Source organism: Blastomyces gilchristii, assembly GCF_000003855.2.
Source record: "Blastomyces gilchristii SLH14081 genomic scaffold supercont1.2, whole genome shotgun sequence".
NCBI lineage: Eukaryota > Fungi > Ascomycota > Eurotiomycetes > Onygenales > Ajellomycetaceae > Blastomyces > Blastomyces gilchristii.
In genome coordinates this window covers 2,943,663-3,061,749 of record NW_003101681.1, presented here as the reverse complement: position 1 = coordinate 3,061,749, position 118,087 = coordinate 2,943,663, and the positions used below count along the sequence as shown (strand labels likewise).

The 118,087-nt window shown below is 30.6% G+C and overlaps 2 protein-coding genes and 3 pseudogenes across 5 annotated transcripts; 2 read left to right on the top strand and 3 right to left on the bottom strand.

Moving 5' to 3' along the window:
* Positions 1-6,659: 6,659 nt before the first annotated feature.
* Positions 6,660-6,748, bottom strand: BDBG_16332 (annotated as a pseudogene). Its single transcript has one exon. The product of its transcript is annotated as a tRNA-OTHER (tRNA).
* Positions 6,749-13,981: 7,233 nt separating this feature from the next.
* Positions 13,982-16,013, bottom strand: BDBG_01254 (oxidoreductase). Its single transcript, XM_002628300.2, has 3 exons — positions 15,464-16,013; positions 14,931-15,314; positions 13,982-14,845 (listed from the first exon to the last, which is right to left on the bottom strand). The coding sequence occupies exons 1-3, from the start codon at positions 15,711-15,713 to the stop codon at positions 14,598-14,600; spliced, it is 882 nt and encodes a 293-aa protein (XP_002628346.1). The 5' UTR covers positions 15,714-16,013; the 3' UTR covers positions 13,982-14,597.
* Positions 16,014-37,160: 21,147 nt separating this feature from the next.
* On the bottom strand, positions 37,161-37,400 carry BDBG_01253 (uncharacterized protein; the record flags this gene model as incomplete). The annotated part of the gene is made up of 1 exon (XM_031720263.1): positions 37,161-37,400. One exon carries the CDS (start codon positions 37,398-37,400, stop codon positions 37,161-37,163), a length of 240 nt encoding a protein of 79 aa, XP_031576360.1.
* Positions 37,401-46,590: 9,190 nt separating this feature from the next.
* BDBG_16331 lies at positions 46,591-46,679 on the top strand (annotated as a pseudogene). The gene has a single exon. The product of its transcript is annotated as a tRNA-OTHER (tRNA).
* Positions 46,680-79,352: 32,673 nt separating this feature from the next.
* On the top strand, positions 79,353-79,441 carry BDBG_16330 (annotated as a pseudogene). Its single transcript has one exon. The product of its transcript is annotated as a tRNA-OTHER (tRNA).
* The last annotated feature ends 38,646 nt before the right edge of the window (positions 79,442-118,087 follow it).

Here is a 118,087-nt window from a genome sequence, read left to right as displayed (position 1 = left end):
TGATTTCATTTTAAGAACTGATATACAGTCACTTTACCTTCTTTTTGAAGATAAGTCCCGGGATTTCTCCGCCCAAGAAATGTATGGGACCAGACCAAATGAGACCAAACATGAAATTCATGGTCCCGGCGGCCAGTCTACAGAGGGTCACAGCTCTGGCCGAGTCAAGGCCCTGTTGCAGTTCCACACAGCTCATCGCTTCCTTGCAGATGATTCCATTCATCCCGCAGACTGTTCAAACCGGTTTCCAACCACTCTATGACATCATTTGAATATATTATAGAAAGATCTGATTGATGAATATGAGAATCTCACTTCTATACAAGGTCAGCAGATTACTCTTTCATGACAGCAAGGCGCTGCTGAGATATCACTCCAGCTATTCTCACTTATGAAATGAGAGAAGAGTATCTGCTCATTGTCTATATATAATAGCTAGATGCTGACTTCTCATCAAAGAAGTCAGTGATTCATTTTTCTTCTACTGAAATATATATAAGAGTTACTGCATTTCTCATACAATTTTCTTAGTATACTAAGTACTATATCTGTGATATTCTTGTGATAACTCTGTAGCCTATGAGCTCACTATTCAAGCAAGATAGTCAAGCTCATTTATACAGCTTCTTAAACAACTATCTCTATATAATATCACTGACTAGTCACTGCTTCAGTTTTATCATATTACAATTCAAATCACTTAATCTGATTATAAGTTTAAATCAGTCAAGCTCTATTAACAGACTGATATAATCTTATAAATCTGTGCTGAGACTGATCTGATCTCACTCTCTGAGAGACACTTCACATCATCTTCTAGAGTGTGTACATCTCTATCTCAGCAGAAGTCTGATTTTTCTGAACCTGCTGCACATTTTGACATGAGCTCTTCAACCGCTCTGCCGCTGCCGCGGCCCCTACACACCTACATCTATCATGAAAATAAAGAGATTAAGATTGAAGATTCTCTGAATTATAAGAAAACCACATTGTCTGAATTTCACAGCTTTATCTGTATTCTTGAACAGAAATTCTGTCTTAATTTAAGCCAGTTTAATACTTATGAGATATAAGTAATATACACTGTCAATCTTCTCAAAGACATCTCTGTGACTAGACTGGCCGCCGGGATCATGAATTTTACATTTGATCCCATTTGGTCTGGTCCCATACATTTCTTGGCGTGAATCCCGCTGGGACTGGCTATTAAAAAAACATGTAAAGTGACTATATATCAGATCTTAAAATGAAACCATGACTTGAAACAAATGAGAAAGTGGTCTCATTTAGTCCCATTTAGTTCCATTCTTGGCATAAAGTTACTATTTTTAGACATTTTAAGTTTTTTTTTAGACTATTTTTAATTTTTTAAAAAAGTAATGCTTTTTGATAACACTCAAATGAGATTTAAAGTCATTTAAAGCAATAAAAATAATTTAAATTAAGAAGTGAAAATCATGGTCTCATTTGGAAAATGTGACAAGAGTAGACAGTAAGTCTCACTGAGACAGTATGAGACTACTATCTAATGTTAAAACTGTGTAATGGGATCAGTCGAATTGGTAATGAAACTATCAAAAAATCTGGTCCTGGTTCCAGACACAGTCACACGGTCAGTCTATCTGTGACTACTTGAGTTATTAAGAAGAGAGAGCTTGAGTGTACTAATACTATTATGACTTGAGAAGAATTCAAAGACTTTCTACTGAATCAAATCAAAGATTACTACAATCACAGCTTTACAGTAATAAAGTTATTTAACTTATTATATCAATGAGATAATGAGAATTCTTCTGATTTCAATACAAGATTTGAAGAATATTGAGAGAAATTGACTGATAATTTGAATCAATTAAAGAAACAGCTTTATCTCACAAAGCTGACTTATAAGATGTGAACAATGATATCATAGTATTAGAGTTCATTAATTAATTACACTGTGCTTGTTAACTTAGCTTCTCAGATCTATTTGAATAATTAATACTCTGAGAAAAAGATTAATAAGATGTCTTCTAAGTAATCAATGATAGAATTTAAACAGTGCTGTGACAGCTCTAGTGTGAAGAAAGTAAGAAAGAATTTCAAGTATTCTGATTCTTCACTTACTGTGAAGAAATATTAAAAAAGATTTGATAAAGATCTCTATTTTAACTGCAGAGCTAGTGATTACTATACTAGTAATTATAAGAAGCTGAAGAAGAGAAGAAACTAAGAAGATATCTTCTCAAAGTTAACTCTTCTTCTGACAAATATATCTGTGAAAGATAAAGAAGAGAAAGAAATCAAGAATTAATAATTCTCATATCTCTGAGTTCATGTTACAATCATAATACATACTCTGAATGAGAAGATATCAGTGAGATGTCTACTCAACTTCAGAGTGAATACTAACTTCATATTCTATTTCTTTTCTTTGATAAAGAGTTGAAAGAAGATAAATCTGTCAGACTATGTGAAATGTACTGATGAAATGAAATATCATTATTTTAATATAATTCAAGAAAAGTGTGTGATCACAGACTTAGAAGAAATCTTCAAGACAAGTAGTCTACTTCTTCACACAGTTAACATTATAGATGAAAACATCATTCTAGATCTTTCATAATTGAGAGAAAATAATTCTCTCATTAACTGACTCACTCAGGTATGGCAGTACTATCTCACTAATAAAGAGATAGTGATAGAGAAACTTGAAGAGTTTCATCAGAAGAATCTTGAAAAAAAGATAGAGTTGATATACTGTGTAGCAGATGACTGAGACTTGAAAACAGATAAAGAAGTCATGACTCTCACTATAAGATTAGTAGCAGTATTTATTATTAAAGATGAATGAATATAATATCTCTTTACAGATTATAAGAATGTCTTTTCAGAAAGAGAAGTAGTGTAGTTTTCTAATATCAAGATATAATATAAGATTCATTCTGAATATAATGTAATAATACTGTACAGATCTCTTTACAACTTAGCTATAAAAAAATTGAATGTTCTGTGTAAATATCTTGAGAAAGTGCAATCAAAGAACTGAATATACTTATTAAAAAGTGTGACAGAGACATCTATACTCTTTATACTTAAGAAGAATGATAGACTATATCTATATATAGACTACAGAGGCCTTAGTAAGACAACAGTTAAGAATTACTATTTATTATTATTAATTAATGAGATGATCAATTGATTATCTGAAGTAAGAGTGTTCTCAAAGATTGATATATAAGATATCTATCATAGAATCAGAGTTAATGAAGATAATGTTTGAAAAACAGCTTTTCATACTAAGTATGATAATTTTAAATATCTTATTTTATCTTTTAATCTCTGTAACACTTCAGCCATCTTTCAAATCTATATAAATAAGATACTGTAAGGCCTTGTCAATATCTTCTGCATAGTATACTTAGACAACATTCTAATCTTCTTGAAAATGAAGAAAGAATATAATACTCATATTCAAGAAGTGTTGAGTTGCTCAAGACAGTATCAACTCTATATAAACACTGAAAAATGCTTATTCTACATGCAGAAGATTCATTTCTGAGATTATATTATTAAGATAAACAGCATTTCAATGAACAGAAGTCAGATCTTCATCATTGAGAACTGATCAGCACTGCAGATATACTGTGAGATACAGATGTTTCTAAAATTTGTAAATTTCTACAGATAATTTATCTATGCATATTCATGAATTCCTGTTTCTCTTACAGATCTGTTAAAGAGAAGTGTGAAAGACAGGAAAACAGAACTGTTTATTCTTAATTAAGACACTGCACAGATATTTATAGAATTGAAATAAGCTTTTACAGATGTTATAATGCTGAATCACTTTAATTCTGACTTACTCAGTCAGTGTGAGACTGATGTATCTGAGAATGAAGTGTATGAAATCTTTTCACAGTTAATATCAGAGACCTTTCAACATTGAAGAAATCAGAGAATAATAATTTCTGAGAATATAGATAATGAAATATCTGTGAGAGAAGACTTTTTCACAGAGTCTATAAGATACTGTAAATAAAGATCAGAGATCTTCTTCTTTAAGAAGTTATCACTCATGCAGAGAAGATATAATATTCATAATTAAGAGATATTAGTAATTGTCAAATTCTTTAAGATCTAATGATATTATCTTCAGAGTAGTAAGTACTCAGTACAAGTTCTCACTGATTATACAAATCTATATTACTTCTTAATAACAAAGAGCTTGACAGAATATTAAGTCAGATAAGTAAAGCTGCTTTCAGAGTATGATTTCTATATCTGATACTGTTCAGATGAGCTTAATTCTGTCAACACACTGTCTAAATAGTCTGATTATAATATTATTAATACAGAGAAGAATTCTATAAAAGAATCTCTGTTATCACTGTAGAAGAAGCTGACTGCAGAGAGTTGAGATTCTCTGAAGCTCAGAAACAGTACTGATAAGACAGCTGCATAACTGAGTATAGAAGATGAAAGAAAACTCAGATCTCTGCAGAGAACTGACACTGAAGATCATAAGCTTCTTATATTATATCTTACTATTATTAAATTGATAAAGAATGAAACACTCTATACTCTTTTAATCTGACTACTTTTAAAATTCATTAATAAGTTACAGAAGAGAGATGTCTCTACTACAGCTTAAATTCAGAAGTTGATAAAGAAAGAATTCAGTTTAAACTTGAAAGAGACAGACTCTGAGCAGAGTGATACTGCTAAGAAATCAAGTCACTGATAACTAGAAGAATGTAAACTTCTACTACTGAATCATTCAGTCTTCATCTCTTATAACAGAGCAGTGTGTCAGAAGTTATTAAGAATTCATTATATTAATTTTCATAGAGAGCACTTCAGATTAGAGAAGACTGAGAAGCTTCTAAAATATAAATATATTTAAGACAAGCTCTGAGCTGATGTTAAAGAGTATATTAAGACTTATAATATCTATTAAAGAATAAAGATCTCATAGTATAAGTAATACAATGAGTTAATATCACTGTCTGTTTTAAAGAGCTTATAACAGAATCTATTAATAAATTTCATAGTTGATCTGTCAAAGTCAACAAGAGTCAAAGAATATGACTCAATTTTGATTATTATTAACTACTTTACAAAGATGATTAAATATATTTCTACTTATAAAAAGATTAAAGCCTCTGAATTAACTGACCTGTTTTTAGATATCATTATTTATAATCACAGTACTCTGAGATTATTGATAACAGATTGAGAATCTCTCTTTATCAGTAAATACTGATCAGCTTTCTACTATTATCTTATAATAAGACATGTTCTCAGCACTGCATTTCATCTGCAGACAGATAATCAGACTGAATATCAGAATCAGACATTAAAACAGTATTTTTAAGCATTCTATTTATATTATCACAATGATTGACTTAAACATCTTCTAATCATTAAATTCATATATAATAATATAAAGAATATAATATTAAAAGTATCTTCTTTTTATACTTATTATAAATATAATTCTTCATTACTCAGTGATATTGTGAATGATATTTTAAAGAAAGAGATAGACAGTCAGAATATTAAATAGATACAGAGAACAGAGTATCTCTCAGTATTAGAAGTAAAAGTGAGATTGAAACTTTTGAATAAATTTCATAAGAAGGTGATGAAAAGTATTTATAATACTTAGAAGTAGTAGATAAAATACTATAATTAAAAACATCTTTCAATGAAGTTCTTAATAGAGAATCAAGTACTACTTTTAATAAAGAATATTAAGATAATAAGACTGTGTAAGAAGCTCAGTGAGCAGTAGCTAGAATCTTTCTCAGTAATAAGAGTAATGAATAAACAGATATATGAGTTGAAATTATTCTCAGAATTGAAATTAATTCATTCTATTTTTCACATTTTCTATTTAAAGCTCTATAAGTAACACTCTGAGATAAAGCTGTCTCAGCTGAATAATATCAAGATTAAGAATGATACTGAATATCTTATGAAGAAAATATTGAACAAGTGAACACATTATAGTAAGTATTAATATCTTATAAAATAAGAAGATTATTTATTATCAGAGAATTTATGAAAACTGCTTGAGTATTTAAAAAATGCTGAGAAAGAGATTGTAAGCTATGAAACAGCTAGTAGAGACTGTTTCATTATATATCAGAGATGTTGAACAAGAAATACTACTTAAGACTTCTTATTTTTTCTCAAAGAGTTTTTTTAGAGATGATCTCATAATAATAAGTTAGTATCTTATGAACTATATAGCACTCTTCTTCTATTTTCTCTCAAAGAATTTTTAGAAGTTTAATAAGACTATACAAGTGTAAAATTTCTGAAGTGATTAGAAAATAGAAATATTTGAAATTAATAAAAGATTAATATTATTAATCTGTGAGCTGCTGCTATTATTTATTATTATTATTCTTTCATTATACTCATATGCAAGCGGAGCTTATGATGAGTCCTTGCGTGATGTTAAATACAGGTCAAGTGTTGATTATACAGGAGGAAATACAGGTGTTGAGACCATGCCAAGATAACAAGAACATAGGAAAATACAAAGGAGTGACAATTAGATACATGCGATAATAACTTTCCAGCCCAGGAACATAGAGCAATTCATTGGAGCGATTTGTACACCTCTGTATTTATTAGGAACCTGAGGTGCTTGAGTTCCAGATTTAATGTATCCCCTGCGGGTTTCGAACCCACGCGCCTTGGTTTCCCACGCCAAGGCGCTACCGGGTGGCCGCATTAACCATTCGGCCACCGGGGCGAGAGCTGCTGCTATTCTAATAGAGCTGTAATCTGCAGAAAAAGTAAAAAGAAAAATCTCAGAATCTACTCATTAATAATCACACTCTTATTAAACTCATTCTTTATTATTAAAGTCTCTGACACTGATATCTTTATCTGCTGAGAAGTTAGTACTATAGTACTGCAGAGAAGCATGCTGCAGAAGACTATAAGAGACACTTAAAGTATTAACTTATTAATTTATAAAGTATCTTAGTTATCTGTTTCAATTGAAGTGAGATTCTCTCTAATTAGTAATTGATCTCTGTGATACTTTCAATAGTAGTACTAACTATCTTCTTCTTAAGATTAGTTATTCTGAGATGTTTTTTCATCTTAGAGATTTATATCTTCATCTTCTTTTACAGATGAGTAAGAGAGATCTTCTCAGTCTTGATAGAATCTGTTAACACTTAAAGCTCTGAGACTGTTACTCTGTACTACTGAAGTATCTGAGCTTCTTGTCAGAACTGATACAACATTTTCTTATAGAGTAGATAATACTTACAGAGAGATAGAAATCATTATTACAGATATAATGAAAATAACAGAAGTAAGAGAAGAGATAAGTATATAAAATACTCTCTTTCTTCAGCTATTTAATATAGTGTAGACAAGTGACAGTGCTGATCAGAGACTGCACTGAAGCCTTCTCACAGAGAGAAGATAAAGAAACTGTAAGACTCTACAGATTCAACTCAGCAGTATTCTGAGCAGAGCTTGAGTGTGTTATAGAAGAGAAACTACAGATTGAGCTTCTCAGAGCTGCTATTTTCAGAATCAAGCTCTCTCTGGATTTCTCTTCAAATGATCACACAGAGTCATACATCACTGTGTTAATTAAAGAGAAAGACAGTGTTATAACAGTGATAAGAAAGAAAGAGAATGAACTGAACACAGATAAACTGATCAGTAGAAGAAACAACATCTCACTGCAAGACACAGCTACTACTGCTGCGGCTGTAAGAGATGCAGGAGAAGAAGAAAATGTGATAATAAGAGCAGTACTCTCACAGCTCATTGACACTGTTATCTTCACCTTCAACCTGACTTTCTTGACAGTCACAGTGACTACAGCTGCATCATAAAGACATTTATTATTCACTAGAAAATATCTGAATAAGTCTCTTATTATCTTCTAAGAACAATACTCTTATACACTCACTATTATAGATGAGAAGAGAGAGAGAAAAATGTTTCATAAGAGAGAGAGATCTTTTCAAAAAATTCTATCACTACTGTTAGTATTGCTTCTAAAATACATCACTTTTACAGAGAATTTTATACTCAGAATGAAATATAATAGAAGATCTGCAAGTCACTTATTAACTATATTTTTCACATTTTAAATTGATATATGAGAAACTCACTTATCACATAGTTAATTTGAATAGAGATAAGAAAGAAAGATCTACATAGTCAGCAGAGAAAACTCATCTATTTCTTTATATCACAGTACACATGCTGTCAATTGATTGATAACTATTACTATACAATAAAGATCACTTCTAATTCAGTAATCTTAAGAGTATTAAGACTATGCTCTTAAAGAGAAGAGTATTATCATACTCTTAGCTTTGTTAAAATCTCATTACAGTTTCACACAGCTCATTACTTTCTTACAGATAATTTCATTCATCTTACAGACTATTCAAACTGATTTTCAATCACTCTATGATATTATTCAAATATATTATAGAAAGATCTGATTAATGAACATAAGAATCTCATATCTATATAAGATCAGCAGATTACTCTTTCATACTAGTGAGATATTACTGAGGTATCACTTCAGCTATTTTCACTCATGAAATGAGAGAAGAGTATTCACTCATTGTCTATATAGAATAGCTAGATGCTGACTTCTCATCAAAGAAGTCAGTGATTTGTTTTTCTTCTACTGAAATATATACAAGAGTTACTGCATTTCTCATACAATCTTTTTAGTATACTAAGTATCATATCTGTGATATTCTTGTGATAACTTTGTAGCCTACAAGCTCACTATTTAAGCAAGATAGTCAAGCTCACTTATACAGCTTCTCAAATAACTATCTCTATATGACACTGCTAACTAGTCACTGCTTCAGTTCTGTTATGTTACAGTCAGTAACTTATGAGTTCTAGTGTCTGTAAAATGATCTGCTAGAGAAGAGTCATGATATCTTTTAATAAGTTCTATATATAGAAACTTATTCACAGATATATAAATTCAGTTCTCTCTTCACAAGAGATTATTTAAGTCTCTTTAATTCTTTATTTCTACAGGATTGATCCCTGTTATAAGCAGTTTTCAAATATACTGAGTATATTCATTCTTCAGTTACAGTTCAGACAATCTGAACAGAAGATCTTATAAAGACTTATACTCTGTTTTTTCTTATATCAGGTCTTTCACAGCACTTCTCAAAGTCTGCAAACTCTTCAGATTATAGATACTCTCTTCAAGAATTCTTGCAGAGATTCTCAGAGTGTTAACTCTCAGTGTTATATAGAGTAGTTATACAGACTTCTTCTCTCTCTTCTCTCTCTTCTCTTACAGAGAATTAAGAGACTCTTCAGTCAATCTCTTTATAATACTTAGTCTGAGCATTCTGTAAAGCTTTTCTATCTTCTCTAACTTCTCTGTATCTATTACTCTTGTCTTCTTAACATAGTCTGATCTGTAAGAGAGTTCATCTGCTGAGTTCTTAGTTCTCTTAATATACTCTATCTTGAATCAGAACTGACTCAGTCTCTGAGCTCAGTGAACCTGCTACTGTAAGAGTTTCTTGATTAAAGTAAACTATTATAAGCTGTTATGATCAGTTTTAACAGTAATTACTATTATAAGATTCTCAAAGTAGTGATATCAGTGACAGAAAAATTTCACTATTATGAGAAGCACTTAATTATAAATATTATAGTTAATTGCTACAGATTACATCTTCTGTGAGAAAAAGATCACTGAAATTCAGTTCTTATTTAACTGTAGTTATGAGACTATTTCTGAAATTATAAAGAAGAAGACATCTGTCTTCAATCTGATTAAGAGTAAGAGATTAAAGTGAAACAGTATCACTGTATTCATAAATATCTATTTTAATCTTATAAAGACTCTGTGAGCTTCTAGATTAAGAAAGTTCTCATAGTTCTCTCTTCTTAACAATCTTTTCATTCTTTATTCACAGAATAACTTCTTCTTATTTTCACTCTTCACTATGACTGTAAGAGTCAAGAAGATTCTCATAAATATAAAGATAAATCATCTATAGAAATTCACACAAAGCTTAGAAAGATCTGAATCTCATGAATACTAGTTAGCTCTGATCATGATAGAATAGTCTTAACTTATAAAGATTTCATCTGAATATTATCTACAGTAATTATATATTCTAGGAAATTAATCTGATAGATACTGAAGTTGCACTTTATAAGCTTAACATACAGTTCTGTCTCATCTAAGATCTTCAACACACTTCATACATACTCAGTGTGTTCGTTCTTCTTCACAGAGTACATCATCACATTATTCAGATATATTATCACAAAGACATTTAAATATATATGAAGTATTTTATTAATAAAAGACTGAAATACTACAGAGATATTAGTTAAATCAAAAGATCTTACTAGATATTCAAATAATCTCAGTACAGTTCTAAAGATAGTCTTTTATTCATTCTCAGTCTGTATTCATAGCTGTGTATATATATTGATTATATTCAGTTGTGTGAATATAACAGCTCTCACAAGACAGTTAATTACATTCTCAATCAGAGACAGAGAATAGTGACTCTTTATTATCTTGAAGTTCAGATTACAGTAGTTTATATATAATCTGAGATCTTTATTCTTCTTCTTTACAGATATCACAGAGACTCTCACAGAGATCTGTGAAGATTAGATAAAGTTATTCTTTAGATTCTTCTTCACATAGATCTGTAAGATCTCTGTCTTGTAATAAGAGAGCTTATAGATTGATTCTCAGAAGAGTTTCTACTCTTCTATTAAATCTATTACTAGATTCTTGTTATAGTGAGAAGAAAGCTCAGCTATCTTTACTAAGCTGAACATCTCTGTAAGATCTCAGTATTTCTCTGATATCTGAAGCTCAGTTTTCATAATTACAAAGTTCTCAGATATTTATAAAGTTATTATATAGATGAGCTTATCTTCTCTAATTAACTCTACAGTATTAACTGATTCTATCTCTGTAAGTAAGTCTGTTAATACTGATCAGAAGTATAAACCTGACTCATAGATAGCTATATACAGATTATGTCTTTAAAGTTATATAAGTCTTAAGTATATGTTATCTGTAATATCTTTGATAATCATAGTTTTTATAAATCTTCTTCAGATTTCAGAGAGATCTTGCAATTCAAAGATAATTCTTATAAGTCTCTCAGTTTTCAGATCTGAGTTCTCACACTCTGCTTATTATAAGAGCAGATTTTCAGTTTTCATCACTTAGCTTATTTACTCTGTAAGCTTTAGAGACACTACAGTGATCTGAAATTCTGAGTTTATTAATACTTCTTATACTTATAGAGTAGTAGTACTACAGTACAGTCTCTTTTCATAGGTATATATTTTTATTAAGAGAGTAACAGATTCAGATATTAGCTTTAAGACTCTTAAGAAGGCTGTTGCTAACTCTGTCTATGACTTCTCAAATTTCTATTTTGATTTATATGAATAGTTTGTATAGAGATATTCTGATTTAGAATAGATAAAGTAGAGACTCTTTTTCTTAATCTCTCTATTATATACTTTATTTATAGAAGCTTATAAAGCTCTCTCTCTCTGCTTAGTAGTTAGATATGAATCTCTCTATATCTTATTATCTTTCTCTGATAAATCTGTTCTCTGTTATTCTGACTTTTACAGAACTGATCAGTGATTCACTCTCTATAAGTCTATGACTCTTATAGTGATTTATAAGCAGTGAATGAGAGTTATCAGTTTCTTCAGAGTTAAGAACTTAGAGTCTTACTTTATAAGCTTATTCTACATATCTTTATTCAGTCTCTTTATAAATATTATTATTCAGATCTTGTTTCAGAGCTCTGTTTTCACAGATCTTAATTCATACTATAATTTTATAAAGTATTATAAGTAGTCTTTATCAGATTTCTCATCTCTTTTTCTAATACTGATAATTACAGCTCAGATATTCTCTGTCTGACTTATAAAGTTTCTTAACTTATTCTCTAAATAGATCTTAAGAACAGATCAGTGAAATCTCTTATAATCATTTTTTAAATAATTCAGTCAGTTCTTAGCTTCAGTGTAGTAGAGATCTGTTATTGTATAGATAACAGCTTTTTCATCTTTTATATTATATAGTTAAACTTGTAAGTCAATTTCAAATGCAAACTTATAAAAGCTTTTATAGATTGTAATTTAATAATTAGTCTTAAGTGATTATAGCTTAAGAAAGTTTCTTTTCAGTTCATAGATATTTTCAAAGATTATGTCTAGAGACTTGATTTAAGAATGTTTACAGATAGTAAGTATTTCTTGTGAAAAAATAGCTTGATTCTGTAAGAGCTGCTCAAGAATATTCTTCACTAAGATTGATTTATTTATGAATTCAGAGAGTTCTTCTATCACAGATGCAGAGAATAATATTCTGTCAGTAATTAATAAGTTGTCTGAGACTTCTTTTATAAAGATTATTTATGATTAAGATAACTGCTTCTGAATGCTTGTAGTAGAGTTTACAGAGATTGAAGTATACAAGTTTCTAGTTCTTTCAGTTATAATAGATGATTGCTAACTAACTGAGCTTGAAATGTAAGAATAAGTACTCACAGATGATTATTCAGATATTTGTAGCTTGATATAATATATACTGTTAACTACTAGAAGTATTCACAGTAGAAAGATAAAATGTAGAGATTAAATATATAATAGAATTCAAGCTGAGTTATGAATAGTATTTATGAACTTCAATCTATATAGTTGTGTGTAGCCAAGGGCCACTAACTCTATTGATTACATGAGAGATAGGAATAGAGGTAAAGAATTCGTGAGAAGCGGGATTTCTTACAGAAATTGAAAGAAGTGTAATTGTATAAATATCTTATACATTTAAGATGTCAGTACTCTCAGACCTTTTACTGACATTCTCTTGTAAGATTTTGTTACAGAGTCAGAGTGACTGATGAGTAAGCTTCTATTTAGAGACTCAGTACTCACTTAACTAGTTATTTATTTCTCTATTTCTTATACATTGTTACATATTCAGATATCTTAATAAGTAATTATTTTTATTGAGAAGATAATGAATGTTTTTCAAGTGTAAGAGATCTATACTAAATAGATTAGTATAATATTTATAAGTCTTATAATACAAAATTGAAAAGCATTAGAGAAGGAAAAAAAGTGAAAGTGCAGAAATCAGTAATCAGAGTGAATATTTATACACATACATAGTAAAGCTTCAGAGTGAAAGAATAGAAATTCTGTGAGTTTTCAGCTGAGAATTGATAACTTAGAATTAAAGCTTTAACAGAAATCTATAAAGTATAATAAAATAGTCTATATAATTAATTAGCCGCAGCCCGCCACAGTTTTAATATTTTTTCAAATTATTTTTATATATTTTATCTGTGAAATTAATAAAAAGAGTTATTAATTTCAGTATTTTATTTTTAATATAATTTAAGTAATAGTTAAGTTCATTTTAACTATACTTTTTAAGTGTATACTTTTTAATTATTTATATTTATTTATATAAATATAAATATATATTGATTATTTATTATATAATATTAATATAATAATTCATCACAGCTATATTACTCTCACTATGAAAAATATACAGTAGATAATATATATTATAAAACCTCTAAGAAGTGATAAAATATTATAACTTTAAAATTATAACTTAATTTTTTTTAAATTCTTTTTACTTTTAAACTTTTTATATTATATTATTATTATTTTTTATTTTATAACTTTTCTTTTTCTTTTTTTTAAATTTTCTTCATTTTTAACTTAAATTACATAAATTATAAGTACCTTTAATTAAAGTTTTAACTGTATTTAAAAAAATAATAAAATTTAAAAATACTCTGTTAAATTTTCGATAAATGAAAACTATGTTATAATATTATATAAGTGAGAAATAATTTCACAGTTTAATTTAATATTATTTTTAATAATAAGAGCAGAATAAAATTATAATTAAGAATTTAAATATATTCTTTAACTGAGACTAAATTTTTATTTGAAAAGTAAATCTGAGATTTTCAATATTTGAAATAAAGTGATTTAAGATCAATGTAATGAATATAAACTGTGATTAGAAGTAATGTCTTTAAACAACATGATAACTGTAAAGTTTGATCCTGGTCCCAGTCACAGTTAAACGGCCAGTCTAATGAGGAGTCACATGGGGTGTGCATTTTTTCAACCAATCATATCACAGAATGGGGCCTGCAAGATCTCACCTTCTATTCTAATCAGGTTTTGCAAGCACCTAACATATTACTTCGCTTCGCTCCGTAAATAGGATAACTCTAGCGCTTTTTAATCTCCCTATTCTTATTCTCATGATTGTCTTCTTGTGAAGTAAAGGAGGAAAGAGAGTGATAATCTATTTTAGTCCATTGGGGGAAAAAAGAAGAAAGGAGGGAGAGTGAAGGAAGGGCTTCTCTTTCCTCGTGGAGTTAATCCGCATTGATGTATAATAGCCACCCATCTATGCTAACCCTTATTTGCATCATGCTCAAAACGAGACATTCGGTTCCCAGTTTGAAATAATGTTGAAAAGTAGTATCATTTTTCAGATTAGGTAAAATGCGTAACAGCAAAGCAAAAGGTACCAGAAAACGTGATCATGGCAAGACATATCCTCCATCAACAATAATATCGGCTCCGGTTGTGTAACTAGAAGCATCGGAGGCAAGGTACAGGTATGCGCCAGTAAGCTCGTGGGGCTCTCCCTCACGGCCCATGGGGATCTTTCCTCGCCAGATATCCTTGGTCGCCTCGGGGACGAAGTTGGAGAGCTCCGTGGCGATATACCCGGGCGAGACGGAGTTAGCACGTGCGAAGCGCACCCACTCGACGGCGAAAGATTTGCCTACAAGTTGTATGGTTAATAAAACGCCTCTGGTTTAAGATGGAGATCATCGATATTAGAGTAAAAACACAAGAAAGGCACTTACACATATGTATCACAGCGACCTTGGATGCATTATACGCCGCTTGTAGCTGCGGGTAATTGACAATGTGCGCACTCATCGATGCTGTGGCGATGAAGCTTCCATAGGAGAAATTTTCCAGCTTCTTGCCGTTGATATCGGTCCCCTCTTCTTTCTGGCGTCTCCAATGGTGGGCAGCAGCGCGGGCACAGTAGAAAACGCCGTCGATGTTTGTCGCGATGACCTGGCGGTAATGATCCAGTTCGGCATCTACCATGGGGCCTTGAGTCCAGGCGACGCCGGAGTTGGCAATGAAGACATCGAGGCGCCCGTTGAATTCCTTGACGATGTTATTTACGGCGTCAGAGACTGCTTGTGGGTCTGTGACGTTGACTTGATATGCTCTACCTGTATGTATGGAGTAGTCAGCTTCTGCTGACTGGGAGGACTTATGTTCGCTTTTGTAAACACGTAACTTCTTTTTTCGTAAAAAAAATAGGTTCAATTGAACACGAAGGGAACAGATATGTCGTAATAAATAACTAAAGAATGCTTACATTGAACACCATACTTCTTCTGGACCTCCGCCGCCCTGTCGAGAGCAGCCTTGTTGCTATTGTACCAGATGGCAACATTGGCACCCGCTTCGGCCAAAGCGTGTGCAACAGCCAGACCGATTCCTGCGCCAGCACCGGTGACGATAGCTGTTTTCCCCTTTAGTGAGAAGAGAGACATGATCCCCCGATTGGAGGAGGATGGCCTGGTGTTATCTGTCCGGAACTTGCCGTCGACAATTGGGGCGTCCATGTTGGAAATAGGTAGAGAGAAAGGTTGGAACTAGATTATCTAAGAATTGAGTGTCTGAAGACTAAAGCAGAGTCCTTCCAGCCCTCTAGACGTGTGTGTTTCGGTAGCTATAAGGGAAGATATATAAACAGCTGAAGTGTGAGGGGGCACGGGAGGAATCAGTTGGATGCTGAGTAAGAATTGGGGTAATTGGGTTTAAATTACTCCGTTAGATGCGAGTCAACGGCGATTGTAATTTAAAGCAGATGTTAAATCGAACAAGTCAAAATCGTCATATCACGGGCGACAGCGGCGGGAAACATATACCCAATTAGTCAAACGCAACTACATAATTATAGGATTTACTTTCCCCTTCATCATCACGAAAACACAGATCCACTAGCTACGCCTGGCTGGCAGCTTGACCGTGACGTTAGTGGCTGGATATTGTCAGGGGAGCCGCGGCGGGGTAGTTAAATTTATCGAAATTGAATATTAATTGATCCATGGCACTCAGGTAAATGTCTCTGAAATCAGTATTAAATTGATCATCGAAGAGGCCAGAGTTCATAGTGAATCATATATTCTATACTTGTACATGTACATGTACATCGTCGAATTAGTTTCAACATTTCTTGTTTCTGTGAGATAGGTGATCTCATTAATCTGAGAGAAGATAACTAGCTATATTGTAAATATAGATAATTAACGTAATCAATCTACCCAACGCCCGCGTACACCCAACGCCCGCTCAATCTTCATTTTTTCATCCATCTTCAAACACTCACAACATGCACTATGAAGCAGTTATACAAGCAGCAATTGATGATTTGAATGCACAATTGATCTCTAATTACTGAGACTGCTAAATAATATGAAATCAATCAATATACATTATCACAGTGTTATAGAGATGTTGTAAGAATAAGTACTCATAGGCAATTATTCAGGTGCTTGCTGTGAAAGATGTAAAGCTTTGTGTGATTGAAAGATTGCTAGCTTTGTGGAAAGTTATATGATGGAAGGATTAGTAAGCCAGATCATGTGACCTGACATCCCCACTCACCAGAGTAACTATACATGATGCTATATACAAAATTCGCCTTCTAATCAAGTACAGATATAAAAAATGACTGAAAAATGTATAGTAATGAAAAATCAGTCATGATATACATCATTTTTTATCCCTCTATATTCCTATCTTCTTTATTTTCTCTTTTCAATGTATATATTTCAATGTTTCAAGTGATTTAGTAAGCTCATCTGCTGTGTTCTCAGCAGATAGAACATATCAGATAGATATCTCATTCTTGTGAACAAGATTCTAAAGAATGTGGAAATGAACCTCTATATGCTTCAAGTAGTGTGGAATTGCTTCAGAAGAGAATAGCTCTATGACAGACTTATTATCAGCATGAATTGTATAAGCAAGATCATTGACTGTGATGGAAATGAGATGATCATCAGCATTCAGATTATTGAGATAAGATGGGATGAATTCAGTGTCTTCTAGAAGCTCTCAGAGACAGACAAGCTCATATACAGCCTTGAAGGATGCAATATATTCGGTCTCTGTTGATGACTTGAAGACCCCTGTTTACCGGCAGCTCTGCCATGCAACGGGGCCACCTGCCATGTAGATGATATAACCGGTGGTTGAACAGGATCCTGGATCTCTACCGGCTCAATCGGCATCTGTGTATACTACAGGTTCAATTTCAGCACCTCTGTGATAGATTATATCCTCATTGATTGAATTCTGTAGATATTGAAGTGTACACTTGTATACAGCCCAGTTCTTTGATGTAGACTGAGAGCTGAATCATTCAAGAAATTCTGTGACAAAGCTCATATCAGAACAGGTATTAAATGTCAGATATTACAGAGATCTGATATCAGATTAATAGAACTATAGAATAAATTCTGCTATGTATATAATCAGTTTCTTATCATCATTCATAAAATTAATATTCTTCTTCATAGAAGTGAATATAGAATGACAGTCATTTATTAAAAACTTCTTCAGAAGATTTCTTACAAAGAGAGATTGAGATAATATTAATAAAGTTGAATCTCTATCACTCTTCATTTCTAAATAGTAATTGAAATTCTCTATATTCTTGATCTTGTAATTAGCAGTGATTTCAGCTTTGACTCAGTTCAGATCTTTGATTTTCAGACTGTAGAGATGAACATTATTCATGTAGATAATTATATAAATCTATCTTTTATTATGAATAAATAGTTCAGTATTAGAGAGACTGATATAAAAGTCTGAGTATAATAGCATCTTTCACAGCTTCTTATATTATAAGAGTGCTGCTTACTTAAGATTGTAGAGTTTCTGCATTAACTCATATACAAGATTATCACAGTCTTCACAGAATTCTGTGAGTTGATTTATATATATTCATTCATCAGCAGGCAGTTAAGTGTTTAAAAAAGCAGTTATCATATCAATCTGCAGAACATACTATTCTCAGAATATCAAGATTATTATGAGAGCTTATGAGATGAATACAGAGATAATATGTGTAAAGATTCTTGAGTAATTAACTCTCTTCTATTGAAGATTTTCATAGATAACTCAGTAAGTCTTATAACAGATAATATTACTTATATTATTGAACTTTTTATCAAATACTCATTGATTATAAAGAATACTTATTTATAATATTCTCTCAATCAGTCATTAGATCTCTATCTATTTCAAATAGTTAATCTCTTTAACACAGGTCTTGTAATAATATTTTCATTCTATGAAAGCTTTAATATATATGAGATTTTTCAGAATTGAAAGTGCAGTGATCTCAGAATCAGTGAATAAATCTTTAAGACTATCTCTCACTAAAGATTTCCTCACTACAGTGATATTTCTTGTAGATGTCAGAGAATCATCTGATTTAACTGTGAATTCTGAGAAGTTCAGTATATTCTGTACTAAAAAGATAGGTATTCTCACAGAGATATTATAGTCAATTTGTAACGTGACGGAACCGAAGCGGTGGCTAGTCGGCGGCGTCACGTAGAGGTAGTTGTTTTGAGAAGCCGTATGAGTGAGCTTGACTATCTTGCTTGAATAGCGAACTCATAGGCTATAGGGTTATTGTGAGAATATCACAGATATGGTACTTAGTATACTAAGAAGATTGTATAAGACACACAGTAACTCTTGTGTATATTCCTCTAGAAGTAAAAGAAACAAATCACTGACTTCTTTAATAAGAAGCCAGCATCTAGCTATTCTATATAGACAATGAGTGAATACTCTTCTCTCATTTCACAAGTGAGAATAGCCAGAGTGATACCTCAGCAGCATCTCATTATCAAGGAAGAGTAATCTGCTGATCTCATATAGAAGTGAGATTCTTATATTCATTAATCAGATCTTTCTATAATATATCTGAATAATGTCATAGAGTGATTGATAATCAGTTCAGACAGAATGAAATCATCTGCATAAAAGTGATAGACTATGTGAAATCATAACAGAGTCTTAGCATAGTCAGAAGTATGATAATACTCTTCTCTTTAAGAGTATAGTCTCTATACTCTTAAGATTATTAGATTAGAAATTATCTTTGTTGTATAGTAACAGTTGTCAACTGATTGACAGTGCATATGCTGCATATGATATAAAGAAATAGATGAGTTTTTCTGCTAACTGTATAGATCTTCTTTTTCTCACCTTCATTCAAATCAAACACATGATAAGTGAGTTTCTTATATATTGATTTAAAATGTGGAAAAATATAGTTAATAAGTGACTTACAGATCTCTTATTATATTTCATTCTATATATGAAATTCTCTGCAAAAGTGATGTGTTTTAGAGACAAAGCTAACAGTAGTGACAGGATTTTTTTAAAAAGATTCTCTCTTTTTATGAAATATTTTTCTTTCTCTTCTCTCAATTGCAACAGTAAGTGCATAAGAGTATTATTCTTGAAGAATAATAGAGGGCTTATTCTGATGTTTTCTAGTGAGTAAACATCTTCATGGTGCAGCAGCAGTCTCTGTGATCATCAAGAAAGCCAGGTTGAAGGTGACAGTATCAATGAGCTGTGAGAGCACCACTCTCATTGTCATATCTTCTTCTTCTCCTGCTTCTTTTGCAGCTGCAGCAGTAGTCACTGTGTCTTGCAGTGAGATGTCATTTCTTCTGCCAGTCAGTTCATCCATGTCTGGTTCATTCCCTGCCCCTCTCAATGCTGTTGTGATGCCACCCCCTCTCCCAGTCAATACAGTGGTGTATGACCCTGTGTGATCATTTGAAGAGGAACTTGGGAAGAGCTTGATTCCAGAGACAGTGGCTCTGAGAAGCTCAATCTGTAGTTTCTCTCTCATGGCATGCCTGAGCCCTGCTCAGAATACTGCTGAGTTGAGTCTGCAGAGTTCTGCAGTTTCTTCATCTTCTCTCTGTGAGAAGGCTTCAGTGTGGTCTCTGACTGGTACTGCTACTTGTCTGCACTGCATTAAGCAGCTGAAGAAGAGAAGGATTTTATATACTTATCTCTTCTCTTACTCTTATTATTTTCATTGCATCTGCAACAATAACTTCTATCTCTCTATAAGTATTATCTCACAGAAAGACATCATGTCAGTTCTGACAAGAAGTCTAGATACTCAAGCAGTACAGAGTGAGAGTCTCAGAGCTTTAAGTATTGATGAATTTCATCAAGGCTGAGAAGGTCTCTCTTACTCATCTGTAAAAAGAGATGAAAGCATGAATCTTCAAGATGAAAAAACACCTCAGAATGACTGATCTTAAGAAGAAGTTAGTCAGTGTTACTGTTAAAAGTATCATGAAGATCAATTACTGATTGAAGAGAATCTTACTTCAGTTAAAGCAGATGATTAAGATATTTTATAAGTTAATAAGTTAACACTTTCAGCATCTCTTATACTCTTCTACAGCATGCTTCTCTATAGTACTGCAGTACTAACTTCTTAGCAGATAAAGATATCAGTACTGAAGACTTCAACAGTGAAGAATAAGTTCAGTGAGAGTATAATTATTAATGAGTAGATTCTGAAATTCTCTCTTTTTACTTTTTCAGCAGGCTGCAGCTCTATTAGAATAGCAGCAGCTCACAGATTAATAATATTAATCTTTTTATTAATTTTCAATATCTCTTTTCTTTAATCACTTCAGAATTTTTACACTTGTGTAGTCTTATTACACTTCTAAAAAACTCTTTGAGAGAAAATAGAAGAAGAGTGCTATAGAGTCTATAAGATATCAGCTTATCACTGTGAGATTCTCTCTAAAAAATTCTTTGAAAAAAACAAGAAGTCTTAAGTAGTATTTCTTGCTCAATGTCTCTGACATGTAATAGAGCAGTCTCTACTAGTCATCTCATAGCTTGCAATCTCTTTCTCAGCATTTTTCAAATACTCAAGTGATTTCTATAAATTCTCTGATGATGAATAATCTTCTTATTTAACAAGATATTGAAGCTTGCTGTAATGTATTCACTTGTTCAATATTTTCTTCATAAGATATTCAGTATTACTCTTAATCTCAATATTATTCAGCTGAGACAGCTTTATCTCAGAGCATTGCTTATAGAGCTTTAAATAGAAAATGTGAAAAACAGAATGAATTGATTTCAATTCTGTAAATAATTTCAACTTATATATCTGCTTACTCATCACTCTTATTACTGAGAAAGGTTCTAGCTATCACTCACTGAGCTTCTTATATAATCTCATTGTCTTGATATTCTTTGCTGAAAGTAGCACTTGATTCTCTATCAAGAACTTCATTGAAAGATGTTTTCAATTATAGTATTTTATCTACTACTTCTAAGTGTGATGAATACTTTTCATCATCTTCTCATGAATTTTATTCAAAAGTTTCAATCTCACTTTTACTTCTAATACTGAGAAATACTTCATTCTCTGTACCTGTCTGACATTCTGACTATCTATCTTCTTCTTTGAAACATCATTCATGATGTCACTGAGTAATGAAGAATTATATTCATAACAAGCATAGAAAGAAGATACTCTTAAGATTGCATTCTTTGCATTATTATATATAAATTCAGTGATCAGAAGATGTTTGAGTCAATCATTCTAATAATATAAATAGAACACTTAAAGATACTGTTCTAGTGTCTGATTCTGACATTCAGTCTGATCATCAGTCTGCAGATGAAATGTAGTACTGAGAAGACATCTTATCATAAGATGATAGCAAAAAGCTGATCAGTATTTGCTGATAAAGAGGGATTCTCAATCTATTATCAATAATTTCAGAGCATTATAATTATAAATGATGATATCTAAAAACAGGTCAGTTAATTCAGAGGCTTTAATCTTTTTATGAATAGAGATATATCTGATTATCTTCATGAAGTAGTCAATAATAATCAAAATCAAGTCATATTCTTTAACTCTTGTCAACTTCAGCAGGTCAACTATGAAATTCATCAATAGATTCTGCTATAAGTTCTTTAAAACAGACAGTGGCACTAACTCACTGTATTACTTGTACTGTGAAATCTTTATTCTTTGACAGACATTGTAAGTTTCAACATACTCTTTGACATCTGTCTGAAGCTTGTCTTAAATGTATTTATATTTTAGAAGCTTCTCAGTCTTCTCTAATCTGAAGTGCCTCACATGAGAATCATTATAATGAATTCTTAATAACTCCTGATATACTGCTCTGCTATGAGAGATAAAGACTGAACTATTCAGCAGTAGAAGTTCATATTCTTCTAGTTATCAGTGACTTAGTTTCTTAGCAGTACTGCCTCACTCAGAGCCTGTCTCTTTCAAGTTCAAATCAGATTCTTTCTTCTTTAACTTCTGAATTCAAGCTGCAGTAGAGGCATTCTCCTTCTGTAACTTATTAATGAATTTCAAAAGTAGTCAGATTGAAAGATTGTAGATTATTTCATTCTTTGTCAATTCAATAATTGCAAGATATGACATGAGAAGCTCATGATCTTCAGTATTAGTTCTCTGTGAGAACTCAGGTTCTCTTCTACCTTCTATACTAAGTTGTGCAGCTGCCTCTTCAGCACTGTTTCTGAGCTTTGAAGAATCTTAACTCTCTGCAGTCAGCTTCTTCTGCAGTGATAACAGAGGTTCTTTTATAGAATTCTTCTCCACATCAATGATATTATAATCAGGCTGCTTAGATAATATGTCAGCAGAGTTAAGCTGATCTGAACAGTATCAGATATAGAAATTATACTCTGAAAGCAGCTTCACTCATCTGACTTGATGTTCTGTCAAGCTCTTTGTTGTCAAGAAGTAATGCAGATTTGTATAATCAGTGAGAACTTGCACTGAGTACTTACTATTCTGAAGATAATATCACCAGATCTTAAAGAATTTGACAATTACTAACATCTTCTGATTATGAGTATTATACCTTCTCTGTGTGAGTGATAACTTCTTGAAGAAAAAAGCTACTGATCTTCATTCATAGCATCTTATAGACTCTGTGAAAAAGTCTTCTCTCACAGATAATTCATTGCCTATTTTCTCAGAAATAATTATTCTCTGATTCTTTCAACATTGAAAGGCCTCTGATATCAACTATGAAAAGATTTCACAGATCTCATTTCTGAATGCATCAGTCTCACACTAACTGAGTAAGTCAGAGTTAAAGTGATTCAGTATTGTGACATCTGTGAAAGCTTGTTTCAATTTCACAAATGCCTGTGCAGTGCCTTGAGTGAGAGTAAACAGTTTTATTTTCCTGTCTTTCACACTTCTCTTTAACAGATCTGTAAGAGGGACAGTAATTTATGAATATACATAGATAAATTATCTGTAGAAATTCACAAATTCTAGAAACACCTGCATCTCATAGTATATTCACAGCATCAGCCAGTTCTCAATGACAGAGACTCAGCTTCTATTCATTGAAATGTCATTCATCTCAATAATATAACCTAAGAAATCAATCTTCTGCATGTAGAACAAGCATTTTTCAGTGTTTACATAGAGTTAATACTGTCTTAAGCAACTCAACACTTTTTAAACATGGATATCATGTTCTTTCTCTGATTTCAAGAAGATTAAAATGTTGTTCAGGTATACTATGCAGAAGACATTGACAAGGCTGCACAGTGCCTCATTTATATAGGTCTGAAAGATGACTGAAGTATTACAAAGATTAAAAGGTAAAACAAGATATTTGAAATTGCTGTACTTAGTATAAAAAGCTGTTTTTCAAACATTGTCTTCATTAACTCTGATTCTATGATAGACATTCTGTATATCAATCTTTGAGAACATCTTCACTTCAGATAATTGATTGATTATCTTGTCAATCAATGATAATAAATAGCAATTCTTAACTATCATCTTGTTGAGGCCTCTGTAGTCTATGCATAGACATAGCCTATCATTCTTCTTAAGCATAAAGAGTATAGATGCCTCTGCTGAACTCTTTGATAAATATATTCAGTTCTTTGATTGCACTTCTTCAAGATATTTATACAGAACATTCAACTTCTTTACAGACAAGTTATAAAGAGATCTGTACAACACTGTTGCACTGTCTTCAAGATGAATCTTATATTATATCTTGATATCAGAAAACTTCACTGCTTCTCTTTCTGAAAAGATATTCTTAAAATCTGTAAAGAGATGTTGTGTATATTCATCTTCAATGATGAATACTGCTGCTAATCTTACAGTGAGAATGATGACTTCTTCATCTATTCTCAAGTCTCAGTCATCTACTACACAGTATATCAACTCAATCTTTTTCTCAAGATTCTTTCAATGAAACTCTTCAGGTTTCTCTATCACTGTCTCTTCATTAGTGAGACAGTATTATCACATCAGAGTGACTCAGTTAATGAGAGAATTGTTTTCTCTTAATTACAGAAGACTTAGAATAATGTTCTTATCTATAATATTAACTGCATGAAGAAGCAGACTACTCTTCTTAAAGATTTCTTCTGAGTCTGTGATCATATACTTCACTTGAATTATGTTAAAACAGTGATATTTCATTTCATCAGTAAATTTCATATAATCTGATAAATCTATCTTCTTTCAACTCTTTATCAAAGAAAAGAAATAGAATATGAAGTTAGTATCTACTCTGAAGTCAAGTAGGCATCTCACTGATATCTTCTCATTCAGAGTATGCATTGTAATTGTAATATGAACTCAGAGATATGAAAATTATCAATTCTTCATTTCTTTCTCTTCATTATCTTTCACAGATACATTTGTTAGAAGAGAAGTCAACTTTGAGAAGATGTCTTCTCAGTTTCTTCTCTTCTTCAGCTTCTTACAATTCCTGATATAGTGTTCACCAGCTCTGCAGTTGAAACAGAGATCTTTATCAAATCTTTTTTAACATTTCTTCACAGTGAGTGAAGAATCAGAATACTTGAAATTCTTCTTTACTTTCTCTACACTGAAGCTGTCACAGTGCTGTTTAGATCCTGTTATTAATTACTTAGAAGAGGTCTTATTGACCTTTTTCTCAGAGAATTGATTATTCAAATAGATTCAGAAAGCCAGGTTGATAAGCTCAGTGCAATTGATTAATGAACTCTGATATTATAATATCATTGTTCACACCTTGTGAGTCAGCTTTATGAGATAAAGCTGTGTTTTTAATTGATTCAAATCATCAGTTAATTCCTCTCAATATTCTTCAAATCTTGCATTGAAATCAGAAGGGTTCTTATCATCTTATTAATACAATGAGTTAAATCACTGTGTCACTGTGAAGCTGTGATTGCAGTAGTCTTCAATTTGATTCAGTAGAAAGTTCTTGAATTCTTCCCAAGTCATAGCAGCATTGATACACTCAAGCTCTCTCTTCTTAATGACTCAAGTAGTTGCAGAGATACCTTCAAGAAGGTTAGCAGTGTATATTACTTATATCTTATGAGTATTATACTAGCTCAGATTAAGGCAGAATTTCTGTTCAAGAATACAGATAAAGCTGTGAAATTCAGATAAGATGTTTCTCTTATATCTCAGTAAATCTCTGACCTTAATCTCTCTATCTCCATGATAGATGTAGATGTGTAGAGGCTGCGGCAGTGGCAGGGCGGTTGGAGAGCCTATGTCAAAATGCACAGCAGCTTCAGAAATCTCAGATTTCTGCTGAGATAGAGGTGTACACACTCTAGAGAATGATGTAGTGTTTCTCTCAGAGAGTGAGGTCAGGTCAGTTCCAGTGCAGGTGCATGAGGCCATATCAGTCTATTAGAGCTCAACTGATTCAAACATGTAATCAGGTCAAGTGATTTGAATTGTAATATGATGAAACTGAAGCAGTGACTAGTCAGTGATGTCACATAGAAATAGTTGTTTTAAGAAGCTGTATAAATGAGCTTGACTATCTTGCTTGAATAGTGAACTTGTAGGCTACAGAGTTATTGTGAGGATATCACAGATATGATACTTAGTATACTAAGAAGATTGTATGAGGCACATAGTAACTCTTGTGTATATTTCTCTAGAAGCAAAAGAAATGAATTACTGACTTCTTTGATGAGAAGCCAGCATCTAGCTATTCTATATAGACAATGAGCAGATACTCTTCTCTCATTTCATAAGTGAGAATAGTCAGAGTGATACCTCAGCAGTGTCTCATTGTCAAGGAAGAGTAATCTGCTGACCTTGTATAGAAGCAGGGTTCTTATATTTATCAATCGGATCTTTCTATGATATATCTGAATGATGTCATAGGGTGGTTGGCAACCGGTTCGGACGGGATGGAATCATCCGCATGGAAGCGATGAGCCGTGTGGAACCGCAACAGGGCCTTGGCGCGGCCAGGAGCGTGACACAATTCATCAATTATTAGTGAATATGAGAAATAATAGACACTCAGGTTGAATTTTCTCATTAATGAATAGATTATCAATTGATGAATCAGAAATCACTGCAGTCTCTTGACAGACTGCAGTGAATAGATCTGGTGTCACTGAAGAAATCACTGCAGTCACTTTACAGACTGCATTGAGTAAAATCTTTAGATTGTGTGAAGTGATCAGTATTAATGAATTAGTAAGATGAAGATTCTTCTGAAAGATGATGTCTTTTAATATGTATAAATGCCTGTTGAAGGGATTCATCAATCTATAATTAATTAAATTATCATATCTCATAAAAATCAACTCTTTGAAATGAGAAGTCATCTTATTAATGAGCTTGAGAACTATCTTCAAGAATGCTTTGCAACCTCATCAGTGAATGCTGTGTATAGAAGATAGAGCTTCAAGTCAGATCTCATACAGTGTAATTGACTTTGTATTTTCAGAGTTCTTATACAATATTGTTGAGATTAATATAAGGTTAAGCAGCTCTGTGACTGTAATAACTGTCTCATCTCACATTTTTTTCAGAGCTGAAGAGTCTATTAATAGTGATCAGAACTTCTTAATAATTAAATCAATTAATTATTCAGATACTTTATCTTACTGTGAAGTATAAGAGAGAGTCAGCTCTCATTTTATATCTTCACTGAGCATATATACTGTGACTGCATTTGAATTCAATTATTCATAATCTGAGTGAATGATTATAATATCACATCTCAGCAGATTCTTGATAAATTGATTGAAGATCTGTAGATATCTCAATGTCTCATTCTTATATTTCAATAGAAATATTCATCTCATATAGATGACATCATCTGTTATCATCATTGCAAGCTTCTTGCCAGTGTAAGATAATATATCATTCTCAGTTTCAAGAGTCTCATCATCACTGAATATATTCACTTAAATCTTCAAGACCTTGTGAGTGATATGACATAGTGTGAAATTCTTATAGAAAGTGCATTTCTGTTTAGTCTTAACACATGTGACACAGAATGATAATTTCTTTGAGCTGATAATAATAATATCAAATCATGAGTCTCTGATCATTTTTAATATACTATTTACACTGATATGACTAAGTTGACAATATCACTCATCTATTAAAAGCTGTTTCAGAAGAACTGCAGATAAATGAAATGAAGATAAGATAACAAAGAAATTAGTATCTGAATTCTTAGAATTGATTAACTGTTCAATCTTCTCACAGCTGAAAGATCTTAAAGACTCTGTATTTGAATTGTAATCTATTGAGATTGTCTTTGATTTCAGAACAGTTATATGTATCATTACTTTATACATTGAGTTGTTCATTATCTCATGAAATGTCAGTGAGCTGTCAGATAGAATGTAAATATTATTGTGAGACAGATTAGTGTAGAAGATATCACTGTTAATAGATGATAGAAACTCAAAGTAGTTCTCAGTATTAACTTATATATCACAGTGAATATAGCTCTGACATTTCATAAGCTCAGCAGAGATCAGATTTGCAGATAGTTCTGACATGTAATATACATGATTGAATTCTATCAATCTTTGACTCATCAGAATGAATACAGTGCCAACACTCTGAATCTTCATAATAACCTTGTTGATCACTTGAACTGTTAAATCATTGATTACTATAAGTTCTGAAAATTATGATCTATCATTCACTATGTGGCATTCAGCATCACTATCTCATATAGTGAGAGAATTCTTGTGAGGTTTCATGAAACAGACTGATACATTGATATCCTCTGTGAGATTTGTCATCTGATAGGTGTCTGATTCATCTGTAATGAATAGTTGAATTCTATTCTCACTATTGTTCTTTTTCTTCTTTTCCTTGAATTTCTTTATTCTCACAGCATTGTTTATTCTTCAATTATTCAGAGTACTGTCTGAATTAACTAATCAACAGATGTCAAAGTGAGATCTCTCATATTCAGAATATATAGATGAATTTCTCAATCTCTGATGATTTCAGAAGCTCTCTTGAGTACTATCACAATCACATTCAGTACAGTCTTCACATGCCGAATTCAATGTATTATTATTAGAATTGATAGGTGTAGTAATCATTGTATCTGTTGTAGCGGTGTTAGCTGCAGAATCTGTATTCTGTAGATTCTTTTTATCTTTTGAAGAATCAAGTCATGAATGAATCTTCTTCATGAGAAGATCAATATTCAATATCACAGCTGTGAATTTGAAATCCTGTATCTTCTCTATCTTCTTCTGAAGATAATTCCTTCAATTGTTGAGTAGAACTGAGTAGAAGGTATCAAATATTCATGCATTTGAGGGGAAAGCATTCAACATCTCTAATTTCATGATGACAGACTGGAATTTATCAAAGACTGTGTGTAGATTGGTGACCTGTGTGTCATCAAGAGACATGAATTTCAGAACTGTCTCACAGTGTAACTGTGTTTTGAGAACAGAGTATTCCTATTCAATCGCATTTCATAGAGTATAAGTGATTCAATTTTCATCATATTTGGAGAAACATGGTCTGACACCTGCACCCAAGAAGTTCGAGATGAATGTGTAGAGTCACCGGTTTCTGGTGTCTCAGAATGATACTCATTCATCATCTCTTTGTAGAGAGTTCTGAGTCTGTTATTTCTCTATCATATATCAACACTGTGCATCAACCAGTTTCAATTTCATGAAGATGCTTCATGTGATGTAATTGAATGTGCTAGTTAGACTGTTTGATCTCACAGTATTCTTGATATCTTTCTTGAATTGAGAGATTGCCTTGTCAACACAGCTATTCAGTTTATAAAGATTGAATTTCAACCTTTCACTGAGATTAGGATTTCATGTGGCTATACAGGCTGTTAATGTGGTGATAGAATAATTGTTAACATTCTGTGATTAATCTGTAGAGAATCTCTGTTGACAGAGTTTTTCCAGTTGTAGTTCAAGTTCTAGAACTCTTCACTTCTTCTTCTTCATCTTAAATATTATCTTGAGATGCTTCATCTGTTGGTCTGATATTGTCTTGTCTGAACTGTTGATTTCATGAGAACTAGCTTCATCAAGCTGTCAAGTAGATGAGAGGGCCAGCCTGATCATGTCAGAAGCTGTATTCAAACCAGCTTCAAATTGAGAGGGTGTTTCAGAGTGTTCATCAATGAAGCTTTCAAAAGCTTCAGAAGAATGTTCACTGACAGAGCATGAGTGTGAAGAATCATCATCATTAACTGCAACTGACTCAGTGAAAAGAATGCAAGATTGTGAACATGTATGTGAGTGAGATCATATTGAATTCATCATCTTGATATTCATTTATTGAATCCTTGTCAATATTATTCTCTTTTCTTACTTTTTTTGCAAATGTGATGTGTTTTCTGCAAGCCTCTTTTTTAAGTGAGCAGTAGTATTATTGATCATCAAGATCTCAAACACATCAATACTGATAGAATAAGATGATTTTAACTTCTGATGAGTGTATCAAATGAAGCAGTAGTTCAAATAATGATTATATTGACAAGGAATCCCGAATTGGCAGCGATTTTGTGCAAAACAAGTCTCATAATCTGTGGAAGGTGTAAAGCTTTGTGTGATTGAAAGGTTGCTAGCTTTGTGAAAAGTTATATGGTGGAAGGATTAGTAAGCCAGATCACGTGACCTGACACTTGCAGCTTGATGTAATATGTACTGTTAACTACTGAAAGTATTTATAATAGAAAGATAAAATATAGATATTAAATATATAATAGTATTTAAACAGAGTTATAAATAGTATTTATGAACTTCAGTTTATATAGTTATATATAGCTAAGAGTCACTAACTCTATTAATTATATAAGAGATAGAAATAAAGATAAAGAATCTGTAAGAAGTGAGATTTCTTGTATATCTCTCTCTTTCTAAGACTTTGTCTATGAAGTCTTTCACTGAGTAATTTCATAGAATCAGACTCAGCACTGTAGTAATACTTATTAAAAATTCTTTATATCTATAAAAAAATCTCAGTAAGGAAAAATTTCTTATTACTATAAAGAGAAAAGAGTCTATTACTCAGTTTCTTATTTTATAAGATTCTTTATAATTTATAGATCTTTCTCTAACTATTATATAGATTTATCTTACATCTTTTATATAGAAGAGTTTCAGTTAACTTTTAATTATTTTTATAAAATTCTTATATAATTATTATACAGATTTATTCTATATCTTTTAATTTAAAGAGTTTCAGTTAATCTTTAATTATTTTTTCATAAGATTCTTATATAGCTGTTAAATAGATTTATCTTATAGATAAATCACTTTCTATAAAATTACTCTTATTAAAGAGAAGTATTTATAAGTTAATCTTTTATTTATTCTTATAAATTATCATTCTTTAATACTATAGAGTTATAAGAAATTTTTCATTATTTTACTAACTTTATAAAATTATAGAATTAAGATATCTACAGTTCATAATCACTCTTTGTAGTTATATAGAAAGGTTCAGATCTGTAATTTATAATCACTTTTTATTTACTAAAGTATTCTAACTATTTTATAGAATTATTTATAATATAAATAAATCTCTCTAAAGTAGTATAAATATCTCAAATCTATCTATAAAATCTCATCTTCTTTTCTCTTTTTTTATAACAGCTTTTATTCTTATAAACTATAAGTATCTTTATTCATCTGTGAAGTGTTTTCACTTAGATAATAAAGAGAGAGTTATTATTGTTATTATTCTTCAATTATAGATGTATACAGTCAGAGACTATGACATCTACCTGAGAACTTTTAGTTCTCAGAGTGTTTCCTATATCTATACAGTTAACTATTATACATTTATCAATTTCAGATATGCAAAATCAGAAAATTCCAGCTCAGAATACAAAAACTATTTACAAATTGCAGTATTTTAACACCTTCTGATACTTTGAAATCATTTGATAATATCATGACAAAAGAAAAGAGAACATAGTCTTAAAGATAGATACATTAAATAGATAGATAGAAAAGAATAAAAAAAAAAAGAATAAAAAAAAAAAGAAAAAGTAAAGTAAAGAGAGACTATAACTGTAGAATAGTTGAAGATTGTATTAATAGATCTATCTACAAGTAGACTGGTCAGTGAGACCATGAATTTCACATTTAATCTCATTTGATCTGGTCTCATACATTTCTTGGCGTGAGTCTCACCAGGACCAAGCCTCAAAAAAATCTGAAAATGAACTATTTCTGAGAGAAATGGCATGAAAAATGACCAGATTTAATTCAAGAACAGTGAAATAGAAGTAATTTCTCAGAATAAACTATGAAAGATGATCATTCTTTTAAAATCAGAATAAGACTGAGACTGAAGATTAAAATCAGTCTCATTCAGTTTTTTTAATGATTGCTTATATAATCAGAATTTGATAATGATTATTGATAACACTCATGAAACAACTAAATACATTCTTATACAAGTGTATTCTTCACTTTCTCATGAAAACTACACTTCTCTGATATACTGTGATCAGAGGTATTAAACTGTCTGATAATTCTATGTTTTATAATAATGAGTTTCTTGATTGTTTCTTCTTGTAATTGTTCTCAGTGATAGTGATAAATATCTTGACTTGAGTTGAACTTTCACTTCATTCTCACTTCTGTCAATGAAATTATCAGAATATCATGTGTCATCAGTGTAACAGTTGAATATGTACTCTCAACAATTTTTCATAACTCTAGAATTGATTTAGCATGTAAATCTATTGAATTATCTTGAAGATAGTGATCAAATTCAGTTTTACAAGTATATAGTTTTGTCTGATTTTCAGTTATAATCAATATATGTAAGTTCTGTTTCAAAGTGAGTATTATAGTTCTATATAATATGAAGTGTTATCAAAGATTATTACTTACTAGAGAATTGTATTTCACTGTCTTCATATCTTGAACATCTGCTTGTTCAAATCTCTGATAGATAGCATAGTAGTAGTCTCAGACTAATTTGATATATAAGTCTTATTTCTTCTCTGTTCAATCTTAAGAAGTGTAGATATTAACTTAATAAGAGAGATCTAGTAGAGCTGCTACAGTATAGTACTCTGCAAAAGATTATTCAGTTTTGCTGTAATAATATACTAGTTTATCTCTTACAGTAATAATAGTCTGTGCTATAGCATTATCTCAGACTGAATTTCTTTTTGAGTGATTTAACAGCTTCTCAAGATAAGTAAATAAACTGTTATATACTTATTAAACTGACTGCAGCATTGATATATAAGTGATTGAGACTGTCTTTATTGTCTTATAAAACTGAAACAGTAAATTAATCACATATTTCAACTGAGTTCACTTCATATTAGAAAGTTTCAATATCTGAATCTTTTTCTGATCAGAGTGTTGCACTCAATGATCAATTGTCTGATACAATTAAAGAGTCTGAACAGTTATCTTATATATTGAACTTCACTGTGTTCTAATATTCTGTATCATATTCAGTGCTGTAACTGATTTATTTGTTTATTAAATATCATGAAATTATTATTATTGTTTAGAGAAGGTATAAATTATATTAGCAATGTTTTGAATCTGTGATATTTAAATTATTAGTCAATCTATTCAAAATTAACAGTAGTGTTATTAAAAAGTATTATTAAAAAGTAATATTAAAAAGTGTTGTTAAAAAACATTATCTTTTGCAAAGTAAATGTAAAAGTTACTTGAGTAATCACTTTCATCTCATTCTCATCTCAAGAATCAGCCATCTCATTATTCTTTATCTTGATGTTAAGATTCTTTATCAGTATTTACATCACAAGTTTAATCACATGAGCAATGCAGAGAATATGACCTTGTTTATTATTTTAGAAATACAAAGTCAATTTTTACTTCAAGCTCTTCATCATAGTGTAGTTATTCACAGTATTATCAGTTGTAATTATAAGAAGACTGAGACTAATATTTTAATAGTCATTTTTAATCACAGTCATTAATATCTCTGTTATATAATTCTCAGTATGACTACTGATCAATGATTCAAATTCAATTAATGTCTCTTGATAAGTTCAGTTCTCATCAATGTAATAACATATAACTCTCATAAATACAAGATTATTCATACTAGTTTATGCATTCACTGTGAGAGACACTTTTTAATGATTCTTCAACTCTGATTCTAGATATTGTATATTAACTTTGTAGTATATCTTGAGATTGAACTGAAGACAGAATTAATATGAAATATGAAGATTTGAATTAAGTATTTGAAGAAGTGTTCAGAATTCAGGGTTTTTAATTGATTGAAGAGAAAGATTCAGACATATATATATACAAAGTAATTATTCACAGAAGTTATCAGATGAGAGTTATGAAATCAGAGTACTGATATATGATTATTTTCACATGATTTTCTTCAAATTAGAAAGTTAGTATTATTAAAAATCATTATCTGATAGAGCAATTTATCAGCTCAGTAGTAATTTTCTGATTATTTTTCTTTTATTCTCTGCATTCTGATAACTTCAGATATCAGGAAATTTCTTCAGAGTCATGATCAGTTCATGATAGATGTTTCTGAATGAAGTTACAGTGATTGTAGCAGAGAGATGACTCTTCAGTAATCTACAATACAATCTGTTGATAATTATTTCATAGTTCATCTCAGTATTTATGTTGAGTTTTTCATAAATTTTGTGACCTGGAATCAGATGTGAAGAATGAAGTGATCATTTATTATGATTGAAAGAGAGTATTCTGTATTGAATTGTAAACAACATAGACTTTGTGATTCACAGTGATTTCTTGAAGAGTTTGTGAATCTTCAATAAAAGTAAAAGAAGTGAAAGAAGTGAATTCAGAAGACATGATAATAATTTAAGAAAGATAATAATTTATTTTTAATAACTGATCACTGATATGTGTAAGAAGAATGAATATAAGAGAAAATAATCTTGTTTCTTAGCTTAGTTATAATTTTAGTACTAACTCAGATTGAATATCATTAATGTATAAAAGTAAATAAATAATCTTGATTAATCTCTGTCATATTTCTTGAAATATATTAATATTGTGAAAGAGAGTGTTATCAAATTGTGTTATTAGATAATATCATTAAAAATATATTAATATTGTGAATATCAATATTGAAAAAATGTTGATACTTATACATTATAGTGATTTGTGAATCATGATAGTTAAATATATATATATATATATATTATTTCTGACTTGATTAATGTGACTCACCACTCAGTGAACTCATTCACTCAATGAACTGCTATTTTTTCCATGAATCTCTGCAACTCTTGCACTTTAACCACTCATCATGCCACTCAACAAAGCGATTATAAAGCAAGCAATCACTCAATTGAATCAACAATTGATTTCTAAATATGCTGCGGTTGTAAATGAATTCGGAATCAATCATATTATCTTGATGCAGCGGTTCAAAGATCAACAGGTCTTCAGAACAGAGACAACATCAACTTACTGTCAGAATCTCACAAATACTGAAGAACAACATCTTCTATTTCATATTAATCAGTTATTCAATCACAGCTTCCCTGTGACATCTCAAATACTGTGTAACTTTGTATTTGAGATCACTAAGACACAAGTAGAAATCAACTGAGTGTCTCACTTTTGTGAGCAGTATAAAACAAAGATCAAGAGCATCTATCTTTGTGCTCTGAATCAAAAGAGAAAACAGATGAATAATAGCTACTATTTTGAACAATTCTTTATTCTTGTAATTGCAGTTTTTTTGCTTCTTTTCATATGCAATTTCATGAGCTTTTTACTAACTTTTATTGAATAGTTGCAGAAGAAGATCAAGCAGTATAATATTCTATCTCAGAACATCTACAATTTTGATGAAAAAGGCTTTCTTCTTGGTCTTCTTTGTACTCTCAAGTGAATCATTTCTATAGAAGCTCTCAAATGAAAGCATACAATTGAAGCAGTGCAGAATGACAGTAGAGAATTCATTTCTCTGCTTACTAATATTTATACAGATGAAACTACAATTCCATCTGCACTTATTTACCGCGAGGAATCAAGAGATATGCAAGATACATGACTTGAAGATTTTGATTCTAAAAAGAATCAGACATACTTTACTGCTTCAGAAAATGAATGAAGTAATGATGAATATGAATTAATCTGGCTGAAACAGGTGTTTGATTCTTATACAAAGTAAAAAGCAAGAAATCATTACTGTCTCCTTATATTAGATGATCATTCATCTCATATAAATATGATATTCATTGATTACACAGATCAGAATTGAATTTTACTTGCTATTCTTTCTTCTCACTCTACACACTGTTTACAGCTACTAGATGTTGAAATATTTGACTTACTTGCAAAGACATATTCAGATCAACTAGATTTCTATACATATTCTGACTATGACTTTATTCAGATCACAAAGTGAGATTTTTGATGATTATTTCATGCTGCATGGGAAATCAGTACAACTGCAGAAAATATCAAATCTGTCTTCATAGTCACTGGCATACATTCTATAGATTCTACCCGCATTCTTGAAAAGATTCAATCATGTTCACTTACACCCCCAGAACTGCTTCAGCAGTGTATATCTACATCTATACAAGCTTTGCAAGACCTGATAAAGCAGGCAAATCAATGTCATCACTGACTTTCAGTTGATATTAAAAAAATTCTCCATGCTGAGAAGAATATTGCTCTGAACAGAGAGATTCCCTTAATAGAGAATAGAAATCTTCAGACTGCTCTAAATAATGAGAGAAAATGATGCAAACAGAGTAAATGTATGAAATTACTTAATTCATCAAATCCCTCACTTACTCAATTCTTTTCTCTCATCAAGGTGCAGACTGTGAGAGAGCAAGCAGATGCTAACAAAGCTGCAAAAATCAATAATCAGACACACAAGAAGGATATGAAGCTTCAACAAGTGATTCTTCATAAGCAAAAGCAGATAGAGCTCATGAAGTGAAAGAAACAATGTGAGAAGCAATAATTAGAAGCTGCTTAATATTGTGAGAAGGTCAAAGCTGCAGCTGCAGCTAAATGTCTTATAGAGAAACAACAGTGAGATGAACAGAAGCTTCAACTGTAAAAAGAGAAGAAAGAACATGCTGCTAAATGTCATGAAGCACAGTTAGTAAAGCAGATGTTCACAGAGATCACAAAGAGGTCTATAAGAAGATCAACAGTGAGCTCAAAACATTGTAGAAGCTCTATACAATCTTCTGAAAGCAGTAATAAGTATCACATACAGGTCTCTCTGATGAAATCAAATGATATTCCTTCTCTGACATCTTCTACACTGCGATCCGATTCAATCATTTCAAAACCATGAGTTTCACATTTCAGGTGAATTATTAGGCCAAGCAACTGTTCTCTGAATTAATCATATATATTTATATAATGTATTCTGCATATAGTTTTAATCTTTAATAAATAATATTAATATCTTATTGCATTGTTGTGCTATGATTGAAAATTAACAGCTCTATAGAGTGCTTTTTGAAGTTCATTGAGTGAATGAGTTCATTGAGTGATGAGTCACGTTACAACTTGTACAATAATTTTTGAAAACTCAAAATTAATTTCAATTAGTAATAATTATGAACTTATAACTAACTAATATAAAAAGAAAAAAACTTTTTCTACTTATTATCTTTTTTCTCTTTCTTATTCTTCTTATCATTCTTTATAATTCACTTCTCATTCTTCTTCTTCTTCTTCTCCTTCTCATCTGAGATAATAATCACCTCAAAATCTCTCTTCACTATCTTCTCAGAGAAGGATTTCTGCTGCTCTCTCTCAGCCAGGTCAACCTGCACTTCAAAATCCTGCATTTTCTGGTCTGCTGTCTCAGGTTTCATCTCAGCAGTAAGCAGATTGACATGCTCAGAGAGCAGAGCTGTCTTCTCAATATTCTGAATTATGAAGTGCATTTGAGACCTGAACAAGATCTTAATTCTCTTCTTCTCTGTCAGCTTCTGCTAATCAATTAGAGAACAGAAGTATTATCAAAAATTATTATCTCTCAATAAATAAAAAACTTATCAGTTTTAACTTTTTTATCTCTTACTTCAATACTTTCTCAATCTTCTTCTGATACTGCTTATTTACAGTAACACTCTTCTTCTCTCTCTCTCTTTTCATCTTAATCTCAAATTATTCTTGAGACTTCTTCTGATCTTATCACTGCTGTATGAGACTCTTCACTATCTTCTTCTTCAATCTCTCATAAGTGATGTTATCTGTATTATTTCTATACTTAGTTCAGTCTAAATCTATCAGAAGTGTTACTTAAAATTATTATCATTCTACTCTCTTATAAAGCCTCTTCAAGGCATTATAATATGTCTTATAATCTGTCTTCTCTCACTTAAATGTCTTCTTCTTCTCTTTCACTAATCTGTGACAGTGCTCACATGTCTTGATGGTCTGCAGAACTGCAAAATATTTAAAGAGAGATGATATAATTAATTTCAGTGAGTGTTGAAGAGAGATGAAGGCAGAAGAGGCAGTCAGAAATGATATAATAATGATAATAATAATAATAGTGATGATGATAATAATGATGATGATAGTAATAATAGTAATAATAATAATGATGATGATGATAATGAAAGAGAGAGTACATTGAAATATATTACTCACTTATCAAATATAAAGAGACTCAAATAAAATATTGACAGCTTTCAGAGATGCACAGAAACAGCTACAATGTTGTATAGTAACATCATCTTCATTCAATACCTGCACTGTTGATATTCTTTATATACAGTTATCATATAATCTGTATCAGAAATACATGCAGAAAACAGATCTTTGTTGCTAGAACAAATGATTACAGCAATTCTCTGTTTTCATATTATAAACATAAGTTATTCTCATTTCTTTCTTCGCTCTTTTCTCTTCTTCAATCAATCACTAATTCCAAGCTGATATGAAAACTATTAAAACACTCTCAGAAACCCTCAAATTAAAGAGTATAGACTAATTAAATTTCAAATGCAGAAGAAATCAAATTATCTTCTACAGATTCAATTATTCATCTTCTGTCAAATAAAACAGCAGTCATGTCCTCTCTTCCCCTCAATCAAATGAAACATGGCCTGTGAAAAGTAAGTACCACATCAGGTTATAATGATCAATACAGTTCTAGCATGCAGAGCTGTATATACACAGCATGTACTGAACTGAGAGACTGTGTGAGTTGCAAACCAGTGGCAGCATTTCAGAGAGAGCTGTGCAGTGTGAGAAAGCTGCAACTCTCAGTCATATGCACAGAGAATGAATCACTGCAGTAAGTGCATGTGTATTGAAGTAATACTTTTTAATAATACTCAGTCTCTGATATGATGAAAATAGAGTCTCTCTGTGAGATTCATTTTTATCAGAAGTCAGAAAATCTTATAGTTCTTAAGATCATCTTCACATGCCTTGTCTGTGAAATCAATGACAAGAATTATTAATTTCAGTATTCTGTTCTTGATGTTATTCAAGTGACAGCAGAGTCTACTCTGACCACACTTTTTAAGTGTATATTTTCTAATTATTCATATTTATACAGATATATACTGATTATTTGTTAGATAATATTAAGATAATAACTTATTACAGCTGTGTTACTCTCACTGTGAGAGATACACAGTTGATAATAAACAGTGTAAAGACTCTGAGAAGTGAGTATTTTGAGAGTGCTGCAGCTCTGTAACCTTGATTTTTTTTATTTTTATTTTTTATTTTTTTCTTTTTCTTTTCTTTTTTTTTTCTTTCTTTTTCTTTTTTTCTTATTTTTTCTTTCTCTTCTTTTTTTCTTTCTCATTTTTTTTTTATTGTGATTTTTTCTTGTTGTTGTTTTATTTTTTATTTTTTTTGTTTTTTTTTGTATTTTATATTTTTTTTTTAATTAAAATAATATTAATTATAATCTGTGTTCAGAAAAGTAATAATATTTAATAATACTCTCTGTTAAATTTTTAACAAATGAGTACTATGTTATGATATTATATAAGTGAGAAATGATTTCATAATGTTATTTAATGCTTTTTTCAATAATGAGATCAGAATGAAAATGTGACTAAGAATTCAAACATATTCTTTATCTAAGACTAGATTTTTATTTGAAAAGTGAATCTGAGATCTTTAATATTTGAAATAACATGATTTGAAATCAATGTGATGAATACAAATCATGATCAGAAGTAATGCTTTTAGGCAATGTGACAACTGTAAAGTTTGATCCTGGTCCCAGACACGGTCACAGGGTCAGTCTATCTACAAGAACATAATATAGTGGTGAGTCACATGATCTAGTGAGATCAGTACCCGCAATGACTGTAACAGTCAACACTCTCTCTCAAGATAACAAGAATTACATACAAAAACACTCAAACCATCAAGATAGTCTGTCAAAACTAAATACAAATGTAAAATTAAACATTCTCAACTTTTCATCTGTAAGACCTAGCAAAATCATGAATCACACAAATGTCACAGTGTCTAGAGATTTAATGAGTTCATCTGCTGTTATCTGAGCAGTGAGAACATATTCTAAATCAATGACTCTCTGATTCAACTGTCAATATGAAACCTGGAAATGTGTGTCAATATGCTTGCTTCAGACTGTAATGACTGTCATCTTTATGAGATCTATGACAATCTTATTATCAGCAAGAATCTGTATCAGAGATGTAGTAATGAAGCCAAGCTTAATCATGAGATTCTGAATTCATGTTGCTTCGCGGACCATCTCACTAAGAGTCATATATTCAGTCTCATTGAAACTCAGAGATACACAAGGTTACTTTATCAAATATCATGAAATCAGGCTATTTGCAAGCTTAAAAACATAGCTGAATGTTGATTTCCTATCACCATTCAAGAGATCAGCTCAATCAGAATCTGAGTAGCTGAAGAGTAGGTAGAAATTATCAGAGAAATTAGAGAGAATAAAAGAATCAGTAGAAACAGATCTCTTATACAGACTGCATTCATAGAAAATACTCAGATTCATGATCTCTTTCAAATAACATATAATATGTAATAGAATCTTTCAATATTAAGATATTGAATCAATGTTTCATTGAGTAAGTAGCAAGACAGTATAAGTGATATCAGAACATGTTTTAACTGCAAGATATTACAAGCAATTCATACTATGTTAATATTATTAAATTGTGAAATCAGTCACTTTCTCTGATATAGAGAAATCATTAATGCAGAATTCATTCTCCATTGATATTTTAATAACAGCTGTATCATCAAGATAGAAATCTTCAATAAGATATTTAATATATTGATAATATATCAAATCAATTCCTTTGTCTGAATAATTGACTTTCATACTCAAATACTTGATTAGCTGGTGTAGATTCATGACTTTCAATTTCTTACTTAGTATACTGACTAGTCAATCAGCATTCTCAGAAACTTCAGATATGATATTAAGATTATCAACATAGATCATTATATAGAGGTGACATCTGAATGTATAATATCAGAGTGCTGAATCATAGGCACTGGCTGTAAATTCAAGATCACTTAGCAGAATTATCAAGTAATCATATCAGAGCTTCACTGCAGAGTTCAGATTATATAAACTACTCTCAACTGCACAGACAAGCATTTTCAGTGAATCTGTCTCAAATTCAGTGAGTTGTCTCATATAGACCTTCTTAGTGAGATGCTTATACAGATATATCATCACTATATTCACTTAACAGAGTGTTCAACTGTGTAGTGCTGCTATTACAAAAAGAATACAATTGATAGTATCAGTGATAACAGAAGCATAGATCTCTTCTCTAGAATTCTTCTTAAGTCAGTTATTATAAATCACTTAACATGATTTTCTAAGAATATTATCAGAATCAGCATTCAGGTCCGCAGGCCTATCTTTCTCAAGAAACACTCAACAGCTCAGAGTAATCAGTTCATCTCTCAGCATATCAGATCTAGAGATCAAACTTCATATATTGCATCTCTTCAGATCAGTAATCTTATATTACATGAACTTCTTTCAATAATCTTCTATTCTCTCTGACTGAGATGTGATATTCTTATAGAACCTCAGAAGATTACCTGTAACAGAGTTTAAAGTATAAGTAGTCAGTGATTTCACAGGCTGCAATCATGTAGAATTCAGATTATCAATATCAGAAGCATCTTCATCATCAATCAGATGAATATCAGATTCTGGTTCACTAGTATAGTTAATGAATGTCACAGATATAACAATCAGTTTCAATTTTTTGATGATCAGAAATCTCACATCACTACTAACAATAATCTTATCAGATTCAAAATGTCATAGATGATATATTGATGTGTCACTGAATTCAATGATACAATAGAAATTGACATATAAAGAAAGCTTATTCACAGGCTTCTGACATTCATGTAAGTGAATAAAAACATCTGTACTCAATCAGCAAAAATACCTCATATTCAGCAGGGTATTTGTAAGTGCATATTAAGAAATCTTATATGTACTTGAAATCACAGAAGTGTCTGCAGTAGAGAGTCAAAATTTCAAGTTATAAAGAACTGTAGATGTGAGAGTATTATTGATTATTACAATCACTGTCTCTAGAACATCTGTTCAGAACTTCTTAGAAAGAGTATCTTTTAAAAGAGCAGCTCTAATCTGTCATATAATAGTGTGAATTTCATATTCAGAAATGCTATTCTGGTGTGAGGAATGCGATGTCATTGATTCTCATTTGATATCATATGAATTCATGACTGTGTGCATATGTGTGAATTAGAAAACATTATCAATATCAGTCTGTAGAAAAGCAGGAACTGTATATCTGAGATTATTTATGAATCTGAGCCATAACTCAAAGTATTAAACAGTCTCATTCTTGAATCTTAAAAAATATACTCAACAATAGTGAGTTGCATCACAGATGATAAGTATTCAGTATTTAGTTCTCTGATGAGACTCTAAGAAGTGATCAGAGAGATCTTTCAATGTACATTTATCATCTGTAAGATTAATATGAACCTTCTCAATGAGTTGAATAGATCTAGACATCAGTATTTTTAAATAATCTTATATCATACCTGTCTTGACACATTCTTTGCAGAAGAACTTGATCTTAGAATCTTTAATTATGACTTCAGTATGAGAATTCTTGATCATAGCAATTATAGCATCAGCATGAATGTGATCAAGATCATAGTGTCAATTCAAAAGAGTCTTTGATATCTTTAATATCTGTGTTTTCACATCTGCAGAATCAACATTATTAACAGTAGTAACAGCAGTTACAGAAAAATCAACTTTTCAGTCAAAATCATACTCATGAGATATTGTGATATACTTCACTGTCTTGTTCAGATGATTGAGATTCTCATTAAACTTCTGTTTATCAATCTTATATATGTTGTTCTAAGCAGTCTGAACTGCATGAAAAATGACATCATTCAGAGCTCTGCAAATGAAAAATGAGGGAATAGTGAAAGATAATGTAAATCAGAATCTCTGATCTTCAAGCTTTGCAAATAAGAGCAGGTTAACTGTAATATTAGAAATATAGTGAACATTCTGCAAGTTAACATCATCACTCTCAATCTTCAAGGTGACAGTCTCAATCTTCTTAACAAGCTCAGTTCCCTCAGTCACAGAATTAACAGAGATGTTATTATTAAAAGGTTTGATGTTTGAAAAAGAATGAAGCTCACTCATCATATTCAGACTTACATATGTGTTCAAATATCAAGATCTAGAGGATGATTTTCTAGTGACTGTGAAAGAGAAATAGAACTCAATCTTCATAATTGCTGTATTTGCTGCTGATTGAGAACTTATTAAGTCATTCTTCTTCTCTTTCTTCTTATCATCATTCTTCTTATTCATCTTCTTTTTCTTTTTATCAGAGTGTAAGATGAAACACCTGTTAATAGTATGTTCATGTCTTCTGCAGTGAGTGCACTTTCATACAGTTGTGCTTTTATTCTTATCTTTGTTCTTGTTCTTGTTCTTTTTCACAGTCACAGAATCAGTCTGAGACTGCTTTTTCTATTCAGTGATGATCTTCTTGAATGTACAATTGCTCAGTTACTTCATTAAATCATCAATATCAATGTTGACAATGAGTTCTTAGTCAGTGAAGAAAAACTCATTCAAACATGTCTTGATACACAGTCTTTGATAATCTTGCAGATTGTTAAGGAAAAGATCATAATATACATCTTCAATGCTCTGACAGAGCTCCTTGTGACAGGTATCAAGATAGCAGAACTGTCTCTGAAAAGTAAGATAGTCACTATTCTTGACTTTTAATTTTGTCAATTTCTTGAAGACATTAACTCATTCTTCACTCAGTGATATCACATATTCAATATTGATCTTGTTTCACTGAGCTGCAGTATTGTCAGCTTTCAAGGTTTCAATAGTGATTCAAACATTTTCAACAAGACTTGATAGTATACATCTATATAGAGACTTGGAACAGATCTTCCACTTCTCAGAATTGATATGACATGTAAAAGGGAATTCTTATTAAGTTCTCAATAGAATGTCAGTTTCATCAATAACTTTCACATCAGTCAACATATCAACACATCAGACTTCATAATTAGAGTCATCAAATGTGGTCACTAATTTAATGTCTAGTGCATATTTGACTTCCTTCTGATATTTCTCTAACTCATCTCCCATAGTATCTCTTTGTACAGAGACAGATGTAGTGAGATGTTGAGTGGTTTCAGTCACAGTTATTTAATTCTATAGCATCATCTGCATAAGATCTATAAGATTGCCTGCAGTGTAATAGATAGGTTGATTCAGATCATCATTAAAAATTAGCATTTCAGAGATGAGAGATAGTGAAGAATTTAATGAGTTGAAATGAATAGATTCTACAGATAAATGTTGACTCTGCTTTTCTTTGTTCTGAAGTTTCTTCATTATCTCATCATCAAATTTCATACTCTGGTGAAAACTGATCTCAGTCTCATCTTGCAAGTCAGAAGCCTTCTTATAATGAGTGATCATTCTATCAATAAGTTATCTAGTGAAGTGTGTGGTTCTGGGCCTTGAGCTGAACTCTGAAGTAAAAGGTGTATCACTCATATCAAGGTGACTCTGCTTCTTCTAGATATGTAAAAAAAAAAGTGATATTCTTCACAATGAGAAACATGCTTTTTCAAAAATATAAAGTATGTGAATCTGCTGACTGACAGATTCAGGGAAAATGAAATATCTCTAATAAAGAGTGAGAGTCTTTTCAAAAAAGGTGAACTATTCATGTTAAAAATGTTGATACAATATTTTAAAAAGAAAAATGTGCCATCTGAGCTATAATCTGTAGAATAGTTGAAGGTTGTATTGATAGATCTATCTACAAGAACATAATATAGTGATGAGTCACGTGATCTAGTGGGATCGCTAACCGCAATGGCCGTAACAGTCAACAATAACAAATCAAAAGTATTAAAAGATAGTGTATAGCTGTTTTAACAGACTATATCTAATCAATTTCCATCTCTTCATATTCAGATATTTCTGAATTCAGCTGTTTTCTTGTAGCTGTTTGAGTTTCTGATAGAAAGTCTATTAGATATTTAATTCCTGTCTCAGTTGAGAGTAAAAACCTTATATTTAATTGATTTAAATTATACTTCTCTTTCAATCTGGCTCTGAGACTATTATATAATGCATAATGCATTACAATATACTCAGGATTTTCATTTGCATTGCAGAATGAGCATTCTGTTGTATCAAATCTATCATCAAATCTTTGTATATAAGATTTGAAATAACCATATTCTAGTTTCAGCTGAATTATAGATGAGAATATTTTCTTTTTACATTTAATTAAACAAGATTTTCACTTAGGTTTTGTCTCAAATCTTGAATAATGTATACTCTTCTTTTATTTCCATCAGCTTTTATTTCACTTCTTTAAACAAGATTCTTTTATCTTTCTCTTTATAAATGATCAGAACACTAATTTTTGACTAGATCTGCTTAATTCTGAACCCTTTTTTACTGCTGAATCAGCTAATTCATTGGCTTGAATATTCATATAAGCAGAAACTCAGTGTAGATGAATTATCAGTTTTAATAATCTTTTCTTTTAAATCTTTATAACAGAATTTAAAATCAGTTCAAGATTCATTTAATCATTATGAATCTGACTAATTTTAAGTCTTTTCAAAGCAGCTTGACTATCAGAGAATATTCATATCTCTTTCAAGATATTTCCTCTTTTATCAGATTTTATCTTAACAAGTTTGAAAGCTTTTGCTATCATAAATAGTTCAGCATTAAATACTTCAGATTCACAGCCTAAGTTTCAGAAATCTGAGATGAAATTGATATTATCTTTAGTATAAACAATACCTGCATCTAATCTGTTCAAACTCTCATTTTTTAAGTCATCTGAGAAAACCAGAATAGAGTCTTTTATATTGATTATAGAGATCTTCTTCAAATGCTGGTTATATTCTCTCTCTTTAGATAGTTCACTTATTTATGAGTCTATGAGAGATTTCAGCTTTTCTCTTCAGAGAGATATCTTCTCATGATCAATTTTCTCAATATTTAATAATGAAAATTGATTTTTAATCAGTGAATATAGTCTATACAGTTGAGAGAGCATTTTATTTGAAGCACTGTTCTCATTTTAATCAAGAAATCTATTTCAATTCAGTTCATTTTCTGAGTTAATTAATGAAAATAAAGAAGAGACTCTTTCTCTGATTATATAATTTAAGCTCATCTTCATGACTCCCAGAGTATAGTTCATGCAAGTCTTTTCAAATTGAATAGTAGAAGATGAAATTGAAGCTTCAATTTTCATTGCTTTAATAGAAGATGATTAGAATACTCTCAGAATTCTTCTCAAAGCTCTGTTTTACAAACTTTGAAAGAGTTTAGTGAAATTATCTTAATTATTTCATCAAACTTGAACTTCATAATCAGCTACTGAGATGATACAGACTATGTATAATTGTCTCATAGTCTGAAAGAATAGATCTCTCTCAGTACTTAATAGTCTGATTACACTATTCAGTAGTCTCTCTGTCTTGATGATTCTTTGTTAAATATAATATTTAAAATTTAACTTAGAGTTTAATCATACTTCTAGTCATCTGACATTCAAACTGAGTTTAATCGCCCCGGTGGCTGAATGGTTAATGCGGCCACCCGGTAGCGCCTTGATGTGGGAAACCAAGGCGCGTGGGTTTGAAACCCGCACGGGATACACCAAATCCAGAACTCAAGCACCTCAGGTTCCTAATAAATACAGAGGTGTGCAAATCGCGTTAATGAATCGCTCTATGTTCCTGGGCTGGGAAGTTATTATCGCATGTATCTAATTGTCACTCCTTTGTATTTTCCTATGTTCTTGTTATCTTGGCGTGGTCTCAACACCTGTATTTCCTCCTGTATAACCAACACTTGACCTGTATTTAACATCATGCAAGGACTCATCATAAGCTCCGCTTGCATATGAGTATAATGAAATAAAAATAATAATAATAATAAAACTGAGTTTAATCTCTTTATTCAAAAGAGTTAGACTTAGGTTTTTCTCATTGAATCTTGAAAAAAAGTGAATTAACTCAGTTTTATTCATATCAAATTGAATTATATTGATATCTGCTCTAATAAAAATTTTCTTTACTACTTTCTCAATCACTTCTAAATTCTCTTTGCTTGTTTTTAAACTGTAGACTAGATCAATATCATCTATATAACTTGAAGATCTTACTATTTTCATCTCTCTATTCTTGAATAGATATGCAGTGTATATTGTAAATAGAACTGATGAGATTGAAAATTCTTACAGTACTTCTATTTTTATCTCAGTCTTATCTTATTTTATTTCATCAAAGAATAGTTGTATGACTCTTTTAGACATAAAACAGTTTACTCATTTTATTAGAGAAAGTGATAGTTTTAATATCTTCAAAGTTTGAATTATCTTAGACTTTGAAACATGATCAAATATATTTTTTATATCAATAAAAACTGCAGTTGAGACCAGGTCTTCATACTTTGCTATTTAACTATCATGAACAACTGAAAGAACAGTGTTAATTACAGAATATTATTTTCTATCTCTCATTTATTCATTAAATAGAAGAGAATTACTAATAGAGCTTATAAAGAATAATCTAGTAGCTATTATCTTTTCTAGAATTTTTCTCAAATAGTTTAATAAAGATATTACTCTATATTACTTAGAAATTGAGTCTTTTCTATTAGATTTTATAAGAATTACTTGAGTAGCTTCTCTTCAGCATTCAGAATAATAATTATTTTTTAAGAGATTGAAAAAGAGCTCAAAATATTCATTCTTCAAGTAGAAATATGTGTTTTGAATAATCAAGTGATTGATTGAATCAGGCCCTGCAGCAGTTTTAATTGACCTTGAGAAAATAGCTATCTCTAGTTTATCTTGTGTAAGCTCAGATGATTTCCAGTTATTTTTATCAATATATTTATGAAGTGCCATATTCTTCTCTTCTAAATGTAATGAGTTTTAAAAGAGAATTGTTATAAAGACTTATCACTTTTTCTTAGAAGAGTTTACTGTATATAATTCATTCTGAAATTCATATTCTAATGTTGAAAGCTTTGCTACACTTCTTATTTAAGTATAGTTGAAGGCTTTAAAAACTTCTTTTTCTTATACTTCTTTAAGAAATCTGTTTCAGCAGTCTGTTTTAGCTCTTTTAATATCTGAGAAATATTCATTTCACATAGTTTTGAACTCTTTATCAGATATTAAGTTGTTTCTTCAATCTCTCTTAGCAGTAACTAATTATTCTCTTTCAGAAGTGATATTCTCATTTCATCAAGATTTGAAATACTTAGAAGACTTTTTCTTTGAAATATTTTCTCTAATACTTGTTAGAAGAATGAATGTAATCAGCTTTATTTCATTCTCAAGTATTTTATTTAAGATATCTTGACTCTGATTTCAATAGAGCTCACTCTGCTTTTCAGATTTCAGCTATTTTATACTTTTGTCAACTGCTTTTCAATCAGCTTTTTCAAAGTTATACTGATTAGAGAGAAGAGGATTTTCACTCATTTATTTTTAACTCAGTTCAATATTAAATTGAATGATCTCATGACCTGATTCTGAGGTCTCATTTAAATCAATAAATCAGTTTATAAGTCTTTTTTCAATTTGATTTTATAATATAAAAGTTAGATCTGTAATAGATTTCTGTTTCATATCTTTTCTACAGAATGTTTATTAATCAGACTTGTTAACTAAATCTATTCAATACTCAAAAGTTTATTCAATCAGTTTATCTGCTCTTACTACTCTTCTTCATTCTGAATTTTATCAGAGATGATATGCATTGAAGTCTTCTACAATAATAGAGTTTTGTAAGAGAATTATATTCAAAAATTCTCTATCAATTATTCAGAAATTGTTGTTTACTTTCAATGACTTTTCATTATAGATATTTATGAGTTGAATGATTTCAAACTCATTCTCTTTATCTGTAATATCACTCACTAGAATATTGAAGTCAGATATGACATCAAATGTCAGATTAAATTAATATCTTGATCTTTTTTTTCTGTAAGTAACTACTCTTGATTTTATCTCAGATTTTTCAGGTAAAAAGCAGTAATAGCTTGAATGGAAAATGATATACTTTTGCTCAGTATCAAAGTTTGGTTCTTGATAAAGTACAAAGTCAACTTTTTATTCAAATGCAATCTGAAGACAAGAATGAATGTAATTTGACTTTCTATTCACATTGTTTCAAATAAATGTGATTTTTAAAGAATTTTTAAACTTCTTTTGTTGTTTTTGTTACATATTCATACTAAAAGATAGTAGAAATAGAGCAGAATCTAATTACTATCATCTGATAGTAGATTATAACTGTTTTAAAAAGCAGGAATTTCAACTGCTTACATTCTTTCTAGTTTATTAACAGAGTCATTTCTCAATTCTCTAATCTTAACAGATGTTTGAGAATTCAAATTCTGTTTATATTTAGCTGAAAAGCTTGAGTTTGAGACTTTAGATAATTAAGAGTTTCTTCTCTTTGAGCTTGCAGTTGTAGATTTACTGACTTAACTGTTATCTTCAGTTTTAGATTGACTTTGAGCCTCTTCTTTTCTTCAATTCTTTTGAATTCTTGAAGCAAATGTGCATTCTTTTAAACTAGATGCATGCTTTTCTTTACAGTTGAAGCATTTAAGCAGAGTATATTGATATATTTCATCTCTTTTTGAGCATATTTCACATTTATACTTACTAGTTTTGTGATCTTTAGCATAGAACTCACATGTTATATCTCTGAAATAAGAGATTAGAAAGTATTCATATCTTTGACAGTTTGAATACTGTGTTTGTGTTTTGAGATTCATTCTTGAGTCTTTGTATTCATGAACTCTCATTTTCAAATCTGTCACTCTCACTTAAGAGATTTTTAATTGTTCAAGTGTCTTTATATAAACTAGAACAGAGACATTTATTCTGATTTATCTGAATTTAATTGAATTCAGTTATACAGGCTTCTTTCTCAGTTGAATAGAATTGTATTTCTTTAACTTATTTTTAAGAAGTAGTATTTCTTTCTCACAGTCAAAAATTTCAACTGAAATATTATAAAGAATGAATTTGTCTCACTTTTCATCTTTCTCAGATAGAATTGTTGTATTTAACAGAGATTCTAATGATGATTTTCAGATATTCTTATTTTCAATAAGCAATTTCACACTGAATTCAGGTATTGTAGTTAGAATGATAGAGTTTTCAAAGAAAGATAACTCAATTGAAGCTTTAACTAATTTTTAAACTTTAATATCATATAATAACTGAGAAAAAAACTGCTGATTAATTTCATTTCTAATTTTGAAACTGAGATTTGAGTTCAGCTTGTTCTTCTGCAGAATCTCTCTATTTAAGACTTAGAGAATAAGTCTTCTATTTCTAGAGATTTGAACATTTTTCTCTTTTTGCATTTTCTTCTCTTCTTTCTTATGAAGAGAAGTATGAGCATTTTTTCTATGACTACTTTCAGAGTTTTGAGCAGATTTTCAGACAGTAGATTTAGACACAGCAGATTCTACTGCTTGAGTATATATTTTTTTCCAATTTGAGAAAGAAATCAGTGAAGAGAAGTCAGTGATTATAATAGAAGTGTTCAATGTTTTTTAAACTGTATTTGAAATTCTAAGCTTGAACTTAATCACTTTCTGTAGTTGTCTAGCCTGAGCATGAAGAATTAACAGAACTTCTTCATTCATCTCAATCAGACACTGTTTTTCAAGGATTTTACTGGCTTTTTCAAGCTCTTGTATTTCAAGAACATGTTATTTCTCTATTTCTTCTTTCTTTCTTCTCTTCAGAATTTCAATCTTAGAAATAGCATCTGAGAAAGCATCTTAATTCACATTAACTGAGTGTATTTTTAAACTCATTTTTCTCACTCAATGAAAAGTTGGTCAGACTGTTTCAATTGAGAGATTTATCAGTCTATTTTCAATTGAAAAGTTGATCATACTATTTCAAAAGAAGAAAGACTCTTGTGTATAAAATATCTGATTTTTTTCACACTAGTTCAGTAACTAGGTTAGATTTTTGAAGAGAATCTAATAAACTAAGATTAGTTTTTGAGATAAATTAATAAAATCTTTACAATCTCTTTCTTGAAATACAGTGAGAAAAAGTATGATATCAAATGATAATAAATCAGATAATATAACAGTTTTTAAGAGAAAAACTGCTAAAAAATAAGTTAATTTTTTACAGAGAAATTCATTAAAACTATTTAATTTCATTCTAAATTATTCAATTCTTCTCACACAACAAGTGTGCAACTCAAATCAGTTAATAAAGAGTGTAAAAAAGAATTAAGTATTAATAAAAGCTCTTCAGTTACTGAAAAAGTAATTCTTACTTAAAAGAATGTGAAATTATGATAGAAAATAACTCTGTTTTTAAATCTTTATAAGAATGTTGTATAAAATTCATAGAAAAACATCTTACTTTTTTAAGAGAAGTAAACCACTAATTCTAAGATCTTTTTTTTTTTTTTGCATTAACTGCTGCAGAAGAATGAGATAGAAACTACTAAAATATATACTACTATATACTCTCTATCAAGACTTTCTCTCTTCAGAGTCTTGATATTATAGAGAATATAAGGCTGTTTTTATATAATAATATAATTATTGTCAGCAGGATGTAGAGAAACTGGTTATTTATATCTCAAAATAGAAGACTTTATCAATGATTATATCAATATAAAGTTAATTCTTAAATTTAATAGAAATCTAGTGTTGCTGTTCTGAATTTCTTGCAGAATCTATTGAATATTAAGATATTAAAACTCAATTTAATATATCTCACTATGCAGGGATCAAAGACTCAGTCAGATCATGAAATATACTGATTTTATAGTTGTTAATGTGTTATTGACTTATTGTCTACTGATTATATATTGAATACAGTTTCTGAGATGTCTTTTTGTATTTTTCTGCTGAGGATGAGCTAGATTGAGAGGAATGATGTAAGAGTGAGACTTGATGTTAATGTCTTGATACATCAAAGATAGAGAGAGTTTTCACAGAGATTGTACTTCAGATATGTCTGTTGATTGAGTGCTTAATATTATTGCTGAGATATCTTTTTCTATTTTTCTGCTGAGAATGAGCCAGATTGGAAAGAATGATACAAGGATGAGACTTGGTGTTGATGTTTTGAAACATCAAAGATAGATAGGGTTGTCATGAAGATTGCTTCTCAGATATCTTCACAATTACAGATCAGAGATCTTCCAACATCAAGAAGATTGATGCATATGACTAGGTCTCTTCACCTTACAATTTGTATGGCAATTTGGCCCAGGGTTGTGGTGTGATGGGGGTGAATGGGGGATAATCCCACACAGAAGTTTTGAACAATGTCTGGTTCATGTTTGGCTGGATAACTCCACCACCACACGGGGTATGCGGTCGGCGATGGGGTCAAAATGCTTGGATGATTGAGGGCCTTTCGATGAATCTATCGGCGGGTTCTTATTCGAAAGATTGAGCGAGTTCGTGGTGAAGCGGTTGACTGCTGTTTTTTCTTCATTGTCTATAGAATACTATTTTCAGACATTAAAATAGAGATCTTTGAACATATAAAAAACTGTCACTTCAAGTTGATACTAACTATTAAAAAAATGAAAAAAGCAATAATATCTTATGAGATTTTTACAGCCTGCTTACATCATTTTCTATTTTTTGAATTTTTTAATCAGAGCTGTAATACCTGTAGAGATACTCACTGAGCTGAGTTATCTATAACAGATTTATAATCTCACTCTGCTCTCTATATAAACACTTCATTTCTTTCTTTATTTTATAAAGCTGATGCATCTTCACTTGCAGCTGTAACAACTCTAACTTTATAGTCTTACTATCACTCATCTCATCATTCTTCTATTTATTCTTCAGAGTCACAAATATCATCTGTTTCTTTTTAACTAAATTAAATAACTTAGCTGTCTGACTCAGCTTTACACTGATAACTTACTTCTTTCTCTTTCTCTTCTTCTTCTCATTCTTCTCTGCAGCAGTTGTATTCATAGAGACAGCAATCTGCTGATTCTCTGTTATTTACATATCAGCATATACATTTTATATATATATTTTACTAATGAATTTCAATGCTGTAGTCTGTGAAGATAATTTATTACTTATCAGACTACAAGCTGCAGTATTTACTCAGTGAATTGTAGTGATAATTTACACAGACTCTCTTCAACATACTTAAGATTATAATACACTTAATAAACAGACTGTAGTTCTTCTCACATGAGCTGCACAGTAAGATGACTTTGATATTATAGCTGTGAGTAAGTGCTGATTCTATATTTATTATTCTTTTCAACTGAGACTTGAAATTCTTTTCATACAGTACTATATCTCTCTTAGACTTCATCTCTTATTGCTGTGTAATAATCTCACTGTTATTCTTAGTAATCTGTTCTATCAACAGCTGTAGTCTATATTCGGATATTCACATGTTGATAAGCTGCTGATATGACTGCTGAAGAAGAGATGCAGATGAATTAATAGACTGTCAAGACTACTAAGACTACTAAGAGCAGAGTGAAAGTAAGTTGATATATGATACAGACTGCTGAGTAGACTGACCGTGTGATCATGTCTGAGATCAGAATTAGAATATTTGATAATCTCATTATCAATTTAGTTAATCTTATTACAGAGTTTTAGAATTAGATAGTAGTCTCATACTGTTTCAGTAAGACTTACTGTCTACTCTTATCACATTTTTCAAATGAGATTGTGATTTTCACTTCTTAATTTAAATTCTTTTTAATGCTGTAAATGACTTTAAATGTTATTTGAGTATTGTAAGGAGTCTACGCCGAATAGATCGGTATAATATATAGGTCTTATATAACAAAGAGAAAAACATTAGAGAAGAAAAGAAAGAGAAAGTGTGAGAATCAGTGATCAGAGTGGATATTTATACGTGTACACAGTGATGTACGCGGTGAAGCTTCGGGGTGGAAGAATAGAAATTCTGTAGGTTTTCAGCTGAGGATTGACGACCGAGAATCAGAACAGTAGAAACCTGTGAAGTGACTGAGAATCAGAATGATAGAAATCTGTGAAGTGTAACAGAATAGTCTATATGATTGATCAGGTGCAGCCTGCGACATTAGCTCTCTTCTTTCAGAAGCAGTTCTCATCAGTCAAGAACTGCTGTTTCAGATAATACAGAACTCAGAGTTCAGATCAGTTGATCATAGCTGATCTATTGTATGAGATATTATTAACTGCGGCTGTGAGATCTCTTATCAAGAATATTCTCAATCTCTCACTCAAGCTTATTATCTTCTTCTATGATATCTGGCAGCTGTCAGTCAGAAGTTAGTTGAGAAGAGAATGAATCAGTGACAGTGCAGTGAAGTAAGCTTGTGTGAAAGACATCATGAATTTCTAGTAATGTGTCAAGATAGTAGTTATGACTATCTAGAACTTCTATCACTTTATACTTGATATGATGATAATTCAGTGTATGAGATGAACATGTGATCTGTATATTCTTAAGATTTAATTATACAAGATCTTCTATCTTATACTGCTCTGCAGAATCTTGTCAGATATTAATTTAATCTTCTTAATCTTATTTAGCACTTGTTATGAAGACTTCTGCTCAGTCACAGATATCTCAGAGTTTTATCACTATATTATCAGTGATCTGAATTGAACTGCAGAGATTCAGTGTGAACTGTGTGATCTCTAGAAGATTTAACATCTTCATGTGATAACTGTGTATAAGAAAGAATGAGCTTATATCTATTAAAATAACATCTCAATCATTAATAGTGACCTCTGTGTGTAGAAGAAGATCATATCAATTATCTTATAAGTAATTATAGAACTTACAAAGATAATTTTTCACAGTCTGAATTATTCATTCTGATATATCATCAGTCTCAGAGTGATAGACAGTTAACAGACAGTATGTAATCTTGAGAACTTGACAGATTCTTGTTCAGAGAGTGCTTATGAATTAATAACTCTGATCTGATACTATAAATCTCAGTAATTCATACATTTAATAGAATGAGCTCTGTAGAAAAGCTTCAGTGACTTGTTCAGTATTCATCTTATTACAAGGTTTTAATATTATATCTTTGCTCAATTGATTTATAATAATCAGAATGTTTCTACAATTCTTGCTCTTAAATAGATTAACAGTCAAGTTAATTACTATATCTTATCAGATTCTATCAGAGATATTAAGTGATTTCAATAGATCTTTTTTACAGTTTTTTCATGAGATAATAGAAGAACAGTAATTATAATTTCATACAAAGTGTCTGATACTGTTTAATATTTTAGATCAGTAGAACTCTCAGAAGATCATTCTATACAGTTATTTATAGTCTGAATGCTCAGTTATATACAAATCATGTATCTCTTGCATTATCTGAGTGTGTAAGAATTCAGAGTGAGAGACTCAGCAGCATTTGCAGAATCATAGAGTGTTATTATTATTGATTGAACATTCTGAGACATCAGTTCTTATATGTAGTTCTGAGGAAAATCAGAGTATTTCTTGATATACTGCTTCAGTAAGAGTTTGAAGAAGTTTATCAGTCTGAGCTGCTGTATATCACAGTTTATTCAGTGTAGAGAAAGTAAAGATATCAATATCAGTATCAGTTCAGAGAGTGAGTGTTCTAATCAGAGAAGTATGTATAGTGTTGTAAGAAGTCTACGCCGAATAGATCGGTATGATATTGATAGGTCTTATATAACAAAGAGAAAAACGTTAAGAAAGGAAAAGAAAGAGAAAGTGTAGAAATCAGCAATCAGTGTGGATATTTATACATGTATGTGATGACATATGCAGTGAAGCTTCAGAGCGGAAGAATCTATATGTGTTCATGACAGCCGAGAATCAGCAATTGAGATTGGCTGAGAATTGAAGTGTACATATTCAATAGTGGAACAGAAGAATCTATGAAGTGTAATGAAATAGTCTATATAATTGATTAGGCAGAGCCTGTCACATTAGTCTCTCTCTTTCAGAAGCAGTTCTCATCAGTCAAGAGCTGCTGTTTCAGATAACACAGAACTCAGAGTTCAGGTCAGTTAATTGTAGTTAACTCATTTCATAAGATATTACTGGCTGTGACTGTGAGATCTCTCATTGAGAATATTCTCAATCTCTCACTCAAGCTCATTATCTTCTTCTATAATATCTGGTGACTGTCAGTCAGAAGTCAGTTAAGAAGAGAACAGATCAGTGACAGCACAGTGAAGCAAGCTTGTATGAAATACATTATAAATCTCTGATAATATATCAAGATAGTAGTTATGACTATCTAGAACTTCTATCACTTTATACTTAATATGACAGTAATCTAGTGTATGAGATGAATATGTGATTTGTATATTCTTAAGATTCAATTATATCAGATCTTCTATCTTATATTGTTCAGTGAGATCTTAGTAAACATTAGTTTGATTCTCTTGATCTTGTTTCATAGTTATTATGAAGATATCTGCTCACTTACAGGCATCTCAGAGCTTTGTTACTATATTATCAGTGATCTGAATCAGACTGTGAAGATTCAGTGTGAACTGTGTGATCTCTAGAAGATTTAACACTTTCATATGATAATCATATATAAGAAATAACAGGCTTACATCTATTGAAATAACATCTCATTCATTGATAGTGATCTCTGTGTATAGAAGCAGGTCATACTAATCATCTTATAAGTGATGACAGAACTTATGAAGATAATTCTTTACAGTCTGAATTATCTGTTCTGACACATTATCAGTCTTGAGATGATAGATAGTTAATAGACAGCATGTAATCTTGAGAACTTGACAGATTCTTATTCAGAGAGTGCTTACAAATTGACAGTCTTGATCTGATACTATAGATCTCAGTAATTTATACATCTGACAGAACAGGCTCTGTAGAAAAGCTTCAGTAACTTGTTCAGTATTCATCTTATTACAAGATTTCAATATTATATCTTTGCTCAATTGATTTATAATAATCAGAATATTTCTACAATTCTTGCTCTTAGATAGATTAATAGTGAAGTCAATTACTACATCTTATCAGATTCTATCAGAGATATTAAGTGATTTTAATAGATCTTTTCTACAGTTCTTTCATGAGATAACAGAAGAACAGTGATTGTAGTTTTAAATAAAGTATCTGATACTGTTTAATATCTCAGATCAGTAGAACTTTCAGAAGATCATTCTATACAGCTGTTCACAGCCTGAATAACTGATTATATACAAATTATACATCTCTTGTATTATCTGAGTGCATAAGAGTTCAGAGTGAGAGACTCAGTGTTGTTCACAGAATTATAAAGTGTTATTATTATTGATTAAACATTCTGAGACATCAGTTCTTATACATAGTTCTGAGGAAAATTAAGATGCTTCTTGATATACTGCTTCAATGAGAGTCTGAAGAAGTTCATCTGTCTGAGCTGCTGTATATCACAGTTCATTTAGTATAGAGAAAGTGAAGATATTAATAGCAGTTCTAACTGAAGAAGCATGTATAGTTCTAATCAGAGAAGCATGTATAGTGTCATGAACTGTTTCATCTTGATCAACTAGTATCTTCAGGTTCAAGAGCTGATGCTCTCAGTTCATTCAGTAAGTATCTGTTATATTGAATGATATATCTTACTCTCATTATAAGAGAGCATCTGTCATTGAGTTCTGACTGTCAGAATGATAGTGTATTGTAAAATGAAAGTGACTTAAGAACTCAGATCATCATATCTGTTATTCAGTGAGTGTACAGATAGTTATGAAGTATTTGAGATTCTTATAATTTATAATTATCTCAAATTCAGAGATACTTTGAAATTCAGAGTGTCATTCTTCTAAATAGTGTATAATTGTGAGAAGTTTCTTATCATAGATCTTATAATTGCATTCAGTGAGACTCAGTTTCTTAGACATGAAGACATATTATTATAGAATACTTTTATCATGATATTGCAATATCACTTCTTCTGTCATAGAGTCAGAGAAATCAGTCTTAATAACTATCTCATGATCAGAATTGAATATTATCAGCAGAGAGGTTTTAATGAATATCTTCTTCATCTGTATAAATGCAGTTTCAGCATCTGCTAATCATTGAAATACTGAGTCTTTCTTAGTAAGATTTGTAAGTGATCTCATAATATCTGAGAAGTTTCATATAAATCACTGATAGAAGTTAGCAAATTCAATGAAGCTTTATATATCTTTCACAGTATATAAAGCTTTTCATTCAAGAATAACAGAGATTTTCTCAGAATTCATTTAAATTCTCTTATCAGCTTCTATGATAAAATCTAAGTATTTAGTACTCTTAACTTCAAAGTTATACTTGTTAATATCAATTAATAGTTCTGCTTCTCATAGTTATTGTAATACTCTTCACATATACTCTTGATATTCTTTTCTGAATTCATTAGTGAAGATGAGAATGTTATCTAGATAAGCAGATACAAACTTATTAAGAAAATCTCAGAGTGCTCAGTTAATATACTTCTGAAATATACTGAAGACATTAGTCAGCTCAAAGAGTGTGACTATTTATTCAAAGAGACCATAACACATTCAGAATACTATAAGTTATTCATCTTCTTTAATAATATGAATCTTATGAAACACAGTGATAACATCTAACTTTGTAAACTATTGAGCTCATCTGATTCATGCTAGGATTTCATTGATAAGAGATAAGAGATATCAATCTTTCTTTGTCAATCTATTCAGATCTCAGTAGTTCACACAGAATCAGAGTTCTTCACCTGACTTCTTTGCAAAGAGAATAGAAGCTGCAGTGAAAGAGTTACTAATATATATAAATTTCTTATCTAACAGATCATTGAGTGTCTTTCAGAGAAGAAGAAGTTTATCTTGAGACATATTATAAAGAGAGTCTTATAATGATTCAGAATTCTTATTATTCTTCTTTTTTAACTTGATACTGTGATTCACTTCTGAACCTCATAAGAGAGATAGATTTGTAGTATTATTATCTTATTGAAAGAAATCTAGATATTTGTAATATTATTGAGAGAGTATTGTACAAGAATCTGTTATTATAACACAGAATAACTTTTCTAGAGTCTTTTTAATATCAGTTAGACTAATGAAATAGATTGATACATGATTCTGCTATTGATAATTCTTTCAGCAACTTCTTTTTCTGAGTATTTTATAGATGTTGACAGAGATCTGTGTCACATTCATAGTCTTGTGAATATCATTCTTATGAACTCTATCATTGTTAGAGAATATCAAGCTTCTGTTTCAAGTGTTCAATAAGATGTCTTATTCAGATAGTCAGACAAGTTCTAACATAAGATTGTAATCAAGATTATCAACTTCATATGTGTAGATATCTTTATATTGATGTTCTCTCACATCTATAATTAGCTTCATCATATAATGAGTACAAATGTCTTTTAAATCATCAAATTCTATGAGGAGTCAGAGTCTTGATAAGAGAATACACTGAAGATTATAATATCTTACAACTGAAGATTTTATCATTGCATAGTGACATAGACTGCTGTCTATTATGACTTTCATATTATACATATTATCAATCACAGTAGATACAAGAATTGCATTCATTGCTATTTTCTCTTCAAATTATTGTTATCTGATCTCTTCAAGCTTCTATTTATGAATTTAAACAGAAGCTAATCTGTTCCCTGTTTCATTGAGATATTCTTGTAGTTATCTTCTGAATCTTTCTTCACTGTAATGTAGTTGATATGAACAGGCACTGATTCATTCTTTAAATGAGAAGACACTGATCTTTCTCTTAATTGAGAAGATGTCAGTCTTTCTCTTGAGTGTGAAGATACATAGGTCAATTGACAGTTGAAAGTGATGTATTCTAATTGATTATAGTTGATACATACTTCATGTTGATATTGATTGATGACTTCTTTGAAAGTGATCTCAGAGATTTGAAAGCCTGTTCAGATGATGAAGATTATATATAGGCATTCAAGTCTACTCAATTCATAATATCTGTATCATTGTTATTCTCTGATACAGGTGTATGAGTCACTGAGATGTAACATCTTCTGTCACTGTTCTGTATACTCTTGAGCTTGATAAGATGATCATTCATTGTCTGAAGCTGTGTGTAGAAGTCTTTATAAGTCTGGTCTTTGTCTATACTTATAAGAGTCTGTAAGAGTTTGAAAGTTAATATCTTCTTGAGCATGTTAATCTTCATTTAATCCTCTTAAGATTGATCATCTGCTTCTAGAATCTTAATGTTGAAGTCAGGAATGAATGTTGTAAGAGAAGTATTTCTCTGTCAGATGCTTTATAATCAATCTAATACTTTCTATTGCATAGCAGTGTCTTCAAACAGAATATCAAGATATTTCATAATATTGTCAGGTATTCACAACAGTGGTTCATATACTTTCATTCATGAATAGAACTTCTATTTCACACAATTCTTCAATCTTTCATTGATATATCAATCTTGATTAATTAATGAACTGATGACATCTTCATCTACACTCAGTTTCATAAGCATTTTCATTCTTCATGATGAGTAGAGAGTGATATCAGAAGCATTAAAATATACAGAAGTATCTAAGCATTCTTTCAGTGCTTTTATACTTGATTCTGTAGGTGTTGAAATTGCATGAATTAATCATTGAATCTCTTCATATTGAAGTTGTTGTATTGCATGCATATCAGCTATTTGTTGTTATTGTAATTTCAACATTGCTCAGAGTCACTGTGACATCACATCTATGCTTGCATTCAAGGGTTTCATATTATTGTTAGACATGGTTATATCAATTATTGAATATATAATATCTGTGAAATCTGAAGAAGTGTAATCATATTCTCATACATCTGAGTGTCAGAACTCTCAGGTCTTTCACTGATATTCTCTTATAAAATCTTACTCTCTTTGTAAGATCTCATTGTGAGGCCAGAGTGACTGGTGAGCAAGCTTCTATCTAGGGACTCAGTGTCCGCTTAACTGTTTAACTGTTTCTCTATTTCTTACACGTTGTTACGCATTTGAATATCTCTTGATGAATAATCATTTCTAATGAGGAGATGATGAACATTTTTCTAATGTAAGAGGCCTACACTGAATAGATTGATATGATATTGATAGGTCTTATATAACAAAGAGAAAAATGTTAAGAAAGAAAAAGAAAGAGAAAGTGTAGGAATCAGTGATTGAGATGAATATTTATACACATATGTGGTGATGTATGCAGTGGAGCTTCGGGGCGGAAGAATCTATACGTGTTCGTGGCGGCCGAGGATCAGCGATTGAGAATGGCCGAGAATCGGGGCATACATGTTCGATAGTGGAATGGAAGAATCTATGAAGTGTAACGGAATAGTCTATATAATTGATCGGGCGCAGCCCGCTACCAGTGTTATGAATTGTTCTATCTTAGTCAATCAATATCTTCAGATCTAAGAGCTGATGCTCTTGATTCATTCAGCACATATCTGTCATATTGAACAGTATATCTTGTTCTCATTATGAGAGAGTGTCTGTTATCAAGTTCTGACTGTCAAGATAATAGTGTATTATAAAATAGAAGTGGCTTAGAAATTCAGATCATTACATCTGTTATTCAGTGAGTTTACAGATGATTGTAAAGTGCTTGAGATTCTTATAATCTGTGATTATCTCAAATTCAGAGATACTTCAGAGTTTGAAGTCTCATTCTTCTAGATAGTGTACAATTGTGAGAAGTTTCTTATCATAGATCTTATAGTTACATTCAGCAGAACTCAGTTTCTTAGACATGAAAATGTATGATGATTAGACATTTTCATTATCATATTGCAATATAGCTTCTTGTGTGACATAGTCAGAGAAATCAGCTTCAACAACTAACTGTCTTACAATCAGAATTGAATATTATCAGCAGAGAAGTATTAATGAACATCTTCTTCATTTATATAAATGCCGCTTCAGTGTTCACTGATTATTGAAATACTGAGTCTTTCTTAGTGAGTTCTGTAAGTAATCTTGTGATATCTGGAAACTTTCATATAAATTGCTGATAGAAGTTAGTGATTTCAATGAGGCTTTGTACATCTTTCACAGTATATGAAGTCTCTCACTTGAGAATAGCAGAGATCTTCTCAGAATTCATTTGAATTTTCTTATCAGCTTCTATGATAAAATCTAGGTATTTTGTACTCTTGACTTTGAAATCACACTTGTCAATATCTATTAATAGTTCTGTCTCTTATAATTATTGTAATATCTTCTATATATGTTCTTGATATTCTTTTCTGAATTCATCAGTGAAGATGAGAATGTTATCTAGATATACAGATACAAACTTATTAAGGAAATCTCAGAGTGCTCAGTTGATATACTTCTGAAATATACTGAGAGTGTTAGCCAGTTCAAAGAGTGTGACTATTCATTCAAAGAGGTCATAATGTGTTTGAAATGCTGTAAGTCATTCATCTCCTTCAGTAATATGAATCTTATGAAATGTGATAATGACATCTAGCTTTGTAAACTATTGAGCTTGTCTGATATATACTAGAGTTATTGTTGAGAGACAAGAGATAACAATCTTTGTTTGTCAATCTGTTCAGATCTCAATAGTTCACACAGAATTGAAGTTCTTTATCTGACTTCTTTCAAAAGAGAATAGGAGCTGCAGCAGAAGAGTTACTAATATATATGAATTCTTTATTCAACAGATTATTGAGTGTCTTCTGAAGAAGAAGAAGTTCATCTCAAGACATATTATAGAGAGGACTTCACAGTGACTTGAGATTCTTATTATTCTTCTTTTCTAACTTGATACTGTGATTCACTTCTGAGTCTTGTAAAGAAGGTATATTCATAATGTTATCTTATCAGAAGACATCTAGATATTCATGATATTATTGAGAGAGTTTTGTGCAAGAATCTGTTATTGTAGTACAGGATAACTTTTCTAGAGCTTTCTTAATATCAGTCAGACTGGCAGAATAGATTGATACATAGTTCTACTATCAGTGACTTTATCAGTGACTCTGTCAGTGATTTTAATGATGACTTCTTTTTCAGAGCATTTCATAAGTGTTGACAGAGATCTGTGTAAGATTCATAGTCTTGTAAATATCATCTTCATGAATCCTATCATTGTTAGAGAATATTAAGCTCCTGTTTTGAGCATTTAATAAAATGCCTTGTTCAGATACTCAGGCAAGTTCTAGCATGAGATTATAGTCAAGATTCTCAACTTTATATGCATAGGCATCTTCATATTAATATTCTTCAACATCTATGATTAGTTTTATCATGTAATGAGTATGAATATCTTTTGAATCATTAAATTCTGTGAGGAGTTGAGGTCTTAGTAAGAAGATACACTGAAGATCATAATATCTTACAATTGAAGATTTAATCATTGTGTAATAGCATAGACCACTGTCTATCATGGCTTTCATATTATATATGTTATCTATCACAGTAGATACAAGAATTGTATTCATTGTCATTTTCTCTTCAAATTGTCATCATTCAATCTCTTCAAGCTCCTGCTTGTGAATTGGAATAGAAGCTAATCTTTTCCCTGTTTCATCAGAGCATTCTCATAGTTATCTTTCAAATCTTCCTCTAATGTAATGTGATTGACATGGACAGACACTGATTCATTCTTTGAACATGGAGGCATGTAGATCAATTAACAGTTGAAAGTAATATACTCTGATTGATTACAGTTGATACATACTTCTTGTTGATATCAATCAGTGACTTCTTTAAAAGTGATCTCAGAGAGTTGAAAGTCTGTTCAGACAGTGAAGACCCTTGCTTGTGTATAGACATTCAAGTCTACTCAGTTTATAGCATCTGTATCATTGTTATTATTCCTCAGTGCAGGTGTGTGAGTGACTGAGATGTAATGTCTTCTATCACTGTTCTGTATACTCTTGAGCTTAATAAGACAGTTATTTAATGTCTGAAGCTGTGTGTAGAAATCTTCATAAGTCTGGTCTTTATCTACACTTACAAGAGTCTGTAAGAGTTTGAAAGTTAATGTCTTCCTGAGTATACTAATCTTCATTTAATTCTCTTAAGATTGATTATCTGCTTCTAGAATCTTGGTGTTGAAGTCAGAAATGAATGTTGTAAGAGAAGTGTTTCTCTGTCAGATGCTCTGTAATCAATCTAGTACTTTCTGTTGCATAGCAGTGTCTTAGAACAGAATATCAACATGTTTGATGATATTGTCAGACATTCACAATGCTGATTCACATGCTTTCATTCATGAATGAAACTTCTGTTTAACATGATTCTTCAATCATTCATTGATATATCAACCTTGATTAGTTAATGAATCAATGACATCTTCATCTACACTCAGCTTCGCGAGCATTTCCATTCTTCATGATGAGTAGAGAGTCAGATTGAAAGTATTAAAATATATAAGAGTATCTAAGCATTCTTTCAGTGCTTTTGTATTCAATTCTGTAAATGTTGAAATTTCATGAGTTTCTTGTTATGATAATTGTTAAATCTCTTTATATTAACATTGTTGAGTTGCATGCATATCAGCTATTTATTGTTATTATAATTTCAACATTGCTCAGAGTCACTGTGATATCATATCTATGCTCACATTTGAGAGTTCTCTCATATTGTCATTAGATATGATTATATCATTTGTCAGATATGTGATATCTGTGAAAGTGTAATTGTATGAATATCTCATACATCTGAGATGTCAGAACTCTCAGGTCTTTCACTGATATTCTCTTGTAAGTTCTTACTCTCTTTATAAGATCTTGTTACAGAGTCAGAATGACTGATGAGCAAGCTTCTATCTGAGAACTCAGTATTCACTTTACTATTTGACTCTTTCTCTATTTCTTATGTATTATTACACATTCAGATATCTTGATGAATAATTATTTCTAATAAGAAGATGACGCATGAATAATCATTTCTAGTAAGAAGATGATGAACATTTTTCTAGTGTAAGAGGCCTACACTGAATAGATCGGTATAATATATAGATCTTATATAACAAAGAGAAAAACATTAGAGAAGAAAAGAAAGAGAAAGTGTGAGAATCAGTGATCAGAGTGGATATTTATATGTGTACATAGTGATGTACGCGGTGGAGCTTTGAGGTGAAAGAATAGGAATTCTGTAGGTTTTCAGCTGAGGATCAGCAACTGAGAATTGAAACAGTAGAAATCTATGAAGTGACTGAGAATTAGAACAGTAGAAATCTGTGAAATGATCTGTGAAGCGACTGAGAATCGGAATGATAGGAATCTGTGAAGTGTAACGGAATAGTCTATATAATTGATCAGGCGCAGCCCGCCACAAGTATTATCAAAAAGCATTACTTTTTAAAAAATTAAAAATAGTCTAAAAAAAACCTTAAAATGTCTAAAAATAGTCACTTTATGTTAAGAAAGAAACTAAATGAGATTAAATAAAATTACTTTCTTATTTTTTCTAAGTTATAATCTCATTTTGAGATCTGATAAATAGTCACTTTGCATGTTTTTTTAATGATTATGTGAAAGGTGTAAAGCTTACTTAATTGAAAAGATTACTAGCTTGTGAGAAGTTATATGATGAAAGAATTAGTAAGCCAGATCACATGACCTGACATTCTCACTAATCAGAGTCACCATACAATATACTATATATAAAATTCACCTTCAAATCAAGTACAGATATAAAAAATGTCTGGAAAATGTATAGTAATGAAAAATCAGTTATAAGATTCATTATTTTGTATTTCTCTATTTCTCTATCTTCTTCATCTTAATATTCTCCTTTTAATGTGTATATTTCATTGTTTCAAGTGGTTTAGTAAGCTCATTCACCGCATTCTTGACAGATGAAACATTTTGAATAGATATCTTATTCTTGCAGATAAGATTCTGAAGAATGTGGAAACAGACATCTATATACTTTAAGCAGCGTGAAATTGCTTCAGAAGAGAATCGCTCTATGATGACTTATTATCAGCATGAATTGTATAAGCAAGATCATTAACTGTGATAAGAATGAGATGATCATCAGCATTCAGATTATTGAGATGAGATGGAATGAATTCAGCATCTTCTAGAAGCTTGTGAAGACAGACAAGCTCATAAGCAGTCTTGAAGAATGCAATATATTCAGCCTCTGTTGATGATTTGAAGACCTTTGTTTATCTGCAGCTCTGTCATGCAACAGGGTCATCTGTTATATAGATGATATAATCAGTGATTGAATAAGATTCTGAATCTCTACCGGCTCAATTGATATCTGCATATGTCACAGATTTAATTGAGTATCTCTGTGATAGATTATACTCTCATGAATTGAACTCTGTAGATATTGAAGTGTATATTTGAACATAGCTCAGTTCTTTGATGTAGACTGGGAGCTGAATCATTCAAGAAAAACTGCAGTGAAGCTTACATCAAAACATGTATTAATAGTAAAATATTGCAGAAATTTAATACTGAATTGATAGAATCATAGAATAAATTCTGCTGTGTATGCAATTGATACTCTATTATTATTCATAAAATCAACATTCTTCTTCATAGAAGTAAATGTAGAGTGATAGTTATTTATTAAGAACTTCTTCAGAAGATTTCTTACAAAGAGAAATTAAGATAATATTAATAAAGTTAAATCTTCATTACTCTTCATTCTCAGATAGCAGTTGAAATTCTCTACATTCTTGATCTTATAATTAGCAGTGATTTCAGCTTTGACTCAGTTCAGATCATTGATTTTCAGACTGTAGAGACAGAAATCATTTATATAGATGATTATATAGATTTATCTTTTATCATGAATAAATAGTCTGATATTATAGAGACTGACACAGAAGTCTGAGTGTAATAGCATTTTTCACAGCTTCTCATATTATAAGAGTGCTGCTTGCTTAAGACTGTAGAGTCTCTGTATTAACTTATATACAAGATTATCACAGTCCTCACAGAATTCTGTGAGATGATTTATATATATTCATTCATTGACAGATAGTTAAGTATTTAAAAAAGCAGTTAACATATTAATCTGTAGAACATATCAGCCTCAGAATGCTGAGATCATCATAAGAGCTTGAGAGATGAATGCAGAGATAACAGATGCAAAGATTCTTGAGTAATTAATTCTCTTCTGTTGATGATTTTCACAGACAACTCAGTAAGTCTTATAGTGAATAACCTCACTTATATTATTGAACTTTTTATCAAATACTTATTGACTGTGAAGAACACTCATTTATGATGTTCTCTCTATCAGTTATTAGATCTCAATGTATTTCAAATAGTTGATGTCTTTAACACAGTCCTCATAATAATATTTTCATTTCATGAAAGCTTTGATATGTATGAGATTTTTCAGAATCAGAAGTACAGCAATCTCAGAATCAGTAGATAAGTCTTCAAGACTATTCTTTACTGAAGATTCTCTCGCTGAAGCTTCTCTCACTATAGTGATATTTCTTGTAGATGTTGAAGAATCATCAGATTCAACTGTGAATTCTGAAGAGTTCAGTGTATTCTGCACTAAAAAGATAGGTATTCTCGCGGAGATTTCATAGTCAATTCATCAATTATTAGTGAGTACAAGAAATAATGAACACTCAGATTGAATTCTCTCATCAACTGTGAACAGATCATCAGTTCATAAGTCAGGAGTTGCCGAAGGAATCGCCGCAGCCGCTTTACAGACTGCATTGAGTAGAATCTTCAGGTTGTGTATAGTCGGTATTGATGAATCAGTAAGATGAAGGTCCTTCTGAAAGATGACATCTTTTGATATGTTTAAATACTCATTGAAGGGATTTATCAATCTATAATTGATAAAAATTATCATATCTCACAAAAATCAACTCTTTGAAACAGGAAGTCATTTTATTGATGAGCTTGAAAACTATCTTCAAGAATGCTTTACAACCTCATCTCTAAATACCGCGGGCAGAAGGTAGAGCTTTAAGCCAGACCTTATATGAAGTAATCAGCTTTGTATTTTCAGAGCTCTTATACAATATAGTTGAGATTGATAGAAGATTAAGCAGCTCTGTAACTGCAATAACTGTCTCATTTCACATCTTTTTAGAAGTAGAAGAGTCTATTAATAGTGATTAGAACTTCTTAATGATTAAATTTATTAATTATTCAGATATTTCATCTTACTGTGAAGTATGAGAAGAAGTTAGCTCTCATTTATTTCTTTACTGAGTATATATACTGTGACTGTATTTGAATTCAATTCTTCACAGTCTGAGTGAATGATCACAATGTTATATTTCAGCAGATTCTTGATAAATTGATTGAAAATCTGTAGATATCTCAACATCTCATTCTTGTATTTCAATAAAAATATTCATCTCATATAGATGATATCATCTGTAATCATCATTACAAGCTTCTTGTCAGTGTAAGATAATATATTATTTTCAGTCTCAAGAGTCTCAGCATTATTAAAAATATTCATTCAAATCTTCAAGACCTTACAGGTGGTATGATGTGATGTTAAATTCTTGTAGAAAGCATGTTTCTGTTTAGTCTTAATACATGTGACACAGAATGATAATTTTTTCAGATTAATAATAGTAATATTAAATCACATATCTCCGGTCATTTTTAATATATTATTTTCACTGATATGATTAAGTTAACAATGTTACTTATCTATTGAAAGCTGCTTCAGAAGAACTGCAGATAATCAAGATAAAGATAAGATAATAAAGAAATTAGTATCTGAATTCTTAGAATTGATTAACTAATTATTCTCATTGCAGTTGAAAGGTCTCAAAGACTCTGTATTCAGATTGTAATCTGTTAAGATTATCTTTGATTTTAAAACAGCTATATATATCACTGCTTCATATATCAGATCATTCATTACATTATGAAATGTCAGTGAGCTGCCGGATAGAATATAAATGTTATTATGAAACAGATTAATATAGAAGATATCACTGTTAATAGCTAACAGAAACTCAATGTAGTTCTCTGCATTAATATGTATATTATAGTTAATATAGCCCTGGCACTTCATAAGCTCAGCAGAGATTAGATTCGTGAATAGTTCAGATACATAATCTACATGATTAAACTCTATCAATCTTTCACTTATCAGAATGAATACAGTGCTGACACTCTGAATCTTCAGAATGACCTTGTTAATCACTTGAACTGTTGAACTGTTAATTGCTATGAGCTCTGAAAATTGTAATCTATCACTCATAATGTGACATTCAGTGTTACTATCTTATATAGTGAGAGAATTCTTGTGAGATTCTATGAAACAGACTGATACATTTATAACCTCTGTGAGATTTATTATCTGAAGAACTCTAAATTACCTATAATAAATAGTTGAGTTCTACTCTTACTATTGTTCTTTTTCTTCTTTTCTTTGAATGTCTTTATTTATACAGCATTGTAGATTCTTTAATTATTCAGAGCACTGTCTGAATTGAACAATTAATAGTTATTAAAGTGAGATCTCTCGTATTCAGAATATGTAGGTGAATTTTCCGAATTCTGATAATTACAAAAGCTCTCTTGAGAACTATTATAATCACATTCAGTACAGTCTTCACGGGCCGAATTCAATGTATTGTTATTAGAAGTGATAAATGTTGAAATTATTATAGTTGTTATAACTGTTATATCTGTTGTAGCTATTATAGTGAAGTTAACTGCAGAATCTGTATTCTGAAGATTTCTTTTATCTTTTAAAGAATTAAGCTGTAAACAGATCTTCTTCATGAGAAGATCAATATTTAATATTACAGCTGTGAATTTGAAATCCTGTATCTTCTCTAACTTCTTTTAAACATAATCTCTTCAATTGATGAATAGAACTGAGTAGAAGATATCAAATATTTACATATCTGAGAGAGAAGTATTCATCATCTTCAATTTCATGATAATAAACTGAAACTTATCAAAGAACATGTATAGATTGATGATCTATATATCATCAAGTGACATGAATTTCAGAACTGTCTCACAGTGTAACTGTGTTTTTGAGACAGAGTATTTCTGTTCAATTACATTTCATAGAGTATAAGTAATCTGATTTTCATTATATTTGAAGAAACATGATCTGATACCTGCACTCAATAAGTTTGAGATGAATGTATAGAGTTATTAATTTCTGATGTTTCAGAATAATACTCATTCAGTATCTCTTTATAGAGAATTCTATATCTGTTATTTCTTCATCATATACTAATACTGTTCATCAATTAGTTTCACTTTCATGAAGATACTTCATATAGTATAGTTGAATATATTAGTTAAACTGTTTAATCTCACAGCATTCTTGACATCTTTCTTGAATTGAGAGATTGTCTTGTCAACATGACTATTCAGTTTATAGAGATTGAATTTCAATCTTTCACTAAGATTAGAATTTCATGTGACTGTACAGACTGTTGAGATGATGATAGAATTAGACTAATCTCTGAGACTATAAATTTCATGATTGATCTCATTTAATATGATCTTATATATTTCTTAGCATGAATCTCACTGAGACTAATCATTAAAAAAACATGTAAAGTGACTATATATCAGATCTCAAATTGAGATCATGACTTAGAAAAAATAAGAAAGTGATTTCATTTAATCTCATTTTGTTTCATTCTTAGTATAAAGTTACTATTTTTAGACTATTTTTAATTTTTTAAAAAGTAACACTTTTTGATAATACTTAAATGAGATTTAAAGTCATTTAAAGCAATAAAAATAATTGTCATGTCTCCGGCCGTGTCAAGACTCTGTTGCGTTTTCACACGGCTCATTGCTTCTATGTGAATGATTTCATTCATCTCACAGACTGTTTGAACCGGTTTCCAACCACTCTATGACATCATTCAGATATAATATAGAAAGATTCAATTGATAAATATAAGTACTCTGCTTCTATCTGAGATCAGCATATTACTCTTTTATAATAGTAAGAAACTGCTGAGGTATCACTCTAGCTATTCTCACTCACACAATAGAAGAGAAGTATTCACTTATTATCTATATATAGACTGACCGTGTGACCGTGTCTGGGACCAGGACCAGATTTTTTGATAGTCTTATTACCAATTCGACTGATCCCATTACACGGTTTTAACATTAGATAGTAGTTTCATACTGTCTCAGTGAAACTTACTGTCTACTCTTGTCACATTTTTCAAATGGGACCATGATTTTCACTTCTCAATTTAAATTATTTTTATTGCTTTAAATGACTTTAAATCTCATTTGAGTGTTATCAAAAAGCATTACTTTTTAAAAAATTAAAAATAGTCTAAAAAAAACCTTAAAATGTCTAAAAATAGTAACTTTATGCCAAGAATGAGACTAAATGAGACCAAATGGGACCACTTTCTCATTTTTTTCAAGTCATGATTTCATTTTAAGATCTGATATATAGTCACTTTACATGTTTTTTTGATAGCCAGTCCCAGCAGGATTCACGCCAAGAAATGTATGAGACCAGACCAAATGAAACCAACTGTGAAATTCATGGTCCGGGCGGCCAGTCTATCTATATAGAATAGCTAGATGCTGACTTCTCATTAAAGAAGTCAGTAATTTATTTTATCTTCTACTAAAATATATATAAGAGTTACTGCATTTCTCATACAATCTTCTTAGCATACTAAGTACTATATCTGTGATATTCTTTCAATAACTCTGTAGCTCATGAGCTTGTTATTTAAGCAAGATAGTCAAGCTCATTTATACAGCTTCTGAAATAACTACTTCTATATAATACTGCTAATTAGTTATAACTTCAGTTCTATTATATTACAATTTAAATTACTTGATCTGATTACAAGTTTAAATCAGTTAAGCTCTATTAATATAATCTCATATATCTATGCTAAGACTGACCTGATCTTACTCTCTGAGAAAAACTTCACATCATGTTCTAGAGCATGTAAATCTCTACTCTGACAGAAATCTGAGATTTCTTAACTCACTGTATATTTTAATTTGACTTTTTCAATCACTCTGTCATTACTGTGACCTCTATGCATTTATATCTATTATAAAGATAGAGATATTAAGATTATAGCTTCTCTGAATTATAAGAGGAATATATTATCTGAATTTCATAACTTCATTTGTATTCTTGAACAGAAATTCTGCCTTAATCTGAGTTAGTTTAATACTCATAAGATATAAGTAATATACACTGTCAACCTTCTTGAAGACATCTCTATAACTACTTGAGTCATTAAGAAGAGAGAGCTTGAGTGTATTAATACTGTTATAATTTAAGAAGAATTTAAAGACTTTGTACTGAATCAGATTAAATATTACTGTAATCATAACTTTACAGTGATACAGTGATTCAACTTATTATATTAATAAGATAATAAGAATTCTTTTAATTTCAATACAATATTTAAAGAATATTGAGAGAAATTGACTGATGATTTAAATCAATTAAAAACACAGCTTTATCTTATGAAGCTGACTTATAAGATGTGAATAATGATATCACAGTATCAGAGTTCATTAATTAATTGTATTGAGCTTGTGAACTTGACTTTCTGAATCTACTTAAATAATCAATACTCTGAGAAAAAGACTAACAAGATTTCTTCTAAGTAATTAATAACAGAATCTAAACAGTGTCATAACAGCTTCAGTACAGAGAATATACAGAAGAATTTCAAGTATTTCAATTCTTCACTCACTGTGAAAAAATATTAAAATAGACTTGAAAAAGATCTCTGTTTTAACTGCAGAGCTAGTAGTCACTATGCTAGTGATTATAAGAAGTTAAAGAAAGAAAGAAACTGAGAAGATATCTTCTCAAAGTTAATACTTCTGCTAGCAAATGTATCTGCAGAAGATAAAGAAGAGAAAGAAATAAAGAATTGATAATTCTCATATCTTCAAGTTCATGTTATGATCACAATGAATACTCTGAATGAGAAGGTACTAGTGAGATGTCTACTCAACTCTGAAACAGATATTAACTTCATATTCTATTTCTTTTCTTTGATAAAGAATTGAAAGAAGATAGACTCATCAGATTATGTGAAATTTACTGATGAAATGAAATATCACTGTTTTAGCATAATTCAAGCAAAGTATGTGATCACAGACTCAGAATAAATTTTCAAGAAGAGCAATCTGCTTCTTCATGCAGTTAATATCATAGATAAGAATATCATTCTAGATCTTCTGTAATTGAGAGAAAATAATCCTCTCATTGACTGAGTCACTCAGACATGACAGTACTGTCTCACTAATGAAGAGACAGTGATAGAGAAATCTGAAGAGTTTCATCAGAAGAATCTTGAGAAAAAGATAGACTTAATACACTGTGTAGCAAATAACTGAGACTTGAAGATAGATGAAGAAGTCATCATTCTCACTGTAAGATTAGCAGTAGTATCTGTCATTGAAGACAGATATACATGACATCTCTTTATAGATTATAAGAATATCTTTTCAGAAAGAGAAGTAGCAAAGATTTCTGATATCAAGATACAATATAAGATTCATCTTGAAGATGATATAACAGTGGAATACAGGCCTCTTTACAACTTATCTGTAAAGAAATTGAATATTCTGCATAAATATCTTGATAAAGTGCAATCAAAGAACTGAATACACTAATCAAAGAGTTTAGCAGAGATGCTCATACTCTTTGTACTTAAGAAGAATAGTGAACTATATCTATATATAGACTACAGAGATCTTAATAAGATGATGATTAAGAATTGCTATTCATTACTGTTAATTGATGAGATAATTGATTAATTATCTGAAGCAAAGATATTCTCAAAGATTAATACATAAGATATCTATCATACAATCAGAGTTAATGAAGACAATGTTTGAAAAACAGCTTTTTATATCAAGTACAGTAATTTTGAATATCTTGTTTTATCCTTTGATCTTTGTAACACTTCAATCATCTTTCAGATCTATATAAATGAGATACTGTGAGGTCTTATCAATGTCTTCTGTATAGTATACTTGAACAACATTTTAATCTTCTTGAAAACAGAGAGAGAACATGATACTCATGTTTAAGAAGTATTGAGTTGCTTGAGACAGCATCAACTCTATATAAACACTGAAAAATACTCATTCTACATGCAGGAGATTGATTTCTTAGGTTATATTATTAAGATTAATGACATCTCAATGCACAGAAGCCAGGTCTCTGTCATTGAGAACTGGCCAGTGCTGCAGACATACTGCAAGATGCAGATGTTTCTAGAATTTGTGAATTTCTACAGATAATTCATCTATGCATATTCACAGATTACTGTCTCTCTTACAGATCTGTTAAAGAGAAGTATGAAAGATAGAAAAATGAGATTATTTATACTCACTCAAGACACTGTGCAGATATTTGCAGAATTGAAACAAGCTTTTACAGATACTACAATACTGAATCACTTTAATTCTGACTTACTCAGTCAGTATGAGACTGATATATCTGAGAATGAAATCTGTGAAATCTTTTCACAGTTGACATCAGAGATCTTTCAATGTTGAAAGAATCAGAGAATAATAATATCTGAGAATACAGATAATGAAATGTCTGTGAGAGAAGACTTTTTCACAGAGTCTATAAGACACTGTAAATGAAGATCAGTGATCTTCTTCTTTAAGAAGTTATCACTTATACAGAGAAGATATAATACTCATGATCAAGAGATGTTAGTAATTGTCAAATTCTTTAAGATCTGGCAATATTATCTCTAGAGTAGTAAGTACTCAGTATAAGTTCTCACTAATTATACAAATCTGCATTACTTCTTGATAACAAAGAGCTTGATAGAATATTAAGTCAGATGAGTGAAGCTGCTTTTAGAGTATGATTTCTATATCTGATACTGTTCAGATCAGCTTAATCTCACTGATATACTGTCTAAACAGCACAATTATAATATTATTAATGTGAAGAAGAATTCTATAAAAGAATCTCTGTTATCACTGCAGAAGAAGCTGACTGCAGAGAATTAAGATTCTCTGAAGCTTGAGAACAGCACTGATAAGACAGCTGCATGACTCAGTATAGAAGATGAAAGAAAATCTGAATCTCTGTGAAGAACTGACACTGAAGATTATAAGCTTCTCATGTCATATCTTACTATTATTAAATTGATAAAGAATGAAACAGTCTACAATCTTTTAACTTAACTACTTTTAAAATTTATTGATAAATTACAGAAGAGAGACATCTCTACTGCAGCTTGAATTCAGAAGTTGAAGAAGAAAGAATTCAGTTTGAACTTGAAAGAGACAGGCTCTGAGTGAGATGATGCTGCTAAGGAATCAAGTCAATAATAACTAGAAGAATTTACACTTCTACTGCTGAATAATTTAGTCTTTATCTCTCATAGCAGAATAATGTGTTGAAAGTTATTAAGAATTCATTATAATGATTCTTATACAGAGTGCTTTGAGTTAGAGAAGACTGAGAAGCTTCTATAATATAAATATATTTAAGACAAGCTTCAGCCAGATGTCAAAGAGTATGTTAAGACTTATAATATCTATCAAAGAATGAAGATTCTGCAGTATAAGTAATACAGTGAGTTGATATCACTGTCTGTTTCAAAGAGTGTATGATAGAATGTATTAATAAATTTCATAGTTGATCTGTCAAAGTTGACAAGAGTTAAAGAATATGACTCAATTTTAATCATTGTTAACTGTTTTATAAAGATGATAAAATATATCTCTACTTATAAAAAGATTAAAGCCTCTGAATTGACTGACCTGTTTTTATATATTATTATTTATGATCACAGTACTCTGAAATTGTTGATAACAGATTAAGAATCTCTCTTTATCAGCAAATACTGATCAGCTTTTTAGTAGTATCTTTTAATAAGATGTCTTCTCAGCATCACATTTCATTCACAGATAGATGGCCAGACTGAATATCAGAACCAGATATTAGAATAGTATCTTTAAGTATTCTATTCATATTATCAGAATGATTGACTCAAACATCTTCTAATCACTGAATTTGTATATAATAATATAAAGAATATAATCTTAAAAGTATCTTCTTTCTATGCTTGTGTCACGCTCCCGGCCGCGCCAAGGCCCCGTTGCGATTTCACACGGCTCATCGCTTCCATGCGGATGATTCCATCTCATCTGAACTGGTTTCCAATCACTCTATGACATCATTCAGATATATTATAGAAAGATCTGATTGATGAATGTGAGAACCTCGCTTCTATACAAGGTCAGCAGATTACTCTTTCTTGATAGTGAGGCACTGCTGAGATATCACTCTGACTATTCTCATTCATGAAATGAGAGAAGAGTATCTGCTCATTGTCTATATAGAATAGCTAGATGCTGACTGCTCATTCAAGAAGTCAGTGATTCATTTTTCTTTTACTGAAATATATACAAGAGTTACTATGTTTCTCATATAATCTTCTTAGTATACTATGTATCATATCTGTGATATTCTTGCAATAACTCTGTAGTCTATGATCTCACTACTCAAGTAAGATAGTCAAGCTCACTTATATAGCTTCTCAAACAACTATCTCTACATGACACCGCTGACTAGTCACCGCTTCGATTCCGCCATGTTACATCTTATCAAAACCCTGACTTCTTGCAGAATTTAATGATTCAAAAGATGTTTGCACCTGTTACATAGTGAAAGTAAACATAGATATTGAAGAATATCAATATGAAGATGTCTATGCATATGAAGTTGATAATCTTAATTATAATCTTATATTAGAACTTGCCTGACTATCTGAATAAGATGTGTTATTAAATGCTTGAAACGGAAGCTTAATATTCTCTAACAAAGATAGAGTTCATGAAGATGACATTTACAAGACTATGAATCTAACACAGATCTCTGTCAATGTCTATGAAATGCTCTGAAAAAGAAGTCACTGAAAAGATCACTGATAGCAGAATTATATAACAATCTATTCTATCAGTCTGACTAATATTAAAAAAGCTCTAGAACAGTTATCTCATACTATAATAACAGATTCTCATATCAAACTCTCTCAATAATATCACAAATACTTAGATGTCTTCTGATAAGATAATATTATGAAGATACTCTTCTTATAAGACTCAGAAGTGAATCACAGTATCAAGTTGAAAAAGAAGAATGATAAAAACTTTAAACTGTTATCAGACTCTCTTTATAATATATTCTGAGATTAACTTCTTCTTTTTTGAAAGACACTCAATGATCTGTTGAATAAAGAATTTATATACATTAGCAAGTCTTTCACTGCAGTCTCTATTCTCTTTACAAAGAAATCAGATAAAGAACTCTGATTCTGTGTAAACTATTGAGAACTGAACAGATTAATGAAGAAAGACTGCTATTCTTTATCTCTTATCAATGAAACTCTAGCTTGTATCAGAGAAGCTCAATGATTCACAAAGCTAAATATCATTGCTGTGTTTTATAATATTCACATCACTGAAGAAGATGCATGACTTACAGTATTCTGAATATAATATAATATCTTTAAATGAGTAGTCACACTCTTCAGACTGGCTAATGCTCTCAGTATATTTCAGAAGTATATCAACTGAGCACTCTGAGATTTCCTTGATGAATTCATATCTATATATCTCAATGACATTCTCATCTTCACTGATGAGTGCAGAAAAGAATATCAAGAACATGTATGAAAGATATTACAATAACTACATGAAGCAGAACTACTGATAGATATACACAAGTGTGATTTTGAGATTAAAAGTACAAAATATCTAGACTTTATCATAGAAGCTGGTAAGAGAATCTGAATGAATTCTGAGAAGATCTCTGCTATTTGTGAATAAGAGGTCTCATGCACTGTGGAAGAAGTATGAAGCTTCATCAGATTTGCTAACTTCTATCAGTGATTTATATGAAACTTCTCAGATATTATGAGATCACTTACAGTACTTATTAAGAAGAACTCAGTATTTCAATAATCAGCAGACACTGAAGCTGCATTTATACAGATGAAGAAGATATTGATTAATACTTCTCTATTAATAATATTCAATTCTGATTATAAGATAGTTATTGAAGCTGATTTCTCTGCCTATATCACAGAAGAAGCTATATTACAATATGATGATGAAGGTGTCTTATAATCATATATCTTCATGTCTAAGAAACTGAGTTCTGCTGAATGCAACTATGAGATCTATGCTAAGAATCTTCTCACAATTATACACTGTCTAGAAGAATAAGACTCTGAACTCTGAAGTGTCTTCAAATTTAAGATAATCACAGATCATAAGAATCTTAAGCATTTTACAATCATCTGTAAACTTACTGAATATTAGATGTGATAATCTGAGCTATTAAGCTGTTTTCACTTCACTATACACTATCACCTCAGTAGCTAGAACTTGATGACAGATGCTCTCTCATAATAAGAGCAAGACATGTCTTTTGATATAACAGACACTTGTTGAATGAACTGAGAACATCAGCTTCTAGATCTGAAGATATTAGTTGATTAAGATGAAACAACTCATGACATCATATGTATTTCTCTGATTAGAATACTCTCTCTCTGAACTGTTACTGACACTGATGCTGATACTGACACTGATACTGATATCTTAACTTCTTCTGAATCTACACTGAATGAATTATGATATACAACAGCTCAAACTGATGAACTTCTTCAAGCACTCACTGAAGCAGTATATTAAGAAGTATTCTGATTCTCTTCAGAACTACATATAAGAATTAACATCTCAGAATGCTTAATTGATGATAATAATACTCTGTGATTCTGTGAATAATACTGAGTTCTTCACTCTGAACCCTTATACACCTGGATAATACAAGAGATGCATGACTTGTGTATGATCAGTCACTCAGATTATAAATAATTGTACTGAATAATCTCTTGAGAGTTCTACTGATCTGAGATATTAAACAGTATCAGATGTTTTATTTGAAACTATAACTGTTATTCTTTCATTATCTTATGAAAGAATCATAGAAAAGATCTACTGAAATCACTCAATATTTCTGATAGAATCTGATAAGATGTAGCAATTGACTTCACTATTAATCTCTCTGAGAGTAACAGTTGTAGAAACATTCTGATCATTGTGAACTAATTGAGTAAAGATGTAATATTGAAACCTTGTAATAAGATGAATATTAAATAAGTCACTGAAGTCTTTCTACAGAGTCTGTTCTATTAGATGTATGAATTACTGAGATCTATATTCTCAGATTGAGATTATTAATTTGTAAGTACTCTCTGAATGAGAATCTGTCAAGTTCTCAAGATTACATGCTGTTTATCAACTGTCTATCACTCTGAGACTGATGATATATCAGAATGAATAATTCAGACTGTAAAGAACTATCTGTATAGCCCCGGTGGCCGAATGGTTAATGCGGCCACCCGGTAGCGCCTTGGTGTGGGAAACCAAGGCGCGTGGGTTCGAAACCCGCAGGGGATACATTAAAATCCGGAACTCAAGCACCTCAGGTTTCTAATAAATACAGAGGTGTACAAATCGCTCCAATGAATTGCTCTATGTTCCTGGGCTGGGAAGTTATTATTGCATGTATCTAATTGTCACTTCTTTGTATTTTGCTATGTTCTTGTTATCTTGGCATGGTCTCAACACCTGTATTTCCTCCTGTATAATCAACACTTAACCTGTATCTAACATCACGCAAGGACTCATCATAAGCTCCGCTTGCATATGAGTATAATGAAAGAATAATAATAATAATAATAATAATAATAATAACTATCTGTATAAGTTCTGTAATTATTCATAGAATGATTGATATAATCTTCTTCTACATACAGAGATTGCTATCAATGAATGAGATGTCATTTTAACAGATATAAGTCTGTTCTTTCTTACACATGATTATTATATAAAAGTATTGAATCTTCTAGAGACTACACAGTTTACACTGAACTCTTACAGTTTAATTCAGATTACTGATAATATAGTAATAAAGCTCTGAGATGTCTGTGACTGAGCAGAAGTCTTCATATTAAGTACTAAACAAGATTAAGAAGATTGAATCAAGGTTTAATAAGATTCTACTAAACAGTATAAGATAGAAGATCTGATGTGATTGAATCTTAAGAATATATGAATCACACACTCATCTTGTATACTAGATCATTGTCATACTAAGTATAAAGTAATAGAAGTTCTAAACAGTTACAACTACTGTATTAACACATTATCAGAGATTCATGATATCTTTCATATAAGCTTGCTCTGCTGTGCTGTTACTGATCTATTTCCTTCTCAACTGACTTTTAACTAGCAGTCACCAGGGATCATAGAAGAAGATAATGAACTTGAATAAGAGATTGAAGAAATTCTTGATGAGAGATCTCACAGCTGCAGCTGGTAATATCTTGTAAAATGAGTCAGCTATGATTGTCTGACCTGAACTCTGAGTTCTGTGTTATCTGAGACTGCGGCCCTTGACTGCTGGGAACTATGCATGATCAGAGAAGAGAGAAGTTAATGTGATGAGCTGCGCCTGATCAATTATATAGACTTTTTCATTACACTTCACAGATTTCTACTGAGACTCTGAGTCTCAGTTGCTGATTCTTAGCTGAAAACTCATGAAATTCCTATTCTTCTGTCTCAAAGCTTTATTATGTACATATATAAATATTCATTCTGATGACTGATCTCTGTACTTTCTCTTTTCTTTTCTTTTCTAATATTTTTCACTTTGTTATATAAGATCTACAAATATTATACCGATCTATTCAGCGTAGACCTCTTACAGATAGAGAGATTAAGATTGAAGATTCTCTGAATTATAAGAGAAATATATTATCTGAATTTCACAACTTTATCTATACTCTTGAATGAAAATTTCATCTTAATGTGAGTCAGTTTAATACTTATAAAATATAAGTAATATGCATTGTCAACCTTCTTGAAGGCATCTCTGCAACTAGTTAAGTCATTAAGAAGAGAGAGCTTGAGTGTGTTAATACTATTATAACTTGAAAGGAATTCAAAGACTTTCTACTAAATCAGATTGAAGATTATCTCAATCATGACTTCACAGTAACACAGTGATTCAACTTATTATATTAATAAGATAATAAGAATTCTTCTGATTTCAGTATAAGATTTAAAGAATATTGAGAGAAATTAACTGATAATTTAAATTGATTATAGATACAGCTTTATCTCACAAAGTTGACTCATAAAATGTGAATAATAATATCACAGTATCAAAGTTCATTAATCAATTACACTGAGCTTATTAACTTGACTTTCTAAATCTACTTAAATAATTAATACGCTGAGAAAAAGATTAATAAGATGTCTTCTAAGTAATTAATAATAAGATTTAAATAATGCTATGACAGCTCTGGTGTAAAGAATGTAAAGAAGAATTTCAAGTATTCTGATTCTTCACTTACTATGAAGAAATATTAAAAAAGATTTGATGAAAATCTCTGCTATAACTGCAGAGCTGATAATCACTATACTAGTAATTATAAGAAGCTGAAGAAGAGAAAAAACTGAGAAGATATTATCTTAAAGTTAACTCTTCTTTTAACAAATGTATCTATAAAAGATAAAGAAGAGAAAGAAATAAAGAATTGATAATTCTTATATCTCTGAGTTCATATTATAATTACAATAAATATTTTGAATAAAGAGATATCAGTGAGATGTTTACTTGACTCTGAAATAGATATTAACTTCATATTCTAATTCTTTTCTTTGATAAAGAGTTAAAAGAAGATAGACTTATCAGATTATATGACATTTACTGATGAAATAAAATATCACTATTTTAGCATAATTTAAGTGAAGTGTGTGATCACAGACATAGAAGAAATCTTCAAGAAAAGCAGTCTGCTTCTTCATACTGTTTATATTATAGATGAGAACATTATTTTAGATCTTCTGTGATTAAGAGAAAACAATTCTCTCATTAACTAAGTCACTCAGATATAATAGTACTGTCTCATTAATGAAGAGATAGTGTAAGAGGCCTACGCCGAATAGATCGGTATAATATTATAGGTCTTATATAACAAAGAGAAAAACATTAGAGAAGAAAAGAAAGAGAAAGTGTAGAAATCAGTGATCAGAGTGAATATTTATACACATATGTAATAATGTATGCGGTGGAGCTTCAAGGCAGAAGAATCTATATGTGTTCATAGCAGCTGAGAATCAGCAATCAAGAATGACTGAGAATCAGAGTGTATGTGTTTGAGAGTGAAGTAGAAGAATCTATGAAGTGAAGCAGAAGAATCTATGAAGTGTAATGAAATAGTCTATATAATTGATTGAGCACAGCCTGTTACATTAGCTTCTCTCTTTCAGAAGCAGTTCTCATCAGTCAAGAGCTGCTGTTTCAGATAACACAGAACTCAGAGTTCAGATCAGTTGATTGTAGCTGACTCATTTTATAAGATATTACTGACTGCAGCTGTGAAGTCTCTCATTGAGAATATTCTCAATCTCTCACTCAAGCTCATTATCTTCTTCTATGATGCCTGGTGACTGTCAGTCAGAAGTCAGTTGAGAAGGAAATGAATCAGTGACAGTGCAGCAGAGCAAGCTTGTATCAAATATATTATAAATCTCTGATGATGTGTCAAGGTAATAGTTGTGACTATCTAGAACTTCTATCACTTTATATCTGATATAATGGTAGTCTAGTGTATGAGATGAATGTATGATTCATATATTCTTAAGATTCAATCATATCAGATCTTCTATTTTATATTGTTTGACAGAGTCTCAGTAAACATTGATTTAATTCTCTTAATCTTGTTTCACAGTTGCCATGAAGGCCTCTGCTCAATCACAGACATCTTAGAGCTTCATTACTATATTATCAGTGATCTGAATCAGACTGTAGAGATTCAGTGTGAACTGTGTAATCTCTAGAAGATTCAACACCTTCATGTGATAACTATGTGTAAGAAAGAACAGGCTTACATCTATTAAAATAATATCTCATTCATTGATAGTAATCTCTGCATGTAGAAGCAGATCATGTTAATTATCTTATAAGTAATTACAGAACTTATAAAGATAGTTCTTTACAGTTTGAATTATCTGTTCTGATGCATTATCAGTCTCAGAGTGATAGACAGTTGACAGACAGTGTATAATCTTGAGAACTTGACAGATTCTTGTTCAGAGAGTGCTTATAAATTAACAGCTCTGATCTGATACTATTGATCTCAGTAACTCATGCATTTGATAGAATGAACTCTGTAAGAAGACTTTGATAACTTGTTCAGTATTTATCTTATTACAAGATTTTAATATTATATCTTTACTTAGTCAGTTAACAATGATCAGAATGTTTCTATAACTCTTACTCTCAGATAGATCAATAGTAAAGTCAATTACTACATCTTATCAGATTCTATTAGAAACATTGAGTGATTTCAGTAGATCTTTTCTACAGTTCTTTTATAAGATAATGAAAGAATAGTAGTTATAGTTTCAGACAAATTGTCTGATGCTGTTTAATATCTCACATTAATAGAACTCTCAGAAGATCATTCTATACAGTTGATCACAGTCTGAATGATTAGTTATATACAAATTATGTATCTCTTGCATTATCTGAGTGTGTAAGAGTTCAGAGTGAGAGACTCAGTGTTGTTCACAGAATCATAGAGTATTATTATCATCAATTGAACATTCTAAGATGTCAATTCTTACATGTAATTCTGAGAAAAATCAGAGTACTTCTTATTATACTGCTTCAGTGAGTGCTTGAAGAAGTTCATCAGTTTGAGCTGCTGTATGTCATAGCTTATCTAATGTAGGTTTAGAAGAAGTGGAGATATCAGTGATAGTTCTAATTGAAGAAGTATATATAGTGCTGTGAGCTGTTCTATCTTGATTAACTAGTATCTTCAGATTTAAGAGTCAGTGCTCTCAATTCATTCAGTGAGTATCTGTTACATTGAATGATATATCTTGCTCTTGTCATGAGAGAGCATCTGTCATCAAGTTCTGACTGTCAGAACAGTAGTGTATTATAAAATGAAAGTAGCTTAAAAACTCAGATCATTGCATCTATCATTCAGTGAGTTTATAGATAGTTATAAAGTATTTGAGGTTTTTATAATCTGTGACTATCTCAAATTCAGAGATACTTCAGAGTTCAGAGTCTCATTCTTCTAAACAGTATATAATTATAAGAAGTTTCTTATTATAGATCTCATAATTGCATTCAGCAGAACTCAGTTTCTTAGATATAAAGACACATAATTATAGAACATCTTTATTATCATATTACAACATCACTTCTTCTGTTATATAGTCAGAGAAATCAGCTTCAACAACTGTCTTATAATCAGAATTGAATATTATTAGTAGAGAGATATTAATGAATATCTTCTTTATCTGTATAAATGCAGCTTCAGCATTTACTGATTATTAAAATACTGAGTCTTTCTTAGTAAGTTCTGTAAGTGATCTCATAATATCTGAGAAGTTTCATATAAATTACTGATAGAAGTTAGCAAATCTGATAAAGCTTCATACATCTTTCACAGTGTATAAGACCTCTTATTGAAGAATAGCAGAGACTTTCTCAGAATTCATTCAGATCTTCTTACCAGCTTCTATAATGAAATCTAAGTATTTAGTACTCTTGACTTTGAAATCACACTTATCAATATTAATTAATAGTCTCACTTCTCATAGTTATTGTAATACTCTTTGCACATGCTCTTGATATTTCTTTCTGAATTCATCAGTGAGGATGAGAATATTATCTAGATAAGTAGATATAAATTCATCAAGAAAGTCTCAGAGTGCTCAGTTAATATACTTCTGAAATGTACTGAGAGTATTGATCAGTTCAAAGAGTGTGACTACTCATTCAAAGAGATCATATTATGTTCAGAATACTGTAAATCACTCATCTCCTTCAGCAATGTGAATCTTATGAAACACAGTCATGATATCTAACTTTGAAAATTATTGAGCTTATTCAATATGAGCTAGAGTTTCATTGATAAGAGATAAAGAATAATGATCTTTCTTTGTTAATCTGTTCAATTCTTAATAATTCATTCAGAACTGAAGTTCTTCACCTGGTTTCTTTGTAAAGAGAATAGAGGCTGTGACAGAAGAGTTGCTAATGTGTATGAATTCTTTATTCAATAGATCATTGAGTGTCTTTCAAAGATGAAGTTCATCTTGAAATATGTTATAAAGAGAATCTCATAGCAGTTCAGAGTTCTTATCATTCTTTTTCTCTAACTTGATACTGTGATTCACTTCAGAACCTTGTAAGAGAGGTATATTTATAATATTATCTTATCAGAAGACATCTAGATATTCATGATATTATTGAGAGAGTTTCATATGAGAATCTGTTATTATAACACAGAATAACCTTTCTAGAGCCTTTTTAATATCAGTCAGACTGACAGAATAGATTATCACATAATCTCACTGTCAGTGACTTCTTTTTCAGAGCATTTCATACACATTGACAGAGATCTGTGTCAGATTCATGATCTTGTGAATGTCATCTTCATGAATTCCATCATTATTAGAGAATATCAAGCTTCTGTTTCAAGTGTTTAATAAGATGTCTTGTTCAGATAGTCAGACAAGTTCTAATATAAGATTATGATCAACATTATCAACTTAATATATATAGACATCTTCACATTGATATTCTCTCATATCTATGATTAACTTCACTATGTAACAGGTTCAAATGTCTTTTAAATGATCAAATCCTCTGAGAAGTCAGGGTTTTGATAAGAGAATATGCTGAAGATTATGACATCTTATGACTGAAGATTTTATCATTGCATAGTGATATAAATCACTGTCTGTCATGACTTTCATATTATATATATTATCAATCACAGTAGATATAAGAATCATATTCATTGTCATTTTCTCTGCAAATCATTGTCATCTGACCTCTTCAAGCTTCTGTTTACAAATTTGAATAGAAGCTAATCTTTTTTCTGTTTCACTGAGACATTCTTGTAGTTATCTTCTGAATCTTTCTCTAATGTAACATGATTGATGTGAACAGATACTGATTCATTCTTTGAATAAGAAGACACTGATCTTTCTCTTAAGTGTGAAGACATATAAATTAATCAGTAGTTAAAAGCAATGTATTCTGATCAGTTAAAGTTGATACACACTTCATATTAACATCAATCAGTGACTTCTTTGAGAGTGATCTCAGAGACTTAGAAGCCTGTTCAGACAGCAGAGACCCTTGCTTATGTATAGACATTTGAGTCTACTCAGTTCATAGCATCTGTATCATTGTTATTATTCTTCAGCACAGGTCTGTGAGTGACTGAAATATAATGTCTTCTATCACTGTTCTGTATACTCTTGAGCTTGATAAGACAGTCATTCAATATCTGAAGCTGTGTACAGAAGTTCTTATAAGTCTGATCTTTATCTACACTTACAAGAGTCTGTAAGAGTTTGAAAGTCAATGTCTTCTTGAGCATGCTAATCTTCATTCAATTCTTTCAAGATTGATCACCTGCTTCTAGAATCTTGATATTAAAGTCAGAGATGAATGTTGTAAGAGAAGTGTTTCTCTGTCAGATACTCTATAACTAATCTAATACTTTCTGTTGTATAACAGTGTCTTAAAATAGAATATTAAGATATTTGATAATATTGCCAGGTATTCACAACACTGATTCACATGCTTTCATTCATAAATGAAACTTCTGTTTCATGCGATTCTTCAATCATTCATTGATATATCAATCTTGATTGATTAATAAATCAATGACATTTTCATCTACACTCAGTTTCACAAGCATTTCCATTCTTCATGATGAGTAGAGAGTGAGATCAGAAGTATTAAAATATGTGAGAGTATCTAAGCATTTCTTCAGTGCTTTTATATTCAATTCTGTAGATGTTGAAATTGCATGAGTAAATTGTTGAATCTCTTTGTATTGAAGTTATTAAGTTGCATGCATATCAGTTATTTATTATTATTGTAATTTCAACATTGCTCAGAGTCACTGTGGCATTGTATCTATACTTGCATTCAAGGGTTTCATATTATCATTAGACATGATTGTATCAATCGTCAGATATGTAATTGTATGAATATCTCATATGTCTGAGTGTCAGTACTCTCAAGTTTTTCACTGACATTCTCTTTATAAGATCTTACTCTCTTTGTAAGATTTTGTTGCAGAGTCAGAGTAACTGGTGAGCAAGCTTCTATCTGAGAACTCAGTGTTCACTTAACTGTTGTTTCTCTTTCTTACATGTTGTTACATGTTCAGATATCTCTTGATGAATAATCATTTCTAATGAGGAGACAATGCATGGATAATCATTCCTAATAAGAAGATGATGAACATTTTTCTAGTGTAAGAGACCTATGCTGAATAGATCGGTATAATATTATAGGTCTTATATAATCAAGAGAAAAACATTAGAGAAGGAAAGAAAGAGAAAGTGTAGAAATCAGCAATTGAGATGGATATTTATACACATATGTGGTCACATACATAGTGGAGCTTCGGGGCGGAAGAATCTATACGCATTCATGGCGGCTGAGGATCGGTGATTGAGAATGGCCGAGAATCAGAGTGTACATGTTCGAGAGTGAAGCGGAAGAATCTATGGAGTGTAACGGAATAGTCTATATAATTGATCGGGCGCAGCCCGCCACAGATAGTAATAGAGAAATCTGAAGAGTTTCATCAGAAGAATCTTGAGAAAAAGATAGAGTTGATATACTATATAGCAGATGACTGAGACTTAAGAATAGATGAAGAATTCATCACTCTTACTATAAAATTATTAACAGTATTTATTATTAAAGATGAATAAATATAATATCTCTTTACAGATTATAAGAATGTCTTTTCAGAAAAAGAAGCAGCAAAGTTTTCTGATATTAAGATATAATATAAGATCTATTTTGAAGATGATGTAATAGCACTGTACAGATCTCTCTACAACTTATCAGTAAAGAAATTGAATATTCTATGTAAATATCTTGAGAAAGTGTAATTGAAGAACTGAATACATTTATTAAAGAGTTCAGCAGAGACACTTATACTATTTAAACTTAAGAAGAATAGTAGACTACATCTATATATAGACTACAGAGATCTCAATAAAATAATAGTTGAGAATCACTATTCATTATCATTAATTAATGAGATGATTAATCAATTATCTGAAGTAAAAATGTTCTCAAAAATTGATATACAGAATATCTATCATAAAATCAGAGTTAACAAAGATAATATTTGAACAACAGCTTTTCATATTAAGTATAATAATTTTGAATGTCTTGTTTTATCTTTTAATCTTTATAACACTTCAGTCATCTTTCAGACTTATATAAACGAGATACTGCACAAAGACACAAGAATGAATCTCAAAGATCAAACACAGTGTGTAAACTGTGAAAGATATGAACACTTTGCAATCTCTTGTTTTAGAGACTCAAAATGTGCATTCTGTGCTAGAGATCACAAAACTAGTGAGTATAAATGTGAAACTTGATTAAAAAGTAATGAAATACATTAACATACTCTGCTTAAATGCGTTAATTGCAAAGAAAAACATGCATCTAGCTCAAAAGAATGTATATTTGCTTCAAGAACTTAAAAGAACTGAAGAAAAGATGAAGCTCAAAGTCAATCTAGAACTGAAGAGAATATTGAAGCCAGTAAATCTACAACTACAAGCTGAAAAAGAAGAAACTCTCAACTATATAAATCTTCAAACTTCAATTCTCCAGCTAAATGTAAACAGAACTTGATTTCTCAAACTTCTGTTAATATTAGAAAATTGACAAATGACTCTGATAATAAACTAGATATAATGTAAACAGTTGAAATTCCTACTTTTCAAAATAGTTATAATCTACTATCTGATGATAGTGATTAGATTCTACTCTATCTCTACTCTCTTTTAGTATGAATATACAACAAAACAACAAAAAAAGTTTAAAAACTCTTCAAAAATCACATTTATTCAAAATAATGTGAATAGACACTTAAATTGTATTTTATTCTTGTCTTCAAATTGCATTTGAATAAAAAGTTAATTTTATACTGCTTCAGAAACTGAATTTTGATGGTGAGTAAAAATATATCATTTCTCATTCAAGCTACTACTGCTTTCTATCTCAAAAGTCTGAGATAAAGTCAAGAGTAGTGATCTATGAAAGAAAGAGATCAAGATATCAATCCATCAAGCGCTTCACCACGAACTCGCTCATTCTTTCGAATAAGAACCCGGCGATAAATCCATCGAAAAGCCCTCGATCATACAAGCATTTTGACCCCATCGCCTACCGCATACCCTGTGTGGTGGTGGAGTTATCCAGCCAAACATGAACCAGACGTTCGAAATTCCTGTGTGGGGATTATCCCCCATTCACCCCTTCCACACCACAACCCCGGGCCAAATTGCCATACAAATTGTAAGGTGAAGAGACCTAGCCATATGCACCAATCTTCTTGATTTTGGAAGATTTCCAATCTGTAATTGTGGAGATATCTGAGAAGCAACTTCCATGAAAACCCTGTCTATCTTTGATGTTCCAAAACATCAACACCAAGTCTCACCCACGTACCGCCCTTCCCAATCTGGCCCAACTCCGGCAGGAAAATACAAAAAGATACCTCAGTAATAGTATCAAGCACATAATCAACAGACACATCTGAAGTGCATTCTCCATGAAAAACCCTCTCTGTCTTTGATGTATCAAGACATCAACACCAAGTCCCACTCTCATACTGCCTCTTTCAATCTGGCTCATCCTGGGCAGAAAAATACAAAAAGATACCTCAGCAACTATATTCAATACATAATCAGCAGACACAACAACTATAAAATCAGTATATCTCAAGATCTGACTGAGCCTTTGATCCCTGCATAGTGAGATATATTAAATCTAGTTTTAATATCTCAATATTCAATAGATTCTGTAAGAGATTGAGAACAGCAACACTAGATTTCTATTGAATTTGAGAATTAACTCTATATTAATATAACTATTGATAAAGTCTTTTATTTTAAGATATAAATAACCAGTTCCTCTACATCTCACTGATAATATTTATATTATTATATAGAAACAGACTTATATTCTCTATAATATCAAGACTCTGAAGAGAGAAAGTCTTGATAGAGAATATATAGTAGTATATATCTTAGCAGTTTCTATCTCATTCTTCTATAGCAGTTAATGCAAAAAAAAAAAAAAAAATCTTAGAAATAGTTTTTTACTTCTCTTAAAAAAGTAAGATGTTTCTCTCTGAGTTTTATATAATATTCTTATAAAGAATTAAAAACACAGTTGTTTTCTGTCATAATTTTACATTTTTTTAAATAAGAATTACTTTTTCAGTGGCTGAAGAGCTTTTATTAATACTTAATTCTTTTATACACTCTTTATTAACTGATTTGAGTTGTACACTTGTTGTATGAGAAGAATTGAATGATTTAGAATAAAATTAAATAGTTTTAATCAATTTCTCTGCAAAAAATTGATTTATTTTTTATCAGTTTTTCTCTCAAAAACTGTTATATTATCTGATTTATTATCAATTGATATCATACTTTTTCTCACTGTATTTCAAGAAAGAGATTGTAAAGAGTTTATAGATTTATCTCAAAAATCAATTTTAGTTTATTATATTCTCTTCAAAAATCTAATGTAGTTACTGAACTAGTGTGAAAAAAATTAGGTGTTTTATATATAAAAGTCTTTTATTCTTCTTTTCAAACAGTTTGACTAACTTTTCAAAAAGAGTTTAATAAATATCTCAATTGAAACAGTCTGATCAACTTTTCATTGAGTGAGAACAATGAGATCAAAAATACACTCAGTTGATATGAAAAAAGATGCTTTCTCAAATACTATTTCTAAGATTGAAATTCTGAAGAGAAGAAAGAAAGAAGAAATAGAGAAACAACAAGTTCTTGAAATACAGAAACTGAAAAAAGTAAGCAAGATTCTCAAAAAGCAATGTCTGAGTGAGATGAATGAAGAAGTTCTGTTAATTCTTCATACTCAGACTAGACAACTACAGAAGATGATCAAGTTCAAACTTGGAATTTCAAAGACAGTTTAAAAAACATTGAAAATTTCTAGTACACTCACTGAGGCTTCATTTTACTCTTCATCTTTTTCTACTTCTTCTTCTTCTTCTTCTTCTTTAAATCAGAAGAAAATATATGCTCAAGCAGCTGAATCTGCTATCTCTGAACCTGCTATCTCAAAACCTGCTCAAAATTCTGAGAAAACTGAGAAGAATACTGCTCATACTTCTATTCATAGAAAAGAGAAGAAAAAAATGCAAAAAGAGAAAAACTTTCAAATCTTCAGAAATAGAAAACTTATTCTTAAAGTCTCAAATCAGAATATCTTACAGAGAAACAAGCTAAACTCAAATCTTATTTTCTGAATCAGAAATAAAATTAATCAGCAGTTCTTTTCTCAGTTGATGACTGATATTGAAGTTCAAAAATCAGTTATAGCTTCAATTAAGCTATTCTTCTTTGAAAACTCTATCATTCTGACTACAATGCCTGAATTCAGTGCAGAATTTCTTATTCAGAATAAGAATCTCTGAAAATCAGTAGAAGAATCTTTATTAAACACAATAATTCTATCTGAGAGTGATGAAAAGTGAGATAAATTCATTTCTCATAATATTTCAGTTGAAATTTTTGACTGAAGAAGAAATGCTACTTCTTAAAAATGAATTAGAAGAATACAACTCTATTCAACTGAGAAAAGAGTCTATATAACTGAATTCAATTAAGTTCAGATAAAGCAGAAGAAATCCCTGTATTCTAGTATATACAAAGACACTTGAACAGTCAAAGATCTCTGAAGTAAGAGCAGCAGATTTGATAATGAGAGTTCATGAATATAAAGACTCAAGAATGAATCTCAAAGCTCAAACACAGTGTTCAAACTGTTAATGATATAAATACTTTGCAATCTCTTGTTTTAGAGACTCAAAATGTACATTCTATGCTAGAGATCACAAAACCAGTGAGTATAAATATAAAACATGCTTAAAAAGAGATGAAATATGTCAACACACTCTGCTTAAATGCTCTAATTGTGAAGAAAAACATGCATCTAGCTCAAAAGAATGTATGTTTACTTCAAGAACTCAAAAGAACTAAAGAACAGATGAAGCTCAAAGTCAATCTAGAACTGAAGAGAATAGTCAAGTCAGTAAATCTACAACTATAAGCTTAAAAAGAACATACTCTCAACTATTTAAATCTTCAAACTTTTATTCTTCAGCTAAATGTAAAGAGAATTTGAATTCTCAAACTTCTGTTAATATTAGAGAATTGAGAAATGACTCTGATAATAAACTAGATATAATATAAGCAGTTGAGATTCCTACTTTTCAAAATAGTTATGATCTACTATCTGATAATGATGATTAGATTCTACTCTATCTCTACTCTCTTTTAGTATGAATATACAATAAAAATAACAAAAAAAGTTTAAAACTCTTCAAAAATCACATTTATTTAATATAATGTGAATAGAAACTCAAATTGCATTTATTCTTATCTTCAAATTGAATTTGAATAAAAAGTTGATTTTATCCTGCTTCAGAAACCAAATATTGATACTGAGTAAAAATACATTATTTATTATTCAAGCTACTGCTGCTTTCTATCTCAAAAGTCTGAGATAAAGTCAAGAGTAGTGATCTATGAAAGAAAGAATTCAGAATAATAATTTAATCCAAGATTTGATATCATATCTGACCCTGATATTCTGATGAGTGATATTATAGATAAAGAGAATGTATTTAATACTATACAGCTCATAAATATCTATAATGAAAAGTCATTGAAGAAACATAACAATATCTGAACAATTAATAGAGAATTTCTGAACATAACTTCATTAAGAAACTGTATAATTATAGAAGATTTCAATGCACATTATCTCTGATGAAATTCAGAATGTAAAAGAGCAGTAAGAGCAGATAATCTGATTGAATAAATCTTTGAGCATTCAATAGATTTAGTTAACAATTCTGATTAATAAGAATTCTTTAAAAAAGACATGAAATATAAATCTATTATAGATCTAATCTTCATGTTATAAAATCTAATGAAAAAAAAACTTATAAACTGATTTATTGATTTAAATGAGACATCAGAATCAGATTATGAGATTATTCAATTCAATATTGAACTGAGTGAAAAATAAATGAGTGAAAATCCTCTTCTCTCTAATCAGTTTAACTTGGAAAAAGCTGATTGAAAAGCAGTTGAAGAAAGCATAAAACTGTTAAAAGCTGAAAAGCAAAGTACACTATATTAAAATCCTGATCAAGATATCTCAAATGAAATGCTTAAGAATAGAGTGAAACTCATTACATCTATTATTCTAACAAGTGTTAGAGATAATATTTCAAAGAGAAAATCTTCTGAGTATTTTAAATCTTGATGAAATGAGAATATCACATCTAAAAGAAAACAATTAGCTACTGCTAGAAGAGATTGAAAGAATGATGTAATATCTGATAAAGAGTTCAAAGCTATCAGAAATGAATATTTTTCAGATATTAAAGAAGCTAAAACAGACTGCTGAAAAAAATTTCTTAAAGAAGTATAAGAAAAGAAAGTTTTTAAAGCTTTTAACTATACTAAAACAAGAAGTGTAGCAAATCTTTCAGCCTTAGAATATGAGTTTCAGAATGAATCATATACAGTAAATTCTTTTGAGAAAAAATGTCAAGCTTTTATAAGAATTCTCTTTCAAAACTCATCAGATTCAGATTCAGAGAAAGAGAATATATCACTTTACAACTATATTTGTCATTCAACGGTTGCTTGAGCCAGCGTATGATTACAGGTGTACGCCGGCTTCTTATATACTGTACACTAAATTAATTAGTAGCCGCTACGGCCCCTTTACATTCATAAGCAAGTTTGGAAGCGGCCGTGTTATTATTCAGTGATCATACATTCTTCCGAATCACATCCTTTCTCACCAGATTCAGTCACACCCATGTGACCATGACATATGTCCTAGCTTCATGTGGATTAGTGTGCCACTAGTGTTCACAATTGTGTGATCTATCCCTGATTTAGCTAGTGTTCTGTGTACATTCTTATAAAGACACTTTCACTATATTACATCACTCATTCACTAACTTTTCTTATTCTTCAATCATCTTCTTCATCATCATCATCATTGAATGCTATCATCTCATTCAAGAATCCTGCCTCTTCTTTCATTTAACATCTTCTATCTGTTGTTCATCTATTATATTATACGCGTTTCTGGCAACAGTCTTCTGTTTCTCATAACAAGCATTTCTTGTAGTGCTCATATCAGAACAGTTTTATTAGCAGTAAAGTGTAAATATATTTATGAAACATGATCAGCACTTGTTTATCTTCTAATAATTATCAGAATATATTATCATGAATGATACATCTTATTCATCTTCTCATACACTCTTAACTTTCTTTTTCTAGCAGGCATCTGATCATGTTTTGCATGAATGCAGATGCTGATATTTTATTTTAATTCACATAGAATCTTCATATATTGACAGATCTGCATCTGCTGATAATTATAATCTCAATATTAAATTATCAGTTGAGAACTTAAGAGATATGATAATGAAGAAATTGTCTATATTATGTATAATCAGATCTTCTATATCTCTCTCTGCTCTCTCTGTTTCTTTCTCTGCTGCTCTCTCTCAATCTTCTACACCTGTCTCTGTATCTGATTCTCCTGCTCTCACTATCTCTGTTTCTGTGACTTTCACTTCTACTACTTCTGCTCTCTCTGTTTTAAGAAGATATTATGTAGACTTAATGAATCATATTTCTCAGTGTATACACTTTCACTCTTCTTATCAACTTCTAAAATAATTTATTATATAAAAACTGTATATAATACAACTATCTGAAGCTCAGTTATGAACACTAATTATTATATTTCTTTCAAATATTCATGATAAGACAATTATTCATTTATACTGAAGAATCACTTCTCTCTTCAACAGTGTTAAGATTATAAGTCTTTTCTTTTTTCTCTTCTCTTCTAACACTGATTTTTCTTGAGAAAATTACTATGAGTTTTATTATATATAAAGTCATGACATTCACAGATATTAAGAAACTTTTTATAACTATTAAATTCAATATTATAAGTACATTTACTCTGATGAATATCTTCAGAATAACTGATCTGTATCAGTCTATTCTCTGATATTTATCATCTGACTTTGTAATACAGATGAAGAATATCTGTGTTTTCAGAAACAAAAATATGAATATCATACTCTTTTACACTCATGAATGTGAGGCTTGTACACCTTGTCTGAGATATTGTCATAACAATGAGTTATTCACATGCTGTGTTCTGCTTTCTGCATTTTCTTATATCTCTCTCTCTCTTTCTGAGAAGTCTTGTGCATGTTGTAATTACATGTACAATTCTAAGATCAGTGAGTGTTTATTCAGTAATTATTATTCCTGCTTTTACAGTTTTATATACTAATAATAGTTCTTAGTTGCTTCAGTGTCAGAGATCATTTTAATCAAAGATAATAACATCACTGAGACTACTCTCTTTCACTCTCAAGCTTCTTCTATCACTTTCTCTCCCTCTTCTGCAGGAAAGATTGTGCATATATTAAGTTATAAATGTTTAACTCTGAGTGACTTCTGCTGTTATTTGTCTGATTCTGTATCTTCTTCTTCTTTCATTTCTTTCATCTCTGCTTTCTCTGTCTTAACTTCTGATTCTGCAGATTCTGTGCTCTTCTTCAATTTTTCTACATATACATGTACACATTTCTATATTGGTATTTCAGTTAATCTTGTAATAAATGACATTAATGTTGTACACAGAGCAGTAGAGAAATCAGAAATGTATACAGTGTTATTATAAGAGCAGCTTATGACTCTCAAATCTCTTACAGATCTTGAGTTTTGAGATTTTCTTTATTTTTAATGTTTTTCAGATGATGTGATATTGAAAATAGATTAAATGTATAACATATGAAAATGAATAAAGTATATATAATAATATTTGTCTTTTACAGCTGACTCTTACAGTTGATAATCAATTCATTATCTCTTTTCTTTTCTTATGCTTTTTCTATGTCTGCTAGTCACTACTTTTACACAATCTCTATATAATACAGTGTTCTGTGACTAGATTCAGCAGCTTTCATCTCTTATAATTCTGTCTTATGCATTATACTGTCTCTCTTCACCTGCTTAGACTACTATAGTAAATGACTCATTGAAACTAATCTCACTCAATCTCTGAGCATTCTCAGAGATTGAGATGACTTAATCTCATATATCTGTAAATATTTCAGATACTTCATTCTCTGTTATCTTCATGATTGAACTGATGTAAACAGTTAAATTCAACTCTGAGTTTCTTTTTCTTCTATGATCTGATTCATATGTAAGTCTGCTGCTCTGAGACTGCTCTTTACTATGTTACATCTGCTATCTGTGATTAGACTGGCCGCCGGGACCATGAATTTCACATTTGATCCCATTTGGTCTGGTCCCATACATTTCTTGGCGTGAATCCCGCTGGGACTGGCTATTAAAAAAACATGTAAAGTGACTATATATCAGATCTTAAAATGGAACCATGACTTGAAAAAAATGAGAAAGTGGTTCTATTTGGTCCCATTTAGTCCCATTCTTGGCATAAAGTTACTATTTTTAGACATTTTAAGGTTTTTTTTAGACTATTTTTAATTTTTTAAAAAGTAACGCTTTTTGGTAATGCTCAAATGAGATTTAAAGTCATTTAAAGCAATAAAAATAATTTAAATTGAGAAGTGAAAATCATGGTCTCATTTGAAAAATGTGACAAGAGGAGACAGTAAGTCCCACTGGGACAGTATGAGACTACTATCTAATGTTAAAACCGTGTAATGGGATCAGTCGAATTGGTAATGAGACTATCAAAAAATCTGGTCCTGGTCTCAGACACGGTCACACGGTCAGTCTATCTGTGATGTATTATTGTACAACTGACTACAGTCTCATTACTTATTAAAGTGTAATATTCATCTGATTTCTTTATTTCTTTTCATTCTTTTCTTATAATTGTGAAAAGATTGAAATAAGTGAGATCATCTGATTTGTAAGTATCTATGATTTCTCTTACTTTGTGAGACTTTTCAATTATAAGTCTCTTCTTTTTCAACACTGACAATAGTGGTGTAGATAATCATAATCTGCTTAGATCTTGCATCTTTGCTTTCATAAGATGTGAATTATTTATTAAGTTGTGTAAGACTTGTCTCTCTGATTCTTTCAATGCATATATTCTCAGAGAATGTGATTTGAGTATTTTATATAGCTCAAATTATCTAGATTGAAACTTCTCAGAACTCTCATTGTATACAAGAACTCATATTCTCATCTTGAGACTCAATTTCTTAACTAGTAAGTCTTGTATTCTTTTCAATTGAATTGCTCAGTTCAGGAGTAACTTATTAGCTTTTGCATGTATGTGACTGATCTCTTTCAATCTTGATTCTGTGTCTGCAACTGCTGCATTCATGACTGTTGTATCTGCAACTATTATTCCTGCTGCATTCACAACTGATGTATCTGCAACTGCTGTTCTCTCTCTCACTTTTTTCAAAGCATTCTCTGAGATGCAGACACGCAATTCATACAACAGGTAGAATGATGAACACTTAGAGACTGCATACTGCTGAATTCATGTGACTAATAGTGCCTGACTGAGATATTCATCTCATAATTATATTCACTTGCTTATTAGATATTTCATCAGCATATTGCTTCAGATTTTATTCAAGTGTTTCATCTTTCTATTCATCTGTGAATGATATGATGTTATTCTACAATGTCTTATCTTATAAGAATAAGTGATCGCAGGCGATTATTCGGGTGTTTGCAGCTTGGCGTGATATGTACTGTTAACTACTAGAAATATTCACAGTAGAAAGATAATGTAGAGGTCAAATGTATAATAGCATTCAAGCTGAGTTGTGAATAGTATTCACAAACTCCAGTCTATATAGTTGTGTGTAGCCAAGGGCCGCTAACCCTATTGATTATGTGAGAGATAGAAATAGAGATAAAGAATTCATGAGAAGTGAAATTTATTATATATCTCTCTCTCTCTAAGACTTTGTCTGTGAAGTCTTTCACTGAGTGACTTTATAGAATCAGCTCAGCACTGTAGTAATACTCACTAAAAATTCTTCACATCTATAAAAAAAACCTCAGTAAGGAAAAATTCCTTATTACTGTAAAGAGAAAAGAGTCTGTCACTCAGTTCTCTGTTCTGTGAGATTCTTTATAATTTACAGATTCTTCTCTGACTACTACACAGATGTATCTCACATCTTTTATACAGAAGAGTTCTGGTTAACTCTCAATTATTTTCATGAGATTCTTGTGTGACTATTACACAGATTCATCTTGCAGATGAATCACTCTCTATGAGATTATTCTTATTAAAGAGAAGTATTCATGAGTTGATCTTTTACTCATTCTTATGAATCATTGTTCTTTGACACTGTAGAATTATGAGGAATTTTTCATTCTTTCATTAACTCTGTAGAATTGTAGAATCAAGATGTTCACAGTCTATAATTATTTTTTATAGTCATATAGAAAGATTCAGATCTGTAATTTATAATTACTCTTTATTTATTAGAGTAATCTGACTGTTCTATGAGATCACTCACAGTGTAAGTAAATCTCTCTAAAGTAGTATAAATATCTCAGATCTGTCTGTAGAATCTTATCTTCTTTTTTCTTTTTCTCTAACAGCTCTTATCTCTATAAACTGTGAGTATTCTTATTCATTTATAAAGTATTTTTATTCAGATGATAGAGAGAGAGTGTTTCTGACAATATCTGTATATTAATTCAAGAACTTTTCAAGAATAAAAATTTTTTCAATTTCAATATCTTTATAAATAATGTCTGACTGTCACTGAGCTTCTTATGAGCATTTTTATAACTTCTCTGATTACTTTTTACTGACTGATGAAGCAGAGATATCACTGCTTATAATAGTATCTTCACTCTTCTCAGTCTCATCACTGCATCTGATCTTCAGATCAGTGATCAATCTCATATCTCTCTCAGATCAGTTTCTGACTTTAAGCAGTACAGTTCTGTTCTTTACTGTAACTCTTTCTGGAAGTAATTCTTTACAAATTCTAGCTAACAGTTCTTATAAAGCTCTCAGTATTGTCAGTGTCTTCTGCAGCTCTGTGAGCCTATGATCATCTTCTTCCTGCTTATACAATCTCTGATCAGATATATGCAAATATGTCTAGATTCTTCATCAATGATTCTCTCACTGCAGTGCATTTTCACAATCTCATTGTCAATGAGAGATAAGTTCTCAAGTACTTATAAAATCTGAATAATCAAGATAATGTAAATATCATGAATTTGTGACAGAAGTTAACCTGAGCAGATAAGCCTTCTCTCTATATCTTAATTATTTCTGAGCTGAATACTTCAGTATAACTGAGAAAGTGAACACAGCTTCATAAGAGATATCTGATCATATGTATAGACAGTCAGTTCTCAAGACTCTGCTATAACTGTGTATACTCTGATATCTGACTTCTCTGAAGTCTGTGCATTTTTGATAATCTTTGTATTAAATGCAATAATTATCTGTACTATGAATATGATACTCTCTGCTTCTTTAAAGGGAGAAATTGATAGTTATGAGAAGATTAAGTATTGCAGATATTGAGAATATAAATGAGAATTTTCTATATTTTTTCTTTATTAATCTTTAAATTATGTTCATGATTCTGTTTTTATTTTCTTCATTTTTTAGCTTTAATAAGAGTATGATTTCTTCTTTTCTTTATATACACTGCAGACTGTTTATCTCAGTAGAAACTTATCATCTTATAGATTAGAGTTTACAAATGACAGTGTTAGTATCTTTATCACAATCAGATTCTTAGTGAAGATTATATTATTCTGACTTATCAGAATTCACAGTATAAAAGTCATGTCTCAGCTTCTGCAGATATCTTATCTACTTAGATAATTCTTAAGTGAACTCATTTATCTTATCAGAATACTCTTATCACTGAATCTTGAATCAGAGCTTATAATCTCACTTCTCTGAGTTAATAATTTCTTTGATCTGATATTCTCTTTTACTCTCTAGTACTTTATAAATAGAGTAATGAGTTATAAAATTCTCTTCTGAGAATTCCTTATATTCACAGAGTAAAGAGATATGAAAAATATTATATATCTATAACTCAGATAACAGTTTCAATCTATAGAACTATAAGCTAACTTTCTTCATAATCTTATAAGACTTTATTCATAAGAGATTCAGCTTCTTACTAGATCTCTCTATAATAATATTTTCTAGACTTAGTCAGACTTTATTATCTTTCTTAAAACTATTTATAATATGCTTAAAGTCATAGTATCTCTTCTGATACTCTTAAGTCTTTCTCAAGAATTCACAGACTTTCTTCTAAATATTCTGAATTCTCTCAGTCTGTTCACAGACATTATCACACTCTATAGTATACTCTTACAGATTCATCAAGATTATCTGCAGATGAGTCTCAGTGAGTATCTTAAAGAGAGTTTTATCTATACTGATATGTTTTAAGTTGTTGTATATAAACTCTGTAAGTGATAATTAATATACTCAGTCATTCTAATTGTAATTGACAAAGCACTGCAGATACTGTTTTAATATACTTATCAGATATTCTATCTGAGCATCTGTCTGTTGATGAAAAGCTGTACTTAGATCTCATAAGATCTTCAGTATAGTTATCAGATTAGATCAGAACTTCTCTATGAGAATTGATTCTCTATCTGAGATAATGTTTGTAGATAACTCATGCAACTGAACTATATTACAGATGAAGATATAAGTTAAATTCTTTGACTTCAAGTTCTTACAGATGAATATAAAGTGTGTTATCTTGATAAAGTGATTCACTATCATCAGCACACTGTCAAAGCAGGCATTATATATGTTCTTACTTTCAGAGAGACTTACAAGAATATTTATTTCTAGCTGTTCTCAAGCTTTCTGTGAGATAAGTAGAGAAGTAAGTTCTTTATATAGTCTGAACTGCACTATCTATGAACTCTGATAAATAGTATAAGAATTTACTATCTTCTTTATAAGTTCTTATATCTTTGATCAGAAGAATTTTCTTATGAGTAACTCATGAGTTCTAGTGTCTGTAAAATGACCTGCTAGAGAAGAGGCATGATATCTTTTAATAAGTTCTATGTATAGAAACTTATTCTCAGATATATAAATTCAGCTCTCTCTTCATAAGAGATTATTTAAGTCTCTTCAATTCTTTATTTCTGCACAGTTGATCTCTGCTATAAGCAGTTTCTGAATATATTGAGTATATTCATTCTTTAGTTGCAGTTCAGACAATCTGAATAGAAGATCTTATAAAGACTTATACTCTGTTTTCTCTTTCATCAGATCTTTCACAGTACTTCTCAAAGTCTGCAAACTCTTCAGATTATAGATACTCTCTTTAAGAATTCTTATAAAGATTCTCAGAGTGTTCACTCTCAGTGTTATAGAGAGTAGTTATACAGACTTCTTTTCTCTCTCTTTTCTCTTCTCTTACAGAGAATTGAGAGACTCTTCAGTCAATCTCTTTATAACATTCAGTCTGAGCATTTTATAAAGCTTTTCTATCTTCTCTAGTCTCTCTATATCTATCACTCTGATCTTCTTAATATAGTCTAGTCTATGAGAGAGTTCATTCACTGAGTTCTTAGTTCTCTTAATATATTCTATCTTGAATCAGAACTCACTCAGTCTCTGAACTCAGTAAATCTACTATTATAAGAGTTTCTTAATTGAAGTAAACTGTTATAAGCTGTTATAATCAGTTCTAACAGTAATTACTGTTGTAAGACTCTCAAAGTAGTGATATCAGTGATAAAAGAATTTCACTATTATGAGAAGCTTCTGATTATGAATATCATAGTTAATCTTCACAGATTGCATCTTTTATAAGAAAAAGATCACTGAAACTCAGTTCTTATTTAACTGTAGTTATAAGACTATTTCTGAAATTATAAAGAAGAAGACATCTGTCTTCAATCTGATTAAGAGTAAGAGATTAAAGTGAAACAGTATTACTGTATCTATGAATATCTGTTTTAATCTTACAAAGATTCTGTAAGTTTCTGAGATAAGAAAGTTCTCATAGCTCTCTCTTCTTAACAATCTTTTTATTCTTCATTTATAGAATGACTTCTTCTTATTTTCACTCTTCAGCATGTCTGTAAGAGTTAAGAAGATTCTTATAAATACAAAGATAAATCATCTATAGAAATTCACAAAGCTCAGAAAGATTTAAATCTTATAAATACTAGTTAACTTCAGTTATAATAGAATAATCTTAATTTATAAAGATTTCATCTAAATATCATCTGCAGTGATTATATATTCTAGGAAATTAATTCAATAGATACTGAAGTTATACTTTATAAGTTTAATATACAGTTCTGTCTTATCTAAGATCTTCAATATACTTTATATATACTCAGTGTATTCTTTCTTCTTCACAGGCCCGGTGGCGTAGTGGTTAACTACGCTACCATGAAGCCTCAATTAGCGGCCTTCCCCCCGGGGAATGAATGCCAAGAGGGGGCAGGTTCGAACCCTGCAAGGGCCATCTTAACCACAGCTTCCACTGTTAAGTCATAAAACAGTATCAGAGACCCCTGGATGCACTATAGCAAATCATTATCAAGCTTAAGATGTCTATCTCAGGGGTTCCCGGGTGCTAATTCTCACTGATCTTAGAATTAACAGCTCTCCAGGCGCTTCAAGTTAGATCAGTACTAGAGTGATTGAGATCTAGAATGCCTGCAGAATAGTGAATCATTGTCAAGCTTAACTGGCCAGGCCTCATCCCTCTCACTCTAGACACTCACTTCTGAGAAATGAGATTTAAAAACTATCTGATTAGAACACTCTGGGCCTAGCAAGAACCTAGGTGAGACAAGACCTAGGCACTCTTAATAGGTGATTAGTGCAAGCAAGATTGTGACAGTCAATTGATAGGCTGAAATACTGAGATTAACAGCTGGAAGATTAGAGACTTAACTAGAATTGAGTAGCTCTGATGTTATTCTTAGTGAGAATCTCACTTATGAGTAAGCTAGTTACAGAAGCTAGCTGAGTAATGACTCTTTAGAGAGAATAATAATCTCTGAAGCAGGCCTGAGAGAACAGAGACAGCAGTCAGTTATATAGAGTGTTAAAATATGTATATAGCTTAAGATGTAAACTACAGAGATCTTGTTCTATAACTCTCTTTACTTTATGTTTTTCTTTCAATTTCTTTCTATCTATCTATTTAATATGTCTATCTTTAAGACTGTGTTGTCTTTCTCTTTTCCTTCATCATGATATTGTCAAATGATTTCAAAGTATCAGAAGATGTTAAAACACTGCAATTTGTAAACAGTTTTTGTATTCTGAGCTGGAATTTTCTGATTTTGTATATCTGAAATTGATGAATGTATAATAGTTAACTTTACAGATATAGGAAAAACTCTGAGAACTAAAAGTTCTCAGGTAGATGTTATAGTCTCTGACTGTATACATCTATAATTGAAGAATAATAATAATAATAATAATTTCTTCTTCACAGAGTATATTATCACATCATTCAGATATATTATTATAAAGACATTCAGATATATATAAAGTATTTTATTAATAAAAGACTGAAATGCTGCAGAGATATTAGTTAATTTAAAAGACATTACTAGATATTCAAACAATTTCAGTGCAGTTCTAAAGACAGTCTTTTATTCATTCTCAGATTATATTTACAGCTGTTTATATACATTAATCACATTCAGTTATGTGAATATAACAGCTTCTATGAGATGATTGATCACATTCTCAATCAGAGACAGAGAATAGTAACTCTTTATTATCTTAAAGTTCAGGTCACAGTAGTCTATATATAATCTGAGATCTTTATTCTTCTTCTTTATAAATATCATAGAGACACTCACAAAGATCTGTGAAGATTAAATAAAGTCATTCTTCAGATTCTTCTTTACATAGATTTGCAAGATCTCTGTCTTATAATGAGAGAGCTTATAGATTAATTCTCAGAAGAGTTTCTGTTCTTCTATTAAATCTATTATCAGATTCTTCTCACAGTGAGAAGAAAGCTCAGCTGTCTTTACTAAGCTGAATATCTCTATAAGATCTCAGTATTTCTCTGATATCTGAAGCTCAGTTTTCATGACTGCAAAGTTCTCAGACATTTATAAAGTCATTATATAGATAAGCTTGTCTTCTCTAATCAACTCTGCAGTATCAACTGATTCTATCTCTGTGAATGAGTCTGTTAACACTGATTAGAAGTATAAATCTGACTCACAGACAGCTATGTGTGAATTATGTCTTTGAAGTTATACAAGTCTCAAGTACATATTATCTGTAATGTCTGTGATAATCACAGTTTCTATAAATCTTCTTCAGATTCTGAAGAGATCTTACAATTCAAAGATAATTCTTATGAGTTTCTCAGCTCTCAGATCTGAGTTCTTGTATCCTGCTTATTACAAGAGTAAATTCTCAGTTTTCATCACTTAGCTCATTCACTTTGTGAGCTTTAGAAACACTACAGTGATCTGAGAGTCTGAGTTTATTAATGCTTTTTATACTTATAGAGCAGCAGTACTGTGATACAGTCTCTTCTTATAAGTAAGTATTTTTATTGAGAGAGTAACAGATTCAGATGTCAGCTTCAAGATTCTTAACAAGACTGTTACTGACTTTATTCATCACTTCTTAAATTTCTATTTTAATTAGATAGTTTGCACAGAGATATTCTGATTTAGAATAGATAAAGTAGAGACTCTTTTTCTTAATCTCTCTATTATATACTCTATTTATAGAAGCTTATGAAGCTCTCTCTTTCTACTCAGTAATCAGACATGATTCTCTCTATATCTTATTATCTTTCTCTGACAAATCTGTTCTCTGTTGTTCTAGCTCTTGCAGAACTGATTAATGATTCACTCTTCACAGATCTGTGACTCTCATAGTAATTCATAATCAGTGAATAAGAGTCATCAGTTTCTTCAGAATCAAGAGCTTAGAGTCTTACTCAATGAGCTCATTCTACATATTTTTATTCAGTCTCTTTATAAATATCATTATTCAGATCTTATTTCAGAACTCTGTTTTCATAGCTCTTAATTTACATCATAATTTTATAAAGCACTGTGAGTAGTCTTTATCAGATTTCTCATCTCTTTTTCTAATATTAATAATTACAGTTCAGATATTCTCTATTCTGCTCACAGAGTCTCTTAACTTATTCTCTAGATAGATCTTAAGAACAGATCAGTGAGATCTCTTATAATTATTTTCTAGATAATTCAGTCAGTTCTTGACTTCAGTGTAGTAGAGATCTTTTATTATATAGATAATAGCTTCTTCATCTTTCATATCACACAGCTGAGCTTATAAGTCAATTTCAAATATAAACTTGTAAAAGCTTTTATAGATTATGATTTAATAAGTGATCTTAAGTGATTGTAGCTTAAGAAAGTTTCTTTTTAGTTTGTAGATATCTCTGAAGATCATGTTTAGAGACTCAGTTTAAGAATGTTTACAGATAGTAAGCATTTCTTGTAGAAAAATAGCTTAATTCTGTGAGAGATGCTCAAGAATGTTCTTCACTGAGATTGATTCATTCATAAGTTCAGAGAGTTTCTCTGTCACAGATATAGAGAATGATGTTCTGTAAGTGATTGATAAGTTCTCTGAGACTTCTTTTATAAGAGTTATTCATGATTCAGATGACTGTTTCTGAGTATGTGTTATAGAGTTTGCAGGAATTGAAGTATGTGAGTTTCTAGTTCTTTCAGTCATAATGAGTGATTGCTGACTGACTGAGCTTGAAATCTAAGAATAAGGGCTTACAGGTGATTATTCAGGTGTTTGCAGCTTGATGTAATATGTACTGTTAACTACTAGAAGTATTCATGATAGAAAGATAATGTAGAGATTAAATGTATAATAGCATTCAAGCTGAGTTATAAATAGTATTCACGAACTCCAGTCTATATAGTTGTGTGTAGCCAAGGGCCGCTAACCCTATTGATTACGCAAGAGATAGGAATAGGGGTAAAGGATCCGCGAGGAGCGGGATTTCTTACATATCTGTAACTGGCTCATGAAATGCCTCACTACTTCTTCTATGAGATTTATACTGTTATCAGTTAGAATCTTGCACAGCATTCTATAGTTGATATAGATCTTATTATGTAGAAACTTCACTATCATCTTCTCTGTCACCTCTGAAACTGCTTTTATAACTGGCCAGTCAGTAGTGTAATCAATAGCAGTGATTATTCATCAATTTCTATTTAATGTTCACAGCAGTATGTCTATGAGGTTTATCTCTCATCATTTAAATGATTGTATTATATATTTCATCTAATATTGTGCTTTCTCACATTCTAATTCTTTCTTAGATTCTTTCATAATCTGGTAATTCAGACACTTGTGAGTATATGTCTGAATGTTCTCAGCCATGCTTGATCAGTACACTCTTGATTTGAGTATACTCATGAGTTCAGAGCTTTCTAAGTGACTGAATTCCTTGTATATATGAGTTATCAAGTAATATATAAATAAATATTCTAGATAGAGAGCTTCTGTGTATTCTAGATTACAGTAAAGCACAACATCATTTTTTAATTTTCTCAGCTTGAAGATTGAAAGCATCTCTTCTGTTACTTTCACAAGATACTTATTATCTGATATCTTGTTATTCTTCAAGTGAGAGATCATTGTATTCACTGATTCTAATTCCTTATATTCTCTCAGTGTGTTTAATACAAACTTCTCTTGTACCTGATTTATAGAACTCTTATTCATGAAATCTGGTCTGTGACTGATTGCATCAGATATTACAGCATCTGACCTCTTTCAGTATTTAATATTAAGATTATACACTTGAAACTCTGAGATTTAACATGCTAAGTGTTTGAAAGGTTTCATTATCAATTGTAGATAGATAAGACTTTCATGATCTGTGATCACTACTGTTATATACTCATTGTTGATATATCTATTTCACAACATCAGTGTATGCTTAATCACTAGCAATTTCTTTTCATACACTGAGTAATTGAGCTCAGTGTCTGATAGTTTTCTATCATTATACATTATCAGATGCAGCTTGCTGTTCTTACTCATCTGTAGAAGAGCATCTTCAATAACTCATTCAGATATGTCTGTCTCAATATAGAAAGATTTATCATGATCTGATTAAATAAGCACTGAGAATATTATTATATATTCTCTCAGTGTGAGAAAGATGTCTTCACATGCAGTATTTCAGATAATTGACTGAAACTTCTTCTTCTGCAGATTAGTATTCATTTCTCTTAAGAGATCTGAGAGTGATACAGTTATTCATGTGAAATCCTTGATGAATCTGCAGTAATATGAGATCAACTCAAGAAACTGTTATATATAATGTACATTTCTCAGCTGTGATCAATTTGCTATGACATTCAATTTCTTCAGAATAAAGTGTATACAGTTATCACTCACTACATATTCTATAAACTCTAACTCTTTCATTTTAAACACACACTTTGTTAATTTGATATAGAGCTTATACTCTGTCAGAGTTATAAGCACTTCATTAAGATACTTCAGATATTTATTATATAAGTTTGAAAAGACTAGAATGTTATCAAGATATATAAGATATAAGATTTCATTCTATTTATAAAGAATTGTATTCATCATCATTTGAAAGATGATGAGTGCATTTATCAGACTGAATAATATTATCAGAAATTCAAACTTCTCTCATTATGTATTAAATGCAGTTCATAGTACTGATAGTTAATCTATACAGATCTGTCAGTATTCTGAGAGAAGATTAATCTTTGATAGATATCAGATGTTTTCAACTGTATTCAACTGTTGTTGAATCTATGACAGTGAATATTCATTCTCAATTATAAGCTTATTGAGTGCTTGATAATTGATGCACATCTATAACTTCTCATCTGTCTTTTTCAAGAATAGAACTGAAAAGTCTCACATGCTTGATAAGAGTTGTATGAAATCACATTCTAGAAGATCTGTGATCTGATGATTCTGTTCTTCAAGATGTGTTTGTGACAGAGAGTATACATTCTGATTAACTGATTTCACATCCTCTGTATCAATCTCATGTATGAATCTTTATTTCAGTAGTAATTCTGATAAAAGATCTATTCAGAAGATCTTTTCATGCTTCTTCAGAAGCTTCTTCATACACTTATTCTCTCATATATTCTTTATCTTGGTTTTCTTCACTTTCAGATTCTGTATGATATACAGAATACTTTCAGATAAGATCTTATAAATTATTCTCTTTACTTGTTAATGTATAAGCAGATTTAACTCTTCTATATCAGAGATGTGAAATGTTCTTCTCATATCAGTTGATAGGATTATATGAACTGTTTTCTTCTTATCAGTCAACTGTATATCATATGTACATCATTGAATCTGCAGATTGAACCTTTGAAATCAATCAAGTCTGAGAATAAGATCATATTTCATGTTCTATAGCTGTCACACTTAAATATAGCAAGATCATTCTTTGAAGTGTAAGAGAACTCTTACTCTTGTAAATAATATCAAATATCAGTTATCAGACAATCTTATGTATTGAGAATTCTTCACTCAGTGTACTCTTTTCAGTCTTCAGATTATATGATTATTAATATATTATATAGAAGCTTCTGTATCTGCTAACACTTTTACAGTCATCTCTTAATTCTTACTCAAGTGTCTCTTATACATTAATATTTCAGGTCTCAAGATATTAAGATAAGTATTCACTTCATCATTCTCACCTGCATCTCATTCAGAAGCCTGCTTTCTCTTAATATTCACAGGATTCAGAGAGTCATCTAACACAGACATCTCTTTTACTTTGAAGACTTTTTATAGAATATCAGTGAGTGTCTCTGAGCTTACTGATTCTGCTAGTTTTTTAACTCTCTTGCTTTTCTTAACTCTGCATACTATGTGTAATTCTTTATATCATGATTTTAGCATCTGTAGTTAAAGCAAGCTTAATACTTATAATATCAAGATTTTCACTCAGAGGATTTCTTTTTCAGAGAATTCAGTGCTTTAGTGATGATATTCAAATCTAGATTCATTATATCTAAGTATGTGACTTGTATTATAGAAGTCTGATTATTTGTTCTTCACTGAAATATACTTAATTACAGTATTTTCTATTGCAATTGACTTACTTGTTTCTGTATAATGAGAATATTGTATACTTCTTTCATTATATCTGATTACAAGGTTAAGTATTTTCATTTCACTCTCAACTTAGATCTAAGATCATGAATGAAGATCTGTAAATAGAAAGATGTTAAAAGCTCTTCATTCAACACAAGATAGTATAAGCTGAAGTGTGTGAAGTATAATATAAGATCACTCACTTATCTACACTCAGTGAAGTGTTTGTAACACTTGTCTTATATATTCACTTTCTCAAAGTTGTGTAAGATTCATTTGAAAAACTCATTTCATATTCATAGAAATGAATATTGTTTCAGATCTGTGAGATTCATCTTTTCATCAGTTATTCATAATAACTTCACTTTTCTGCATAGAAACACAGCAGATCTTAAGACTTATTAAAATTTCATTTACTATCTGTCTGTAAGTTCATATTCAATCTAATAATATAATTACATCTGACTTAGTCAGCTGATTACAGCATCATTTTTTCAGTTATTATTAAAACTTAATATTTTCAGCAGATCTTCTGATTTGATGTATTTTATATTCAGATTCTCATTCTGTATAGTAGTCTCAGATGATGTGTATGCTTCTGAAGAGATTATGAACAATTATGATAAGATCTTCAGATTCAGTGTAGTTATCTGTCTGTGTAAACATTTGATCTTCTGCTACAGATCTAAGACCTGATTTTCTCTATTTTTATTGATAGTAATAATTGCATCAGTGAAGCTCTTCATAGTAAATGCTTGATCTGTAGCAAATGACAATTGTTATTTGACTTTCACCTCAGCCCGTCACTGTGTACACAAGGCCTCAATTTCATTTAGAATTCTTGTACATGTACAGAGCTTCAATTCTGATTCAATGATCTCAGCTGCTTTTCTTACTGCTTTGAGTAAACTCTCTGAGAGATTCTGCATATCTTCTGATTCAGGTAGCAGAGAAGAATGTTCATATTAACTAGAAGAGATATTCATTTCAGTGATTTCTCATTGATTGAACAATGTCTATTATTATATTGCTATATTATTATATCACTATATTATTATATTACTATATTGTTATATGATTTCTGTTATCATTATATGACTTCAGTGATGATCACTTCTTCTTTTTATTCTTCTTTTAAGTAGGAAGTGAACTTCTTTGAATCTGGTTTACTGCTCTCATTTCTTTTCTCACATTTCATTCATTCACATATATGACATTCACCTGAGTGTGAAGTTTTTCCTTAATAAGCAAAGCAGTATCAATCAGATGCTCTTCTGCTCACTGCTTCTTCATACACTATCTTTTGAGATGTTTTAGAATCACACTGGCATGATAACTATGAATTGCTTTGTAGATGGAATTATCACATTCTGAAGAAGCCTGCACTTCTCACTGGTTTTTAGACATGCTATCAGATGTCATTCAAAGGTTGCTTGAGTCAGTGTACAATTACAGGCGTACACCGGCTTCTTATATACTGTATACTAAATTAATTGGTGGCCGCTATGGCTCCTTTACATTCGTAAGCAAGTTCGGAAGCGGCCGCGTTATCATCCGGCGGTCGTACGTTCTTCCGAACCACATATTGATGAAAATGACTGACAATAATCTGAGCTTACATAAGATGAATTACAGTTAGTTATCTTCTCAAGTTCAGTTAAAACTGCTGCAGGGTCTGATTCAATCAATCACTTAATCATTCAAAATACATACTTCTACTTAAAGAATAAATATTGTAAGCTCTTTTTCAATCTCTTGAAAAATGAATATCATTCTAAATACTGAAAAGAAGTCACTGAAGTGATCCTTGCAAAATTTAATAGAAAAACTTCAATTTCTAAGTTATATAGAGTAATATCTCTATAAAACTATCTAGAAAAGGTTTTAGAAAAGATAATAGCTACTTGACTATCTTTTATAAGCTCTAATAATAATTCTCTTTTATTCAGTGAATAAATGAGAGATAGAAAACAATATTCTACAATTGACACTGTTCTCTCAGTTGTTCATGATATTTAAATAGCAAAGTATAAAGATCTGGTCTCAACTGCAGTTTTTATTGATATAAAAGAAGCATTTGATCATGTTTTGAAGTCAAAGTTAATTCAGACTTTGAAGATGTTAAAACTGCCACTTTCTCTAATAAAATGAGTTAACTGTTTTATGTTGAAAAGAATCATACAACTATTCTTTGATAGAATGAAATAAGATAAGACTGATATAAAAATAGAAGTATCACAAGAATCTTCTATCTAACTCATTTTATTTGCAATATACACTGCATATCTATTCAAAAATAGAGATATGAAAATAGTGTGATCTTCAAGTTATATGAATGATATTGAGCTAGTATACAGCTCAAAAACAATCAGAGAGAATTTGAAAGTGATTGAAGAAGTAGTAAAGAAAATCTATGTCAGAGCAGATATCAATCAAATTCAATTTGATATGAATAAAACTAAGTTAATTCATTTCTTTTCTAAATTCAATGAGAAAGAACTATCTCTAACTTTTTTAAATAGAGAGATTAAACCCAGTTTAAATGTCAAATGATTCGAAGTATGATTGAACTCTAAGTTGAATTTTAAATATCATATTCAATAAAGAACTATCAAGACAGAAAGACTATTGAACAATATAATCAGACTATCAAATACAGAGAAAGGTCTATTCTTTCAGAGTATGAGACAGTTATATATATTCTGTATTACCTCAGTAGCTGATTATGAAGTTCAAGTTTAATGAAATAATCAAGGAAATTTTACTGAACTCTTTTAAAGTCTGTAAAATAGAGCTTTGAGAAGAATTCTGAGAGCATTCAAATCATCTTCTATTAAAGTAATGGAAATTGAAGCGTCAATTCCTTCTTCTGCTATTAGATTTGAAAAGACCTGTATGAACTATACTCTGAGAGTTATAAAGATGAGCTTAAATGTAAGACTAAGTGCTCGCAGGCGATTATTCAGGTGTTTGCAGCTTGATGTGATATGTACTGTTAACTACTAGAAGTATTCACAGTAGGAAGATAAAATGTGGAGATTAAATGTATAATAGTATTTAAGCTGAGTTGTGAATAGTATTCATAAACTTCAGTCTGTATAGTTATGTGTAGTCAAGAGCCACTAACTCTATTAATTATATGAGAGATAGAAATAGAGATAAAGAATCTATAAGAAGCAGAATTTCTTACATACTTCTCCCTCTCTAAGACTTTGTCTGTGAAGTGTTTCATTGAGTGACTTTATAGAATCAGCTCAGCACTGCAGTGATACTCACTAAAAATCCTTCACATCTATAAAAAAGCCTCAGTGAGGAAAAATCCCTTGTTACTATAAAGAGAAAAGAGTATGTCACTCAGTTTCTTATTTCATGAGATTCTTTATAATCTACAGATTCTTCTCTGACTATCATACAGATTTATCTTACATCTTTCATACAGAAGAGTTTCAGTTAACTCTTAATTATTTTCATGAGATTCTTATATGACTATTACATAGATTTATCTTACAGATAAATCACTCTCTATGAGATTATTCTCATTAAAGAGAAGTATTTATGAGTTAATCTTTTACTCATTCTTACATATCATTGTTCTTTGATTCTGTAAAATTGTGAGAAATTTTTCATTCTTTTATTCACTTTGTAGAATTATAGAATCAAGATATTTACAGTCTATAATCACTCTTTATAGTTATATAGAAAGATTCAGATCTGAAATTCATAATTACTCTTTATTTATCAGAGTGATCTGACTGTTTCACAGAATCACTCACAGTGTAAATAAACCTCTCTAAAGTAGTATAAATATCTCAGATCTGTCTGTAGAATCTCATCTTGTTTTTTCTTTTTCTGTAACAGCTCTTATTTTTATAAACTGTGAGTATTCTCATTCATCTGTAAAGTGTTTTCACTTAGATGATAGAGAGAGAGTATTTCTGACAATATCTGTATATTTTTTCAAGAACTTCTCAAGAATAAAAATTTTTTTTCAATTTTAATACTCTTATAAATAATATCTGACTACTGCTGAGCTTCTTATAAGTATTTCTACAACTTCTCTGATCACTTTTTACTGACTGATGAAGCAGAAATGTTATTACTTATAACAGTATCTTTATTCTCTTCAGTCTTATCATCACACCTGATCTTCAGATCAGCAGTCAATTTCATGTCTTACTTAGATTAGTTTCTGACTCTAAGCAGCATAGTTCTACTCTTTGCTATAAGTCTCTCTGTAAGTAATTTCTTACAGACTCTAGCTAACAGTTCTTACAAAGCTCTCAGTGTTGTCAGTGTCTTATACAGCTCTGCAAATCTATGATTATCTCTTCTCTACTCACATGATCTCTGACCAGATATATGCAAATATGTCTAGATTCTCTATCAACAGTTTTTACACTGCAGCACATTTCTGCAATCTCATTGTTAATAAGAGATAAGTCTCTGAGTACTTACAAAATCTAGGTAATTAAGACAATGTAAATGTCATTAAATCATGACAGAAGTTAACCTGAATAGACAAGCTCTCTCTCTGTGTCTCAATTGTTTCCAGACTGAATACTTCAGTATATCTGAGAGAGTGAACACAGCTTTGTAAGAGATATCTGATCATATACATAGATAATCAGTTCTTAAGATTCTGCTATAACTGTGTGTATTCTGATGTCTGACTTCTCTGAAGTCTGTGCATTTCTGATAATCTTCATGTTAAATGTAATAATTATCTGTATTATAAATATAATACTCTCTGCTTCTTTGAAGAGAGGAATTGATAGTTATAGAAGAGATTGAGTATTATAGATATATAAATATAAATATAAGTTCTCTTTATTTTTTCTTTGTTGATCTCTAAATTGTGTTCATAGCTCTGTTTCTATTTTCTTATTTTTTAACTTTAATAAGAATATGATTTCTTCTTTCTTTTACATATACTGTGAATTATTCATCTCAGTAGAAACTCATTATTTTATAGACTAGAGTTTATGAATAACAGTGTTAATATCTTTATTATAATCAGATTCTTAGTGAAGACTGTCTCATTCTGACTTATCAGAATTTATAGCATGAAAGTCATATCTCAGCTTTCACAGATATCTTATCTGCTCAGATAATTCTCAGATGAACTTATTCATCTTATCAGAATATTCTTATTATTAAATCTTGAATCAGAGCTTATAATCTCACTTCTCTGAGTTAATAATTCTTTTAATCTGATATTCTCTTTCACTTTCTAATACTTTGTAAACAGAGTGATGAGTTACAGAGTTCTCTTCAAAGAATTTCTTATATTCACAGAGTAAAGAGATATGAAAAATATTATATATCTATAACTCAGATAACAGTTTCAATCTGTAGAACTATAAGCTAACTTTCTTCATAATCTTATAAGACTCTGTCTATAAGAGATTCAGCTTCTTATAAAATCTCTATATAATAATGTTTTCTAGACTCAGTCAGACTCTATCATCTTTCTTGAAACTCTTTATAATATACTTGAAGTCATAGTATCTCTTCTGATACTCTTAATTCTTTCTCAAGAATTTATAAGCTTTTTCTCAAATATTCTGAATTCTCTCAGTCTGTTCACAGATATTATCACACTCTATAGTGTACTCTCACAGATTCATCAAAATCATCTGTGAGTAAGTCTCAGTGAGTATCTCAAAGAGAGTTTTATCTGTGCTGACATGTTTTAAGTTGTTATATATAAACTCTGTGAGTGATAATCAATGCACTCAGTTATTCTGATTGTAATTAACAAAGTATCACAGATACTGTTTAATATACTTATCAGATGCTCTGTCTGATCATCTATCTATTGATAAAAAGCTATGCTTAGATCTTATGAGATCTTCAGTATAATTATCAAATCAGACTAGAACTTCTCTATTAAGATTAATTCTCTATCTGAGATAATATTCACAGATAATTCATGCAACTGAATCACATCACAGACAAAGATATGAGTCAAATTCTTTGACTTCAAGTTCTTGTAAATGAGTATAAAGTGTATTATCTTGATGAAGTGATTCACTATCATCAGCACACAGTTAAAACAGGCATTATATACATTCTTACTTTCAGAGAGACTTATAAGAGCATTTATTTCTAGCTGTTTTCAAGATTTCTGTGAGATAAATAGAGAAGTAAGTTCTTTGTATAATCTGAACTACACTATCTGTGAATTCTGATAAATAGTATAAGAATTCACTATCTTCTTCATAAGTTCTTGTATCTTCAGTCAGAAGTATTTTCTTATAAGAAACTCATGAGTTCTAGTATCTGTAAAATGACTTACTAGAGAAGAGTGATAATATCTTTTAATGAGTTCTATACATAGAAACAGATTTATAGGTATATAAATTCAGTTCTCTCTTTACAAGAGATTATATAAGTCTCTTCAATTCTTTATTTTTATAGAATTGATTTCTGCTGTGAGCAGTTTCTGAATATACTGAGTATATTCATTCTTCAGTTACAGTTCAGACAATCTGAATAGAAGATCTTATCAAGACTTATACTCTGTTTTCTTATACACTAGATCTTCTACAGTGCTTCTCAAAGCCTGTAAATTCTTCAGATTATAGATACTCTCTTCAAGAATTCTCATAGAGATTCTCAGAGTGTTGACTCTCAGTGTTATAGAGAGTAGTTATACAGGCTTCTTCTCTCTCTTTCTTCTCTTCTCTTATGAGAGATTAAGAGACTCTTCAGTCAATCTCTTTATAACACTCAGTCTGAGTATTCTGTAAAGCTTTTCTATCTTCTCTAGTCTCTCTATATCTGTCATTCTGATCTTCTTAACATAGTCTGATCTGTAAGAGAGTTCATCTGCTGAGTTCTTAGTTTTCTTAATATACTTTATCTTAAATCAGAACTCATTCAGTCTCTGAGCTCAGTGAATCTGCTGTTATAAGAGTCTCTTAATTAAAGTAAACTATTATAAACTGTTATGATCAGTTCTAATAGTAATCACTGTTATAAGACTCTTAAAGTAGTGATATCAGTGATGAAAGAATTTCACTAGTATGAGAAGCTCTTGATTATAAAGGTTATAATTGATCTTCACAGATTGCATCTTCTGTGAGAAAAAGATCACTGAAACTCAGTTTTTCTTTAACTGTAGTTATAAGACTATTTCTGAAATTATAAAGAAGAAGATATCTGTCTTTAATCTGATTAAGAGTAAGAAATCAAAGTGAAACAGTATCACTGTATTTATAAATACTTATTTCAATCTTATGAAGACTCTGTAAGCTTCTGAGATAAGAAAGTTCTTATAGCTCTCTCTTCTCAATAACTCTTTCATTCTCTATTTATAAGATGACTTCTTATTTTCACTCTTCAGTATATCTATAAGAGTCAAGAAGATTCTTGTGAATATAAAGATAAATTATTTATAGAAATTCACAAAGTCTAGAAAGATCTGAATCTTATAAATACTAGTTAGCTTCAGTTATCATAGAATAGTCTCAATCTGCAAAGATTTCATCTGAATATTATTTACAGTGATTACATATTCTAGGAAATTGATCTGACAGATACTGAAGTTATACTTTATAAGATTAATATATAGTTCTGTCTTATCTAAGATCTTTAACATACTTTACACATACTCAGTGTATTCTTTCTTCTTCATAGAGTATATTATCACATCATTCAGATATATTATCATAAAGATATTCAGATATATATGAAGTATTTTATTAATGAAAGACTGAAATACTGCAGAGATATTAGTCAAATCAAAAGACATTACTAGATATTCAAATAATCTCAGTGCAGTTCTAAAGACAGTCTTTTCTTTATTCTCAGACTGTATTTACAGCTGTGTATATATATTGATCATATTCAGTAATGTGAATATAACAGCTCTTATAAGATGATTAATCACATTCTCAATCAGAGATAGAGAATAATAACTCTTTATTCTCTTAAAGTTCAGATTACAGTAGTTTATATATAATCTGAGATCTTCATTCTTCTACTTCATTAATATCACAGAGGCTTTCACAGAGATCTGTGAAGATTGAATAAAGTCATTCTTCAGATTCTTCTTCACATAGATCTAAAAGACTTCTGTCTCATAATAAGAGAGCTTATAGATTGATTCTCAGAAGAATTTCTATTCTTCTATCAAATCTATTATTAGATTCTTCTCATAGTAAGAAGAAAGCTTAGCTATCTTTACTGAGCTGAATATCTCTGTAAGATCTCAGTATTTCTCTGATATCTGAAGCTCAGTTTTTATAACTGTGAAGTTCTCAGACATTTGTAAAGTTATTATATAGATGAGCTTGTCTTCTCTAATCAACTCTATAGCATCAACTGATTCTATCTTTATAAGTGAGTCTGTCAACACTGATCAGAAGTATAAACCTGACTTGTAGACAGCTATGTATGAATTATATCTTTAATGTTATACAAGTCTTCAGTATATATCATCTGTGATATCTATAATAATCACAGTTTTTATAAATCTTCTTCAGATTCTGAAGAGATCTTGTAATTCAAAGATAACTCTTATAAGTCTCTTAGTTCTCAGATCTGAGTTCTCACATTCTGCTTATTATAAGAGCAGAGTCTTAGTTTTCATCATTCAGTTTATTTACTCTGTAAGCTTTAGAAACACTACAGTGATCTGAGATTCTGAGTTTATCAATACTTTTTATACTTGTAAAACAGTAGCACTGTGATGTAATCTCTTCTCATAAGCTAAGTATTTTCATTGAGAGAGTAACAGATTCAGATATTAGCTT

Bases quoted from the DNA above. Each gene is read 5' to 3' on its own strand.
- BDBG_01254 (XM_002628300.2), bottom strand. From the start codon at position 15,713: ATGGACGCCCCAATTGTCGACGGCAAGTTCCGGACAGATAACACCAGG. The intron at 15,315-15,463 runs GTAAGCATTCTT...CCATACATACAG, and splicing joins GAAGAAGTATGGTGTTCAAT to GTAGAGCATATCAAGTCAAC. The intron at 14,846-14,930 runs GTAAGTGCCTTT...TACAACTTGTAG, and splicing joins GGTCGCTGTGATACATATGT to GCAAATCTTTCGCCGTCGAG.